The sequence below is a fragment of the Bombus terrestris genome, unplaced genomic scaffold (genome assembly GCF_910591885.1).
Source record: "Bombus terrestris unplaced genomic scaffold, iyBomTerr1.2, whole genome shotgun sequence".
NCBI classification, from domain to species: Eukaryota; Metazoa; Arthropoda; class Insecta; order Hymenoptera; family Apidae; genus Bombus; species Bombus terrestris.
Genome location: NW_025963548.1, coordinates 5,161,412 through 5,305,590, shown reverse-complemented (window position 1 = coordinate 5,305,590; position 144,179 = coordinate 5,161,412).

Here is a 144,179-nt window from a genome sequence, read left to right as displayed (position 1 = left end):
TAATCGTCCTATAATGATGCAATGTAACGTTATACGTCCTATGCGTGATGCAATATACCGTTATGCGTTATAACGTAACAGTTCATAACGTTATGCGTCATATAGTGATGCAATATATCGTTATACATTATAACGCAATAGAATATGACGCTATACGTCCTATAGTGTTGCAACATAACGTTATGCGTTATAACGTAATAGTTCATAACGTTATACGTCATATAGTGATGCAATATACCGCTATACGTCCTATAGTGATGCAATATAACGTTATGCGTTATAACGTAATAGTTCATAACGTTATACGTCATATAGTAATGCAATATGACGCTATACGTCCTTTAGTGTTGCAATATAACGTTATACGTTATAACGTAATAGATCATAACGTTATACGTCATATAGTAATGCAATATAACGTTATGCGTTACAACGTAATAGTTCATAACGTTGTACGTCATATAGTGGTGCAATATACCGTTATACATTATAACACAATAGTTTATAACGTTATACGTCATATAGTAATGCAATATAACGTTATACGTCCTATAGTGATGCAACATAACGTTATGCGTTATAACGTAATGGTTCATAACGTTATACGTCATATACTGATGCAATTAAAGTTCAAAACGCTAAACATCATATAGTGAAGCAATATAACGTTATTCGTTATTACGTAATAGTACAAAACGTTATACGTCATATAGTGACGCAATATACCGTTATACATCATATAGTGGTGCAATATACCGTTATACATTATAACACAATAGTTTATAACGTTTACGTCCTATAGTAATGTAATATAACGTTATGCATCATATAGTGATGCAATATAAAGTTATTCCTTCATAGCGCAATAATATATAACGTTATACGTCATAAAGTGATGCAATATGACGTTAAACGTCCTATAGTGATGCAATATAACGTTAGGTGTTATAACGTCATAGGTCATAACGTTATACGTCATATGGTGAGGCAATATAACGTTATGCGTTATAACGTAATAGTTCATAACGTTATACGTCATATAGTAATGCAATATAACGTTATACGTTATAACGTATAGCATATAACGTTATACGTCATATAGTGTTGCAATATAACGTTATACGTCCAATAGTGATGCAATGTAACGCTATACGTTATTACGTAATAGTACAAAACGTTATACGTCACATGCTGATGCAATATAACGTTATACGGTATACTGTAATAGTTCATAACGGTATAGTTCATGAAGTGATGCAATATAACGTTATACGTCCTATAGTGATGCCATATAGCGTTATACGATATCACGTAATAGTACAAAACTTTATACGTCACATGGTGATGCAATATAACGTTATACGTAATAATGTAGTAGTTCATAACGGTATACTTGATATAGTGACGCAATATAACGTTATACGTCCTATAGTGATGCAATATAACGTTATACGATATTACGTAATAGTACAAAACTTTATACGTCAAATAGTGATGCAATATAACGTTATACGTTATAATGTAATAGTTCATAACGGTATACTTCATATAGTGATGCAATATAACGTTATACGTCCTATAGTGATGCAATGTAACGCTATACGTTATTACGTAATAGTACAAAACGTTATACGTCAAATAGTGATGCAATATAACATTACACGTCCTATAGTGATGCAATATAACGTTATACGTCCTATAGTGATGCAATATAACGTTATACGTCCTATAGTGATGCAATGTAACGTTATACGTCCTATGCGTGATGCAATATACCGTTATGCGTTATAACGTAATAGTTCATAACGTTATACGTCATATAGTGATGCAATATACCGTTATACATTATAACGCAATAGTATTAGACGCTATACGTCCTATAGTTATGCAATATAACGTTATACGTCCTATAGTGATGCAATATAACGTTATGCGTTACAACGTAATAGTTCATAACATTGTACGTCATATAGTGATGCAATATACCGTTATACATTATAGCGCAATAGTATATGACGCTATACATCCTATAGTGATGCAATATAACGTTATACGTCCTATAGTGATGCAATATAACGTTAAACGTCCTATAGTGATGCAATGTAGCGTTATACGTCCTATACGAGACGCAATATACCGTTATGCGCTATAACGTAATAGTTCATAACGCTATGCGTCATATAGTGATGGAATATACCGTTATACACTATAACGAAATAGAATATGACGCTATACGTCCTATAGTGTTGCAACATAACGTTATGCGTTATAACGTAATAGTTCATAACGTTATACGTCATATAGTAATGCAATATAACGTTATGCGTTACAGCGTAATAGTTCATAACGTTGTACGTCATATAGTGGTGCAATATACCGTTATACATCATAACACAATAGTTTATAACGTTATACGTCATATAGTAATGCAATATAACGTTATGCGTTATAACGTAATAGTTCATAACGTTATACGTCATATAGTAATGCAATATAACGTTATGCGTTACAACGTAATAGTTCATAACGTTATACGTCATATAGTAATGCAATATAACGTTATGCGTTACAGCGTAATAGTTCATAACGTTGTACGTCATATAGTGGTGCAATATGCCGTTATATATCATAATACAATAGTTTATAACGTTATACGTCATATAGTAATGCAATATAACGTTATGCGTTATAACGTAATAGTTCATAACGTTATACGTCATATAGTAATGCAATATAACGTTATGCGTTACAACGTAATAGTTCATAACGTTATACGTCATATAGTAATGCAATATAACGTTATGCGTTACAGCGTAATAGTTCATAACGTTGTACGTCATATAGTGGTGCAATATACCGTTATACATCATAACACAATAGTTTATAACGTTTACGTCCTATAGTAATGTAATATACCGTTATACATCATAGAGTTGTGCAATATAAAGTTATTCCTTCATAGCGCAATAATATATAACGTTATACGTCATATAGTGATGCAATATGACGTTATACGTTCTATAGTGATGCAATATAACGTTAGGTGTTACAACGTCATAGATCATAACGTTATACGTCATATAGTGATGCAATAAGACGTTATACGTCCTATTGTGATGCAATATAACGTTATACGTTACTATGTAATAGTACAAAACGTTATACGTCACATGGTGATGCAATATAACGTTATACGGTATAATGTAATAGTTCATAACGGTATACTTCATGTAGTGATGCAATATAACGTTATACGTCCTATAGTGATGCAATATAACGTTATACGATATTACGTAATAGTACAAAACTTTATACGTCACATGGTGATGCAATATAACGTTATACGTTATAATGTAATAGTTCATAACGGTATACTTCATATAGTGATGCAATATAACGTTATACGTTATTACGTAATAGTACAAAACGTTATACGTCAAATAGTAATGCAATATAACATTACACGTCCTATAGTGATGCAATATAGCGTTATACGTCCTATAGTGATGCAGTATAACGTTATACGTCCTATAGTGATGCAATGTAACGTTATACGTCCTATGCGTGATGCAATATGCCGTTATGCGTTATAACGTAATAGTTCAAAACGTTATACGTCACATGGTGATGCAATATAACGTTATACGTTATAATGTAGTAGTTCATAACGGTATACTTGATATAGTGATGCAATATAACGTTATACGTTATAACGTAATAGAACAACACGTTATACGTCATATAGTGAGGCAATGTAACGTTATACGTCCTATACGTGATGCAATATGCCGTTATGCGTTATAACGTAATAGTTCAAAACGTTATACGTCACATGGTGATGCAATATACCGTTATACATTATAACGCAATAGTATTAGACGCTATACGTCCTATAGTGATGCAATATAACGTTATACGTCCTATAGTGATGCGATATAACGTTATGCGTTACAATGTAATAGTTCATAACGTTGTACGTCATATAGTGATGCAATATACCGTTATACATTATAGCGCAATAGTATATGACGCTATACGTCCTATAGTGATGCAATATAACGTTATACGTCCTATAGTGATGCAATATAACGTTAAACGTCCTATAGTGATGCAATGTAACGTTATACGTCCTATGCGTGATGCAATATACCGTTATGCGTTATAACGTAATAGTTCATAACGTTATGCGTCATATAGTGATGGAATATCCCGTTATACATTATAACGCAATAGAATATGACGCTATACGTCCTATAGTGTTGCAACATAACGTTATGCGTTATAACGTAGTAGCATAGAACGTTATACGTCATATAGTGTTGCAATATAACCTTATACGTCCTATAGTGATGCAATATAACGTTATACGTTACTACGTAATAGTACAAAACGTTATACGTCACATGGTGGTGCAATATAACGTGATACGGTATACTGTAATAGTTCATAACGGTATAGTTCATGAAGTGATGCAATATAACGTTATACGTCCTATAGTGATGCCATATAGCGTCATAGGACATCACGTAATAGTACAAAACTTTATACGTCACATGGTGATGCAATATAACGTTATACGTTATAATGTAATAGTTCATAACGGTATACTTCATATAGTGATGCAATATAACGTTATACGTCCTATAGTGATGCAATGTAACGCTATACGTTATTACGTAATAGTACAAAACGTTATACGTCAAATAGTGATGCAATATAACATTATACGTCCTATAGTGATGCAATGTAACGTTATACGTCCTATGCGTGATGCAATATACCGTTATGCGTTATAACGTAATAGTTCATAACGTTATACGTCATATAGTGATGCAATATACCGTTATACATTATAACGCAATAGTATTAGACTCTATACGTCCTATAGTGACGCAATATAACGTTATACGTCCTATAGTGATGCAGTATAACGTTATGCGTTACAACGTAATATTTCATAACGTTGTACGTCATATAGTGATGCAATATACCGTTATACATTATAGCGCAATAGTATATGACGCTATACGTCCTATAGTGACGCAATATAACGTTATATGTCCTATGCGTGATGCAATATACCGTTATGCGTTATAACGTAATATTTCATAACGTTATGCGTCATATGGTAATGCAATATACCGTTATACGTTATAACGCAATAGAATATGACGCTATACGTCCTATAGTGTCGCAACATAACGTTATGCGTTATAACGTAATAGTTCATAACGTTATACGTCATATAGTAATGCAATATAACGTTATACGTCCTATAGTGATGCAATATAACGTTATACCCTATTACGTAATGGTACAAAACGTTATACGTCACATGGTGATGCAATATAACGTTATGCGTTATAACGTAGTAGCATATAACGTTATACGTCATATAGTATGGCAATATAATGTTATACGTCCTATAGTGATGCAGTATAACGTTTTACGTTACTACGTAATAGTACAAAACGTTATACGTCACATGGTGATGCAATATAACGTTATGCGTTATAACGTAGTACCATATAACGTTATACGTCATATAGTGATGCAATATAACGTTATACATTATAACGCAATAGTATTAGACGCTATACGTCATATAGTTTTGCAATATAACGTTATACGTCCTATAGTGATGCAATATAACGTTATACCCTATTACGTAATGGTACAAAACGTTATACGTCACATGGTGATGCAATATAACGTTATGCGTTATAACGTAGTAGCATATAACGTTATACGTCATATAGTATGGCAATATAATGTTATACGTCCTATAGTGATGCAGTATAACGTTTTACGTTACTACGTAATAGTACAAAACGTTATACGTCACATGGTGATGCAATATAACGTTATGCGTTATAACGTAGTACCATATAACGTTATACGTCATATAGTGATGCAATATAACGTTATACATTATAACGCAATAGTATTAGACGCTATACGTCCTATAGTGTTGCAACATAACGTTATGCGTTATAACGTAATAGTTCATAACGTTATACGTCATATAGTAATGCAATATAACGTTGTACGTCCTATAGTGATGCAATATAACGTTATGCGTTATAATTGTAATAGTTCATAACGGAATACTTCATATAGTGGTGCAATATAACGTTATACGTTATAACGTAAAAGTTCATAACGGTATACTTCATATAGTGATGCAATATACCGCTATACGTCCTATAGTGATGCAATATAACGTTATGCGTTATAACGTAATAGTTCATAACGTTATACGTCATATAGTAATGCAATATGACGCTATACGTCCTTTAGTGTTGCAATATAACGTTATGCGTTATAACGTAATAGATCATAACGTTATACGTCATATAGAAATGCAATATAACGTTATGCGTTACAACGTAATAATTCATAACGTTGTACGTCATATAGTGGTGCAATATACCGTTATACATTATAACACAATAGTTTATAACGTTATACGTCATATAGTAATGCAATATAACGTTATACGTCCTATAGTGATGCAACATAACGTTATGCGTTATAACGTAATGGTTCATAACGTTATACGTCATATACTGATGCAATTAAAGTTCAAAACGCTAAACATCATATAGTGAAGCAATATAACGTTATTCGTTATTACGTAATAGTACAAAACGTTATACGTCATATAGTGACGCAATATACCGTTATACATCATATAGTGGTGCAATATACCGTTATACATTATAACACAATAGTTTATAACGTTTACGTCCTATAGTAAAGTAATATAACGTTATGCATCATATAGTGATGCAATATAAAGTTATTCCTTCATAGCGCAATAATATATAACGTTATACGTCATAAAGTGATGCAATATGACGTTAAACGTCCTATAGTGATGCAATATAACGTTAGGTGTTATAACGTCATAGGTCATAACGTTATACGTCATATGGTGAGGCAATATAACGTTATGCGTTATAACGTAATAGTTCATAACGTTATACGTCATATAGTAATGCAATATAACGTTATACGTTATAACGTATAGCATATAACGTTATACGTCATATAGTGTTGCAATATAACGTTATACGTCCTATAGTGATGCAATGTAACGCTATACGTTATTACGTAATAGTACAAAACGTTATACGTCACATCCTGATGCAATATAACGTTATACGGTATACTGTAATAGTTCATAACGGTATAGTTCATGAAGTGATGCAATATAACGTTATACGTCCTATAGTGATGCCATATAGCGTTATACGATATCACGTAATAGTACAAAACTTTATACGTCACATGGTGATGCAATATAACGTTGTACGTAATAATGTAGTAGTTCATAACGGTATACTTGATATAGTGACGCAATATAACGTTATACGTCCTATAGTGATGCAATGTAACGCTATACGTTATTACGTAATAGTACAAAACGTTATACGTCAAATAGTGATGCAATATAACATTACACGTCCTATAGTGATGCAATATAACGTTATACGTCCTATAGTGATGCAATATAACGTTATACGTCCTATAGTGATGCAATGTAACGTTATACGTCCTATGCGTGATGCAATATACCGTTATGCGTTATAACGTAATAGTTCATAACGTTATACGTCATATAGTGATGCAATATACCGTTATACATTATAACGCAATAGTATTAGACGCTATACGTCCTATAGTGATGCAATATAACGTTATACGTCCTATAGTGATGCAATAGAACGTTATGCGTTACAACGTAATAGTTCATAACATTGTACGTCATATAGTGATGCAATATACCGTTATACATTATAGCGCAATAGTATATGACGCTATACATCCTATAGTGATGCAATATAACGTTATACGTCCTATAGTGATGCAATATAACGTTAAACGTCCTATAGTGATGCAATGTAGCGTTATACGTCCTATACGTGACGCAATATACCGTTATGCGCTATAACGTAATAGTTCATAACGTTATGCGTCATATAGTGATGGAATATACCGTTATACATTATAACGAAATAGAATATGACGCTATACGTCCTATAGTGTTGCAACATAACGTTATGCGTTATAACGTAATAGTTCATAACGTTATACGTCATATAGTAATGCAATATAACGTTATACGTCCTATAGTGATGCAATATAACGTTATACCTTATTACGTAATGGTACAAAACGTTATACGTCACATGGTGATGCAATATAACGTTATACGTTATAATGTAGTAGTTCATAACGGTATACTTGATATAGTGATGCAATATAACGTTATATGTCGATAGTGATGCAATATAACGTTATACGTTATTACGTAATAGAACAACACGTTATACGTCATATAGTGAGGCAATATAACGTTATGCGTTATAACGTAATAGTTCATAACGTTATACGTCATATAGTAATGCAATATAACGTTATGCGTTATAACGCAGTAGCATATAACGTTATACGTCATATAGTGTTGCAATATAACGTTATACGTCTTATAGTGATGCAATATAACGTTATACGTTACTACGTAATAGTACAAAACGTTATGCGTCACATGCTGATGCAATATAACGTTATACGTCCTATAGTGATGCCATATAGCGTTATACGATATCACGTAATAGTACAAAACTTTATACGTCACATGGTGATGCAATATAACGTTATACGTTATAATGTAGTAGTTCATAACGGTATACTTGATATAGTGACGCAATATAACGTTATACGTCCTATAGTGATGCAATATAACGATATACGATATTACGTAATAGTACAAAACTTTATACGTCAAATAGTGATGCAATATAACATTACACGTCCTATAGTGATGCAATGTAACGTTATACGTTCTATGCGTGATGCAATATACCGTTATGCGTTATAACGTAATAGTTCATAACGTTATACGTCATATAGTGATGCAATATACCGTTATACATTATAGCGCAATAGTATTAGACGCTATACGTCCTATAGTGATGCAATATAACGATATACGTCCTATAGTGATGCAATATAACGTTATACCTTATTACGTAATAGTACAAAACGTTATGCGTCATATAGTGATGGAATATACCGTTATACATTATAACGCAATAGAATATGACGCTATACGTCCATTAGTGTTGCAACATAACGTTATGCGTTATAACGTAATAGTTCATAACGTTATACGTCATATAGTAATGCAATATAACGTTATACGTCCTATAGTGATGCAATATAACGTTATGCGTTACAACGTAATAGTTCATAACATTGTACGTCATATAGTGATGCAATATAACGTTATACATTATAACGCAATAGTATATGACGCTATACGTCCTATAGTGAGGCAGTATAACGTTATACGTTATTATTGTAATAGTTCATAACGGAATACTTCATATAGTGGTGCAATATAACGATATAAGTCCTATAGTGATGCAATATAACGTTATGCGTTATAACGTAATAGTTCATAACGTTAAACGTCAAATAGTAATGCAATATAACGTTATACGTTATAACGTAGTAGCATATAACGTTATACGTCATATAGTGATGCAATATAACGTTGTACGTCCTATAGTGATGCAATATATCGTTATACGTCACGTGGTGATGCAATATAACGTTATGCGTTATAACGTAGTACCATATAACGTTATACGTCATATAGTATGGCAATATAATGTTATACGTCCTATAGTGATGCAATATAACGTTTTACGTTACTACGTAATGATACAAAACGTTATACGTCACATGGTGATGCAATATAACGTTATGCGTTATAACGTAATAATTCATAACGTTATACGTCATATAGTGATGGAATATACCGTTATAAGGTATACTGTAATAGTTCATAACGGTATACTTCATGAAGTGATGCAATATAACGTTATACGTCCTATAGTGATGCCATATAGCGTTATACGATATCACGTAATAGTACAAAACTTTATATGTCACATGGTGATGCAATATAACGTTATACGTTATAATGTAGTAGTTCATAACGCTATACGTCATATAGTGATGCAATATAACGTTATACGTCCTATAGTGATGCAATGTAACGCTATACGTTATTACGTAATAGTACAAGACGTTAAACGTCAAATAGTGATGCAATATAACATTACACGTCCTATAGTGATGCAATATAACGTTATACGTCCTATAGTGATGCAATATAACGTTATACGTCCTATAGTGATGCAATATAACGTTATACTTCCTATGCGTGATGCAATATACCGTTATGCGTTACAACGTAATAGTTCATAACGTTGTACGTCATATAGTGATGCAATATACAGTTATACATTATAGCGCAATAGTATATGACGCTATACGTCCTATAGTGATGCAATATAACGTTATATGTCCTATAGTGGTGCAATATAACGTTATACGTTATAACGTAATAGCATATAACGTTATACGTCCTATAGTGATGCAATATAATGTTACACGTCCTAAAGTGATGCAATATAACGTCATGCGTTACAACGTAATAGTTCATAACGTTGTACGTCATATAGTGATGCAATATACAGTTATACATTATAGCGCAATAGTATATGACGCTATACGTCCTATAGTGATGCAATATAACATTATATGTCCTATAGTGATGCAATATAACGTTATACCCTATTACGTAATGGTACAAAACGTTATACGTCACATGGTGATGCAATATAATGTTATGCGTTATAACGTAGTAGCATATAACGTTATACGTCATATAGTATGGCAATATAATGTTATACGTCCTATAGTGATGCAGTATAACGTTTTACGTTACTACGTAATAGTACAAAACGTTATACGTCACATGGTGATGCAATATAACGTTATGCGTTATAACGTAGTACCATATAACGTTATACGTCATATAGTATGGCAATATAATGTTATACGTCCTATAGTGATGCAATATAACGCTTTACGTTACTACGTAATGGTACAAAACGTTATACGTCACATGGTGATGCAATATAACGTTATGCGTTATATCGTAGTACCATATAACGTTATACGTCATATAGTGATGCAATATACCGTTATACATTATAACGCAATAGTATTAGACGCTATACGTCCTATAGTGATGCAATATAACGTTACACGTCCTATAGTGATGCAATATAACGTCACGCGTTACAGCGTAATAGTTCATAACGTTGTACGTCATATAGTGGTGCAATATACCGTTATACATCATAACACAATAGTTTATAACGTTTACGTCCTATAGTAATGTAATATAACGTTATGCGTTACAACGTAATAGTTCATAACGTTATACGTCATATAGTAATGCAATATAACGTTATGCGTTACAGCGTAATAGTTCATAACGTTGTACGTCATATAGTGGTGCAATATACCGTTATACATCATAACACAATAGTTTATAACGTTTACGTCCTATAGTAATGTAATATACCATTATACATCATATAGTGGTGCAATATAAAGTTATTCCTTCATAGCGCAATAATATATAACGTTATACGTCATATAGTGATGCAATATGACGTTATACGTTCTATAGTGATGCAATATAACGTTAGGTGTTACAACGTCACTGATCATAACGTTATACGTCATATAGTGATGCAATAAGACGTTATACGTCCTATTGTGATGCAATATAACGTTATACGTTACTATGTAATAGTACAAAACGTTATACGTCACATGGTGATGCAATATAACGTTATACGGTATAATGTAATAGTTCATAACGGTATACTTCATGTAGTGATGCAATATAACGTTATACGTCCTATAGTGATGCAATATAACGTTATACGATATTACGTAATAGTACAAAACTTTATACGTCAAATAGTGATGCAATATAACGTTATACGTTATAATGTAATAGTTCATAACGGTATACTTCATATGGTGATGCAATATAACGTTATACGTCCTATAGTGATGCAATATAACGTTATGCGTTGCAACGTAATAGTTCATAACGTTGTACGTCATATAGTGATGCAATATACCGTTATACATTATAGCGCAATAGTATATGACGCTATACGTCCTATAGTGATGCAATATAACGTTATGCGTCCTATAGTGATGCAATATAACGTTAATCGTCCTATAATGATGCAATGTAACGTTATACGTCCTATGCGTGATGCAATATACCGTTATGCGTTATAACGTAACAGTTCATAACATTATGCGTCATATAGTGATGCAATATACCGTTATACATTATAACGCAATAGAATATGACGCTATACGTCCTATAGTGTTGCAACATAACGTTATGCGTTATAACGTAATAGTTCATAACGTTATACGTCATATAGTAATGCAATATAACGTTGTACGTCCTATAGTGATGCAATATAACGTTATGCGTTATAATTGTAATAGTTCATAACGGAATACTTCATATAGTGGTGCAATATAACGTTATACGTTATAACGTAAAAGTTCATAACGGTATACTTCATATAGTGATGCAATATACCGCTATACGTCCTATAGTGATGCAATATAACGTTATGCGTTATAACGTAATAGTTCATAACGTTATACGTCATATAGTAATGCAATATGACGCTATACGTCCTTTAGTGTTGCAATATAACGTTATGCGTTATAACGTAATAGATCATAACGTTATACGTCATATAGTAATGCAATATAACGTTATGCGTTACAACGTAATAATTCATAACGTTGTACGTCATATAGTGGTGCAATATACCGTTATACATTATAACACAATAGTTTATAACGTTATACGTCATATAGTAATGCAATATAACGTTATACGTCCTATAGTGATGCAACATAACGTTATGCGTTATAACGTAATGGTTCATAACGTTATACGTCATATACTGATGCAATTAAAGTTCAAAACGCTAAACATCATATAGTGAAGCAATATAACGTTATTCGTTATTACGTAATAGTACAAAACGTTATACGTCATATAGTGACGCAATATACCGTTATACATCATATAGTGGTGCAATATACCGTTATACATTATAACACAATAGTTTATAACGTTTACGTCCTATAGTAATGTAATATAACGTTATGCATCATATAGTGATGCAATATAAAGTTATTCCTTCATAGCGCAATAATATATAACGTTATACGTCATAAAGTGATGCAATATGACGTTAAACGTCCTATAGTGATGCAATATAACGTTAGGTGTTATAACGTCATAGGTCATAACGTTATACGTCATATGGTGAGGCAATATAACGTTATGCGTTATGACGTAATAGTTCATAACGTTATACGTCATATAGTAATGCAATATAACGTTATACGTTATAACGTATAGCATATAACGTTATACGTCATATAGTGTTGCAATATAACGTTATACGTCCTATAGTGATGCAATGTAACGTTATACGATATTACGTAATAGTACAAAACTTTATACGTCAAATAGTGATGCAATATAACGTTATACGTTATAATGTAATAGTTCATAACGGTATACTTCATATAGTGATGCAATATAACGTTATACGTCCTATAGTGATGCAATGTAACGCTATACGTTATTACGTAATAGTACAAAACGTTATACGTCAAATAGTGATGCAATATAACATTACACGTCCTATAGTGATGCAATATAACGTTATACGTCCTATAGTGATGCAATATAACGTTATACGTCCTATAGTGATGCAATGTAACGTTATACGTCCTATGCGTGATGCAATATACCGTTATGCGTTATAACGTAATAGTTCATAACGTTATACGTCATATAGTGATGCAATATAACGTTAAACGTCCTATAGTGATGCAATGTAGCGTTATACGTCCTATACGTGATGCAATATACCGTTATGCGCTATAACGTAATAGTTCATAACGTTATGCGTCATATAGTGATGGAATATACCGTTATACATTATAACGAAATAGAATATGACGCTATACGTCCTATAGTGTTGCAATATAACGTTATACGTCCTATAGTGATGCAATATAACGTTATACCTTATTACGTAATGGTACAAAACGTTATACGTCACATGGTGATGCAATATAACGTTATACGTTATAATGTAGTAGTTCATAACGGTATACTTGATATAGTGATGCAATATAACGTTATATGTCGATAGTGATGCAATATAACGTTATACGTTATTACGTAATAGAACAACACGTTATACGTCATATAGTGAGGCAATATAACGTTATGCGTTATAACGTAATAGTTCATAACGTTATACGTCATATAGTAATGCAATATAACGTTATGCGTTATAACGTAGTAGCATATAACGTTATACGTCATATAGTGTTGCAATATAACGTTATACGTCTTATAGTGATGCAATATAACGTTATACGTTACTACGTAATAGTACAAAACGTTATACGTCACATGCTGATGCAATATAACGTTATACGTCCTATAGTGATGCCATATAGCGTTATACGATATCACGTAATAGTACAAAACTTTATACGTCACATGGTGATGCAATATAACGTTATACGTTATAATGTAGTAGTTCATAACGGTATACTTGATATAGTGACGCAATATAACGTTATACGTCCTATAGTGATGCAATATAACGTTATACGATATTACGTAATAGTACAAAACTTTATACGTCAAATAGTGATGCAATATAACATTACACGTCCTATAGTGATGCAATGTAACGTTATACGTTCTATGCGTGATGCAATATACCGTTATGCGTTATAACGTAATAGTTCATAACGTTATACGTCATATAGTGATGCAATATACCGTTATACATTATAGCGCAATAGTATTAGACGCTATACGTCCTATAGTGATGCAATATAACGATATACGTCCTATAGTGATGCAATATAACGTTATACCTTATTACGTAATAGTACAAAACGTTATGCGTCATATAGTGATGGAATATACCGTTATACATTATAACGCAGTAGAATATGACGCTATACGTCCATTAGTGTTGCAACATAACGTTATGAGTTATAACGTAATAGTTCATAACGTTATACGTCATATAGTAATGCAATATAACGTTATACGTCCTATAGTGATGCAATATAACGTTATGCGTTACAACGTAATAGTTCATAACATTGTACGTCATATAGTGATGCAATATAACGTTATACATTATAACGCAATAGTATATGACGCTATACGTCCTATAGTGAGGCAGTATAACGTTATACGTTATTATTGTAACAGTTCATAACGGAATACTTCATATAGTGGTGCAATATAACGTTATACGTTATAACGTAATAGCTCATAACGGTATACTTCATATAGTGATGCAACGTACCGCTATACGTCCTATAGTGATGCAATATGACGTTATACGTTATTACGTAATAGTGCAAAACGTTATACGACATATAGTGATGCAATATGACGTTATGCGTTATAACACTAATAGTTCATAATGTTATACGGCATACAGTAATGCAATATAACGTTATGCGTTATAACGTAATATTTCATGACGTCATACGTCATATAGTAATGCAATATAACGTTATACGATATAACGTAGTAGCACATAACGTTATACGTCGTATAGTGATGCAATATAACGTTATACGTCCTATAGTGATGCAACATAACGTTATACGATATTACGTAATAGTACAAAACGTTATACGTCACATGGTGATGCAATATAACGTTATACGTCACGCTGGTGATGCAATATAACGTTATACGTTATAATATAATATTTCATAACGGTATACTTCATATAGTGGTGCAATATAACGATATACGTCCTATAGTGATGCAATATAACGATATGCGTTATAACGTAATAGTTCATAACGTTAAACGTCAAATAGTAATGCAATATAACGTTATACGTTATAACGTAGTAGCATATAACGTTATACGTCATATAGTGATGCAATATAACGTTGTACGTCCTATAGTGATGCAATATAACGTTATACGTCACATGGTGATGCAATATAACGTTAGGTGTTATAACGTCATAGATCATAACGTTATACGTCATATAGTAATGCAATATAACGTTAAACGTTATAACGTAGTAGCATATAACGTTATACGTCATATACTGATGCAATCTAACGTTATACGTCCTATAGTGATGCAATATATCGTTATACGTCACGTGGTGATGCAATATAACGTTATACGTTATAATGTAATATTTCATAACGGTATACTTCATATAGTGGTGCAATATAACGATATACGCCCTATAGTGATGCAATATAACGTTATGCGTTATAACGTAATAATTCATAACGTTATACGTCATATAGTGATGGAATATACCGTTATAAGGTATACTGTAATAGTTCATAACGGTATACTTCATGAAGTGATGCAATATAACGTTATACGTCCTATAGTGATGCCATATAGCGTTATACGATATCACGTAATAGTACAAAACTTTATATGTCACATGGTGATGCAATATAACGTTATACGTTATAATGTAGTAGTTCATAACGCTATACGTCATATAGTGATGCAATATAACGTTATACGACCTATAGTGATGCAATGTAACGCTATACGTTATTACGTAATAGTACAAGACGTTAAACGTCAAATAGTGATGCAATATAACATTACACGTCCTATAGTGATGCAATATAACGTTATACGTCCTATAGTGATGCAATATAACGTTATACGTCCTATAGTGATGCAATATAACGTTATACTTCCTATGCGTGATGCAATATACCGTTATGCGTTACAACGTAATAGTTCATAACGTTGTACGTCATATAGTGATGCAATATACAGTTATACATTATAGCGCAATAGTATATGACGCTATACGTCCTATAGTGATGCAATATAACGTTATATGTCCTATAGTGATGCAATATAACGTTATACGTTATAACGTAATAGCATATAACGTTATACGTCCTATAGTGATGCAATATAATGTTACACGTCCTAAAGTGATGCAATATAACGTCATGCGTTACAACGTAATAGTTCATAACGTTGTACGTCATATAGTGATGCAATATACAGTTATACATTATAGCGGAATAGTATATGACGCTATACGTCCTATAGTGATGCAATATAACATTATATGTCCTATAGTGATGCAATATAACGTTATACGTTATAACGTAATAGCATATAACGTTATACGTCCTATAGTGATGTAATATAATGTTACACGTCCTATTGTGATGCAATATAACGTCATGCGTTACAACGTAATAGTTCATAACGTTGTACGTCATATAGTGATGCAATATACAGTTATACATTATAGCGCAATAGTATATGACGCTATACGTCCTATAGTGATGCAATATAACGTTATATGTCCTATAGTGATGCAATATAACGTTATACGTTATAACGTCATAGATCATAACGTTATACGTCATATGGTGAGGCAATATAACGTTATGCGTTATAACGTAATAGTTCATAACGTTATACGTCATATAGTAATGCAATATAACGTTATACGTTATAACGTATAGCAGATAACGTTATACGTCATATAGTGATGCAATATGACGTTATACGTCCTATTGTGATGCAATATATCGTTATACGTCACATGGTGATGCAATATAACGTTATACGTTATAATGTAATATTTCATAACGGTATACATCATATAGTGGTGCAATATAACGATATACGTCCTATAGTGATGCAATATAACGTTATGCGTTATAACGTAAGAGTTCATAACGTTAAACGTCATATAGTAATGCAATATAACGTTATACTAATTTAGTGATGCAATATAACGTTATGCGTTATAACGTAATAGGTCATAACGTTATACGTCCTATAGTAATGCAATATAACGTTATACGTTATAACGTATAGCATATAACGTTATACGTCATATAGTGATGCAATATATCGTTATACGTCACATGGTGATGCAATATAACGTTATACGTAATAATGCATTATTTCATAACGGTATACTTCATATAGTGGTGCAATATAACGACATACGTCCTATAGTGATGCAATATAACGTTATGCGTTATAACGTAAGAGTTCATAACGTTAAACGTCATATAGTAATGCAATATAACGTTATACGTTATAACGTAATAGCATATAACGTTATACGTCCTATAGTGATGCAATATAACGTTATGCGTTATAACGTAGTAGTTCATAACGTTATACGTCATATAGTAATGCAATATAACGTTATACTAATTTAGTGATGCAATATAACGTTATGCGTTATAACGTAATAGGTCATAACGTTATGCGTCATATAGTGATGCAGTATACCGTTATACATTATAACGCAATAGTATATGACGCTATACGTCCTATAGTGATGCAATATAACGTTATGCGTTTTAACGTAATAGTTCATAACGTTATACGTCATATAGTAATGCAATATAACGTTATACGTCCTATAGTGATGCAATATAACGTTATGCGTTATAACGTAATAGTTCATAACGTTATACGTCATATAGTGATGCAAAATAACGTTATACGTTATAATGTAGTAGTTCATAACGGTATACTTGATATAGTGATGCAATATAACGTTATACGTCCTATAGTGATGCAATATAACGTTATACGTAATATAGTGATGCAATATAACGTTATACGTCCTATGCGTGATGCAATATACCGTTATGCGTTATAACGTAATAGTTCATAACGTTATACGTCATATAGTGATGCAATATACCTTTATACATTATAACGCAATAGTATTAGACGATATACGTCCTATAGTGATGCAATATAACGTTATGCTTTATAACGTAATAGTTAATAACGTTATGCGTCATATAGTGATGGAATATACCGTTATACATTATAACGCAATAGAATATGACGCTATACGTCCATTAGTGTTGCAACATAACGTCATGCGTTACAACGTAATAGTTCATAACGTTGTACGTCATATAGTGATGCAATATACCGTTATACATTATAGCGCAATAGTATATGACGCTATACGTCCTATAGTAATGTAATATAACGTTATACATCATATAGTGATGCAATATAAAGTTATTCCTTCATAGCGCAATAATATATAACGTTATACGTCATATAGTGATGCAATATGTCGTTATACGTCCTATAGTGATGCAATATAACCTTAGGTGTTAACGTCATAGATCATAACGTTATACGTCATATGGTGAGGCAATATAACGTTATGCGTTATATCGTAATAGTTCATAACGTTATACGTCGTATAGTAATGCAATATAACGTTATACGTCATATAGTGATGCAATATGACGTTATACGTCCTATTGTGATGCAATATAACGTTATACGTTACTATTTAATAGTACAAAACGTTATACGTCACATGGTGATGCAATATAACGTTATACGGTATAATGTAATAGTTCATAACGGTATACTTCATGTAGTGATGCAATATAACGTTATACGTCCTATAGTGATGCAATAAAAGCGTTATACGATGTTACGTAATAGTACAAAACATTATACGTCACATGGTGATGCAATATAACGTTATACGTTATAATGTAATAGTTCATAACGGTATGCTTCATATAGTGATGCAATATAACGTTATACGTCCTATAGTGATGCAACGTAACGCTATACGTTATTACGTAATAGTACAAAACGTTATACGTCAAATAGTGATGCAATATAACATTACACGCCCTATAGTGATGCAATATAACGTTATACGTCCTATAGTGATGCAATATAACGTTATACGTCCTATAGTGATGCAATATAACGGTATGCGTTACAACGTAATAGTTCATAACGTTGTACGTTATATAGTGGTGCAATATACCGTCATACATTATAGCGCAATAGTCTATGACGCTATACGTCCTATAGTGATGAAATATAACGTTATACGTAATATAGTGATGCAATATAACGTTAAACGTCCTATAGTGATGCAATGTAACGTTATACGTCCTATGCGTGATGCAATATACCGTTATGCGTTATAACGTAATAGTTCATAACGTTATACGTCATATAGTAATGCAATATAACGTTATACGACCTATAGTGATGCAATATAACGTTATACCTTATTACGTAATAGTACAAAACCTTATACGTCATATAGTGATGCAATATAACGTTATGCGTTATAACGTAATAGTTCATACCGTTATACGTCATATAGTAATGCTATATAACGTTATACGTCCTATAGTGATACAATATAACGTTATGCGTTATAACGTAATAGTTCATAACGGTATACTTCATATAGTGATGCAATATACCGCTATACGTCCTATAGTGACGCAATATGACGTTATACGTCCTATAGTGATGCAATATAACGTTATAAGCTATAACGTAATAGCATATAACGTTATACGTCATATAGTAATGCAATATAACGTTATACGTTATAACGTATAGCATATAACGTTATACGTCATATAGTGATGCAATATAACGTTATACGTCCTATAGTGATGCAATATAACGTTATACGTCCTATAGTGATGCAATATAATGTTATACGTTATATCGTAATAGTGTATAACGTTATGCTTCATATACTGAGGCAATATAATGTTATACGTCCTATAGTGATGCAATATAACGTTATACGTTATAATGTAATAGTTCATAACGTTATACGTCATATACTGATGCAATTAAAGTTATTCGTTATTACGTAGTGGTTCAAAACGCTAAACATCATAGAGTGAAGCAATATAACGTTATTCGTTATTACGTAATAGTACAAAACGTTATACGTCATATAGTGATGCAATATGACGTTATACGTCCTATAGTGATGCAATATAACGTTAGGTGTTATAACGTCATAGATCATAACGTTATACGTCATATAGTGAGGCAATATAACGTTATGCGTTATAACGTAATAGTTCATAACGTTATACGTCATATAGTGATGCAATATAACGTTATGCGTTATAACGTAATAGTTCATACCGTTATACGTCATATAGTAATGCTATATAACGTTATACGTCCTATAGTGATACAATATAACGTTATGCGTTATAAAGTAATGGTTCATAACGTTATGCGTCATATAGTGATGGAATATACCGTTATACATTATAACGCAATAGAATATGACGCTATACGTCCTATAGTGTTGCAACATAACGTTATGCGTTATAACGTAATAGTTCGTAACGTTATACGTCATATAGTAATGCAATATAACGTTATACGTCCTATAGTGATGCAATATAACGTTATGCGTTACAACGTAATAGTTCATAACATTGTACGTCATATAGTGATGCAATATAACGTTATACATTATAACGCAATAGTATATGACGCTATACGTCCTATAGTGAGGCAATATAACGTTATACGTTATTATTGTAATAGTTCATAACGGAATACTTCATATAGTGGTGCAATATAACGTTATACGTTATAACGTAATAGTTCATAACGGTATACTTCATATAGTGATGCAATATACCGCTATACGTCCTATAGTGATGCAATATGACGTTATACGTCCTATAGTGATGCAATATAACGTTATACGTTATAACGTAATAGCACATAACGTTATACGTCATATAGTAATGCAATATAACGTTATACGTTATAACGTATAGCATATAACCTTATACGTCATATAGTGATGCAATATAACGTTATACGTCCTATAGTGATGCAATATAACGTTATACGTTATAACGTAATAGCATATAACGTTATACGTCCTATAGTGATGCAATATAATGTTATACGTTATATCGTAATAGTGTATAACGTTATGCTTCATATACTGAGGCAATATAATGTTATACGTCCTATAGTGATGCAATATAACGTTATACGTTATAATGTAATAGTTCATAACGTTATACGTCATATACTGATGCAATTAAAGTTATTCGTTATTACGTAGTGGTTCAAAACGCTAAACATCATATAGTGAAGCAATATAACGTTATTCGTTATTACGTAATAGTACCAAACGTTATACGTCATATAGTGATGCAATATGACGTTATACGTCCTATAGTGATGCAATATAACGTTAGGTGTTATAACGTCATAGATCATAACGTTATACGTCATATAGTGAGGCAATATAACGTTATGCGTTATAACGTAATAGTTCATAACGTTATACGTCATATAGTAATGCAATATAACGTTATACGTTATAACGTATAGCATATAACGTTATACGTCATATAGTGATGCAATATGACGTTATACGTCCTATTGTGATGCAATATATCGTTATACGTCACATGGTGATGCAATATAACGTTATACGTAATAATGTAATATTTCATAACGGTATACTTCATATAGTGGTGCAATATAACGATATACGTCCTATAGTGATGCAATATAACGTTATGCGTTATTACGTAATAGTACAAAACGTTATACGTCACATGGTGATGCAATATAACGTTATACGTTATAATGGAATATTTCAAAGCGGTATAATTCATATAGTGATGCAATATAACGATATACGTCCTATAGTGATGCAATATAACGTTATGCGTTATAACGTAATAGTTCATAACGATATGCGCCATATAGTGATGCAATATACCGTTATACATTATAACGCAATAGTATTAGACGCTATACGTTCTATAATGATGCAATATAACGATATACGTCCTATAGTGATGCAATATAACGTTATACCTTATTACGTAATAGTACAAAACGTTATACGCCCTATAGTGATGCAATATAACGTTATGCGTTATAACGTAATAGTTCATACCGTTATACGTCATATAGTAATGCAATATAACGTTATACGTTATAACGTATAGCATATAACGTTATACGTCATATAGTGATGCAATATAACGTTATACGTCCTATAGTGATGCTATATAACGTTATACGTTACTATGTAATAGTACAAAACGTTATACGTCACATGGTGATGCAAAATAACGTTATACGGTATAATGTAATAGTTCATAGCGGTATACTTCATGTAGTGATGCAATATAACGCTATACGTCCTATAGTGATGCAATGTAACGTTATACGATATTACGTAATAGTACAAAACTTTATACGTCACATGGTGATGCAATATAACGTTATACGTTATAATGTAGTAGTTTATAACGGTATACTTGATATAGTGATGCAATATAACGTTATACCTCATAGAGTGATGCAATATAACGTTATACGTCATAGAGTGATGCAATATAACGTTATGCACTATAACGTAGTAGCATATAACGTTATACGTCATATAGTGATGCAATATAATGTTATACGTCCTATAGTGATGCAATATAACGTTATGCGTTATAACATAGTAGTTCATAACGTCATACGTCATATAGTAATGCAATTTAACGTTATACACCTTTAGTGATGCAATATAGCGTTATACGTCATAACGTAATATTATACAACGTTATACGTCATATGGTGAGGCAATATAACGTTATGCGTTATAACGTAATAGTTCATAACGATATGCGCGATATAGTGATGCAATATACCGTTATACATTATAACGCAATAGTATTAGACGCTATACGTTCTATAATGATGCAATATAACGATATACGTCCTATAGTGATGCAATATAACGTTATACCTTATTGCGTAATAGTACAAAACGTTATACGTCATATAGTGATGCAATATAACGTTATGCGTTTTAACGTAATAGTTCATAACGTTATACGTCATATAGTAATGCAATATAACGTTATACGTCCTATAGTGATGCAATGTAACGTTATACGATATTACGTAATAGTACAAAACTTTATATGTCACATGGTGATGCAATATAACGTTATACGTCCTATAGTGATGCAATATAACGTTAGGTGTTGTAACGTCATAGATCATAACGTTATACGTCATATGGTGAGGCAATATAACGTTATGCGTTATAACGTAATAGTTCATAACGTTAAACGTCATATAGTAATGCAATATAACGTTATACGTTATAACCTATAGCATACTACGTTATACGTCATATAGTGATGCAATATGACGTTATACGTCCTATAGTGATGCAATATAACGTTAGGTGTTGTAACGTCATAGATCATAACGTTATACGTCATATGGTGAGGCAATATAACGTTATGCGTTATAACGTAATAGTTCATAACGTTAAACGTCATATAGTAATGCAATATAACGTTATACGTTATAACCTATAGCATACTACGTTATACGTCATATAGTGATGCAATATGACGTTATACGTCCTATTGTGATGCAATATATCGTTATACGTCACATGGTGATGCAATATAACGTTATACGTTATAACGTAAGAGTTCATAACGTTAAACGTCATATAGTAATGCAATATAACATTATACGTTAGAACGTATAGCATACTACGTTATACGTCATATAGTGATGCAATATGACGTTATACGTCCAATTGTGATGCAATATATCGTTATACGTCACATGGTGATGCAATATAACGTTATACGTTATAATGTAATATTTCATAACGGTATACTTCATATAGTGGTGCAATATAACGATACACGTCCTATAGTGATGCAATATAACGTTATGCGTTATAACGTAATAGTTCATAACATTAAACGTCATATAGTAATGCAATATAACGTTATACGTTACAACGTATAGCATATAACGTTATACGTCATATAGTGATGCAATATGACGTTATACGTCCTATTGTGATGCAATATATCGTTATACGTCACATGGTGATGCAATATAACGTTATACGTTATAACGTAAGAGTTCATAACGTTAAACGTCACATAGTAATGCAATATAACGTTATACGTTATAACGTAATAAAATATAACGTTATACGTCTTATAGTAATGCAATATAACGTTATACTAATTTAGTGATGCAATATAACGTTATGCGTTATAACGTAATATGTCATAACGTTATGCGTCATATAGTGATACAGTATACCGTTATACATTATAACGCAATAGTATATGACGCTATACGTCCTATAGTGATGCAATATAGCGTTATACGTCATATAGTGATGCAATATAACTTTATGCGCTATTACGTAATAGTACAAAACGTTATACGTCACATGGTGATGCAATATAGCGTTATACGTCATAACGTAATAATATATAACGTTATACGTCCTATAGTGATGCAATATTTCGTTATACGATATTACGTAATAGTACAAAACTTTATACGTCACATGGTGATGCAATATAACGTTATACGTTATAATGTAGTAGTTTATAACGGTATACTTGATATAGTGATGCAATATAACGTTATACGTCCTATAGTGATGCAATGTAACGCTATACGTTATTACGTAATAGTACAAAACGTTATACGTCACATGGTGATGCAATATAACGTTATACGGTATAATGTAATAGTTCATTAACGGTATACTTCATGTAGTGATGCAATATAACGTTATACGTCCTATAGCGATGCAATATTTCGTTATACGATATTACGTAATAGTACAAAACTTTATACGTCATATGGTGATGCAATATAACGTTATACGTTATAATGTAGTAGTTTATAACGGTATACTTGATATAGTGATGCAATATAACGTTATACGTCCTATAGTGATGCAATGTAACGCTATACGTTATTACGTAATAGTACAAAACGTTATACGTCAAATAGTGATGCAATATAACATTACACGTCCTATAGTGATGCAATATAACGTTATACGTCCTATAGTGATGCAATATAACGTTATACGTCCTATAGTGGTGCAATATAACGATATACGTCCTATGCATGATGCAATATACCGTTATGCGTTATAACGTAATAGTTCTTAACGTTATACGTCATATAGTGATGCAATATACCTTTATACATTATAACGCAATAGTATTAGACGCTATACGTCCTATAGTGATGCAATATAACGTTACACGTCCTATAGTGATGCAATATAACGTCATGCGTTACAACGTAATAGTTCATAACGTTGTACGTCATATAGTGATGCAATATACCGTTATACATTATAGCGCAATAGTATATGACGCTATACGTCCTATAGTGATGCAATATAACGTTATACGTCCTATAGTGATGCAATATAACGTTATGCGTTACAACGTAATAGTTCATAACGTTGTACGTCATATAGTGATGCAATATAACGTTATACATTATAGCGCAATAGTGTATGACGCTATACTTCATATACTGAGGCAATATAATGTTATACGTCCTATAGTGATGCAATATAACGTTATACGTTATAATGTAATAGTTCATAACGTTATACGTCATATACTGATGCAATTAAAGTTATTCGTTATTACGTAGTGGTTCAAAACGCTAAACATCATATAGTGAAGCAATATAACGTTATTCGTTATTACGTAATAGTACGAAACGTTACACGTCATATAGTGATGCAATATGACGTTATACGTCCTATAGTGATGCAATATAACGTTAGGTGTTATAACGTCATAGATCATAACGTTATACGTCATATGGTGAGGCAATATAACGTTATGCGTTATAACGTAATAGTTCATAACGTTAAACGTCATATAGTAATGCAATATAACGTTATACGTTATAACCTATAGCATACTACGTTATACGTCATATAGTGATGCAATATGACGTTATACGTTCTATTGTGATGCAATATATCGTTATACGTCACATGGTGATGCAGTATAACGTTATACGTTATAACGTAAGAGTTCATAACGTTAAACGTCATATAGTAATGCAATATAACATTATACGTTAGAACGTATAGCATACTACGTTATACGTCATATAGTGATGCAATATAACGTTATACGTCCAATTGTGATGCAATATATCGTTATACGTCACATGGTGATGCAATATAACGTTATACGTTATAATGTAATATTTCATAACGGTATACTTCATATAGTGGTGCAATATAACGATACACGTCCTATAGTGATGCAATATAACGTTATGCGTTATAACGTAATAGTTCATAACGTTAAACGTCATATAGTAATGCAATATAACGTTATACGTTACAACGTATAGCATATAACGTTATACGTCATATAGTGATGCAATATAACGTTATACGTTACTATGTAATAGTACAAAACGTTATACGTCACATGGTGATGCAATATAGCGTTATACGTCATAACGTAATAATATATAACGTTATACGTCCTATAGTGATGCAATATTTCGTTATACGATATTACGTAATAGTACAAAACGTTATACGTCAAATAGTGATGCAATATAACATTACACGTCCTGTAGTGATGCAATATAACGTTATACGTCCTATAGTAATGCAATATAACGTTATACGTCCTATAGTGATGCAATATACCTTTATACATTATAACGCAATAGTATTAGAAGCTATACGTCCTATAGTGATGCAATATAACGTTACACGTCCTATAGTGATGCAATATAACGTCATGCGTTACAACGTAATAGTTCATAACGTTGTACGTCATATAGTGATGCAATATACCGTTATACATTATAGCGCAATAGTATATGACGCTATACGTCCTATAGTGATGCAATATAACGTTATACGTCCTATAGTGATGCAATATAACGTTATACGTTATAACGTAATAGCATATAACGTTATACGTCCTATAGTGATGCAATATAATGTTATACGTTATATCGTAATAGTGTATAACGTTATACTTCATATACTGAGGCAATATAATGTTATACGTCCTATAGTGATGCAATATAACGTTATACGTTATAATGTAATAGTTCATAACGTTATACGTCATATACTGATGCAATTAAAGTTATTCGTTATTACGTAGTGGTTCAAAACGCTAAACATCATATAGTGAAGCAATATAACGTTATTCGTTATTACGTAATAGTACGAAACGTTATACGTCATATAGTGATGCAATAAGACGTTATACGTCCTATAGTGATGCAATATAACGTTAGGTGTTATAACGTCATAGATCATAACGTTATACGTCATATGGTGAGGCAATATAACGTTATGCGTTATAACGTAATAGTTCACAACGTTAAACGTCATATAGTAATGCAATATTACGTTATACGTTATAACGTATAGCATACTACGTTATACGTCATATAGTGATGCAATATGACGTTATACGTCCTATTGTGATGCAATATATCGTTATACGTCACATGGTGATGCAATATAACGTTATACGTTATAACGTAAGAGTTCATAACGTTAAACGTCACATAGTAATGCAATATAACGTTATACGTTATAACGTAATAAAATATAACGTTATACGTCTTATAGTAATGCAATATAACGTTATACTAATTTAGTGATGCAATATAACGTTATGCGTTATAACGTAATAGGTCATAACGTTATGCGTCATATAGTGATACAGTATACCGTTATACATTATAACGCAATAGTATATGACGCTATACGTCCTATAGTGATGCAATATAGCGTTATACGTCATATAGTGATGCAATATAACTTTATGCGCTATTACGTAATAGTACAAAACGTTATACGTCACATGGTGATGCAATATAGCGTTATACGTCATAACGTAATAATATATAACGTTATACGTCCTATAGTGATGCAATATTTCGTTATACGATATTACGTAATAGTACAAAACTTTATACGTCACATGGTGATGCAATATAACGTTATACGTTATAATGTAGTAGTTTATAACGGTATACTTGATATAGTGATGCAATATAACGTTATACGTCCTATAGTGATGCAATGTAACGCTATACGTTATTACGTAATAGTACAAAACGTTATACGTCACATGGTGATGCAATATAACGTTATACGGTATAATGTAATAGTTCATTAACGGTATACTTCATGTAGTGATGCAATATAACGTTATACGTCCTATAGCGATGCAATATTTCGTTATACGATATTACGTAATAGTACAAAACTTAATACGTCATATGGTGATGCAATATAACGTTATACGTTATAATGTAGTAGTTTATAACGGTATACTTGATATAGTGATGCAATATAACGTTATACGTCCTATAGTGATGCAATGTAACGCTATACGTTATTACGTAATAGTACAAAACGTTATACGTCAAATAGTGATGCAATATAACATTACACGTCCTATAGTGATGCAATATAACGTTATACGTCCTATAGTGATGCAATATAACGTTATACGTCCTATAGTGGTGCAATATAACGATATACGTCCTATGCATGATGCAATATACCGTTATGCGTTATAACGTAATAGTTCTTAACGTTATACGTCATATAGTGATGCAATATACCTTTATACATTATAACGCAATAGTATTAGACGCTATACGTCCTATAGTGATGCAATATAACGATACACGTCCTATAGTGATGCAATATAACGTCATGCGTTACAACGTAGTAGTTCATAACGTTGTACGTCATATAGTGATGCAATATACCGTTATACATTTTAGCGCAATAGTATATGACGCTATACGTCCTATAGTGATGCAATATAACGTTATACGTCCTATAGTGATGCAATATAACGTTATGCGTTACAACGTAATAGTTCATAACGTTGTACGTCATATAGTGATGCAATATAACGTTATACATTATAGCGCAATAGTGTATGACGCTATACTTCATATACTGAGGCAATATAATGTTATACGTCCTATAGTGATGCAATATAACGTTATACGTTATAATGTAATAGTTCATAACGTTGTACGTCATATACTGATGCAATTAAAGTTATTCGTTATTACGTAGTGGTTCAAAACGCTAAACATCATATAGTGAAGCAATATAACGTTATTCGTTATTACGTAATAGTACGAAACGTTACACGTCATATAGTGATGCAATATGACGTTATACGTCCTATAGTGATGCAATATAACGTTAGGTGTTATAACGTCATAGATCATAACGTTATACGTCATATGGTGAGGCAATATAACGTTATGCGTTATAACGTAATAGTTCATAACGTTAAACGTCATATAGTAATGCAATATAACGTTATACGTTATAACCTATAGCATACTACGTTATACGTCATATAGTGATGCAATATAACGTTATACGTTATAATGTAATATTTCATAACGGTATACTTCATATAGTGGTGCAATATAACGATACACGTCCTATAGTGATGCAATATAACGTTATGCGTTATAACGTAATAGTTCATAACGTTAAACGTCATATAGTAATGCAATATAACGTTATACGTTACAACGTATAGCATATAACGTTATACGTCATATAGTGATGCAATATAACGTTATACGTTACTATGTAATAGTACAAAACGTTATACGTCACATGGTGATGCAATATAACGTTATACGGTATAATGTAATAGTTCATAACGGTATACTTCATGTAGTGATGCAATATAACGTTATACGTCCTATAGCGATGCAATATTTCGTTATACGATATTACGTAATAGTACAAAACTTTATACGTCACATGGTGATGCACTATAACGTTGTACGTTATAATGTAGTAGTTTATAACGGTATACTTGATATAGTGATGCAATATAACGTTATACGTCCTATAGTGATGCAATGTAACGCTATACGTTATTACGTAATAGTACAAAACGTTATACGTCAAATAGTGATGCAATATAACATTACACGTCCTGTAGTGATGCAATATAACGTTATACGTCCTATAGTAATGCAATATAACGTTATACGTCCTATAGTGATGCAATATACCTTTATACATTATAACGCAATAGTATTAGACGCTATACGTCCTATAGTGATGCAATATAACGTTACACGTCCTATAGTGATGCAATATAACGTCATGCGTTACAACGTAATAGTTCATAACGTTGTACGTCATATAGTGATGCAATATACCATTATACATTATAGCGCAATAGTATATGACGCTATACGTCCTATAGTGATGCAATATAACGTTATACGTCCTATAGTGATGCAATATAACGTTATACGTTATAACGTAATAGCATATAACGTTATACGTCCTATAGTGATGCAATATAATGTTATACGTTATATCGTAATAGTGTATAACGTTATACTTCATATACTGACGCAATATAATGTTATACGTCCTATAGTGATGCAATATAACGTTATACGTTATAATGTAATAGTTCATAACGTTATACGTCATATACTGATGCAATTAAAGTTATTCGTTATTACGTAGTGGTTCAAAACGCTAAACATCATATAGTGAGGAAATATAACGTTATTCGTTATTACGTAATAGTACGAAACGTTACACGTCATATAGTGATGCAATATGACGTTATACGTCCTATAGTGATGCAATATAACGTTAGGTGTTATAACGTCATAGATCATAACGTTATACGTCATATGGTGAGGCAATATAACGTTATGCGTTATAACGTAATAGTTCATAACGTTAAACGTCAGATAGTAATGCAATATAACGTTATACGTTACTATGTAATAGTACAAAACGTTATACGACACATGGTGATGCAATATAACGTTATACGGTATAATGTAATAGTTCATAACGGTATACTTCATGTAGTGATGCAATATAACGTTATACGTCCTATAGCGATGCAATATTTCGTTATACGATATTACGTAATAGTACAAAACTTTATACGTCACATGGTGATGCAATATAACGTTATACGTTATAATGTAGTAGTTTATAACGGTATACTTGATATAGTGATGCAATATAACGTTATACGTCCTATAGTGATGAAATGTAACGCTATACGTTATTACGTAATAGTACAAAACGTTATACGTGAAATAGTGATGCAATATAACATTACACGTCCTATAGTGATGCAATATAACGTTATACGTCCTATAGTGATGCAATATAACGTTATACGTCCTATAGTGATGCAATATAACGTTATACGTCCTATGCATGATGCAATATACCGTTATGCGTTATAACGTAATAGTTCATAACGTTATACGTCATATAGTGATGCAATATACCTTTATACATTATAACGCAATAGTATTAGACGCTATACGTCCTATAGTGTTGCAACATAACGTTACACGTCCTATAGTGATGCAATATAACGTCATGCGTTACAACGTAATAGTTCATAACGTTGTACGTCATATAGTGATGCAATATACCGTTATACATTATAGCGCAATAGTATATGACGCTATACGTCCTAGAGTGATGCAATATAACGTTATACGTCCTATAGTGACGCAATATAACGTTATACGTTATAACGTAATAGCATATAACGTTATACGTCCTATAGTGATGCAATATAATGTTATACGTTATATCGTAATAGTGTATAACGTTATACTTCATATACTGAGGCAATATAATGTTATACGTTATATCGTAATAGTGTATAACGTTATACTTCATATACTGAGGCAATATAATGTTATACGTCCTATAGTGATGCAATATAACCTTTATACGTTATAATGTAATAGTTCATAACGTTATACGTCATATACTGATGGAATTAAAGTTATTCGTTATTACGTAGTGGTCCAAAACGCTAAACATCATATAGTGAAGCAATATAACGTTATTCGTTATTACGTAATAGTACGAAACGTTATACGTCATATAGTGATGCAATATGACGTTATACGTCCTATAGTGATGCAATATAACGTTAGGTGTTATAACGTCATAGATCATAACGTTATACGTCATATGGTGAGGCAATATAACGTTATGCGTTATAACGTAATAGTTCATAACGTTAAACGTCATATAGAAATGCAATATACCTTTATACATTATAACGCAATAGTATTAGACGCTATACGTCCTATAGTGATGCAATATAACGTTACACGTCCTATAGTGATGCAATATAACGTTATGCGTTATAACGTAATAGTTCATAACGTTAAACGTCATATTGTAATGCAATATAACGTTATACGTTATAACGTAATAGCATATAACGTTATACGTTATAACGTAATAGCATATAACGTTATACGTCCTATAGTAATGCAATATAACGTTATACTAATTTAGTGATGCAATATAACGTTATACGTCATATAGTGATGCAATATAACGTTATACGTTACTATGTAATAGTACAAAACGTTATACGTCTCATGGAGATGCAATATAACGTTATACGGTATAATGTAATAGTTCATAACGGTATACTTCATGTAGTGATGCAATATAACGTTATACGTCCTATAGCGATGCAATATTTCGTTATACGATATTACGTAATAGTACAAAACTTTATACGTCACATGGTGATGCAATATAACGTTATACGTTATAATGTAGTAGTTTATAACGGTATACTTGATATAGTGGTGCAGTATAACGTTATACGTCCTATAGTGATGCAATGTAACGCTATACGTTATTACGTAATAGTACAAAACGTTATACGTCAAATAGTGATGCAATATAACATTACACGTCCTATAGTGATGCAACATAACGTTATACGTCCTATAGTGATGCAATATAACGTTATACGTCCTATAGTGATGCAATATAACGTTATACGTCTTATGCATGATGCAATATACCGTTATGCGTTATAACGTAATAGTTCATAACGTTATACGTCATATAGTGATGCAATATACCGTTATACATTATAACGCAATAGTATTAGACTCTATACGTCCTATAGTGATGCAATATAACGTTATACGTCCTATAGTGATGCAGTATAACGTTATGCGTTACAACGTAATATTTCATAACGTTGTACGTCATATAGTGATGCAATATAACGTTATGCGTTATAACGTAATAGTTCATAACGTTATACGTCACATAGTAATGCAATATAACGTTATACGTCCTATAGTGATGCAATATAACGTTATGCGTTACAACGTAATAGTTCATAACGTTGTACGTCATATAGTGATGCAATATAACGTTATACATTATAGCGCAATAGTGTATGACGCTATACTTCATATACTGAGGCAATATAATGTTATACGTCCTATAGTGATGCAATATAACGTTATACGTTATAATGTAATAGTTCATAACGTTATACGTCATATACTGATGCAATTAAAGTTATTCGTTATTACGTAGTGGTTCAAAACGCTAAACATCATATAGTGAAGCAATATAACGTTATTCGTTATTACGTAATAGTACGAAACGTTACACGTCATATAGTGATGCAATATGACGTTATACGTCCTATAGTGATGCAATATAACGTTAGGTGTTATAACGTCATAGATCATAACGTTATACGTCATATGGTGAGGCAATATAACGTTATGCGTTATAACGTAATAGTTCATAACGTTAAACGTCATATAGTAATGCAATATAACGTTATACGTTATAACCTATAGCATACTACGTTATACGTCATATAGTGATGCAATATAACGTTATACGTTATAATGTAATATTTCATAACGGTATACTTCATATAGTGGTGCAATATAACGATACACGTCCTATAGTGATGCAATATAACGTTATGCGTTATAACGTAATAGTTCATAACGTTAAACGTCATATAGTAATGCAATATAACGTTATACGTTACAACGTATAGCATATAACGTTATACGTCATATAGTGATGCAATATAACGTTATACGTTACTATGTAATAGTACAAAACGTTATACGTCACATGGTGATGCAATATAACGTTATACGGTATAATGTAATAGTTCATAACGGTATACTTCATGTAGTGATGCAATATAACGTTATACGTCCTATAGCGATGCAATATTTCGTTATACGATATTACGTAATAGTACAAAACTTTATACGTCACATGGTGATGCACTATAACGTTGTACGTTATAATGTAGTAGTTTATAACGGTATACTTGATATAGTGATGCAATATAACGTTATACGTCCTATAGTGATGCAATGTAACGCTATACGTTATTACGTAATAGTACAAAACGTTATACGTCAAATAGTGATGCAATATAACATTACACGTCCTGTAGTGATGCAATATAACGTTATACGTCCTATAGTAATGCAATATAACGTTATACGTCCTATAGTGATGCAATATACCTTTATACATTATAACGCAATAGTATTAGACGCTATACGTCCTATAGTGATGCAATATAACGTTACACGTCCTATAGTGATGCAATATAACGTCATGCGTTACAACGTAATAGTTCATAACGTTGTACGTCATATAGTGATGCAATATACCATTATACATTATAGCGCAATAGTATATGACGCTATACGTCCTATAGTGATGCAATATAACGTTATACGTCCTATAGTGATGCAATATAACGTTATACGTTATAACGTAATAGCATATAACGTTATACGTCCTATAGTGATGCAATATAATGTTATACGTTATATCGTAATAGTGTATAACGTTATACTTCATATACTGACGCAATATAATGTTATACGTCCTATAGTGATGCAATATAACGTTATACGTTATAATGTAATAGTTCATAACGTTATACGTCATATACTGATGCAATTAAAGTTATTCGTTATTACGTAGTGGTTCAAAACGCTAAACATCATATAGTGAGGAAATATAACGTTATTCGTTATTACGTAATAGTACGAAACGTTACACGTCATATAGTGATGCAATATGACGTTATACGTCCTATAGTGATGCAATATAACGTTAGGTGTTATAACGTCATAGATCATAACGTTATACGTCATATGGTGAGGCAATATAACGTTATGCGTTATAACGTAATAGTTCATAACGTTAAACGTCAGATAGTAATGCAATATAACGTTATACGTTACTATGTAATAGTACAAAACGTTATACGACACATGGTGATGCAATATAACGTTATACGGTATAATGTAATAGTTCATAACGGTATACTTCATGTAGTGATGCAATATAACGTTATACGTCCTATAGCGATGCAATATTTCGTTATACGATATTACGTAATAGTACAAAACTTTATACGTCACATGGTGATGCAATATAACGTTATACGTTATAATGTAGTAGTTTATAACGGTATACTTGATATAGTGATGCAATATAACGTTATACGTCCTATAGTGATGAAATGTAACGCTATACGTTATTACGTAATAGTACAAAACGTTATACGTGAAATAGTGATGCAATATAACATTACACGTCCTATAGTGATGCAATATAACGTTATACGTCCTATAGTGATGCAATATAACGTTATACGTCCTATAGTGATGCAATATAACGTTATACGTCCTATGCATGATGCAATATACCGTTATGCGTTATAACGTAATAGTTCATAACGTTATACGTCATATAGTGATGCAATATACCTTTATACATTATAACGCAATAGTATTAGACGCTATACGTCCTATAGTGTTGCAACATAACGTTACACGTCCTATAGTGATGCAATATAACGTCATGCGTTACAACGTAATAGTTCATAACGTTGTACGTCATATAGTGATGCAATATACCGTTATACATTATAGCGCAATAGTATATGACGCTATACGTCCTAGAGTGATGCAATATAACGTTATACGTCCTATAGTGATGCAATATAACGTTATACGTTATAACGTAATAGCATATAACGTTATACGTCCTATAGTGATGCAATATAATGTTATACGTTATATCGTAATAGTGTATAACGTTATACTTCATATACTGAGGCAATATAATGTTATACGTTATATCGTAATAGTGTATAACGTTATACTTCATATACTGAGGCAATATAATGTTATACGTCCTATAGTGATGCAATATAACCTTTATACGTTATAATGTAATAGTTCATAACGTTATACGTCATATACTGATGGAATTAAAGTTATTCGTTATTACGTAGTGGTCCAAAACGCTAAACATCATATAGTGAAGCAATATAACGTTATTCGTTATTACGTAATAGTACGAAACGTTATACGTCATATAGTGATGCAATATGACGTTATACGTCCTATAGTGATGCAATATAACGTTAGGTGTTATAACGTCATAGATCATAACGTTATACGTCATATGGTGAGGCAATATAACGTTATGCGTTATAACGTAATAGTTCATAACGTTAAACGTCATATAGAAATGCAATATACCTTTATACATTATAACGCAATAGTATTAGACGCTATACGTCCTATAGTGATGCAATATAACGTTACACGTCCTATAGTGATGCAATATAACGTTATGCGTTATAACGTAATAGTTCATAACGTTAAACGTCATATTGTAATGCAATATAACGTTATACGTTATAACGTAATAGCATATAACGTTATACGTTATAACGTAATAGCATATAACGTTATACGTCCTATAGTAATGCAATATAACGTTATACTAATTTAGTGATGCAATATAACGTTATACGTCATATAGTGATGCAATATAACGTTATACGTTACTATGTAATAGTACAAAACGTTATACGTCTCATGGAGATGCAATATAACGTTATACGGTATAATGTAATAGTTCATAACGGTATACTTCATGTAGTGATGCAATATAACGTTATACGTCCTATAGCGATGCAATATTTCGTTATACGATATTACGTAATAGTACAAAACTTTATACGTCACATGGTGATGCAATATAACGTTATACGTTATAATGTAGTAGTTTATAACGGTATACTTGATATAGTGGTGCAGTATAACGTTATACGTCCTATAGTGATGCAATGTAACGCTATACGTTATTACGTAATAGTACAAAACGTTATACGTCAAATAGTGATGCAATATAACATTACACGTCCTATAGTGATGCAACATAACGTTATACGTCCTATAGTGATGCAATATAACGTTATACGTCCTATAGTGATGCAATATAACGTTATACGTCTTATGCATGATGCAATATACCGTTATGCGTTATAACGTAATAGTTCATAACGTTATACGTCATATAGTGATGCAATATACCGTTATACATTATAACGCAATAGTATTAGACTCTATACGTCCTATAGTGATGCAATATAACGTTATACGTCCTATAGTGATGCAGTATAACGTTATGCGTTACAACGTAATATTTCATAACGTTGTACGTCATATAGTGATGCAATATAACGTTAGGTGTTATAACGTCATAGATCATAACGTTATACGTCATATGGTGAGGCAATATAACGTTATGCGTTATAACGTAATAGTTCATAACGTTAAACGTCAGATAGTAATGCAATATAACGTTATACGTTACTATGTAATAGTACAAAACGTTATACGACACATGGTGATGCAATATAACGTTATACGGTATAATGTAATAGTTCATAACGGTATACTTCATGTAGTGATGCAATATAACGTTATACGTCCTATTGCGATGCAATATTTCGTTATACGATATTACGTAATAGTACAAAACTTTATACGTCACATGGTGATGCAATATGACGTTATACGTTATAATGTAGTAGTTTATAACGGTATACTTGATATAGTGATGCAATATAACGTTATACGTCCTATAGTGATGCAATGTAACGCTATACGTTATTACGTAATAGTACAAAACGTTATACGTCAAATAGTGATGCAATATAACATTACACGTCATATAGTGATGCAACACAACGTTATACGTCCTATAGTGATGCAAAATAACGTTATACGTCCTATAGTGATGCAATATAACGTTATACGTCCTATGCATGATGCAATATACCGTTATGCGTTATAACGTAACAGTTCATAACGTTATACGTCATATAGTGATGCAATATACCTTTATACAATATAACGCAATAGTATTAGACGCTATACGTCCTATAGTGATGCAATATAACGTTACACGTCCTATAGTGATGCAATATAACGTAATGCGTTACAACGTAATAGTTCATAACGTTGTACGTCATATAGTGATGCAATATACCGTTATACATTATAGCGCAATAGTATATGACGCTATACGTCCTATAGTGATGCAATATAACGTTATACGTCATATAGTGATGCAATATAACGTTATGCGTTTTAACGTAATAGTTCATAACGTTATACGTCATATAGTAATGCAATATAACGTTATACGTCCTATAGTGATGCAATATAACGTTATGCGTTATAACGTAATAGTTCATAACGTTATACGTCATATAGTAATGCAATATAACGTTATACGTTATAACGTATAGAATATAACGTTATACCTCATATAGTGATGCAATATAACGTTATACGTCCTATAGTGATGCAATATAACGTTATGCGTTTTAACGTAATAGTTCATAACGTTATACGTCATATAGTAATGCAATATAACGTTATACGTCCTATAGTGATGCAATATAACGTTATGCGTTATAACGTAATAGTTCATAACGTTATACGTCACATGGTGATGCAATATAACGTTATACTTTATTGCGTATTAGTTCAAAACGTTATACGTCACACGGTGACGCAATATAGCGTTATACGTCATAACGTAATAGTATATAACGTTATACGTCCTATAGTGATGCAACATAATGTTATACGTTATAACGTAATAGTTCATAACGGTATACTTCATATAGTGATGCAATGTAACGCTATACGTTATTACGTATTAGTTCAAAACGTTATACGTCACATGGTGATGCAATATAACGTTATACGTTATAATATAATATTTCAAAACGGTATAATTCATATAGTGATGCAATATAGCGTTATACGTCATAGAGTGATGCAATATAACGTTATACGTCATAGAGTGATGCAATATAACGTTATACGTCATAGAGTGATGCAATATAACGTTATGCGCTATAACGTAGTAGCATATAACGTTATACGTCATATAGTGATGCAATATAACGTTATACGTCCTATAGTGATGCATTATAACGTTATGCGTTATAACGTAGTAGTTCATAACGTCATACGTCATATAGTAATGCAATTTAACGTTATACTCCTTTAGTGATGCAATATATCGTTATACGTCATAACGTAATATTATATAACGTTATACGTCATATGGTGAGGCAATATAACGTTATGCGTTATAACGTAATAATTCATAACGATATGCGTCATATAGTGATGCAATATACCGTTATACATTATAACGCAATATTATTAGACGCTATACGTCCTATAGTGATGCAATATAACGATATACGTCCTATAGTGATGCAATATAACGTTATACCTTATTACGTAATAGTACAAAACGTTATACGTCATATAGTGATGCAATATAACGTTATGCGTTTTAACGTAATAGTTCATAACGTTATACGTCATATAGTAATGCAACATAACGTTATACGTCCTATAGTGATGCAATATAACGTTATGCGTTGTAACGTAATAGTTCATAACGTTATACGTCATATAGTAATGCAATATAACGTTATACGTTATAACGTATAGCATATAACGTTATACGTCATATAGTTATGCAATATAACGTTATACGTCCTATAGTGATGCAATATAACGTTATACGTTACTATGTAATAGTACAAAACGTTATACGTCACATGGTGATGCAATATAACGTTATACGGTTTAATGTAATAGTTCATAACGGTATACTTCATGTAGTGATGCAATATAACGTTATACGTCCTATAGCGATGCAATATTTCGTTATACGATATTACGTAATAGTACAAAACTTTATACGTCACATGGTGATGCAATATAACGTTATACGTTATAATGTAGTAGCTTATAACGGTATACTTGATATAGTGATGCAATATAATATTATACGTCCTATAGTGATGCAATGTAACGCTATACGTTATTACGTAACAGTACAAAACGTTATACGTCAAATAGTGATGCAATATAACATTACACGTCCTATAGTGATGCAATATAACGTCATGCGTTACAACGTAATAGTTCATAACGTTGTACGTCATATAGTGATGCAATATACCGTTATACATTATAGCGCAATAGTATATGACGCTATACGTCCTATAGTGATGCAATATAACGTTATACGTCCTATAGTGATGCAATATAACGTTATACGTTATAACGTAATAGCATATAACGTTATACGTCCTATAGTGATGCAATATAATGTTATACGTTATATCGTAATAGTGTATAACGTTATACTTCATATACTGAGGCAATATAATGTTATACGTTATATCGTAATAGTGTATAACGTTATACTTCATATACTGAGGCAATATAATGTTATACGTCCTATAGTGATGCAATATAACGTTATACGTTATAATGTAATAGTTCATAACGTTATACGTCATATACTGATGCAATTAAAGTTATTCGTTATTACGTAGTGGTTCAAAACGCTAAACATCATATAGTGAAGCAATATAACGTTATTCGTTATTACGTAATAGTACGAAACGTTATACGTCATATAGTGATGCAATATGACGTTATACGTCCTATAGTGATGCAATATAACGTTAGGTGTTATAACGTCATAGATCATAACGTTATACGTCATATGGTGAGGCAATATAACGTTATGCGTTATAACGTAATAGTTCATAACGTTAAACGTCACATGGTGATGCAATATAACGTTATACGTTATTGCGTATTAGTTCAAAACGTTATACGTCACATGGTGACGCAATATAGCGTTATACGTCATAACGTAATAGTATATAACGTTATACGTCCTATAGTGATGCAACATAATGTTATACGTTATAACGTAATAGTTCATAACGATATACTTCATATAGTGATGCAATGTAACGCTATACGTTATTACGTATTAGTTCAAAACGTTATACGTCACATGGTGATGCAATATAACGTTATACGTCATAGAGTGATGCAATATAACGTTTTCGTCATAACGTAATAATATATAACGATATACGTCCTATAGTGATGCAATATAACGTTATACCTTATTACGTAATAGTACAAAACGTTATACGTCATATAGTGATGCAATATAACGTTATACGTCATAGAGTGATGCAATATAACGTTTTCGTCATAACTTAATAATATATAACGATATACGTCCTATAGTGATGCAATATAACGTTATACCTTATTACGTAATAGTACAAAACGTTATACGTCATATAGTGATGCAATATAACGTTATGCGTTTTAACGTAATAGTTCATAACGTTATACGTCATATAGTAATGCAATATAACGTTATACGTCCTATAGTGATGCAATATAACGTTATACGTCATATGGTAATGCAATATAACGTTATACGTTATAACGTATAGCATATAACGTTATACGTCATATAGTGATGCAATATAACGTTATACGTCCTATAGTGATGCAATATAACGTTATACGTTACTATGTAATAGTACAAAACGTTATACGTCACATGGTGATGCAATATAACGGTATACGGTATAATGTAATAGTTCATAACGGTATACTTCATGTAGTGATGCAATATAACGTTATACGTCCTATAGCGATGCAATATTTCGTTATACGATATTACGTAATAGTACAAAACTTTATACGTCACATGGTGATGCAACATAACGTTATACGTTATAATGTAGTAGTTTATAACGGTATACTTGATATAGTGATGCAATATAACGTTATACGTCCTATAGTGATGCAATGTAACGCTATACGTTATTACGTAATAGTACAAAACGTTATACGTCAAATAGTGATGCAATGTAACATTACACGTCCTATAGTGATGCAATATAACGTTATACGTCCTATAGTGATGCAATATAACGTTATACGTCCTATAGTGATGCAATATAACGTTATACGTCCTATAGTGATGCAATATAACGTTATACGTCCTATGCATGATGCAATATACCGTTATGCGTTATAACGTAACAGTTCATAACGTTATTCGTCATATAGTGATGCAATATACCGTTATACGTCCTATAGTGATGCAATATAACGTTATACGTTACTATGTAATAGTACAAAACGTTATACGTCACATGGTGATGCAATATAACGGTATACGGTATAATGTAATAGTTCATAACGGTATACTTCATGTAGTGATGCAATATAACGTTATACGTCCTATAGCGATGCAATATTTCGTTATACGATATTACGTAATAGTACAAAACTTTATACGTCACATGGTGATGCAACATAACGTTATACGTTATAATGTAGTAGTTTATAACGGTATACTTGATATAGTGATGCAATATAACGTTATACGTCCTATAGTGATGCAACATAATGTTATACGTTATAACGTAATAGTTCATAACGATATACTTCATATAGTGATGCAATGTAACGCTATACGTTATTACGTATTAGTTCAAAACGTTATACGTCACATGGTGATGCAATATAACGTTATACGTCATAGAGTGATGCAATATAACGTTTTCGTCATAACGTAATAATATATAACGATATACGTCCTATAGTGATGCAATATAACGTTATACCTTATTACGTAATAGTACAAAACGTTATACGTCATATAGTGATGCAATATAACGTTATACGTCATAGAGTGATGCAATATAACGTTTTCGTCATAACGTAATAATATATAACGATATACGTCCTATAGTGATGCAATATAACGTTATACCTTATTACGTAATAGTACAAAACGTTATACGTCATATAGTGATGCAATATAACGTTATGCGTTTTAACGTAATAGTTCATAACGTTATACGTCATATAGTAATGCAATATAACGTTATACGTCCTATAGTGATGCAATATAACGTTATACGTTACTATGTAATAGTACAAAACGTTATACGTCACATGGTGATGCTATATAACGGTATACGGTATAATGTAATAGTTCATAACGGTATACTTCATGTAGTGATGCAATATAACGTTATACGTCCTATAGCGACGCAATATTTCGTTATACGATATTACGTAATAGTACAAAACTTTATACGTCACATGGTGATGCAACATAACGTTATACGTTATAATGTAGTAGTTTATAACGGTATACTTGATATAGTGATGCAATATAACGTTATACGTCCTATAGTGATGCAATGTAACGCTATACGTTATTACGTAATAGTACAAAACGTTATACGTCAAATAGTGATGCAATGTAACATTACACGTCCTATAGTGATGCAATATAACGTTATACGTCCTATAGTGATGCAATATAACGTTATACGTCCTATAGTGATGCAATATAACGTTATACGTCCTATAGTGATGCAATATAACGTTATACGTCCTATGCATGATGCAATATACAGTTATGCGTTATAACGTAACAGTTCATAACGTTATTCGTCATATAGTGATGCAATATACCGTTATACGTCCTATAGTGATGCAATGTAACGCTATACGTTATTACGTATTAGTTCAAAACGTTATACGTCACATGGTGATGCAATATAACGTTATGCGTTATAATGTAATATATCAAAACGGTATAATTCATATAGTGATGCAATATAACGTTATACGTCATAGAGTGATGCAATATAACGTTATACGTCATAGAGTGATGCAATATAACGTTATACGTCATAGAGTGATGCAATATAACGTTATACGTCATAGAGTGATGCAATATAACGTTATGCGCTATAACGTAGTAGCATATAACGTTATACGTCATATAGTGATGCAATATAACGTTATACGTCCTATAGTTATGCATTATAACGTTATGCGTTATAACGTAGTAGTTCATAACGTCATACGTCATATAGTAATGCAATTTAACGTTATACTCCTTTAGTGATGCAATATAGCGTTATACGTCACAACGTAATATTATACAACGTTATACGTCATATGGTGAGGCAATATAACGTTATGCGTTATAACGAAATAGTTCATAACGATATGCGTCATATAGTGATGCAATATAACGTTATGCGTTTTAACGTAATAGTTCATAACGTTATACGTCATATAGTAATGCAATATAACGTTATACGTCCTATAGTGATGCAATATAACGTTATGCGTTATAACGTAATAGTTCATAACGTTATACGTCATATAGTAATGCAATATTACGTTATACGTTATAACGTATAGCATATAACGTTATACGTCATATAGTGATGCAATATAACGTTATACGTCCTATAGCGATGCAATATTTCGTTATACGATATTACGTAATAGTACAAAACTTTATACGTCACATGGTGATGCAATATAACGTTATACGTTATAATGTAGTAGTTTATAACGGTATACTTGATATAGTGATGCAATATAACGTTATACGTTATAATGTAGTAGTTTATAACGGTATACTTGATATAGTGATGCAATATAACGTTATACGTCCTATAGTGATGCAATGTAACGTTATGCGTTTTAACGTAATAGTTCATAACGTTATACGTCATATAGTAATGCAACATAACGTTATACGTCCTATAGTGATGCAATATAACGTTATGCGTTGTAACGTAATAGTTCATAACGTTAAACGTCATATAGTAATGCAATATAACGTTATACGTCCTATAGTGATGCAATATAACGTTATACGTCATATGGTAATGCAATATAACGTTATACGTTATAACGTATAGCATATAACGTTATACGTCATATAGTGATGCAATATAACGTTATACGTCCTATAGTGATGCAATATAACGTTATACGTTACTATGTAATAGTACAAAACGTTATACGTCACATGGTGATGCAATATAACGTTATACGGTATAATGTAATAGTTCATAACGGTATACTTCATGTAGTGATGCAATATAACGTTATACGTCCTATAGCGATGCAATATTTCGTTATACGATATTACGTAATAGTACAAAACTTTATACGTCACATGGTGATGCAACATAACGTTATACGTTATAATGTAGTAGTTTATAACGGTATACTTGATATAGTGATGCAATATAACGTTATACGTCCTATAGTGATGCAATGTAACGCTATACGTTATTACGTAATAGTACAAAACGTTATACGTCAAATAGTGATGCAATATAACATTACACGTCCTATAGTGATGCAATATAACGTTATACGTCCTATAGTGATGCAATATAACGTTATACGTCCTATAGTGATGCAATATAACGTTATACGTCCTATAGTGATGCAATATAACGTTATACGTCCTATAGTGATGCAATATAACGTTATACGTCCTATGCATGATGCAATATACCGTTATGCGTTATAACGTAACAGTTCATAACGTTATTCGTCATATAGTGATGCAATATACCGTTATACGTCCTATAGTGATGCAATGTAACGCTATACGTTATTACGTATTAGTTCAAAACGTTATACGTCACATGGTGATGCAATATAACGTTATGCGTTATAATGTAATATTTCAAAACGGTATAATTCATATAGTGATGCAATATAACGTTATACGCCATAGAGTGATGCAATATAACGTTATACGTCATAGAGTGATGCAATATAACGTTATACGTCATAGAGTGATGCAATATAACGTTATACGTCATAGAGTGATGCAATATAACGTTATGCGCTATAACGTAGTAGCATATAACGTTATACGTCATATAGTGATGCAATATAACGTTATACGTCCTATAGTTATGCATTATAACGTTATGCGTTATAACGTAGTAGTTCATAAAGTCATACGTCATATAGTAATGCAATTTAACGTTATACTCCTTTAGTGATGCAATATAGCGTTATACGTCACAACGTAATATTATATAACGTTATACGTCATATGGTGAGGCAATATAACGTTATGCGTTATAACGAAATAGTTCATAACGATATGCGTCATATAGTGATGCAATATAACGTTATGCGTTTTAACGTAATAGTTCATAACGTTATACGTCATATAGTAATGCAATATAACGTTATACGTCCTATAGTGATGCAATATAACGTTATGCGTTATAACGTAACAGTTCATAACGTTATACGTCATATAGTGATGCAATATACCTTTATACAATATAACGCAATAGTATTAGATGCTATACGTCCTATAGTGATGCAATATAACGTTACACGTCCTATAGTGATGCAATATAACGTCATGCGTTACAACGTAATAGTTCATAACGTTGTACGTCATATAGTGATGCAATATACCGTTATACATTATAGCGCAATAGTATATGACGCTATACGTCCTATAGTGATGCAATATAACGTTATACGTCATATAGTGATGCAATATAACGTTATGCGTTTTAACGTAATAGTTCATAACGTTATACGTCATATAGTAATGCAATATAACGTTATACGTCCTATAGTGATGCAATATAACGTTATGCGTTATAACGTAATAGTTCATAACGTTATACGTCATATAGTAATGCAATATAACGTTATACGTTATAACGTATAGCATATAACGTTATACGTCATATAGTTATGCAATATAACGTTATACGTCCTATAGTAATGCAATATACCGTTATACATTATAAAGCAATAGTATATGACGCTATACGTCCTATAGTGATGCAATATAGCGTTATGCGTCATATAGTGATGCAATATAACGTTATGCGTTTTAACGTAATAGTTCATAACGTTATACGTCACATAGTAATGCAATATAACGTTATACGTCCTATAGTAATGCAATATACCGTTATACATTATAACGCAATAGTATATGACGCTATACGTCCTATAGTGATGCAATATAGCGTTATACGTCATATAGTGATGCAATATAACTTTATGCGCTATTACGTAATAGTACAAAACGTTATACGTCACATGGTGATGCAATATAGCGTTCTGGTCATAACGTATTAATATATAACGTTATACGTCCTATAGTGATGCAACATAATGTTATACGTTATAACGTAATAGTTCATAGCGGTATACTTCATATAGTGATGCAATGTAACGCTATACGTTATTACGTATTAGTTCAAAACTTTATACGTCACATGGTGATGCAATATAACGTTATACGTTATAATGTAATATTTCAAAACGGTATAATTCATATAGTGATGCAATATAACGTTATACGTCATAGAGTGATGCAATATAACGTTATGCGCTATAACGTTGTAGCATATAACGTTATACGTCATACAGTTATGCAATATAACGTTATACGTCCTACAGTGATGCAATATAACGTTATACGTTACTATGTAATAGTACAAAACGTTATACGTCACATGGTGATGCAATATAACGTTATACGGTATAATGTAATAGTACATAACGGTATACTTCATGTAGTGATGCAATATAACGTTATGCGTTTTAACGTAATAGTTCATAACGTTATACGTCATATAGTAATGCAATATAACGTTATACGTTATAACGTATAGCATATAACGTTATACGTCATACAGTTATGCAATATAACGTTATACGTCCTATAGTGATGCAATATAACGTTATACGTTACTATGCAATAGTACAAAACGTTATACGTCACATGGTGATGCAATATAACGTTATACGGTATAATGTAATAGTACATAACGGTATACTTCATGTAGTGATGCAATATAACGTTATGCGTTTTAACGTAATAGTTCATAACGTTATACGTCACATAGTAATGCAATATAACGTTATACGTCCTATAGTGATGCAATATAACGTTATGCGTTATAACGTAATAGTACATAACGTTATACGTCATATAGTAATGCAATATAACGTTATACGTTATAACGTATAGCATATAACGTTATACGTCATATAGTGATGCAATATAACGTTATACGTCCTATAGTGATGCAATATAACGTTATACGTTATTGCGTATTAGTTCAAAACGTTATACGTCACATGGTGACGCAATATAGCGTTATACGTCATAACGTAATAGTATATAACGTTATACGTCCTATAGTGATGCAACATAATGTTATACGTTATAACGTAATAGTTCATAACGGTATACTTCATATAGTGATGCAATGTAACGCTATACGTTATTACGTATTAGTTCAAAACGTTATACGTCACATGGTGATGCAATATAACGTTATACGTTATAATGTAATATTTCAAAACGGTATAATTCATATAGTGATGCAATATAACGTTATACGTCATAGAGTGATGCAATATAACGTTATACGTCATAGAGTGATGCAATATAACGTTATACGTCATAGAGTGATGCAATATAACGTTATGCGCTATAACGTAGTAGCATATAACGTTATACGTCATATAGTGATGCAATATAACGTTATACGTCCTATAGTGATGCATTATAACGTTATGCGTTATAACGTAGTAGTTCATAACGTCATAGTCATATAGTAATGCAATTTAACGTTATACTCCTTTAGTGATGCAATATAGCGTTATACGTCATAACGTAATATTATATAACGTTATACGTCATATGGTGAGGCAATATAACGTTATGCGTTATAACGTAATAATTCATAACGATATGCGTCATATAGTGATGCAATATACCGTTATACATTATAACGCAATAGTATTAGACGCTATACGTCCTATAGTGATGCAATATAACGATATACGTCCTATAGTGGTGCAATATAACGTTATACGTCATAGAGTGATGCAATATAACGTTATACGTCATAGAGTGATGCAATATAACGTTATACGACATAGAGTGATGCAATATAACGTTATACGTCATAGAGTGATGCAACATAACGTTATGCGCTATAACGTAGTAGCATATAACGTTATACGTCATATAGTGATGCAATATAACGTTATACGTCCTATAGTGATGCAATATAACGTTATGCGTTATAACGTAGTAGTTCATAACGTCATACGTCATATAGTAATGCAATTTAACGTTATACTCCTTTAGTGATGCAATATAGCGTTATACGTCATAACGTAATATTATATAACGTTATACGTCACATGGTGATGCAATATAGCGTTATACGTCATAACGTAATAGTATATAACGTTATACGTCCTATAGTGATGCAACATAATGTTATACGTTATAACCTAATAGTTCATAACGGTATACTTCATATAGTGATGCAATGTAACGCTATACGTTATTACGTATTAGTTCAAAATGTTATACGTCACATGGTGATGCAATATAACGTTATACGTTATAATGTAATATTTCAAAACGGTATAATACATATAGTGATGCAATATAACGTTATACGTCATAGAGTGATGCAATATAACGTTATACGTCATAGAGTGATGCAATATAACGTTATACGTCATAGAGTGATGCAATATAACGTTATACGTCATAGAGTGATGCAATATAACGTTATGCGCTATAACGTAGTAGCATATAACGTTATACGTCATATAGTGATGCAATATAACGTTATACGTCCTATAGTGATGCAATATAACGTTATACGTTACTATGTAATAGCACAAAGCGTTATACGTCACATGGTGATGCAATATAGCGTTATACGTCATAACGTAATATTATATAACGTTATACGTCCTATAGTGATGCAACATAATGTTATACGTTATAACGGAATAGTTCATAACGGTATACATCATATAGTGATGCAATGTAACGCTATACGTTATTACGTATTAGTTCAAAACGTTATACGTCACATGGTGATGCAATATAACGTTATACGTTGTAATGTAATAGTTCATAGCGGTATACTTCATATAGTGATGCAATATAACGTTGTACGTTATTGCGTATTTGTTCAAAACGTTATACGTCACATGGTGATGCAATATAGCGTTATACGTCATATAGTGATGCAATATAACTTTATACGTTATTACGTATTAGTACAAATCGTTATACGTCACATGGTGATGCAATATAGCGTTATACGTCATAACGTAATAGTATCTAACGTTATACGTCCTATAGTGATGCAACATAATGTTATACGTTATAACGTAATAGTTCATAACGGTATTCTTCATATAGTGATGCAATGTAACGCTATACGTTATTACGTATTAGTTCAAAACGTTATACGTCACATGGTGATGCAATATAACGTTATACGTTATAATGTAATATTTCAAAACGGTATAATTCATATAGTGATGCAATATAACGTTATACGTCATAGAGTGATGCAATTTAACGTTATGCGCTATAACGTAGTAGCATATAACGTTATACGTCATATAGTGATGCAATATAACGTTATACGTCCTATAGTGATGCAGTATAACGTTATGCGTTATAACGTAGTAGTTCATAACGTCATACGTCATATAGTAATGCAATTTAACGTTATACTCCTTTAGTGATGCAATATAGCGTTATACGTCATAACGTAATATTATATAACGTTATACGTCATATGGTGAGGCAATATAACGTTATGCGTTATAACGTAATAGTTCATAACGATATGCGTCATATAGTGATGCAATATAACGTTATGCGTTTTAACGTAATAGTTCATAACGTTATACGTCATATAGTAATGCAATATAACGTTATACGTCCTATAGTGATGCAATATAACGTTATGCGTTATAACGTAATAGTTCATAACGTTATACGTCATATAGTAATGCAATATAACGTTATACGTTATAACGTATAGCATATAACGTTATACGTCATACAGTTATGCAATATAACGTTATACGTCCTATAGTGATGCAATATAACGTTATACGTTACTATGTAATAGTACAAAACGTTATACGTCACATGGTGATGCAATATAACGTTATACGTTATAATGTAGTAGCTTATAACGGTATACTTGATATAGTGATGCAATATAACATTATACGTCCTATAGTGATGCAATGTAACGCTATACGTTATTACGTAATAGTACAAAACGTTATAGGTCAAATAGTGTTGCAATATAACATTACACGTCCTATAGTGATGCAATATAACGTTATACGTCCTATAGTGATGCAATATAACGTTATACGTCCTATAGTGGTGCAATATAACGATATACGTCCTATGCATGATGCAATATACCGTTATGCGTTATAACGTAATAGTTCTTAACGTTATACGTCATATAGTGATGCAATATACCTTTATACATTATAACGCAATAGTATTAGACGCTATACGTCCTATAGTGATGCAATATAACGTTACACGTCCTATAGTGATGCAATATAACGTCATGCGTTACAACGTAATAGTTCATAACGTTGTACGTCATATAGTGATGCAATATACCGTTATACATTATAGCGCAATAGTATATGACGCTATACGTCCTATAGTGATGCAATATAACGTTATACGTCCTATAGTGATGCAATATAACGTTATACGTTATAACGTAATAGCATATAACGTTATACGTCCTATAGTGATGCAATATAATGTTATACGTTATATCGTAATAGTGTATAACGTTATACTTCATATACTGAGGCAATATAATGTTATACGTCCTATAGTGATGCAATATAACGTTATACGTTATAATGTAATAGTTCATAACGTTATACGTCATATACTGATGCAATTAAAGTTATTCGTAATTACGTAGTGGTTCAAAACGCTAAACATCATATAGTGAAGCAATATAACGTTATTCGTTATTACGTAATAGTACGAAACGTTATACGTCATATAGTGATGCAATATGACATTATACGTCCTATAGTGATGCAATATAACGTTAGGTGTTATAACGTCATAGATCATAACGTTATACGTCATATGGTGAGGCAATATAACGTTATGCGTTATAACGTAATAGTTCATAACGTTAAACGTCATATAGTAATGCAATATAACGTTATACGTTATAACGTATAGCATACTACGTTATACGTCATATAGTGATGCAATATGACGTTATACGTCCTATTGTGATGCAATATATCGTTATACGTCACATGGTGATGCAATATAACGTTATACGTTATAATGTAATATTTCATAACGGTATACTTCATATAGTGGTGCAATATAACGATATACGTCCTATCGTGATGCAATATAACGTTATGCGTTATAACGTAATAGTTCATAACGTTAAACGTCATATAGTAATGCAATATAACGTTATACGTTATAACGTAATAGCATATAACGTTATACGTCCTATAGTAATGCAATATAACGTTATACTAATTTAGTGATGCAATATAACGTTATGCGTTAGAACGTAATAGGTCATAACGTTATGCGTCATATAGCGATGCAGTATACCGTTATACATTATAACGCAATAGTATATGACGCTATATGTCCTATAGTGATGCAATATAGCGTTATACGTCATATAGTGATGCAATATAACGTTATACGTTATAACGTATAGCATATAACGTTATACGTCATACAGTTATGCAATATAACGTTATACGTCCTATAGTGATGCAATATAACGTTATACGTTACTATGTAATAGTACAAAACGTTATACGTCACATGGTGATGCAATATAACGTTATACGGTATAATGTAATAGTACATAACGGTATACTTCATGTAGTGATGCAATATAACGTTATGCGTTTTAACGTAATAGTTCATAACGTTATACGTCACATAGTAATGCAATATAACGTTATACGTCCTATAGTGATGCAATATAACGTTATGCGTTATAACGTAATAGTACATAACGTTATACGTCATATAGTAATGCAATATAACGTTATACGTTATAACGTATTGCATATAACGTTATACGTCATATAGTGATGCAATATAACGTTATACGTCCTATAGTGATGCAATATAACGTTATACGTTATTGCGTATTAGTTCAAAACGTTATACGTCACATGGTGACGCAATATAGCGTTATACGTCATAACGTAATAGTATATAACGTTATATGTCCTATAGTGATGCAACATAATGTTATACGTTATAACGTAATAGTTCATAACGGTATACTTCATATAGTGATGCAATGTAACGCTATACGTTATTACGTATTAGTTCAAAACGTTATACGTCACATGGTGATGCAATATAACGTTATACGTTATAATGTAATATTTCAAAACGGTATAATTCATATAGTGATGCAATATAACGTTATACGTCATAGAGTGATGCAATATAACGTTATACGTCATAGAGTGATGCAATATAACGTTATACGTCATAGAGTGATGCAATATAACGTTATGCGCTATAACGTAGTAGCATATAACGTTATACGTCATATAGTGATGCAATATAACGTTATACGTCCTATAGTGATGCATTATAACGTTATGCGTTATAACGTAGTAGTTCATAACGTCATAGTCATATAGTAATGCAATTTAACGTTATACTCCTTTAGTGATGCAATATAGCGTTCTACATCATAACGTAATATTATATAACGTTATACGTCATATGGTGAGGCAATATAACGTTATGCGTTATAACGTAATAATTCATAACGATATGCGTCATATAGTGATGCAATATGCCGTTATACATTATAACGCAATAGTATTAGACGCTATACGTCCTATAGTGATGCAATATAACGATATACGTCCTATAGTGGTGCAATATAACGTTATACGTTACGATGTAGTAGTACAAAACGTTATACGGCACATGGTGATGCAATATAACGTTATACGGTTTACTGTAATAGTTCATAACGGTATACTTCATGTAGTGATGCAATATAACGTTATACGTCCTATAGCGATGCAATATTTCGTTATACGATATTACGTAATAGTACAAAACTTTATACGTCACATGGTGATGCAATATAACGTTATACGTTATAATGTAGTAGCTTATAACGGTATACTTGATATAGTGATGCAATATAACATTATACGTCCTATAGTGATGCAATGTAACGCTATACGTTATTACGTAATAGTACAAAACGTTATAGGTCAAATAGTGATGCAATATAACATTACACGTCCTATAGTGATGCAATATAACATTATACGTCCTATAGTGATGCAATATAACGTTATACGTCCTATAGTGGTGCAATATAACGATATACGTCCTATGCATGATGCAATATACCGTTATGCGTTATAACGTAATAGTTCATAACGTTGTACGTCATATAGTGATGCAATATACCGTTATACATTATAGCGCAATAGTATATGACGCTATACGTCCTATAGTGATGCAATATAACGTTATACGTCCTATAGTGATGCAATATAACGTTATACGTTATAACGTAATAGCATATAACGTTATACGTCCTATAGTGATGCAATATAATGTTATACGTTATATCGTAATAGTGTATAACGTTATACTTCATATACTGAGGCAATATAATGTTATACGTCCTATAGTGATGCAATATAACGTTATACGTTATAATGTAATAGTTCATAACGTTATACGTCATATACTGATGCAATTAAAGTTATTCGTTATTACGTAGTGGTTCAAAACGCTAAACATCATATAGTGAAGCAATATAACGTTATTCGTTATTACGTAATAGTACGAAACGTTATACGTCATATAGTGATGCAATATGACATTATACGTCCTATAGTGATGCAATATAACGTTAGGTGTTATAACGTCATAGATCATAACGTTATACGTCATATGGTGAGGCAATATAACGTTATGCGTTATAACGTAATAGTTCATAACGTTAAACGTCATATAGTAATGCAATATAACGTTATACGTTATAACGTATAGCATACTACGTTATACGTCATATAGTGATGCAATATGACGTTATACGTCCTATTGTGATGCAATATATCGTTATACGTCACATGGTGATGCAATATAACGTTATACGTTATAATGTAATATTTCATAACGGTATACTCCATATAGTGGTGCAATATAACGATATACGTCCTATCGTGATGCAATATAACGTTATGCGTTATATCGTAATAGTTCATAACGTTAAACGTCATATAGTAATGCAATATAACGTTATACGTTATAACGTAATAGCATATAACGTTATACGTCCTATAGTAATGCAATATAACGTTATACTAATTTAGTGATGCAATATAACGTTATGCGTTAGAACGTAATAGGTCATAACGTTATGCGTCATATAGTGATGCAGTATACCGTTATACATTATAACGCAATAGTATATGACGCTATATGTCCTATAGTGATGCAATATAGCGTTATACGTCATATAGTGATGCAATATAACTTTATGCGCTATTACGTATTAGTTCAAAACGTTATACGTCACATGGTGATGCAATATAACGTTATACGTTATAATGTAATATTTCAAAACGGTATAATTCATATAGTGATGCAATATAACGTTATACGTCATAGAGTGATGCAATATAACGTTATACGTCATAGAGTGATGCAATATAACGTTATACGACATAGAGTGATGCAATATAACGTTATACGTCATAGAGTGATGCAATATAACGTTATGCGCTATAACGTAGTAGCATATAACGTTATACGTCACATAGTGATGCAATATAACGTTATACGTCCTATAGTGATGCAATATAACGTTATGCGTTATAACGTAGTAGTTCATAACGTCATACGTCATATAGTAATGCAATTTAACGTTATACTCCTTTAGTGATGCAATATAGCGTTATACGTAATAACATAATAGTATAGAACGTTATACGTCCTATAGTGATGCAATATAATGTTATACGTTATATCGTAATAGTGTATAACGTTATACTTCATATACTGAGGCAATATAACGTTATACGACCTATAGTCATGCAATATAACGTTATACGTTGTAATGTAATAGTTCATAGCGGTATACTTCATATAGTGATGCAATATAACGTTGTACGTTATTGCGTATTAGTTCAAAACGTTATACGTCACATGGTGATGCAATATAGCGTTATACGTTATAATGTAATATTTCAAAACGGTATAATTCATATAGTGATGCAATATAACGTTATACGTCATAGAGTGATGCAATATAACGTTATACGTCATAGAGTGATGCAATATAACGTTATACGTCATAGAGTGATGCAATATAACGTTATACGTCATAGAGTGATGCAATATAACGTCATGCGCTATAACGTAGTAGCATATAACGTTATACGACATATAGTGATGCAATATAACGTTATACGTCCTATAGTGATGCATTATAACGTTATGCGTTATAACGTAGTAGTTCATAACGTCATAGTCATATAGTAATGCAATTTAACGTTATACTCCTTTAGTGATGCAATATAGCGTTATACGTCATAACGTAATATTATATAACGTTATACGTCATATGGTGAGGCAATATAACGTTATGCGTTATAACGTAATAGTTCATAACGATATGCGTCATATAGTGATGCAATATAACGTTATGCGTTTTAACGTAATAGTTCATAACGTTATACGTCATATAGTAATGCAATATAACGTTATACGTCCTATAGTGACGCAGTATAACGTTATGCGTTATAACGTAATAGTTCATAACGTTATACGTCATATAGTAATGCAATATAACGTTATACGTTATAACGTATAGCATATAACGTTATACGTCATACAGTTATGCAATATAACGTTATACGTCCTATAGTGATGCAATATAACGTTATACGTTACTATGTAATAGTACAAAACGTTATACGTCACATGGTGATGCAATATAACGTTATACGGTATAATGTAATAGTTCATAACGGTATACTTCATGTAGTGATGCAATATAACGTTATACGTCCTATAGCGATGCAATATTTCGTTATACGATATTACGTAATAGTACAAAACTTGATACGTCACATGGTGATGCAATATAACGTTATACGTTATAATGTAGTAGTTTATAACGGTATACTTGATATAGTGATGCAATATAACGTTATACGTCCTATAGTGATGCAATGTAACGCTATACGTTATTACGTAATAGTACAAAACGTTAAACGTCAAATAGTGATGCAATATAACATTACACGTCCTATAGTGATGCTACACAACGTTATACGTCCTATAGTGATGCAATATAACGTTATACGTCCTATAGTGATGCAATATAACTTTATACGTTATTACGTAATAGTACAAAACGTTATACGTCACATGGTGATGCAATATAGCGTTATACGTCATAACGTAATATTATATAACGTTATACGTCCTATAGTGATGCAACATAATGTTATACGTTATAACGTAATAGTTCATAACGGTATACTTCATATAGTGAAGCAATGTAATGCTATACGTTATTACGTAAGAGTTCAAAACGTTATACGTCACATGGTGATGCAATATAACGTTATACGTTATAATGTAATATTTCAAAACGGTATAATTCATATAGTGATGCAATATAACGTTATACGTCATAGAGTGATGCAATATAACGTTATACGTCATAGAGTGATGCAATATAACGTTATACGTCATAGAGTGATGCAATATAACGTTATACGTCATAGAGTGATGCAATATAACGTTATGCGCTATAACGTAGTAGCATATAACGTTATACGTCATATAGTGATGCAATATAACGTTATACGTCCTATAGTGATGCATTATAACGTTATGCGTTATAACGTAGTAGGTCATAACGTTATACGTCATATAGTAATGCAATATAACGTTATACGTTATAACGTAGTAGCATATAACGTTATACGTCATATACTGATGCAATCTAACGTTATACGTCCTATAGTGATGCAATATATCGTTATACGTCAAGTGGTGATGCAATATAACGTTATACGTTATAATGTAATATTTCATAACGGTATACTTCATATAGTGGTGCAATATAACGATATACGTCCTATAGTGATGCAATAAAACGTTATGCGTTATAACGTAATAGTTCATAACGTTAAACGTCATATAGTAATGCAATATAACGTTATACCTTATTACGTAATAGTACAAAACGTTATACGTCATATAGTGATGCAATATAACGTTATACGTTACTACGTAATAGTACAAAACGTTATACGTCACATGGTGATGCAATATAACGTTATACGATATAATGTAATATTTCATAACGGTATACTTCATATAGTGGTGCAATATAACGATATACGTCCTATAGTGATGCAATATAACGTTATGCGTTATAACGTAATAGTTCATAACATTAAACGTCATATAGTAATGCAATATAACGTTATACGTCCTATAGTGATGCAATATAACGTTATACGTTATTGCGTAAGAGTACAAAACGTTATACGTCACATGGTGATGCAATATAACGTTATACGTCATAACGTAATGGTATATAACGTTATACGTCCTATAGTGATGCAACATAACGTTATACGTTCTATAGTGATGCAATATAACGTTATACGTTATAATTGTAATAGTTCATAACGGTATACTTCATATAGTGGTGCAATATAACGATATACGTCCTATAGTGATGCAATATAACGTTATGGGTTATAACGTAATAGTTCATAACGTTAAACGTCATATAGTAATGCAATATAACGTTATACGTCCTATAGTGATGCAATATAACGTTATACGTTATTGCGTAAGAGTACAAAACGTTATACGTCATGTAGTGATGCATTATGACGTTATTCCTTCATAACGCAATTGTACATAACGTTATACCTCGTATAGTGATGCAATATAACGTTATACGTTATTACGTAATAGTACAACACGTTATACGTCCTATAGTGATGCAATATAATGTTATGCGCTATAAAGTCATAGTTCATAACGTTATACGTCATATAGTGATGAAATATAACGTTATACGTACTATAGTGATGCAATATAACGTTATACGATATTACGTAATAGTACAAAACGTTATACGTCACATGGTGATGCAATATAACGTTATACGTCATAACGTAATGGTATATAACGTTATACGTCCTATAGTGATGCAACATAACGTTATACGTTCTATAGTGATGCAATATAACGTTATACGTTATAATTGTAATAGTTCATAACGGAATACTTCATATAGTGATGCAATATAACGTTATGCGTTACAACGTAATAGTTCATAACGTTGTACGTCATATAGTGATGCAATACACCGTTATACATTATAACGCAATAGTATATGACGCTATACGTCCTATAGTGATTCAATATAACGTTATACGTCCTATAGTGATGCAACATAACGATATACGTCCTATAGTGATGCAATATAACGTTATACGTTGTAATGTAATAGTTCATAGCGGTATACTTCATATAGTGATGCAATATAACGTTATACATTATAGCGCAATAGTATATGACGCTATACGTCCTATAGTGATGCAATATAACGTTATACGTCCTATAGTGATGCAATATAACGTTATACGTTATAACGTAATAGCATATAACGTTATACGTCCTATAGTGATGCAATATAATGTTATACGTTATATCGTAATAGTGTATAACGTTATACTTCATATACTGAGGCAATATAATGTTATACGTCCTATAGTGATGCAATATAACGTTATACGTTATAATGTAATAGTTCATAACGTTATACGTCATATACTGATGCAATTAAAGTTATTCGTAATTACGTAGTGGTTCAAAACGCTAAACATCATATAGTGAAGCAATATAACGTTATTCGTTATTACGTAATAGTACGAAACGTTATACGTCATATAGTGATGCAATATGACATTATACGTCCTATAGTGATGCAATATAACGTTAGGTGTTATAACGTCATAGATCATAACGTTATACGTCATATGGTGAGGCAATATAACGTTATGCGTTATAACGTAATAGTTCATAACGTTAAACGTCATATAGTAATGCAATATAACGTTATACGTTATAACGTATAGCATACTACGTTATACGTCATATAGTGATGCAATATGACGTTATACGTCCTATTGTGATGCAATATATCGTTATACGTCACATGGTGATGCAATATAACGTTATACGTTATAATGTAATATTTCATAACGGTATACTTCATATAGTGGTGCAATATAACGATATACGTCCTATCGTGATGCAATATAACGTTATGCGTTATAACGTAATAGTTCATAACGTTAAACGTCATATAGTAATGCAATATAACGTTATACGTTATAACGTAATAGCATATAACGTTATACGTCCTATAGTAATGCAATATAACGTTATACTAATTTAGTGATGCAATATAACGTTATGCGTTAGAACGTAATAGGTCATAACGTTATGCGTCATATAGCGATGCAGTATACCGTTATACATTATAACGCAATAGTATATGACGCTATATGTCCTATAGTGATGCAATATAGCGTTATACGTCATATAGTGATGCAATATAACGTTATACGTTATAACGTATAGCATATAACGTTATACGTCATACAGTTATGCAATATAACGTTATACGTCCTATAGTGATGCAATATAACGTTATACGTTACTATGTAATAGTACAAAACGTTATACGTCACATGGTGATGCAATATAACGTTATACGGTATAATGTAATAGTACATAACGGTATACTTCATGTAGTGATGCAATATAACGTTATGCGTTTTAACGTAATAGTTCATAACGTTATACGTCACATAGTAATGCAATATAACGTTATACGTCCTATAGTGATGCAATATAACGTTATGCGTTATAACGTAATAGTACATAACGTTATACGTCATATAGTAATGCAATATAACGTTATACGTTATAACGTATTGCATATAACGTTATACGTCATATAGTGATGCAATATAACGTTATACGTCCTATAGTGATGCAATATAACGTTATACGTTATTGCGTATTAGTTCAAAACGTTATACGTCACATGGTGACGCAATATAGCGTTATACGTCATAACGTAATAGTATATAACGTTATATGTCCTATAGTGATGCAACATAATGTTATACGTTATAACGTAATAGTTCATAACGGTATACTTCATATAGTGATGCAATGTAACGCTATACGTTATTACGTATTAGTTCAAAACGTTATACGTCACATGGTGATGCAATATAACGTTATACGTTATAATGTAATATTTCAAAACGGTATAATTCATATAGTGATGCAATATAACGTTATACGTCATAGAGTGATGCAATATAACGTTATACGTCATAGAGTGATGCAATATAACGTTATACGTCATAGAGTGATGCAATATAACGTTATGCGCTATAACGTAGTAGCATATAACGTTATACGTCATATAGTGATGCAATATAACGTTATACGTCCTATAGTGATGCATTATAACGTTATGCGTTATAACGTAGTAGTTCATAACGTCATAGTCATATAGTAATGCAATTTAACGTTATACTCCTTTAGTGATGCAATATAGCGTTCTACATCATAACGTAATATTATATAACGTTATACGTCATATGGTGAGGCAATATAACGTTATGCGTTATAACGTAATAATTCATAACGATATGCGTCATATAGTGATGCAATATGCCGTTATACATTATAACGCAATAGTATTAGACGCTATACGTCCTATAGTGATGCAATATAACGATATACGTCCTATAGTGGTGCAATATAACGTTATACGTTACGATGTAGTAGTACAAAACGTTATACGGCACATGGTGATGCAATATAACGTTATACGGTTTACTGTAATAGTTCATAACGGTATACTTCATGTAGTGATGCAATATAACGTTATACGTCCTATAGCGATGCAATATTTCGTTATACGATATTACGTAATAGTACAAAACTTTATACGTCACATGGTGATGCAATATAACGTTATACGTTATAATGTAGTAGCTTATAACGGTATACTTGATATAGTGATGCAATATAACATTATACTTCCTATAGTGATGCAATGTAACGCTATACGTTATTACGTAATAGTACAAAACGTTATAGGTCAAATAGTGATGCAATATAACATTACACGTCCTATAGTGATGCAATATAACATTATACGTCCTATAGTGATGCAATATAACGTTATACGTCCTATAGTGGTGCAATATAACGATATACGTCCTATGCATGATGCAATATACCGTTATGCGTTATAACGTAATAGTTCATAACGTTGTACGTCATATAGTGATGCAATATACCGTTATACATTATAGCGCAATAGTATATGACGCTATACGTCCTATAGTGATGCAATATAACGTTATACGTCCTATAGTGATGCAATATAACGTTATACGTTATAACGTAATAGCATATAACGTTATACGTCCTATAGTGATGCAATATAATGTTATACGTTATATCGTAATAGTGTATAACGTTATACTTCATATACTGAGGCAATATAATGTTATACGTCCTATAGTGATGCAATATAACGTTATACGTTATAATGTAATAGTTCATAACGTTATACGTCATATACTGATGCAATTAAAGTTATTCGTTATTACGTAGTGGTTCAAAACGCTAAACATCATATAGTGAAGCAATATAACGTTATTCGTTATTACGTAATAGTACGAAACGTTATACGTCATATAGTGATGCAATATGACATTATACGTCCTATAGTGATGCAATATAACGTTAGGTGTTATAACGTCATAGATCATAACGTTATACGTCATATGGTGAGGCAATATAACGTTATGCGTTATAACGTAATAGTTCATAACGTTAAACGTCATATAGTAATGCAATATAACGTTATACGTTATAACGTATAGCATACTACGTTATACGTCATATAGTGATGCAATATGACGTTATACGTCCTATTGTGATGCAATATATCGTTATACGTCACATGGTGATGCAATATAACGTTATACGTTATAATGTAATATTTCATAACGGTATACTCCATATAGTGGTGCAATATAACGATATACGTCCTATCGTGATGCAATATAACGTTATGCGTTATATCGTAATAGTTCATAACGTTAAACGTCCTATAGTAATGCAATATAACGTTATACTAATTTAGTGATGCAATATAACGTTATGCGTTAGAACGTAATAGGTCATAACGTTATGCGTCATATAGTGATGCAGTATACCGTTATACATTATAACGCAATAGTATATGACGCTATATGTCCTATAGTGATGCAATATAGCGTTATACGTCATATAGTGATGCAATATAACTTTATGCGCTATTACGTATTAGTTCAAAACGTTATACGTCACATGGTGATGCAATATAACGTTATACGTTATAATGTAATATTTCAAAACGGTATAATTCATATAGTGATGCAATATAACGTTATACGTCATAGAGTGATGCAATATAACGTTATACGTCATAGAGTGATGCAATATAACGTTATACGACATAGAGTGATGCAATATAACGTTATACGTCATAGAGTGATGCAATATAACGTTATGCGCTATAACGTAGTAGCATATAACGTTATACGTCACATAGTGATGCAATATAACGTTATACGTCCTATAGTGATGCAATATAACGTTATGCGTTATAACGTAGTAGTTCATAACGTCATACGTCATATAGTAATGCAATTTAACGTTATACTCCTTTAGTGATGCAATATAGCGTTATACGTAATAACATAATAGTATAGAACGTTATACGTCCTATAGTGATGCAATATAATGTTATACGTTATATCGTAATAGTGTATAACGTTATACTTCATATACTGAGGCAATATAACGTTATACGACCTATAGTCATGCAATATAACGTTATACGTTGTAATGTAATAGTTCATAGCGGTATACTTCATATAGTGATGCAATATAACGTTGTACGTTATTGCGTATTAGTTCAAAACGTTATACGTCACATGGTGATGCAATATAGCGTTATACGTTATAATGTAATATTTCAAAACGGTATAATTCATATAGTGATGCAATATAACGTTATACGTCATAGAGTGATGCAATATAACGTTATACGTCATAGAGTGATGCAATATAACGTTATACGTCATAGAGTGATGCAATATAACGTTATACGTCATAGAGTGATGCAATATAACGTCATGCGCTATAACGTAGTAGCATATAACGTTATACGTCATATAGTGATGCAATATAACGTTATACGTCCTATAGTGATGCATTATAACGTTATGCGTTATAACGTAGTAGTTCATAACGTCATAGTCATATAGTAATGCAATTTAACGTTATACTCCTTTAGTGATGCAATATAGCGTTATACGTCATAACGTAATATTATATAACGTTATACGTCATATGGTGAGGCAATATAACGTTATGCGTTATAACGTAATAATTCATAACGATATGCGTCATATAGTGATGCAATATAACGTTATGCGTTTTAACGTAATAGTTCATAACGTTATACGTCATATAGTAATGCAATATAACGTTATACGTCCTATAGTGACGCAGTATAACGTTATGCGTTATAACGTAATAGTTCATAACGTTATACGTCATATAGTAATGCAATATAACGTTATACGTTATAACGTATAGCATATAACGTTATACGTCATACAGTTATGCAATATAACGTTATACGTCCTATAGTGATGCAATATAACGTTATACGTTACTATGTAATAGTACAAAACGTTATACGTCACATGGTGATGCAATATAACGTTATACGGTATAATGTAATAGTTCATAACGGTATACTTCATGTAGTGATGCAATATAACGTTATACGTCCTATAGCGATGCAATATTTCGTTATACGATATTACGTAATAGTACAAAACTTGATACGTCACATGGTGATGCAATATAACGTTATACGTTATAATGTAGTAGTTTATAACGGTATACTTGATATAGTGATGCAATATAACGTTATACGTCCTATAGTGATGCAATGTAACGCTATACGTTATTACGTAATAGTACAAAACGTTAAACGTCAAATAGTGATGCAATATAACATTACACGTCCTATAGTGATGCTACACAACGTTATACGTCCTATAGTGATGCAATATAACGTTATACGTCCTATAGTGATGCAATATAACTTTATACGTTATTACGTAATAGTACAAAACGTTATACGTCACATGGTGATGCAATATAGCGTTATACGTCATAACGTAATATTATATAACGTTATACGTCCTATAGTGATGCAACATAATGTTATACGTTATAACGTAATAGTTCATAACGGTATACTTCATATAGTGATGCAATGTAATGCTATACGTTATTACGTAAGAGTTCAAAACGTTATACGTCACATGGTGATGCAATATAACGTTATACGTTATAATGTAATATTTCAAAACGGTATAATTCATATAGTGATGCAATATAACGTTATACGTCATAGAGTGATGCAATATAACGTTATACGTCATAGAGTGATGCAATATAACGTTATACGTCATAGAGTGATGCAATATAACGTTATACGTCATAGAGTGATGCAATATAACGTTATGCGCTATAACGTAGTAGCATATAACGTTATACGTCATATAGTGATGCAATATAACGTTATACGTCCTATAGTGATGCATTATAACGTTATGCGTTATAACGTAGTAGGTCATAACGTTATACGTCATATAGTAATGCAATATAACGTTATACGTTATAACGTAGTAGCATATAACGTTATACGTCATATACTGATGCAATCTAACGTTATACGTCCTATAGTGATGCAATATATCGTTATACGTCAAGTGGTGATGCAATATAACGTTATACGTTATAATGTAATATTTCATAACGGTATACTTCATATAGTGGTGCAATATAACGATATACGTCCTATAGTGATGCAATAAAACGTTATGCGTTAAAACGTAATAGTTCATAACGTTAAACGTCATATAGTAATGCAATATAACGTTATACCTTATTACGTAATAGTACAAAACGTTATACGTCATATAGTGATGCAATATAACGTTATACGTTACTACGTAATAGTACAAAACGTTATACGTCACATGGTGATGCAATATAACGTTATACGATATAATGTAATATTTCATAACGGTATACTTCATATAGTGGTGCAATATAACGATATACGTCCTATAGTGATGCAATATAACGTTATGCGTTATAACGTAATAGTTCATAACGTTAAACGTCATATAGTAATGCAATATAACGTTATACGTCCTATAGTGATGCAATATAACGTTATACGTTATTGCGTAAGAGTACAAAACGTTATACGTCACATGGTGATGCAATATAACGTTATACGTCATAACGTAATGGTATATAACGTTATACGTCCTATAGTGATGCAACATAACGTTATACGTTCTATAGTGATGCAATATAACGTTATACGTTATAATTGTAATAGTTCATAACGGTATACTTCATATAGTGGTGCAATATAACGATATACGTCCTATAGTGATGCAATATAACGTTATGCGTTATAACGTAATAGTTCATAACGTTAAACGTCATATAGTAATGCAATATAACGTTATACGTCCTATAGTGATGCAATATAACGTTATACGTTATTGCGTAAGAGTACAAAACGTTATACGTCATGTAGTGATGCATTATGACGTTATTCCTTCATAACGCAATTGTACATAACGTTATACCTCGTATAGTGATGCAATATAACGTTATACGTTATTACGTAATAGTACAACACGTTATACGTCCTATAGTGATGCAATATAATGTTATGTGCTATAAAGTCATAGTTCATAACGTTATACGTCATATAGTGATGAAATATAACGTTATACGTACTATAGTGATGCAATATAACGTTATACGATATTACGTAATAGTACAAAACGTTATACGTCACATGGTGATGCAATATAACGTTATACGTCATAACGTAATGGTATATAACGTTATACGTCCTATAGTGATGCAACATAACGTTATACGTTCTATAGTGATGCAATATAACGTTATACGTTATAATTGTAATAGTTCATAACGGAATACTTCATATAGTGATGCAATATAACGTTATGCGTTACAACGTAATAGTTCATAACGTTGTACGTCATATAGTGATGCAATACACCGTTATACATTATAACGCAATAGTATATGACGCAATACGTCCTATAGTGATTCAATATAACGTTATACGTCCTATAGTGATGCAACATAACGATATACGTCCTATAGTGATGCAATATAACGTTATACGTTGTAATGTAATAGTTCATAGCGGTATACTTCATATAGTGATGCAATATAACGTTATACGTCTTATGGTGATGCAATATAACGTTATACGTTATAATTGTAATAGTTCATAAAGGAATACTTCATATAGTGATGCAATGTACCGCTATACGTTATTACGTATTAGTTCAAAACGATATGCGTCACATGGTGATGCAATATTGCGTTATACGTCATAACATAATAGTATATAACGTTATACGTCCTATAGTGATGCAATATAACGTTATGTGCTATAACGTCATAGTTCATAACGTTATACGTCATATAGTAATGCAATATAACGTTATACGTTATAACGTAGTAGCATATAACGTTATACGTCATATAGTGATGCAATATAACGTTATACGTCCTATAGTGATGCAATATAACGTTATACGTTACTACGTAATAGTACAAAACGTTATACGTCATGTAGTGATGCAATATGACGTTATTCCTTCATAACGCAATTGTACATAACGTTATACCTCGTATCGTGATGCAATATAACGTTATACGTTATTACGTAATAGAACAACACGTTATACGTCATATAGTGATGCAATATTCGGTTATACATTATAACGCGATAGTATTAGACGCTATACGTCATATAGTGATGCAGTATAACGTTATACGTCCTATAGTGATGCAATATAACGTTATACGTTATAATTGTAATAGTTCATAAAGGAATACTTCATATAGTGATGCAATGTACCGCTATACGTTATTACGTATTAGTTCAAAACGATATGCGTCACATGGTGATGCAATATTGCGTTATACGTCATAACATAATAGTATATAACGTTATACGTCCTATAGTGGTGCAATATAACGTTATGTGCTATAACGTCATAGTTCATAACGTTATACGTCATATAGTAATGCAATATAACGTTATACGTTATAACGTAGTAGCATATAACGTTATACGTCATATAGTGATGCAATATAACGTTATACGTCCTATAGTGATGCAATATAACGTTATACGTTACTACGTAATAGTACAAAACGTTATACGTCATGTAGTGATGCAATATGACGTTATTCCTTCATAACGCAATTGTACATAACGTTATACCTCGTATAGTGATGCAATATAACGTTATACGTTATTACGTAATAGTACAACACGTTATACGATATATAGTGAGGCAATATAACGTTATGCGTTATAACGTAATAGTTCATAACGTTATACGTCATATAGTAATGCAATATAACGTTATACGTTATAACGTAGTAGCATATAACGTTATACGTCATATAGTGATGCAATATAACGTTATACGTCCTATAGTGATGCAATATAACGTTATACGTTACTACGTAATAGTACAAAACGTTATACGTCACATGGTGATGCAATATAACGTTATACGATATAATGTAATAGTTCATAACGGTATTCTTCATGTAGTGATGCAATATAACGTTATACGTCCTATAGTGATGCAATATAATGTTTTACGTTATATCGTAATAGTGTATAATGTTATACTTCATATACTGATTCAATATAACGTTATACGACCTATAGTCATGCAATATAACGTTATACGTTGTAATGTAATATTTCATAGCGGCATACTTCATATAGTGATGCAATATAACGTTATACGTTATAATGTAATATTTCATAACGGTATACTTCGTATAGTGGTGCAATATAACGATATACGTCCTATAGTGATGCAATAAAACGTTATGCGTTATAACGTAATAGTTCATAACGTTAAACGTCATATAGTAATGCAATATAACGTTATACCTTATTACGTAATAGTACAAAACGTTATACGTCATATAGTGATGCAATATAACGTTATGCGTTATAACGAAATAATTCATAACGTTATACGTCATATAGTAATGCAATATAACGTTATACGTCCTATAGTGATGCAATATAACGTGATGCGTTACAACGTAATAGCTCATAACATTGTACGTCATATAGTGGTGCAATATACCGTTATACATTATAACACAATAGTTTATAACGTTTACGTCCTATAGTAATGTAATATAACGTTATACATCATATAGTGATGCAATATAAAGTTATTCCTACATAGCGCAATAATATATAACGTTATACGTCATATAGTGATGCAATATGAGGTTATACGCCCTATAGTGATGCAATATATCGTTAGGTGTTATAACGTCATAGATCATAACGTTATACGTCATATGGTGATGCAATATGACGTTATACGTCCTATAGTGATGGAATATAACGTTATGTGCTATGACGTCATAGTTCATAACGTTATACGTCATATACTGATGCAGTAAAAAGTTATACGTCCTATAGTGATGCGATATAACGTTATTGCGTAAGAGTACAAAACGTTATACGTCATGTAGTGATGCAATATGACGTTATTCCTTCATAACGCAATTGTACATAACGTTATACCTCGTATAGTGATGCAATATAACGTTATACGTTATTACGTAATAGAACAACACGTTATACGTCCTATAGTGATGCAATAAAACGTTATGCGTTATAACGTAATAGTTCATAACGTTAAACGTCATATAGTAATGCAATATAACGTTATACCTTATTACGTAATAGTACAAAACGTTATACGTCATATAGTGATGCAATATAACGTTATGCGTTACAACGTAATAGCTCATAACATTGTACGTCATATAGTGGTGCAATATAACGTTACACATTATAACACAATAGTTTATAACGTTTAGGTCCTATAGTGATGTAATATAACGTTATACATCATATAGTGATGCAATATAAAGTTATTCCTTCATAGCGCAATAATATATAACGTTATACGTCTTATAGTGATGCAATATGAGGTTATACGCCCTATAGTGATGCAATATAACGTTAGGTGTTATAACGTCATAGATCATAACGTTATACGTCATATGGTGATGCAATATGACGTTATACGTCCTATAGTGATGCAATATAACGTTATACGTTACTACGTAATAGTACAAAACGTTATACGTCACATGGTGATGCAATATAACGTTGTACGGTATACTGTAATAGTTCATAACGGTATACTTCGTGAAGTGATGCAATATGACGTTATACGTCCTATAGTGATGCCATATAACGTTATACGATATCACGTAATAGTACAAAACTTTATACGTCACATGGTGATGCAATATATCGTTATACGTTATAAAGTAATAGTTCATGACGGTATACTTCATATAGTGATGCAATATAACGTTATACGTCAAATAGTGATGCAATATAACATTACAGGTCCTATAGTGATGCAATATAACGTTATACGTCCTATGGTGATGCAATATTACGTTATACGTCCTATAGTGATGCAATATAACGTTATACGTCCTATAGTGATGCACTATAACGTTATACGTCCTATGCGTGATGCAATATACCGTTATGCGTTATAACGTAATAGTGCATAACGTTATACGTCATATAGTAATGCAATATAACGTTGTACGTCCTATAGTGATGCAATATAACGTTATGCGTTATAACGTAATAGTTCATAACGTTATACGTCATATAGTAGTGCAATATAACGTTATACTCCTTTAGTGATGCAATATAACGTTATGCGTCATAACGTAATAGTATATAACGTTATACGTCCTATAGTGATGCAACATAATGTTATACGTTAAAACGTAATAGTGTATAACGTTATACGTCATATAGTGATGGAATATGACGTTATACGTCCTATAGTGATGCAATATAACGTTATGTGCTATAACGTCATAGTTCATAACGTTATACGTCATATAGTGATGCAGTATAACGTTATACGTCCTATAGTGATGCAATATATCGTTATACGTTATTGCGTAAGAGTACAAAACGTTATACGTCATGTAGTGATGCATTATGACGTTATTCCTTCATAACGCAATTGTACATAACGTTATACCTCGTATAGTGATGCAATATAACGTTATACGTTATTACGTAATAGTACAACACGTTATACGTCCTATAGTGATGCAATATAACGTTATGTGCTATAAAGTCATAGTTCATAACGTTATACGTCATATAGTGATGAAATATAACGTTATACGTTATAATTGTAATAGTTCATAACGGAATACTTCATATAGTGATGCAATATAACGTTATGCGTTACAACGTAATAGTTCATAACGTTGTACGTCATATAGTGATGCAATACACCGTTATACATTATAACGCAATAGTATATGACGCTATACGTCCTATAGTGATGCAATATAACGTTATACGTTGTAATGTTATAGTTCATAGCGGTATACTTCATATAGTGATGCAATATAACGTTAAACGTTATTGCGTATTAGTTCAAAACGTTATACGTCACATGGTGATGCAATATAGCGTTATACGTAATAACATAATAGTATATAACGTTATACGTCCTATAGTGATGCAATATATCGTTATACGTCACATGGTGATGCAATATAACGTTATACGTTATAATGTAATATTTCATAACGGTATAATTCATATAGTGGTGCAGTATAACGATATGCGTCCTATAGTGATGCAATATAACGTTATGCGTTATAACGTAATAGTTCATAACGTTAAACGTCATATAAAATGCAATATAACGTTATACGTCCTATAGTGATGCAATATAACGTTATACGTTATTGCGTAAGAGTACAAAACGTTATACGTCATGTAGTGATGCATTATGACGTTATTCCTTCATAACGCAATTGTACATAACGTTATACCTCGTATAGTGATGCAATATAACGTTATAAGTTATTACGTAATAGTACAACACGTTATACGTCCTATAGTGATGCAATATAACGTTATGTGTAATAACGTCATAGTTCATAACGGTATACGTCATATAGTGATGCAATGTAACGTTATACGTTATAACGTAATAGTACAAAACGTTATACGTCATATAGTGATGCAATATACCGTTATACATCATATAGTGGTGAAATATACCGTTATACATTGTAACACAATAGTTTATATCGTTATACGTCCTATAGTAATGTAATATAATGTTATATGTCATATAGAGACGCAATATAACGTTATGTGTTATAACGTTATAGTTCATAACGTTATACGTCATATAGTGATGCAATATAACGTTATACGTCCTATAGTGATGCAATATAACGTTATACATTATAATTGTAATAGTTCATAACGGAATACTTCATATAGTGGTGCTATATAACGTTATACGTTATAACGTAATAGTTCATAACGGTATGCTTCATATAGTGATGCAATATACCGCTATACGTCCTATAGTGATGCAATATAACGTTATACGTTACTGCGTAATAGTGCAACACGTTATACGTCATATAGTGAGGCAATATAACGTTATGCGTTATAACGTAATAGTTCATAACGTTATACGACATATAGTAAAGCAATATAACGTTATACGTTATAACGTAGTAGTATATAACGTTATACGTCGTATAGTGATGTAATATAACGTTATACGTCCTATAGTGATGCAATATAACGTTATGCGTCCTATAGTGATGCAACATAACGTTATACGATATTACGTAACAGTACAACACGTTATACGTCATATAGTGATGGAATATAACGTTATGCGTTACAACGTAATAGTTCATAACGGTATACTCCATATAGCGATGCAATATAACGTTATGCGTTATAATGTAATAGTTCACAACGTTATACGTCATATAGTGATGCAGTATAACGTTATACATTATAACGCAATAGTATATGACGCTATACGACCTATAGTGATGCCATATAACGTTAGACGTAACTAAGTAATAGTACAAAAAAATATACGTCATATAGTGGGGCAATATAACGTTATTCCTTCATATCGTAATTGTACATAACGTTATACCTCGTATAGTGATGCAATATAACGTTATGCGTTATAATGTAATAGTTCATAACGGTATACTTCATATAGTGATGCAATATATCGTTATACCTTATAATGTATTAGATCATAACGGCATACTTTATATAGTGATGCAATGTAACGTTATATATCATATAGTGGTGCAATGTACCGTTATACATTATAACACAATAGTTTATAACGTTATACGTCCTATAGTAATGCAATATAACGTTATACGCCACATAGCGATGCAATATAACGTTAATCCTTCATAACGGAATAGTACGTGACATTATACGTCATATAGTGATGCAATATAACGCTACAGGTCCTATAGTGATGCAATATAACGTTATACGTCACATGGTGATGCAATATAACGTTACACGTTATAATGTAATATTTCATAACGTTATACTTCATATAGTGATGCAATATAACGTTATGCGTCATAACGTAATAGTTCATAACGTTAAACGTCATATAGTAATGCAATATAGACGTTATACGTTATGATGTAGTAGCATATAACTTTATACGTCATATAGTGTTGCAAGATAACGTTATACGTCCTATAGTGATGTAATATAACGTTATGCGTTATAACGTAGTAGTTCATAACGTTATACGTCATATAGTAATGCAATATAACGTTATACTCCTTTAGTGATGCAATATAACGTTATACTCCTTTAGTGATGCAATATAACGGTATGCGTTATAACGTAATAGGTCATAACGTTATGCGTCATATAGTGATGCAATATACCGTTATACATTATAGCGCAATAGTATATGACGCTATACGTCCTATAGTGATGCAATATAACGTTATACGTCATATAGTGATGCAATATAACTTTATACCTTATTATGTAATAGTACAAAACGTTATACGTCACATGGTGATGCAATATATCGTTATACGTCATAACGTAATAGTATATAACGTTATACGTCCTATAGTGATGCAACATAATGTTATACGTCATAACGTAATAGTTCATAACGGTATACTTCATATAGTGATGCAATGTAACGCTATACGTCATTACGTATTAGTTTAAAACGTTATACGTCACATGGTGATGCAATATAACGTTATGCGTTATAATGTAATATTTCAAAACGGTATAATTCATGTAGTGATGCAATATAACGTTATACGTCATACAGTGATGCAATATAACGTTATACGTCCTATAGTGATGCAATATAATGTTATACGTTATATCGCAATAGTGTATAATGTTATACTTCATATACTGATGCAATATAACGTTATACGACCTATAGTCATGCAATATAACGTTATACGTTGTAATGTCATAGTTCACAGCGGTATACTTCATATAGTGATGCAATATAACGTTATACGTTATTGCGTATTAGTTCAAACGTTATACGTCACATGGTGATGCAATATAGCGTTATACGTAATAACATAATAGTATATAACGTTATACGTCCTATAGTGATGCAATATATCGTTATACGTCACATGGTGATGCAATATAACGTTATACGTTATAATGTAATAGTTCATAACGGTATACTTCATATAGTGATGCAATATAACGTTATACGTTATTGCGTATTAGTTCAAACGTTATACGTCACATGGTGATGCAATATAGTGTTATACGTAATAACATAATAGTATATAACGTTATACGTCCTATAGTGATGCAATATATCGTTATACGTCACATGGTGATGCAATATAACGTTATACGTTATAATGTAATATTTCAAAACGGTATACTTCATGTAGTGATGCAATATAACGTTATACGTCCTATAGTGATGCAACATAATGTTATACGTTATAACGTAATAGTGTATAACGTTATACGTCATATAGTGATGCAATATAACGTTATACGTCCTATAGTGGTTCAATATAACGTTATGCGTTATAACGTAATAGTTCATAACGTTATACGTCATATAGTAATGCAATATAATGTTATATGTCATATAGTGACGCAATATAACGTTATGTGTTATAACGTTATAGTTCATAACGTTATACGTCATATAGTGATGCAATATAACGTTATACGTCCTATAGTGATGCAATATAACGTTATACGTTACTGCGTAATAGTGCAACACGTTATACGTCATATAGTGAGGCAATATAACGTTATGCGTTATAACGTAAGAGTTCATTACGTTAGACGTCATATAGTAATGCAATATAACGTTATACGTCCTATAGTGATGCAATATAACGTTATGCGTTACAACGTAATAGTTCATAACGGTATACTCCATATAGCGATGCAATATAACGTTATGCGTTATAATGTAATAGTTCACAACGTTATACGTCATATAGTGATGCAATATAACGTTATGCGTTATAACGTAATAGTTCATAACGTTATACGACACATAGTAAAGCAATATAACGTTATACGTTATAACGTAGTAGTATATAACGTTATACGTCGTATAGTGATGTATTATAACGTTATACGTCCTATAGTGATGCAATATAACGTTATGCGTTATAACGTAACAGTTCATAACGTTATACGTCATATAGTAAGGCAATGTAACGTTATTCCTTCATAACATAATTGTACATAACGTTATACCTCGTATAGTGAGGCAAAATAACGTTATACGTTATTACGCAAATAGTACAACAGGTTATACGTCCTATAGTGATGCAATACGACGTTATTCCTTCATAACGCAATTGTACATAACGTTATACCTCGTATAGTGATGCAATATAACGTTATACGTTATTACGTAATAGTACAACACGTTATACGTCATATAGTGAGGCAATATAACGTTATGCGTCATAACGTAATAGTTCATAACGTTATACGTCATATAGTGAGGCAGTATAACGTTATGCGTTATAACGTAATAGTTCATAACGTTATACGTCCTATAGTAATGCAATATAACGTTATGCGTTATAACGTAATAGTTCATAACGTTATACGACACATAGTAAAGCAATATAACGTTATACGTTATAACGTAGTAGTATATAACGTTATACGTCGTATAGTGATGTAATATAACGTTATACGTCCTATAGTGATGCAATATAACGTTATGCGTCCTATAGTGATGCAACATAGCGTTATACGATATTACGTAATAGTACAACACGTTATACGTCATATAGTGATGGAATATAACGTTATGCGTTATAATGTAATAGTTCATAACGGTATACTTCATATAGTGTTGCAATATAACGTTATGCGTCATAATGTAATAGTTCACAACGTTATACGTCATATAGTGATGCAGTATAACGTTATACATTATAACGCAATAGTATATGACGCTATACGACCTATAGTGATGCCATATAACGTTAGACGTCACTAAGTAATAGTACAAAAAAATATACGCCATATAGCGATGCAATATAACGTTAATCCTTCATAACGGAATAGTACGTGACATTATACGTCATATAGTGATGCAATATAACGCTACACGTCCTATAGTGATGCAATATAGCGTTATACGTCACATGGTGATGCAATATAACGTTACACGTTATAATGTAATATTTCATAACGTTATACGTCCTATAGTGATGTAATATAACGTTATGCGTTATAACGTAGGAGTTCATAACGTTATACGTCATATAGTAATGCAATATAACGTTATGCGTTATAACGTAATAGTTCATAACGTTATACGTCCTATAGTGATGCAATGTAACGCTATACGTTATTACGTAATAGTACCAAACGTTATACGTCAAATAGTGATGCAATATAACATTACACTTCCTATAGTGATGCAATACAACGTTATACGTCCTATAGTGATGCAATGTAACGTTATACGTCCTATAGTGATGCAATAAAATGTTATACGTCCTATAGTGATGCAATATAACGTTATACCTTATTACGTAATAGTACAAAACGTTATACGTCAAATAGTGATGCAATATAACGTTATGCGTTATAACGTAATAGTACATAACGTTATACGTCATATAGAAATGCAATATAACGTTATACGTTATAACGTAGTAGCATATAACGTTATACGTCCTATAGTGATGCAATATAACGTTATGCGTTACAACGTAATAGTTCATAACGTTATACGTCATATAGTGATGCAATATAACGTTATACATTAGAACGCAATAGTATATGACGCTCTACGTCCTATAGTGATGCAATATAACGTTAGACGTCACTAAGTAATAGTACAAAACAATATACGTCATATAGTAAGGCAATATAACGTTATTCCTTCATAACATAATTGTACATAACGTTATACCTCGTACAGTGATGCAATATAACGTTATACGTTATTACGCAATAGTACAACACGTTATACGACATATAGTGATGCAATATAACGTTATGCATTACAACGTAATAGTTCATAACGTTATACGTCATATAGTAATGCAATATAACGTTCTACTCCTTTAGTGATGCAATATAACGTTATGCGTCATAACGTAATAGTATATAAAGTTATACGACATAAAGTGATGCAACATAATATTATACGTTATAACGTCATAGATTATAACGTTGTACGTCATATGGTGATGCAATATGACGTTATACGTCCTATAGTGATGCAATATAACTTTATGTGTAATAACGTCATAGTTCATAACGGTATACGTCATATAGTGATGCAATGTAACGTTATACGTTATAACGTAATTGTACAAAACGTTATACGTCATATAGTGATGCAATATACCGTTATATATCATATAGTGGTGAAATATACCGTTATACATTATAACACAATAGTTTATATCGTTATACGTAAAATAGTAATGTAATATAATGTTATATGTCATATAGTGACGCAATATAACGTTATGTGTTATAACGTTATAGTTCATAACGTTATACGTCATATAGTGATGCAATATAACGTTATACGTCCTATAGTGATGCAATATAACGTTATACGTTATAATTGTAATAGTTCATAACGGAATGCTTCATATAGTGGTGCTATATAACGTTATACGTTATAACGTAATAGTTCATCACGGTATACTTCATATAGTGATGCAATATACCGCTATACGTCCTATAGTGATGCAATATAACGTTATACGTTACTGCGTAATAGTGCAACACGTTATACGTCATATAGTGAGGCAATATAACGTTATGCGTTATAACGTAATAGTTCATTACGTTACACGTCATATAGTAATGCAATATAACGTTATACGTCCTATAGTGATGCAATATAACGTTATGCGTTACAACGTAATAGTTCATAACGGTATACTCCATATAGCGATGCAATATAACGTTATGCGTCATAATGTAATAGTTCACAACGTTATACGTCATATAGTGATGCAGTATAACGTTATACATTATAACGCAATAGTATATGACGCTATACGATCTATAGTGATGCCATATAACGTTAGACGTAACTAAGTAATAGTACAAAAAAATATACGTTCATATAGTGGGGCAATATAACGTTATTCCTTCATAACGTAATTGTACATAACGTTATACCTCGTATAGTGATGCAATATAACGTTATGCGTTATAATGTAATAGTTCATAACGGTATACTTCATATAGTGATGCAATATAAAGTTATACCTTATAATGTATTAGATCATAACGGCATACTTTATATAGTGATGCAATGTAACGTTATACATCATATAGTGGTGCAATGTACCGTTATACATTATAACACAATAGTTTATAACGTTATACGTCCTATAGTAATGCAATATAACGTTATACGCCATATAGCGATGCAATATAACGTTAATCCTTCATAACGGAATAGTACGTGACATTATACGTCATATAGTGATGCAATATAACGCTACACCTCCTATAGTGATACAATATAACGTTATACGTCACATGGTGATGCAATATAGCGTTACACGTTATAATGTAATATTTCATAACGTTATACTTCATATAGTGATGCAATATAACGATATACGTCAGATAGTGATGCAATATAACGGTATGCGTTATAACGTAATAGGTCATAACGTTATGCGTCATATAGTGATGCAATATAACGTTATACGTCACATGGTGATGCAATATAACGTTATACGTTATAATGTAATATTTCAAAACGGTATAATTCATATAGTGATGCAATATAACGTTATACGTCATAGAGTGATGCAATATAACGTTATACGTCCTATAGTGATGCAATATAACGTTATGCGTTATAACGTAATAGTTCATAACGTTATACGTCATATAGTAAGGCAATGTAACGTTATTCCTTCATAACATAATTGTACATAACGTTATACCTCGTATAGTGAGGCAAAATAACGTTATACGTTATTACGCAAATAGTACAACAGGTTATACGTCCTATAGTGATGCAATATGACGTTATTCCTTCATAACGCAATTGTACATAACGTTATACCTCGTATAGTGATGCAATATAACGTTATACGTTATTACGTAATAGTACAACACGTTATACGTCATATAGTGATGCAATATAACGTTATGCGTCATAACGTAATAGTATATAAAGTTATACGACATAAAGTGATGCAACATAATATTATACGTTATAACGTCATAGATTATAACGTTGTACGTCATATGGTGATGCAATATGACGTTATACGTCCTATAGTGATGCAATATAACTTTATGTGTAATAACGTCATAGTTCATAACGGTATACGTCATATAGTGATGCAATGTAACGTTATACGTTATAACGTAATTGTACAAAACGTTATACGTCATATAGTGATGCAATATACCGTTATATATCATATAGTGGTGAAATATACCGTTATACATTATAACACAATAGTTTATATCGTTATACGTAAAATAGTAATGTAATATAATGTTATATGTCATATAGTGACGCAATATAACGTTATGTGTTATAACGTTATAGTTCATAACGTTATACGTCATATAGTGATGCAATATAACGTTATACGTCCTATAGTGATGCAATATAACGTTATACGTTATAATTGTAATAGTTCATAACGGAATGCTTCATATAGTGGTGCTATATAACGTTATACGTTATAACGTAATAGTTCATCACGGTATACTTCATATAGTGATGCAATATACCGCTATACGTCCTATAGTGATGCAATATAACGTTATACGTTACTGCGTAATAGTGCAACACGTTATACGTCATATAGTGAGGCAATATAACGTTATGCGTTATAACGTAATAGTTCATTACGTTACACGTCATATAGTAATGCAATATAACGTTATACGTCCTATAGTGATGCAATATAACGTTATGCGTTACAACGTAATAGTTCATAACGGTATACTCCATATAGCGATGCAATATAACGTTATGCGTCATAATGTAATAGTTCACAACGTTATACGTCATATAGTGATGCAGTATAACGTTATACATTATAACGCAATAGTATATGACGCTATACGATCTATAGTGATGCCATATAACGTTAGACGTAACTAAGTAATAGTACAAAAAAATATACGTTCATATAGTGGGGCAATATAACGTTATTCCTTCATAACGTAATTGTACATAACGTTATACCTCGTATAGTGATGCAATATAACGTTATGCGTTATAATGTAATAGTTCATAACGGTATACTTCATATAGTGATGCAATATAAAGTTATACCTTATAATGTATTAGATCATAACGGCATACTTTATATAGTGATGCAATGTAACGTTATACATCATATAGTGGTGCAATGTACCGTTATACATTATAACACAATAGTTTATAACGTTATACGTCCTATAGTAATGCAATATAACGTTATACGCCATATAGCGATGCAATATAACGTTAATCCTTCATAACGGAATAGTACGTGACATTATACGTCATATAGTGATGCAATATAACGCTACACCTCCTATAGTGATACAATATAACGTTATACGTCACATGGTGATGCAATATAGCGTTACACGTTATAATGTAATATTTCATAACGTTATACTTCATATAGTGATGCAATATAACGATATACGTCCTATAGTGATGCAATATAACGGTATGCGTTATAACGTAATAGGTCATAACGTTATGCGTCATATAGTGATGCAATATAACGTTATACGTCACATGGTGATGCAATATAACGTTATACGTTATAATGTAATATTTCAAAACGGTATAATTCATATAGTGATGCAATATAACGTTATACGTCATAGAGTGATGCAATATAACGTTATACGTCCTATAGTGATGCAATATAACGTTATGCGTTATAACGTAATAGTTCATAACGTTATACGTCATATAGTAATGCAATATAACGTTATACTCCTTTAGTGATGCAATATAACGTTATGCGTCTTAACGTAATAGTATATAACGTTATACGTCCTACAGTGGTGCAACATAATGTTATACGATATAACGTAATAGTGTATAACGATATACGTCATATAGTGATGCAATATAACGCTATACGTCCTATAGTGATGCAATATAACGTTATACGTCACATGGTGATGCAATATAACGTTACACGTTATAATGTAATATTTCATAACGTTATACTTCATATAGTGATGCAATATAACGATATACGTCCTATAGTGATGCAATATAACGTTATGCGTTATAACGTAATAGTTCATAACGTTAAACGTCATATAGTAATGCAATATAACGTTATACGTTATAACGTAGCAGCATATAACTTTATACGTCATATAGTGTTGCAAGATAACGTTATACGTCCTATAGTAATGTAATATAACGTTATGCGTTATAACGTAGTAGTTCATAACGTTATACGTCATATAGTAATGCAATATAACGTTATACTCCTTTAGTGATGCAATATAACGGTATGCGTTATAACGTAATAGGTCATAACGTTATGCGTCATATAGTGATGCAATATAACGTTATACTTCACATGGTGATGCAATATAACGTTATACGTTATAATGTAATATTTCAAAACGGTATAATTCATATAGTGATGCAATATAACGTTATACGTTATAACGTAGTAGCATATAGCGTTATACGTCATATAGTGATGCAATATAACGTTATACGTCCTATAGTGATGCAACATAATGTTATACGTTATAACGTAATAGTGTATAACGTTATACGTCATATACTGATGCAATATAGCGTTATGCGTTATAACGTAACAGTTCATAACTTTAAACGTCATATAGTAATGCAGTATAACGTTATACGTTATAACGTACTAGCATATAACGTTATACGTCATATAGTGATGCAATATAACGTTATACGTCCTATAGTGATGCAATATAACGTTATGCGTTATAACGTAATAGTTCATAACGTTATACGTCATATAGTAATGCAATATAACGTTATACTCCTTTAGTGATGCAATATAACGTTATGCGTCATAACGTAATAGTATATAACGTTATACGTCCTACAGTGATGCAACATAATGTTATACGTTATAACGTAATAGTGTATAACGTTATACGTCATATAGTGATGCAATATAACGTTATACGTCCTATAGTGATGCTATATAACGTTATACGTTATAATGTAATAGTTCATAACGTTATACGTCATATAGTGATGCAATATAACGTTATACATTATAACGCAATAGTATATGACAATATACGTCCTATAGTGATGCAATATAACGTTAGACGTCACTAAGTAATAGTACAAAAAAATATACGTCATATAGTGAGGCAAAATAACGTTATTCCTTCATAATGTAATTGTACATAACGTTATACCTGGTATAGTGATGCAATATAACGTTATACGCCATATAGCGATGCAATATAACGTTAATCCTTCATAACGGAATAGTACATGACATTATACGTCATATAGTGATGCAATATAACGCTATACGTCCTATAGTGATGCAATATAACGTTATACGTCACATGGTGATGCAATATGACGTTACACGTTATAATGTAATATTTCATAACGTTATACTTCATATAGTGATGCAATATAACGATATACGTCCTATAGTGATGCAATATAATGTTATGCGTTATAACGTAATAGTTCATAACGTTAAACGTCATATAGTAATGCAATATAACGTTATACGTTATAACGTAGCAGCATATAACTTTATACGTCATATAGTGTTGCAAGATAACGTTATACGTCCTATAGTAATGTAATATAACGTTATGCGTTATAACGTAGTAGTTCATAACGTTATACGTCATATAGTAATGCAATATAACGTTATACTCCTTTAGTGATGCAATATAACGGAATGCGTTATAACGTAATAGGTCATAACGTTATGCGTCATATAGTGATGCAATATAACGTTATACTTCACATGGTGATGCAATATAACGTTATACGTTATAATGTAATATTTCAAAACGGTATAATTCATATAGTGATGCAATATAACGTTATACGTTATAACGTAGTAGCATATAACGTTATACGTCATATAGTGATGCAATATAACGTTATACGTCCTATAGTGATGCAACATAATGTTATACGTTATAACGTAATAGTGTATAACGTTATACGTCATATACTGATGCAATATAGCGTTATGCGTTATAACGTAACAGTTCATAACTTTAAACGTCATATAGTAATGCAGTATAACGTTATACGTTATAACGTACTAGCATATAGCGCTATACGTCATATAGTGATGCAATATAACGTTATACGTCCTATAGTGATGCAATATAACGTTATGCGTTATAACGTAATAGTTCATAACGTTATACGTCATATAGTAATGCAATATAACGTTATACTCCTTTAGTGATGCAATATAACGTTATGCGTCACAACGTAATAGTATATAACGTTATACGTCCTACAGTGATGCAACATAATGTTATACGTTATAACGTAATAGTGTATAACGTTATACGTCATATAGTGATGCAATATAACGTTATACGTCCTATAGTGATGCTATATAACGTTATACGTTATAATGTAATAGTTCATAACGTTATACGTCATATACTGATGCAATTAAAGTTATTCGTCATTGCGTAGTGGTTCAAAACGTTATACATCATATAGTGATACAATATAACGTTATTCGTTATTACGTAATACTATAAAACGTTATACGTCATATAGTGATGCTATATACCGTTATACATCATATAGTGGAGCAATATACCGTTATACATTATAACACAATAGTTTATAACGTTTACGTCCTATAGTAATGAAATATAACGTTATACATCATATAGTGATGCAATATAAAGTTATTCCTTCATAGCGCAATAATATATAACGTTATACGTCATATAGTGTTGCAATATGACGTTATACGTCCTATAGTGATGCAATATAACGTTAGGTATTATAACGTCATAGATCATAACGTTATACGTCATATGGTGATGCAATATGACGTTATACGTCCTATAGTGATGCAATATAACGTTATGCGTTATAACGTAATAGTTCATAACGTTATACGTCATGTAGTGATGCAATATGACGTTATTCCTTCATAACGCAATTGTACATAACGTTATAACACGTAAGGTGATGCAATATAACGTTATGCGTTATTACGTAATAGTACAACAGGTTATACGTCATATAGTGAGGCAATATGACGTTATGCGTTATAACGTAATAGTTCATTACGTTATACGTCATATAGAAATGCAATATAACGTTATACGTTATAACGTAGTAGCATATAACGTTATACTTCCTATAGTGATGCAACATAACGTTATGCGTTACAACGTAATAGTTCATAACGGTATACTCCATATAGTGGTGCAATATAACGTTATGCGTTATAATGTAATAGTTCATAACGTTATACGTCATACAGTGATGCAATATAGCGTTATACATTATAACGCAATAGTATATGACGCTCTACTTCCTATAGTGATGCAATATAACGTTAGACGTCACTAAGTAATAGTACAAAACAATATACGTCATATGGTAAGGCAATATAACGTTATTCCTTCATAACATAATTGTACACAACGTTATACCTCGTATAGTGATGCAATATAACGTTATACGTTATTACGCAATAGTACAGCACGTTATACGTCCTATAGTGATTCAGTATAACGTTATGCGTTATAACGTATTAGTTCATAACGTTATGCGTAATATAGTGATGCAATATAACGTTATGCGTTATAACGTAATAGTTCATAACGTTATACGACATATAGTAAAGCAATATAACGTTATACGTTATAACGTAGTAGTATATAACGTTATACGTCGTATAGTGATGCAATATAACGTTATACGTCCTATAGTGATGCAATATAACGTTATGCGTTACAACGTAATAGTTCATAACGGTATACTCCATATAGTGATACAATATAACGTTATTCGTTATTACGTAATACTATAAAACGTTATACGTCATATAGTGACGCTATATACCGTTATACATCATATAGTGGTGCAATATACCGTTATACATTATAACACAATAGTTTATAACGTTTACGTCCTATAGTAATGTAATATAACGTTATACATCATATAGTGGTGCAATATAAAGTTATTCCTTCATAGCGCAATAATATATAACGTTATACGTCATATAGTGATGCAATATGACGTTATACGTCCTATAGTCATGCAATATAACGTTATACGTTATTACGTAATAGTACAAAACGTTATACGTCATATAGTGACGCAATATACCGTTATACATCATATAATGGTGCAATATACCATTATACATTATACCACAATAGTTTATAACGTTTACGTCCTATAGTAATGTAATATAATGTTATACGTCATACAGTGACGCATATAACGTTATGTGTTATTGCGTCATAGTTCATAACATTATACGTCCTATAGTGATGCAATATAACGTTATGTGTAATAACGTCATAGTGTATAACGTTATACGTCATATACTGATGCAATATAGCGTTATGCGTTATAACGTAATAGTTCATAACTTTAAACGTCATATAGTAATGCAGTATAACGTTATACGTTATAACGTAGTAGCATATAACGTTATACGTCATATAGTGATGCAATATAACGTTATACATTATAACGCAATAGTATATGACAATATACGTCCTATAGTGATGCAATATAACGTTAGACATCACTAAGTAATAGTACAAAAAAATATACGTCATATAGTGAGGCAATATAACGTTATTCCTTCATAACGTAATTGTACATAACGTTATACCTGGTATTGTGATGCAATATAACGTTATACCTTATAATGTATTAGATCATAACGGCATACTTTATATAGTCATGCAATGTAACGTTATACATCATATAGTGGTGCAATGTACCGTTATACATTATAACACAATAGTTTATATCGTTATACGTCCTATAGTAATGCAATATAACGTTATACGCCATATAGCGATGCAATATAACGTTAATTCGTCATAACGGAATAGTACATGACATTATACGTCATATAGTGATGCAATATAACGCTATACGTCCTATAGTGATGCAATATAACGTTATACGTCACATGGTGATGCAATATAACGTTACACGTTATAATGTAATATTTCATAACGTTATACTTCATATAGTGATGCAATATAACGTTATGCGTTATAACGTTATAGTTCATAACGTTAAACGTCATATAGTAATGCAATATAACGTTATACGTTATAACGTAGCAGCATATAACTTTATACGTCATATAGTGTTGCAAGATAACGTTATACGTCCTATAGTAATGTAATATAACGTTATGCGTTATAACGTAGTAGTTCATAACGTTATACGTCATATAGTAATGCAATATAACGTTATACTCCTTTAGTGATGCAATATAACGGTATGCGTTATAACGTAATAGGTCATAACGTTATGCGTCATATAGTGATGCAATATAACGTTATACTTCACATGGTGATGCAATATAACGTTATACGTTATAATGTAATATTTCAAAACGGTATAATTCATATAGTGATGCAATATAACGTTATACGTTATAACGTAGTAGCATATAACGTTATACGTCATATAGTGATGCAATATAACGTTATACGTCCTATAGTGATGCAACATAATGTTATATGTTATAACGTAATAGTGTATAACGTTATACGTCATATACTGATGCAATATAGCGTTGTGCGTTATAACGTCACAGTTCATAACTTTAAACGTCATATAGTAATGCAGTATAACGTTATACGTTATAACGTAGTAGCATATAACGTTATACGTCATATAGTGATGCAATATAACGTTATACGTCCTATAGTGATGCAATATAACGTTATGCGTTATAACGTAATAGTTCATAACGTTATACGTCATATAGTAATGCAATATAACGTTATACTCCTTTAGTGATGCAATATAACGTTATGCGTCATAACGCAATAGTATATAACGTTATACGTCCTACAGTGATGCAACATAATGTTATACGTTATAACGTAATAGTGTATAACGTTATACGTCATATAGTGATGCAATATGACGTTATACGTCCTATAGTGATGCAATATAACGTTAGGTATTATAATGTCATAGATCATAACGTTATACGTCATATGGTGATGCAATATGACGTTATACGTAATATAGTGATGCAATATAACGTTATGCGTTATAACGTAATAGTTCATAACGTTATACGTCATGTAGTGATGCAATATGACGTTATTCCTTCATAACGCAATTGTACATAACGTTATACCTCGTAAGGTGATGCAATATAACGTTATGCGATATTACGTAATAGTACAACAGGTTATACGTCATATAGTGAGGCAATATGACGTTATACGTTATAACGTAATAGTTCATAACGTTATACGTCATATAGAAATGCAATATAACGTTATACGTTATAACGTAGTAATATATAACGTTATACTTCCTATAGTGATGCAATATAACGTTATGCGTAACAACGTAATAGTTCATAACGGTATACTCCATATAGTGGTGCAATATAACGTTATGCGTTATAATGTAATAGTTCATAACGTTATACGTCATACAGTGATGCAATATAGCGTTATACATTATAACGCAATAGTATATGACGCTCTACGTCCTATAGTGATGCAATATAACGTTAGACGTCACTAAGTAATAGTACAAAACAATATACGTCATATAGTAAGGCAATATAACGTTATTCCTTCATAACATAATTGTACACAACGTTATACCTCGTATAGTGATGCAATATAACGTTATACGTTATTACGCAATAGTACAGCACGTTATACGTCCTATAGTGATACAGTATAACGTTATGCGTTATAACGTATTAGTTCATAACGTTATGCGTAATATAGTGATGCAATATAACGTTATACGTTATAACGTAATAGTTCATAACGTTATACGACATATAGTAAAGCAATATAACGTTATACGTTATAACGTAGTAGTATATAACGTTATACGTCGTATAGTGATGCAATATAACGTTATACGTCCTATAGTGATGCAATATAACGTTATGCGTTACAACGTAATAGTTCATAACGGTATACTCCATATAGTGATACAATATATCGTTATTCGTTATTACGTAATACTATAAAACGTTATACGTCATATAGTGACGCTATATACCGTTATACATCATATAGTGGTGCAATATACCGTTATACATTATAACACAATAGTTTATAACGTTTACGTCCTATAGTAATGTAATATAACGTTATACATCATATAGTGGTGCAATATAAAGTTATTCCTTCATAGCGCAATAATATATAACGTTATACGTCATATAGTGATGCAATATGACGTTATACGTCCTATAGTCATGCAATATAACGTTATACGTCCTATAGTGATGCTATATAACGTTATACGTTATAATGTAATAGTTCACAACGTTATACGTCATATAGTGATGCAATATAACGTTATACATTATAACGCAATAGTATATGACAATATACGTCCTATAGTGATGCAATATAACGTTAGACGTCACAAAGTAATAGTACAAAAAAATATACGTCATATAGTGAGGCAAAATAACGTTATTCCTTCATAATGTAATTGTACATACCGTTATACCTGGTATAGTGATGCAATATAACGTTATACCTTATAATGTATTAGATCATAACGGCATACTTTATATAGTCATGCAATGTAACGTTATACATCATATAGTGGTGCAATGTACCGTTATACATTATAACACAATAGTTTATATCGTTATACGTCCTATAGTAATGCAATATAACGTTATACGCCATATAGCGATGCAATATAACGTTAATCCTTCATAACGGAATAGTACATGACATTATACGTCATATAGTGATGCAATATAACGCTATACGTCCTATAGTGATGCAATATAACGTTATACGTCACATGGTGATGCAATATGACGTTACACGTTATAATGTATTATTTCATAACGTTATACTTCATATAGTGATGCAATATAACGATATACGTCCTATAGTGATGCAATATAACGTTATGCGTTATAACGTAATAGTTCATAACGTTAAACGTCATATAGTAATGCAATATAACGTTATACGTTATAACGTAGCAGCATATAACTTTATACGTCATATAGTGTTGCAAGATAACGTTATCCGTCCTATAGTAATGTAATATAACGTTATGCGTTATAACGTAGTAGTTCATAACGTTATACGTCATATAGTAATGCAATATAACGTTATACTCCTTTAGTGATGCAATATAACGGTATGCGTTATAACGTAATAGGTCATAACGTTATGCGTCATATAGTGATGCAATATAACGTTATACTTCACATGGTGATGCAATATAACGTTATACGTTATAATGTAATATTTCAAAACGGTATAATTCATATAGTGATGCAATATAACGTTATACGTTATAACGTAGTAGCATATAACGTTATACGTCATATAGTGATGCAATATAACGTTATACGTCCTATAGTGATGCAACATAATGTTATACGTTATAACGTAATAGTGTATAACGTTATACGTCATATACTGATGCAATATAGCGTTATGCGTTATAACGTAACAGTTCATAACTTTAAACGTCATATAGCAATGCAGTATAACGTTATACGTTATAACGTACTAGCATATAACGTTATACGTCATATAGTGATGCAATATAACGTTATACGTCCTATAGTGATGCAATATAACGTTATGCGTTATAACGTAATAGTTCATAACGTTATACGTCATATAGTAATGCAATATAACGTTATACTCCTTTAGTGATGCAATATAACGTTATGCGTCATAACGTAATAGTATATAACGTTATACGTCCTACAGTGATGCAACATAATGTTATACGTTATAACGTAATAGTGTATAACGTTATACGTCATATAGTGATGCAATATAACGTTATACGTCCTATAGTGATGCTATATAACGTTATACGTTATAATGTAATAGTTCATAACGTTATACGTCATATACTGATGCAATTAAAGTTATTCGTTATTGCGTAGTGGTTCAAAACGTTATACATCATATAGTGATACAATATAACGTTATTCGTTATTACGTAATACTATAAAACGTTATACGTCATATAGTGATGCTATATACCGTTATACATCATATAGTGGAGCAATATACCGTTATACATTATAACACAATAGTTTATAACGTTTACGTCCTATAGTAATGAAATATAACGTTATACATCATATAGTGATGCAATATAAAGTTATTCCTTCATAGCGCAATAATATATAACGTTATACGTCATATAGTGATGCAATATGACGTTATACGTCCTATAGTGATGCAATATAACGTTAGGTATTATAACGTCATAGATCATAACGTTATACGTCATATGGTGATGCAATATGACGTTATACGTCCTATAGTGATGCAATATAACGTTATGCGTTATAACGTAATAGTTCATAACGTTATACGTCATGTAGTGATGCAATATGACGTTATTCCTTCATAACGCAATTGTACATAACGTTATACCACGTAAGGTGATGCAATATAACGTTATGCGTTATTACGTAATAGTACAACAGGTTATACGTCATATAGTGAGGCAATATGGCGTTATGCGTTATAACGTAATAGTTCATAACGTTCTACGTCATATAGAAATGCAATATAACGTTATACGTTATAACGTAGTAGCATATAACGTTATACTTCCTATAGTGATGCAATATAACGTTATGCGTTACAACGTAATAGTTCATAACGGTATACTCCATATAGTGGTGCAATATAACGTTATGCGTTATAATGTAATAGTTCATAACGTTATACGTCATACAGTGATGCAATATAGCGTTATACATTATAACGCAATAGTATATGACGCTCTACGTTCTATAGTGATGCAATATAACGTTAGACGTCACTAAGTAATAGTACAAAACAATATACGTCATATAGTAAGGCAATATAACGTTATTCCTTCATAACATAATTGTACACAACGTTATACCTCGTATAGTGATGCAATATAACGTTATACGTTATTACGCAATAGTACAGCACGTTATACGTCCTATAGTGATTCAGTATAACGTTATGCGTTATAACGTATTAGTTCATAACGTTATGCGTAATATAGTGATGCAATATAACGTTATGCGTTACAACGTAATAGTTCATAACGGTATACTCCATATAGTGATACAATATAACGTTATTCGTTATTACGTAATACTATAAAACGTTATACGTCATATAGTGACGCTATATACCGTTATACATCATATAGTGGTGCAATATACCGTTATACATTATAACACAATAGTTTATAACGTTTACGTCCTATAGTAATGTAATATAACGTTATACATCATATAGTGGTGCAATATAAAGTTATTCCTTCATAGCGCAATAATATATAACGTTATACGTCATATAGTGATGCAATATGACGTTATACGTCCTATAGTCATGCAATATAACGTTATACGTTATTACGTAATAGTACAAAACGTTATACGTCATATAGTGCCGCAATATACCGTTATACATCATATAATGGTGCAATATACCATTATACATTATACCACAATAGTTTATAACGTTTACGTCCTATAGTAATGTAATATAATGTTATACGTCATACAGTGACGCAATATAACGTTATGTGTTATTGCGTCATAGTTCATAACATTATACGTCCTATAGTGATGCAATATAACGTTATGTGTAATAACGTCATAGTGTATAACGTTATACGTCATATACTGATGCAATATAGCGTTATGCGTTGTAACGTAATAGTTCATAACTTTAAACGTCATATAGTAATGCAGTATAACGTTATACGTTATAACGTAGTAGCATATAACGTTATACGTCATATAGTGATGCAATATAACGTTATACATTATAACGCAATAGTATATGACAATATACGTCCTATAGTGATGCAATATAACGTTAGACGTCACTAAGTAATAGTACAAAAAAATATACGTCATATAGTGAGGCAATATAACGTTATTCCTTCATAACGTAATTGTACATAACGTTATACCTGGTATAGTGATGCAATATAACGTTATACCTTATAATGTATTAGATCATAACGGCATACTTTATATAGTCATGCAATGTAACGTTATACATCATATAGTGGTGCAATGTACCGTTATACATTATAACACAATAGTTTATGTCGTTATACGTCCTATAGTAATGCAATATAACGTTATACGCCATATAGCGATGCAATATAACGTTAATCCTTCATAACGGAATAGTACATGACATTATACGTCATATAGTGATGCAATATAACGCTATACGTCCTATAGTGATGCAATATAACGTTATACGTCACATGGTGATGCAATATGACGTTACACGTTATAATGTAATATTTCATAACGTTATACTTCATATAGTGATGCAATATAACGATATACGTCCTATAGTGATGCAATATAACGTTATGCGTTATAACGTAATAGTTCATAACGTTAAACGTCATATAGTAATGCAATATAACGTTATACGTTATAACGTAGCAGCATATAACTTTATACGTCATATAGTGTTGCAAGATAACGTTATACGTCCTATAGTAATGTAATATAACGTTATGCGTTATAACGTAGTAGTTCATAACGTTATACGTCATATAGTAATGCAATATAACGTTATACTCCTTTAGTGATGCAATATAACGGAATGCGTTATAACGTAATAGGTCATAACGTTATGCGTCATATAGTGATGCAATATAACGTTATACTTCACATGGTGATGCAATATAACGTTATACGTTATAATGTAATATTTCAAAACGGTATAATTCATATAGTGATGCAATATAACGTTATACGTTATAACGTAGTAGCATATAACGTTATACGTCATATAGTGATGCAATATAACGTTATACGTCCTATAGTGATGCAACATAATGTTATACGTTATAACGTAATAGTGTATAACGTTATACGTCATATACTAATGCAATATAGCGTTATGCGTTATAACGTAACAGTTCATAACTTTAAACGTCATATAGTAATGCAGTATAACGTTATACGTTATAACGTACTAGCATATAACGTTATACGTCATATAGTGATGCAATATAACGTTATACGTCCTATAGTGATGCAATATAACGTTATGCGTTATAACGTAATAGTTCATAACGTTATACGTCATATAGTAATGCAATATAACGTTATACTCCTTTAGTGATGCAATATAACGTTATGCGTCATAACGTAATAGTATATAACGTTATACGTCCTACAGTGATGCAACATAATGTTATACGCTATAACGTAATAGTGTATAACGTTATACGTCATATAGTGATGCAATATAACGTTATACGTCCTATAGTGATGCTATATAACGTTATACGTTATAATGTAATAGTTCATAACGTTATACGTCATATACTGATGCAATTAAAGTTATTCGTTATTGCGTAGTGGTTCAAAACGTTATACATCATATAGTGATACAATATAACGTTATTCGTTATTACGTAATACTATAAAACGTTATACGTCATATAGTGATGCTATATACCGTTATACATCATATAGTGGAGCAATATACCGTTATACATTATAACACAATAGTTTATAACGTTTACGTCCTATAGTAATGAAATATAACGTTATACATCATATAGTGATGCAATATAAAGTTATTCCTTCATAGCGCAATAATGTATAACGTTATACGTCATATAGTGATGCAATATGACGTTATACGTCCTATAGTGATGCAATATAACGTTAGGTATTATAACGTCATAGATCATAACGTTATACGTCATATGGTGATGCAATATGACGTTATACGTCCTATAGTGATGCAATATAACGTTATGCGTTATAACGTAATAGTTCATAACGTTATACGTCATGTAGTGATGCAATATGACGTTATTCCTTCATAACGCAATTGTACATAACGTTATACCACGTAAGGTGATGCAATATAACGTTATGCGTTATTACGTAATAGTACAACAGGTTATACGTCATATAGTGAGGCAATATGGCGTTATGCGTTATAACGTAATAGTTCATAACGTTATACGTCATATAGAAATGCAATATAACGTTATACGTTATAACGTAGTAGCATATAACGTTATACTTCCTATAGTGATGCAATATAACGTTATGCGTTACAACGTAATAGTTCATAACGGTATACTCCATATAGTGGTGCAATATAACGTTATGCGTTATAATGTAATAGTTCATAACGTTATACGTCATACAGTGATGCAATATAGCGTTATACATTATAACGCAATAGTATATGACGCTCTACGTCCTATAGTGATGCAATATAACGTTAGACGTCACTAAGTAATAGTACAAAACAATATACGTCATATAGTAAGGCAATATAACGTTATTCCTTCATAACATAATTGTACACAACGTTATACCTCGTATAGTGATGCAATATAACGTTATACGTTACTACGCAATAGTACAGCACGTTATACGTCCTATAGTGATTCAGTATAACGTTATGCGTTATAACGTATTAGTTCATAACGTTATGCGTAATATAGTGATGCAATATAACGTTATGCGTTATAACGTAATAGTTCATAACGTTATACGACATATAGTAAAGCAATATAACGTTATACGTTATAACGTAGTAGTATATAACGTTATACGTCGTATAGTGATGCAATATAACGTTATACGTCCTATAGTGATGCAATATAACGTTATGCGTTACAACGTAATAGTTCATAACGGTATACTCCATATAGTGATACAATATAACGTTATTCGTTATTACGTAATACTATAAAACGTTATACGTCATATAGTGACGCTATATACCGTTATACATCATATAGTGGTGCAATATACCGTTATACATTATAACACAATAGTTTATAACGTTTACGTCCTATAGTAATGTAATATAACGTTATACATCATATAGTGGTGCAATATAAAGTTATTCCTTCATAGCGCAATAATATATAACGTTATACGTCATATAGTGATGCAATATGACGTTATACGTCCTATAGTCATGCAATATAACGTTATACGTTATTACGTAATAGTACAAAACGTTATACGTCATATAGTGACGCAATATACCGTTATACATCATATAATGGTGCAATATACCATTATACATTATACCACAATAGTTTATAACGTTTACGTCCTATAGTAATGTAATATAATGTTATACGTCATACAGTGACGCAATATAACGTTATGTGTTATTGCGTCATAGTTCATAACATTATACGTCCTATAGTGATGCAATATAACGTTATGTGTAATAACGTCATAGTGTATAACGTTATACGTCATATACTGATGCAATATAGCGTTATGCGTTGTAACGTAATAGTTCATAACTTTAAACGTCATATAGTAATGCAGTATAACGTTATACGTTATAACGTAGTAGCATATAACGTTATACGTCATATAGTGATGCAATATAACGTTATACATTATAACGCAATAGTATATGACAATATACGTCCTATAGTGATGCAATATAACGTTAGACGTCACTAAGTAATAGTACAAAAAAATATACGTCATATAGTGAGGCAATATAACGTTATTCCTTCATAACGTAATTGTACATAACGTTATACCTGGTATAGTGATGCAATATAACGTTATACCTTATAATGTATTAGATCATAACGGCATACTTTATATAGTCATGCAATGTAACGTTATACATCATATAGTGGTGCAATGTACCGTTATACATTATAACACAATAGTTTATATCGTTATACGTCCTATAGTAATGCAATATAACGTTATACGCCATATAGCGATGCAATATAACGTTAATCCTTCATAACGGAATAGTACATGACATTATACGTCATATAGTGATGCAATATAACGCTATACGTCCTATAGTGATGCAATATAACGTTATACGTCACATGGTGATGCAATATAACGTTACACGTTATAATGTAATATTTCATAACGTTATACTTCATATAGTGATGCAATATAACGTTATGCGTTATAACGTAATAGTTCATAACGTTAAACGTCATATAGTAATGCAATATAACGTTATACGTTATAACGTAGCAGCATATAACTTTATACGTCATATAGTGTTGCAAGATAACGTTATACGTCCTATAGTAATGTAATATAACGTTATGCGTTATAACGTAGTAGTTCATAACGTTATACGTCATATAGTAATGCAATATAACGTTATACTCCTTTAGTGATGCAATATAACGGTATGCGTTATAACGTAATAGGTCATAACGTTATGCGTCATATAGTGATGCAATATAACGTTATACTTCACATGGTGATGCAATATAACGTTATACGTTATAATGTAATATTTCAAAACGGTATAATTCATATAGTGATGCAATGTATCGTTATACGTCCTATAGTGATGCAACATAACGTTATACGTTATAACGTAATAGTGTATAACGTTATACGTCATATACTGATGCAATATAGCGTTATGCGTTATAACGTAACAGTTCATAACTTTAAACGTCATATAGTAATGCAGTATAACGTTATACGTTATAACGTAGTAGCATATAACGTTTTACGTCATATAGTGATGCAATATAACGTTATACGTCCTATAGTGATGCAATATAACGTTATGCGTTATAACGTAATAGTTCATAACGTTATACGTCATATAGTAATGCAATATAACGTTATACTCCTTTAGTGATGCAATATAACGTTATGCGTAATAACGCAATAGTATATAACGTTATACGTCCTACAGTGATGCAACATAATGTTATACGTTATAACGTAATAGTGTATAACGTTATACGTCATATACTGATGCAATATAGCGTTATGCGTTATAACGTAACAGTTCATAACTTTAAACGTCATATAGTAATGCAGTATAACGTTATACGTTATAACGTAGTAGCATATAACGTTTTACGTCATATAGTGATGCAATATAACGTTATACGTCCTATAGTGATGCAATATAACGTTATGCGTTATAACGTAATAGTGTATAACGTTATACGTCATATAGTGATGCAATATGACGTTATACGTCCTATAGTGATGCAATATAACGTTAGGTATTATAATGTCATAGATCATAACGTTATACGTCATATGGTGATGCAATATGACGTTATACGTAATATAGTGATGCAATATAACGTTATGCGTTATAACGTAATAGTTCATAACGTTATACGTCATGTAGTGATGCAATATGACGTTATTCCTTCATAACGCAATTGTACATAACGTTATACCTCGTAAGGTGATGCAATATAACGTTATGCGTAATAACGCATAGTACGTAATAGTACAACAGGTTATACGTCATATAGTGAGGCAATATGACGTTATACGTTATAACGTAATAGTTCATAACGTTATACGTCATATAGAAATGCAATATAACGTTATACGTTATAACGTAGTAATATATAACGTTATACTTCCTATAGTGATGCAATATAACGTTATGCGTAACAACGTAATAGTTCATAACGGTATACTCCATATAGTGGTGCAATATAACGTTATGCGTTATAATGTAATAGTTCATAACGTTATACGTCATACAGTAATGCAATATAACGTTATACATTATAACGCAATAGTATATGACGCTCTACGTCCTATAGTGATGCAATATAACGTTAGACGTCACTAAGTAATAGTACAAAACAATATACGTCATATAGTAAGGCCATATAACGTTATTCCTTCATAACATAATTGTACACAACGTTATACCTCGTATAGTGATGCAATATAACGTTATACGTTATTACGCAATAGTACAGCACGTTATACGTCCTATAGTGATTCAGTATAACGTTATGCGTTATAACGTATTAGTTCATAACGTTATGCGTAATATAGTGATGCAATATAACGTTATGCGTTATAACGTAATGGTTCATAATGTTATACGACATATAGTAAAGCAATATAACGTTATACGTTATAACGTAGTAGTATATAACGTTATACGTCGTATAGTGATGCAATATAACGTTATACGTCCTATAGTGATGCAATATAACGTTATGCGTTACAACGTAATAGTTCATAACGGTATACTCCATATAACGTTATTCGTTATTACGTAATACTATAAAACGTTATACGTCATATAGTGACGCTATATACCGTTATACATCATATAGTGGTGCAATATACCGTTATACATTATAACACAATAGTTTATAACGTTTACGTCCTATAGTAATGTAATATAACGTTATACATCATATAGTGGTGCAATATAAAGTTATTCCTTCATAGCGCAATAATATATAACGTTATACGTCATATAGTGATGCAATATGACGTTATACGTCCTATAGTCATGCAATATAACGTTATACGTTATTACGTAATAGTACAAAACGTTATACGTCATACAGTGACGCAATATACCGCTATACATCATATAATGGTGCAATATACCATTATACATTATACCACAATAGTTTATAACGTTTACGTCCTATAGTAATGTAATATAATGTTATACGTCATACAGTGACGCAATATAACGTTATGTGTTATTGCGTCATAGTTCATAACATTATACGTCCTATAGTGATGCAATATGACGTTATACGTCCTATAGTGATGCAATATAACGTTATGTGTAATAACGTCATAGTTCATAACGGTATACGTCATATAGTGATGCAATGTAACGTTATACGTTATAACGTAATAGTACAAAACGTTATACGTCATATAGTGATGCAATATACCGTGATACATCATATAGTGGTGCAAGATACCGTTATACATTATAACACAATAGTTTATATCGTTATACGTATTATAGTAATGTAATATAATGTTATACGTCATATAGTGACGCAATATAACGTTATGTGTTATAACGTCATAGTTCATAACGTTATACGTCATATAGTGATGTAATACAACGTTATTCGTTATTACGTAATAGTATAAAACGTTATACGTCATATAGTGACGCTATATAACGTTATACATCATATAGTGGTGCAATATACCGTTATACATTATAACACAATAGTTTATAACGTTTACGTCCTATAGTAATGTAATATAAAGTTATACATCATATAGTGATGCAATATAAAGTTATTCCTTCATAGCGCAATAATATATAACGTTATACGTCATATAGTGATGCAATATGACGTTATACGTCCTATAGTGATGCAATGTAACGTTATACGTTATAACGTAATAGTAAAAAACGTTATACGTCACATAGTGATGCAATATACCGTGATACATCATATAGTGGTGCAAGATACCGTTATACATTATAACACAATAGTTTATATCGTTATACGTATTATAGTAATGTAATATAATGTTATACGTCATATAGTGACGCAATATAACGTTATGTGTTATTACGTCATAGTTCATAACGTTATACTTCATATAGTGATGCAATATAACGTTATGTGTTATTACGTCATAGTTTATAACGTTATACTTCATATAGTGATGCAATATAACGTTATTCGTCCTATAGTGATGCAATATAACGTTATACGTTATTGCGTAAATGTACAAAACGTTATACGACATATAGTGTTGCAAAATGACGTTATTCCTTCATAACGTAATTGTACATAACGTTATACCTCGTATAGTGATGCAATATAACGTTAGACGTCACTAAGTAATAGTACAAAAAAATATACGTCATATAGTGAGGCAATATAACGTTATTCCTTCATAACGTAATTGTAAATAACGTTATACCTGGTATAGTGATGCAATATAACGTTATGCGTTATAATGTAATAGTTCATAACGGTATACTTCATATAGTGATGCAATATAACGTTATACGCCATATAGCGATGCAATATAACGTTAATCCTTCATAACGGAATTGTACATGACATTATACGACATATAGTGATGCAATATAACGCTATACGTCCTATAGTGATGCAATATAACGTTATACGTCACATGGTGATGCAATATAACGTTACACGTTACAATGTAATATTTCATAACGTTATACTTCATATAGTGATGCAATATAACGTTATACGTCCTATAGTGATGTAATATAACGTTATGCGTTATAACGTAGTAGTTCATAACGTTATACGTCATATAGTAATGCAATATAACGTTATACTCCTTTAGTGATGCAATATAACGTTATGCGTCATAACGTAATAGTATATAACGTTATACGTCATACAGTAATGCAATATAACGTTATACTCCTTTAGTGATGCAATATAACGTTATGCGTCATAACGTAATAGTATATAACGTTATACGTCCTACAGTGATGCAACATAATGTTATACGTTATAACGTGATAGTGTATAACGTTATACGTCATATAGTGATGCAATATAACGTTATACGTCCTATAGTGATGCTATATAACGTTATACGTTATAATGTAATAGTTCATAACGTTATACGTCATATACTGATGCAATTAAAGTTATTCGTTATTGCGTAGTGGTTCAAAACGTTATACATCATATAGTGATACAATATAACGTTATTCGTTATTACGCAATAGTATAAAACGTTATACGTCATATAGTGACGCTATATACCGTTATACATCATATAGTGGTGCAAGATAACGTTATACGTCCTATAGTGATGTAATATAACGTTATGCGTTATAACGTAGTAGTTCATAACGTTATACGTCATATAGTAATGCAATATAACGTTATACTCCTTTAGTGATGCAATATAAACGTTATGCGTCGTATAGTGATGCAATATAACGTTATACGTCACATGGTGATGCAATATAACGTTATACGTTATAGTGTAATATTTCAAAACGGTATAATTCATATAGTGATGCAATATAACGTTATACGTCATAGAGTGATGCAATATAACGTTATACGTTATAACGTAGTAGCATATAACGTTATACGTCATATAGTGATGCAATATAACGTTATACGTCCTATAGTGATGCAACATAATGTTATACGTTATAACGTAACAGTGTATAACGTTATACGTCATATACTGATGCAATATAGCGTTATGCGTTATAACGTAATAGATCATAACTTTAAACGTCATATAGTAATGCAGTATAACGTTATACGTTATAACGTAGTAGCATATAACGTTATACGTCATATAGTGATGAAATATAACGTTATACGTCCTATAGTGATGCAATATAACGTTAGACGTCACTAAGTAATAGTACAAAACAATATACGTCATATAGTAAGGCAATATAACGTTATTCCTTCATAACATAATTGTTCATAACGTTATACCTAGTATAGTGATGCAATATAACGTTATACGTTATTACGCAATAGTACAACACGTTATACGTCATATAATGATGCAATATAACGTTATGCGTTATAACGTATTAGTTCATAACGTTATACGTCCTATAGTGATGCAACATAATGTTATACGTTATAACGTCGTAGATCATAACGTTATACGTCATATGGTGATGCAATATGACGTTATACGACCTATAGTGATGCAATATAACGTTACGTGTAATAACGTCATAGTTCATAACGGTATACGTCATATAGTGATGCAATGTAACGTTATACGTTATTACGTATTAGTACAAAACGTTATACGTCATATAGTGATGCAATATACCGTTATACATTATAACACAATAGTTTATATCGTTATACGTCCTATAGAAATGTAATATAATGTTATACGTCATATAGTGACGCAATATAACGTTATGTGTAATAACGTCATAGTTCATAACGGTATACTTCATATAGTGTTGCAATATAACGTTATGCGTCCAAATGTAATAGTTCACAACGTTATACGTCATATAGTGATGCAATATAACGTTATACCTTATAATGTATTAGATCATAACGGCATACTTTATATAGTGATGCAATGTAACGTTATACATCATATAGTGGTGCAATGTACCGTTATACATTATAACACAATAGTTTATAACGTTATACGTCCTACAGTAATGCAATATAACGTTATACGCCATATAGCGATGCAATATAACGTTAATCCTTCATAACGGAATAGTACATGACATTATACGTCATACAGTAATGCGATATAACGCTATACGTCCTATAGTGATGCAATATACCGTTATACATCATATAGTGGTGCAAGATACCGTTATACATTATAACACAATAGTTTATATCGTTATACGTATTATAGTAATGTAATATAATGTCTACGTCATATAGTGACGCAATATAACGTTATGTGTTATAACTTCATAGTTCATAACGTTATACGTCATATAGTGATGCAATACAACGTTTCGTTATTACGTAATAGTATAAAACGTTATACGTCATATAGTGACGCTATATACCGTTATAAATCATATAGTGGTGCAATATACCGTTATACATTATAACACAATAGTTTATAACGTTTACGTCCTATAGTAATGTAGTATAACGTTATACATCATATAGTGATGCAATATAAAGTTATTCCTTCATAGCGCAATAATATATGACGTTATACGTCCTATAGTGATGCAATATAACGTTATACGTTATTGCGTAAGAGTACAAAACGTTATACGTCATATAGTGTTGCAAAATGACGTTATTCCTTCATAACGTAATTGTACATAACGTTATACCTCGTTTAGTGATGCAATATAACATTATACGTTATTACGTAATAGTACAACACGTTATACGTCATATAGTGATGGAATATAACGTTATGCGTTATAATGTAATAGTTCATAACGGTATACTTCATATAGTGTTGCAATATAACGTTATGCGTTATAATGTAATAGTTCACAACGTTATACGTCATATAGTGATGCAATATAACGTTATACATTATAACGCAATAGTATATGACAATATACGTCCTATAGTGATGCAATATAACGTTAGACGTCACTAAGTAATAGTACAAAAAAATATACGTCATATAGTGAGGCAATATAACGTTATTCCTTCATAACGTAATTGTACATAACGTTATACCTCGTATAGTGATGCAATATAACGTTATGCGTTATAATGTAATAGTTCATAACGGTATACTTCATATAGTGATGCAATATAACGTTATACCTTATAATGTATTAGATCATAAAGGCATACTTTATATAGTGATGCAATGTAACGTTATACATCATATAGTGGTGTAATGTACCGTTATACATTATAACACAATAGTTTATAACGTTATACGTCCTAGAGTAATGCAATATAACGTTATACGCCATATAGCGATGCAATATAACGTTAATCCTTCATAACGGAATAGTACATGACATTATACGTCATACAGTGATGCGATATAACGCTATACGTCCTATAGTGATGCAATATACCGTTATACATCATATAGTGGTGCAAGATACCGTTATACATTATAACACAATAGTTTATATCGTTATACGTATTATAGTAATGTAATATAATGTTATACGTCATATAGTGACGCAATATAACGCTATGTGTTATAACTTCATAGTTCATAACGTTATACGTCATATAGTGATGCAATACAACGTTTCGTTATTACGTAATAGTATAAAACGTTATACGTCATATAGTGACGCTATATACCGTTATAAATCATATAGTGGTGCAATATACCGTTATACATTATAACACAATAGTTTATAACGTTTACGTCCTATAGTAATGTAATATAACGTTATACATCATATAGTGATGCAATATAAAGTTATTCCTTCATAGCGCAATAATATATGACGTTATACGTCCTATAGTGATGCAATATAACGTTATACGTTATTGCGTAAGAGTACAAAACGTTATACGTCATATAGTGTTGCAAAATGACGTTATTCCTTCATAACGTAATTGTACATAACGTTATACCTCGTTCAGTGATGCAATATAACATTATACGTTATTACGTAATAGTACAACACGTTATACGTCATATAGTGATGGAATATAACGTTATGCGTTATAATGTAATAGTTCATAACGGTATACTTCATATAGTGTTGCAATATAACGTTATGCGTTATAATGTAATAGTTCACAACGTTATACGTCATATAGTGATGCAATATAACGTTATACATTATAACGCAATAGTATATGACAATATACGTCCTATAGTGATGCAATATAACGTTAGACGTCACTAAGTAATAGAACAAAAAAATATACGTCATATAGTGAGGCAATATAACGTTATTCCTTCATAACGTAATTGTACATAACGTTATACCTCGTATAGTGATGCAATATAACGTTATGCGTTATAATGTAATAGTTCATAACGGTATACTTCATATAGTGATGCAATATAACGTTATACCTTATAATGTATTAGATCATAAAGGCATACTTTATATAGTGATGCAATGTAACGTTATACATCATATAGTGGTGCAATGTACCGTTATACATTATAACACAATAGTTTATAACGTTATACGTTCTATAGTAATGCAATATAACGTTATACGCCACATAGCGATGCAATATAACGTTAATCCTTCATAACGGAATAGTATATGACATTATACGTCATATAGTGATGCAGTATAACGTTATACGTCCTATAGTGATGCAATATAACGTTATACGTCACATGGTGATGCAATATAACGTTACACGTTATAATGTAATATTTCATAACGTTATACTTCATATAGTGATGCAATATAACGTTATACGGCATAGAGTGATGCAATATAACGTTATACGTTATAACGTAGTAGCATATAACGTTATACGTCATATAGTGATGCAATATAACGTTATACGTCCTATAGTGATGTAATATAACGTTATGCGTTATAACGTAGTAGTTCATAACGTTATACGTCATATAGTAATGCAATATAACGTTATACTCATTTAGTGATGCAATATAACGGTATGCGTTATAACGTAATAGGTCATAACGTTATGCGTCATATAGTGATGCAATATAACGTTATACGTCACATGGTGATGCAATATAACGTTATACGTTATAACGTAGTAGCATATAACGTTATACGTCATATAGTGATGCAATATAACGTTATACATTATAACGCAATACTATATGACGCTATACGTATTATAGTGATGAAATATAACGTTAGACGTCACTAAGTAATAGTACAAAACAATATACGTCATATAGTAAGGCAATATAACGTTTTTCCTTCATAACATAATTGTACATAACGTTATACCTCGTATAGTGATGCAATATAACGTTATACGTTATTACGCAGTAGTATAACACGTTATACGTCATATAGTGATGCAATATAACGTTATGGGTTATAACGTAATAGTTCATAACGTTATACGTCATATAGTAATGCAATATAACGTTAGACGTCACTAAGTAATAGTACAAAAAAATATACGTCATATAGTGAGGCAATATAACGTTATTCCTTCATAACGTAATTGTACATAACGTTATACCTCGTATAGTGATGCAATATAACGTTATGCGTTATAGTGTAATAGTTCATAACGGTATACTTCATATAGTGATGCAATATAACGTTATACGTCCTATAGTGATGCAATATAACGTTATACATCACATGGTGATGCAATATAACGTTACACGTTATAATGTAATATTTCATAACGTTATACTTCATATAGTGTAGCAATATAACGTTATACGTCCTATAGTAATGCAATATAACGTCATGCGTTATAACGTAGTAGTGCATAATGTTATACATCATATAGTAATGCAATATAACGTTATACTCCTTTAGTGATGCAATATAGCGTTATACGTCATAACGTAATAGTATATAACGTTATACGTCCTATAGTGATGCAACATAATGTTATACGTTGTAACGTAATAGTGTATAACGGTATACGTCATATACTGGTGCAATATAATGTTATGCGTTATAACGTAATAGCTCATAACGTTAAACGTCCTATAGTAGTGCAATATAACGTTATACGTTATAACGTAGTAGCATATAACGTTACACGTCATATGGTGATGCAATATAACGTTATACGTCCTATAGTGATGCAATATGACGTTATGCGTTATAACGTAGTAGTTCATAACGTCATACGTCATATAGTAATGCAACATAACGTTATACTCCTTTAGTGATGCAATATAGCGTTATACGTCTTAACGTAATAGTATATAACGTTATACGTCCTATAGTGATGCAACATAATGTTATATGTTATAACGCAATAGTGTATAACGTTATATGTCATATAGTGATGCAATAAAACGATATGCGTTATAACGTAATAGTTCATAACGTTATACGTCATATAGTGATGCAATATAACGTTATACGTTATTACGCAGTAGTACAACACGTTATACGTCATATAGTGATGCAATATAACGTTATGCGTTATAACGTAATAGTTCATAACGTTATACATCATATAGTAATGCAATATAACGTTATACTCCTTTAGTGATGCAATATACCGTTATGCGTCATAACGCAATAGTATATAACGCTATACGGCCTATAGTGATGAAATATAACGTTAGACGTCACTAAGTAATAGTACAAAACAATATACGTCATATAGCAAGGCAATATAACGTTATTCCTTCATAACATAATTGTACATAACGTTATACCTCGTATAGTGATGCAATATAACGTTATACGTTATTACGCAGTAGTACAACACGTTATACGTCATATAGTGATGCAATATAACGTTATGCGTTATAACGTAATTGTTCATAACGTTATACGTCATATAGTAATGCAATATAACGTTATACTCCTTTAGTGATGCAATATACCGTTATGCGTCATAACGTAATAGTATATAACGTTATACGTCCTATAGTGATGCAACATAATGTTATACGTTATAATGTCATAGATTATAACGTTATACGTCATATGGTGATGCAATATGACGTCATACGTCCTATAGTGATGCAATATAACGTTATGTATAATAACGTCATAGTTCATAACGGTACACGTCATATAGTGGTGCAATATACCGTTATACACTATAACAGAATAGTTTATATCGTTATACGTCCTATAGTGATGCAATATAACGTTATACGTCCTATAGTCATGCAATATAACGTTATACGTTATTACGTAATAGTACAAAACGTTATACGTCATATAGTGACGCAATATAACGTTATGTGTTATAACGTCATAGTTCATAACATTATACGTCATATAGTGATGCCATATAACGTTATACGTTCTATAGTGATGCAATATAACGTAATACGTTATTGCGTAAGAGTACAAAACGTTATACGTCATATAGTGTTGCAATATGACGTTATGCGTTATAATGTAATAGTTCATAACGGTATACTTCATATAGTGATGCAATATAACGTTATACATTATAACGCAATAGTATATGACGCTCTACGTCCTATAGTGATGCAATATAACGTTAGACGTCACTAAGTAATAGTACAAAAAAATATACGTCATATAGTGAGGCAATATAACGCTATTCCTTCATAACGTAATTGTACATAACGTTATACCTCGTATAGTGATGCAATATAACGTTATGCGTTATAATGTATTAGATCATAACGGCATACTTTATATAGTGATGCAATGTAACGTTATACATCTTATAGCGGTGCAATATACCGTTATACATTATAACACAATTGTTTATAACTTTATACGTCTTATACTGAAGCAATATAACGTTATACTTCCTATAGTCATGCAATATAACGTTATACGTTATTACGTAATAGTACAAAACGTTATACGTCATGTAGTGATGCAATATAACGTTATGCGTTATAATGTATTAGTTCATAACGGAATACTTCATATAGTGATGCAATATAACGTTATGCGTTATAATGTATTAGTCCATAACGTTATACGTCATATAGTGATGCAACATAACGTTATATATTATAACGCAATAGTATATGACGCTTTACCTCCTATAGTGATGCAATATAACTTTAGACGTCACCAAGTAATAGTACAAAACAATATACGCCATATAGTGAGGCAATATAATGTTATTCCTTCATAACGTAATTGGACATAACGTTATACCTCGTATAGTGATGCAATATAATGTTAGACTTTATTACGTAATAGTACAAAACGTTATACGTGATATAGTGACGCAATATACCGTTATACATCATATAGTGGTGCAATATACCGTTATACATTATAACACAATAGTTTATAACGTTATACGTCTTATAGTAATGTAATATAACGTGATACGTTATATAGTGATGCAATATACAGTTATACATCATATAGTGGTGCAATATAACGTTATACATTACAGCACAATAGGTTATAACGGTATACGTCATATAGTGATGCAATATTAAGTTATTCCTTCATAGCGCAACAGTATATAACGTTATACGTCATATAGTGATGCAATATAACGTTATTCCTTCATAACGGAATAGTACATGACGTTATACGTCATACAGTGATGCAATATACAGTTATACATTATATAGTGGTGCAATATACCGTTATACATTATAACACAATAGTTTATAACATTATACGTCCTATAGTGATGCAATATAACGTTATACGTCCTGTAGTCATGCAATATAACGTTATACGTTATAACGTAATAGTACAAAAGTTTATACGTCATATAGTGACGCAATATACCGTTATACATCATATAGTGGTGCAATATACCGTTATATATTATAACACAATAGTTTATAACGTTTACGTCCTATAGTAATGTAATATAACGTTATACGTCATATAGTGACGCAATATAATGTTATTCCTTCATAGCGCAATAATATATAACGTTATACGTCATATAGTGATGCAATATAACGTTATGTGTTAAAACGTCATAGTTCATAACGTTATACGTCATATGGTGATGCAATATGACGTTATACGTCCTATAGTGATGCAATATAACGTTATGTGTTATAAGGTCATAGTTCATAACGTTATACGTCATATAGTGATGCAATATAACGTTATACGTCCTATAGTGATGCAATGTAACGTTATACGTTATTGCGTAAGGGTACAAAACGTTATACGTCATATAGTGATGCCATATGACGTTATTCCTTCATAACGTAATTGTACATAGCAATATACCTCGTATAGTGATGCAATATAACGTTATACGTTATTTCGTAATAGTACAACACGTTATACGTCATATAGTCATGCAATATAACGTTATGCGTTATAATGTAATAGTTCATAACGATATACTTCATATAGTGATGCAATATAACGTTATACCTTATAATGTATTAGGTCATGACGGTATACTTTATATAGTGATGCAATGTAAGGTTATACAACATATAGTGGTGCAATGTACCGTTATACATTATAACACAATAGTTTATAAAGTTATACGTCCTATAGTAATGCAATATAACGTTATACGCCATATAGTGATGCAATATAACGTTTATCCTTCCTAACGGAATAGTACATGACATTATACGTCATACAGTGATGCAATATAACGTTGTACATCATATAGTGGTGCAATATACCGTTATACATTATAACACAATTGTTTATAACGTTATACGTCCTATAGTGGTGCAATATAACGTTATACATCATATAGTGATGCAATATAAAGTGATTCCTTCATAGCGCAATAATATATAACGTTATACGTCCTATAGTGATGCAATATAACGTTATGTGCTATAACGTCATAGTTCATAACGTTATACGTCATGTAGTGATGCAATATAACGTTATATGTCCTATAGTGATGCAATATAACGTTATTTCTTCATAACGTAATAGTTCATAACGGTATCTTTCATATAGTGATGCGATATAACGTTATAAGTTATTACGTATTAGTTCAAAACGTTATACGTCATATAGTGATGCAAAATAACGTTTTGCGTTATAATGTAATAGTTTATAATGTTAAACGTCCTATAGTAACGCAATATAACGTTATGTGTAATAACGTCATAGTTCATAACGGTATACGTCATATAGTGATGCAATGTAACGCTATACGTTATTACGTATTAGTGCAAAACGTTATACGTCACATGGTGATGCAATATAGCGTTATACGTTCTAGCGTAATAGTTCATAACGCTATACGTCCTATAGTGATGGAATACAACGTTATACGTTATAACATAATAGAATACAACGTTATACATCCTATAGTGATGCAATATAACGTTATACATCATATAGTGGTGCAATATACCGTTATACGTTATAACGTAGTAGTATATAACGTTATACGTACTATAGTGATGCAATATAACGTTATACATCATATAGTGGTGCAATATACCGTTATACGTTATAACGTAGTAGTATATTGTCACGTGACGCCACGTGACGCCACGAACCAATAACTTATGAATAATTAAACACGACCAATAATAGTAAATTAACTAATAACTAACCAATCAAAATAAAAAGAATTATACGACAGACAATGAAAATGAAATAAATGAATCAATAAGAAGAAACACTACAACCAATCAGCAATGGCATATAAAATACAAATAAAATGAAATAATTAAATGAACCAATAAATAAAACAAGCCGCGATTCAAATGTATGAGATTTCTCTGCGAAAACACGTGTATGCATGTCTGTGTGTGTGACCTACTTCGTGAATCTGAATAATTGGTAATCTAATAAAATATAAAAGAAATAAAATATACTACACTACATCAGCATTCTAATAAAAGTGAAAATTGTATACAAGATTGCTCTGCGACACACACATATATAGATATGCACATGCGTACGCGTATCTTTGGAAAAAATTCATAATATATATGTCTGATTGTAGTCAGGATTATGGAGATGGGCGTTTAATGAATTTTCATTATAATTAACCATTGTCGTGATACAACGGAGAGTTTATTAGCACGGGCTTAATAACAAGATTAAGCACTCGTAGCACTAGTGATAATGACCTTAGGTTCGAAACGAATCCGCGGTCACGGGATGGTAAACGTATGTTCTCGCACAGCTCAAGTCTAACTCCTTGTTAACTAGATGTGAGGTATTCACTGGTTGTAAGGTGGCACTGTCATTGGTCGATGAGATCGTACGAAAGAATGACTCTCCGTCTCGACGATGTCGTCCAGGAAAACTATATTGGGTGGGTCTAAGGATATGAGATCCTCGGATTCGTCAAAGAAAGCTTTCGTTCCAAAGGAGAGGGAAATTAGCGCTGTTGCTAATTGGTCGATCTCCATATCGGCGTTTTGAAAGAGATGCTGGCCGCCCTTCAGGGGAGGTTGTTGACGGGGGGCAACGCTCGTGGAAGATAGGTTTCTCCTATCTTCCCGTAGTTGCAACAAAGTCTATTTGACGGACTTCGCTTGACTAAATCTTAAGATCTATAGCGGGTCCTCACGTTAGCTAAACATACGCCACAAAGGCATGCCGACAGCCGGCGATCATCTTACCCGGAGGACAAAATCTGCGTGTGGCGGGCCGCGGGATAGAAACTATTGAAGTATTTACTGCCACATATCGCTACGACTATTTCTTTTAAGGAGAGGTATAGAGTTACTCTGTGCCTTTGTTAGATAAAACGTTCATCCCTTTGACCGCGGCTACGTTCGGCGACTGATTGTCGCCTCGAGCCCAAGCTCATGCTCATAAATCTCGAATAATCGGTGCGGCATTTGTTTAATCTAAGTTACAGAGTTGCGGTATTCCCGCGAATCCAAGGAGGAGTTCCGGTGTTCTTTCATCTCCGACATATATATATATGTATGTATACGTTATTAAACCATTAAAACGCAAAGAAATAAATATATAGAATTACATTTCTACGAACCTAGAGAATTATATACGAAATCCACATTATGGAATATTCAACCAATCAACGATCCGAGAAACAATGAGAATAACAATACACGCACATATACATATGCATATATATATTTCACATAATGGAAAATTACATTGTGAAATGTATATATATATATACACACATATTATTATATCGAACAACTGCTCATCTAATATACAAAACCACCTTGTGAAAATTACATTACTGAACATTCAACTAAACCAACTGAAGATTTAATATAATAATATATAATAATAATATATATATATATACATAGATATGTGAAATAGCGTCGTATATAACCAGAAACAATACAAATATCACACGACTTCTTCAACAACTTCGACTCTTCGTTCCTGCCGACAACACCTCACACGATTACTGCGTCTTCTAGGGCCACTTACGGATTCTTTACAATTCTTCTTCTTCTTGCACTGAAATATCATATGCAGTGAATAAAACGCGAAAGAAGCAGGATGAACTAAATAAAAGAAATCATAACAAGATACACTCCGAGACAGTCCGCATGGGAACCTCTGACAAAGATACCTCCGTATCTATCATTAAACACATAATAATCAAGATGCACAAACCTCATCTGGAAGCCGACACCACTCACAGCGTGCCAATGCAAGGGAGGAAAACGAATGAAATTGTATTTCGTGAAGACGTTTCACCACTTTCCATAGATCAGAAACTGGAGTTACACAACTAATAACCTAATAACAAGAAAGTAATATAAAATATACACGATTTAATATATAGCAAATATGGACATATAAATCTACAAGGAGCAAAATATATCTCATATTGTCAAATAAAACCAAATTGTCAAAAGATCATCAGGACACGACGCCAACGAAGGTGCCACTGTGCCTATTTGGATGGAAAACCGCCCCTTCAGCATCATCCTTTGCACATATTCACACACGCACGTCGATCACGTCATCTCGTACCATTCACATATCTTCCCCCTCTTGCGCTAAAACAAATTCACAAGTTTAAGGAAACAAACAACATGCGAAACGAGATAGAATACTAAAAACACATACTCACACAGTTCGCACAGGCGCGGACGCTTTTGTGTCCATGACTCAACATAACCTGTAATCATCAAAATCCACGTTCTCTCATGGAAACTCTGAAAACCTGCAGCATTGCGATTCCCGCCGGAATGAACTGTCACGTGACTGTCATCCCATTGGGGATGTTATTATAAAAAGTGTAGCGACACAATTCAAAAGAGAGTAATCGTTACCAGTTAGAATATAGTCAGAGAGTGTTAGCGGAGAGTAATCGTTACCAGTTAGAATAAGGAGAGTAATCGTTACCAGTTAGAATATAGTCAGAGAGTAATCGTTACCGGTTAGAATAAAGAGAGTGTTAGCGGGTCAGTTGAATAAAAGAATAAAGAGAGTAATTGTTAGCGGGTCAGTTGAACAAAGGAATAGAAGAGAGTAATTGTTAGCGGGTCAGTTGAATAAAAGAATAGAGTAAGATTAATTGTTAGCGTTAGCGTTAGCGATTAATTGTTAGTGGTTCAGTTAAAATAAGAGAATAATCGGAATAATCGATATTAGTTGAATCGGTTCGTTTCGGTAGAAAAAGCAGATAATTGATATTAGTCGTCCAATTGAATTTGAGTGAGTCTGATATCAGTTCGTTCAGTTGATTTAATTAGAATTTAAGTTAGGATTAGAGAATAATTGTTCGTTCCAGTTCGAGTTTAAGAGTTACGAGATATAAATGTTATTAGTCAGTTCGAATTATAAAATAATTGTTACTAGTCAGTTAGAATTAAAACAATAGTTGGCTCAAGTTTTTGTGTTAGAATTTCGAATGGTTAAACACGTCCGGACACACTGTTGTTTACACTGTTCAAGTCAAATAAAGATTAAAACAAAAATTATAGAAGTGTCAATATTTGTAAAACCGGAATCACCCCAGCGGAGGCCAACGTCAGGTGAGTCAACTTATAATCATTATTAATAATTAATAATTAAAATAATGATTAATATCAATAATTAGTATAATTCGTCATTAATTCCGCCAGTAATAATTACTTATAATATAATTGTTTATTCCAAACAATCCTTTCCCGTGCTAGTATTCCTGCGCATAGCAGGTTAGCCGAAACGTGGAGATCGTTGACCAGTGACCTAAACTCCAATCCACGCTACCTAGTCTAACGAGAAATATCTAATTGAAACAGTCCATAGACTGTTTCTGGTGGCAGCGACTACTACATTGTTTAAAATTTCAAAATTTGGATAGCCAAACGTAACAATATAACGTTATACATCATATAGTGATGCAATGAAACGGTATGCGTTATAACGTAATAGTAAATAACGGTATACGTCATAGAGTTATGCAATATAAGTTTATACGTTATTACGTGATAGTTCATAACGATATACGTCATATACTGATGCAATTAAAGTTATTCGTTATTATGTAGTGGTTCAAAACGTTATACATCATATAGTGATGCGATATAACGTTATCGTTATTACGTAATAGTACAAAACGTTATACGTCATATAGTAATGCAATATAACGTTATACGTCCTATAGTGATGCAATATAACGTTATGCGTTAGAACGTAATAGTTCATAACGTTGTACGTCATATAGTGATGCAATATACCGTTATACATTATAACGCAAAAGTATATGACGCTATACGTCCTATAGTGATGCAATATAACGTTATACGTCCTATAGTGATGCAATATAACGTTATGCGTTAGAACGTAATAGTTCATAACGTTGTACGTCACATAGTGATGCAATATACCGTTATACATTATAACGCAAAAGTATATGACGCTGTACGTCCTATAGTGATGCAATATAACGTTATACGTCATATAGTGATGCAATATAACGTTATTCATTCATAACGGAATAGTACATAACGTTATACGTCATACAGCGGTGCAATATAAAGTAACACATCATATAGTGGTGCAATATACCGTTATACGTTATAACGTAGTAGTATATATCGTTATACGTCCTATAGTGATGCAATATAACGCCATGCGTTATAACGTAATAGTTCATAACGTTATACGTCATATAGTGATGCAATATAACGTTATACGTCATATAGTGATGCAATATAACGTTATTCTTTTATAACGGAATAGTACATAACGTTATACGTCATATAGTGATGCAACATAACGTTACACATCATATAGTGGTGCAATATACCGTTATACATTATAACACTATAGTTTATATCGTTATACGTCCTGTAGTGATGCAATATAACGATATTCCTTCATAACGTTATAGTACATAACGTTATATGCCCTATAGTCATGCAATATAACGTTATACGTTATTACGTAACAGTACGAAACGTTTTACGTCACATAGTGACGCAATATACCGTTATACATCATATAGTGGTGCAATATACCGTTATACATTATAACACAATAGTCTATAACGTTTACGTCCTATAGTAATAGAGTATAACGTTATACGTCATATACTGACGCAATATAAAGTTATTCCTCCATAGCGCAATAATATATAACGTTATACGTCATATAGTGATGCAATATAACGTTATGTGATAAAACGTCTTAGTTCATAAATTTATACGTCATATGGTGATGCAATATGACGTTATATGTCCAATACTGATGCAATATAACGTTATTTGTTCATATCGTAATAGTTCATAACGGTATACTTCATATAGTGATGCAATATAGCGTTATACGTTATTACGTATTAGTTCGAAACGTTATACGTCACATGGTGATACAATATAGTGTTTTACGTTATAACATAGTAGTTTATAACGTTATACGTCCTATAGTGATGCAATATAACGTTATACGTCCTGTAGTCATGCAATATAACGTTATACGTTATTACGTAATAGTACAAAACGTCATACGTCACATAGTGACGCAATATACCGATATGCATCATATAGTGGTGCAATATGCCGTTATACATTATAACACAATAGTTTATAACGTTTACGTCCTATAGTAATGTAATGTAACGTTATACGTCATATAGTGATGCAATATAAAGTTATTCCTTCATAGCGCAATAGTATATAGCGTTATACGTCATTTAGTGATGCAATATAACGTTATACGTCCGATAGTGATGCAATATAACGTTATGTGTCATAACGTCATAGTTCATAACGTTATATGTCATATAGTGATGCAACATAACGGTATACGTCATATAGAGATGCAATATAACGTTAGACGTCATTAAGTAATAGTACAAAACAATATACGTCATATAGTGGTGCATTATAACGTTACACGTTATAACGTAGTAGTTCATAACGTTATGCGTCACATGGTGATGCAATATAACGTTATACGTTATAATGTAATAATTCATAACGGTATACTTCATGTAGTGATGCAATATAACGTTATGCGTTTTAATGTAATAGTTCGTAATGTTATACGTTCTATAGTAACGCAATATAACGTTATGTGTAATAACGTCATAGTTCATAACGGTGTACGTCATATATCGATGCAATATAACGTTCTTCCTTCATAACGTTATAGTATATAACGTTTTACTTCCTATAGTGATGCAATGTAACGCTATACGTTATTACGTATTAGTTCAAAACGTTATACGTCACGGGGTGATGCAATATAGCGTTATACGCCATAACGTAATAGTATATATCGTTATACATCCTATTGTGATGCAATATAGTGTTATACGTTATAATGTAAGAGTGTATAACGTTATACGTTAAAACGTAATAGTATATAACGTTATACGTCAAAACGTAATAGTATATAACGTTATACGCGACAACGTAATATTATATAACGCTCTTCGTTATAATGTAATAGTATATGACGCTTTACGCCTTATAGTGATGCAATATAACGCTATACGTCATATAGTGATGCAATATAACGATATTCCTTCATAACGTTATAGTACATAACGTTATACGCCCTATAGTCATGCAATATAACGTTATACGTTATTACGTAATATTACAAAACGTTATACGTCATATAATGATGCAATATACCGCTATACATCATATAGTGGTGCAATATACCGTTAGACATTATAACACAATAGTTTGTAACATTATACGTCCTATAGCAATGTAATATAACGTTATACGTCACATAGTGATGCAATATAACGTTATACGTCATATAGTGATGCAATATAATGTTATACGACATATAATGATGCAATATAACGTTATACGTCCTATACTGATGCAATATAGCGTTATGTGTTATAACGTCACAGTTCATAACGTTATACGTCATATAGTGATGCAATATAACGTTATTCCTTCATAACGGAACAGTATATAACGTTATACGTCCTATAGTGATGCAATAAAACGTTATACATCATAGAGTGGTGCAATATAGCGTTATACGTTATAACGTAGTAGTATATAACGTTATACGTCCTATAGTGATGCAATATAACGCCATGCGTTATAACGTAATAGTTCATAACGTTATACGTCATATAGTGATACAGTACAACGTCATACATCATATAGTTTTGCAAAATACGGTTATACATTATAACACAATAGTTTATAACGTTATACGTCCTATAGTGATGCAATATACCGTTATACATGATATAGTGGTGCAATATACCGTTAGACATTATAACGCAATAGTTTATAACATTATACGTCCTATAGTAATGTAATATAACGTTATACGTCATATAGTGATCCAATATATAGTTGTTCCTTCACAGCGCAATAATATGTAACGTTATACGTCATATAGTGATGCAATATAACGTTATGTGATAAAACGTCTTAGTTCATAAAGTTATACGTCATATGGTGATGCAATATGACGTTATATGTCCAATAGTGATGCAATATAACGTTATTCCTTCATATCGTTATAGTTCATAACGGTATACTTCATATAGTGATGCAATATAGCGTTATACGTTATTACGTATTAGTTCGAAACGTTATACGTCACATGGTGATACAATATAGTGTTATACGTTATAACATAGTAGTTTATAACGTTATACGTCCTATAGTGATGCAATATAACGTTATACGTCCTGTAGTCATGCAATATAACGTTATACGTTATTACGTAATAGTACAAAACGTCATACGTCACATAGTGACGCAGTATACCGATATACATCATATAGTGGTGCAATATGCCGTTATACATTATAACACAATAGTTTATAACGTTTACGTCCTATAGTAATGTAATGTAACGTTATACGTCATATAGTGATGCAATATAAAGTTATTCCTTCATAGCGCAATAGTATATAGCGTTATACGTCATTTAGTGATGCAATATAACGTTATACGTCCTATAGTGATGCAATAAAACGTTATGTGTCATAACGTCATAGTTCATAACGCTATATGTCATATAGTGATGCAACATAACGGTATACTTCATATAGAGATGCAATATAACGTTAGACGTCATTAAGTAATAGTACAAAACAATATACGTCATATAGTGGTGCATTACAACGTTACACGTTATAACGTAGTAGTTCATAACGTTATGCGTCACATGGTGATGCAATATAACGTTATACGTTATAATGTAATAGATCATAACGGTATACTTCATGTAGTGATGCAATATAACGTTATGCGTTTTAATGTAATAGTTCGTAATGTTATACGTTCTATAGTAACGCAATATAACGTTATGTGTAATAACGTCATAGTTCATAACGGTGTACGTCATATATCGATGCAATATAACGTTCTTCCTTCATAACGTTATAGTATATAACGTTTTACTTCCTATAGTGATGCAATGTAACGCTATACGTTATTACGTATTAGTTCAAAACGTTATACGTCACGGGGTGATGCAATATAGCGTTATACGCCATAACGTAATAGTATATAACGTTATATGTACAATAGTGATGCAATATAATGTTATACGTTATAACGTAATAGTTCATAATGTTATACGTCATATAGTAATGCATTATACCGTTATATATTATAACGCAATAGTATATGACGCTATACGTCCTATAGTGATGCAATATAACGTTATACGTTATTACGTAATAGTACAAAACGTTATACGTCATATAGTGATGCAATATAACGTTATACGTTATTACGTAATAGTACAAAACGTTATACGTCATATAGTGATGCAATATAGCGTTATACGTCATAACGTAATAGTATATAACGTTATACGTACAATAGTGATGCAATATAATGTTATACGTTATAACGTAATAGTTCATAATGTTATACGTCATATAGTAATGCATTATACCGTTATATATTATAACGCAATAGTATATGACGCTATACGCCCTATAGTGATGCAATATAACGTTATACGTTATAACATGATAGATCATAACGGTATACTTCATATAGTGATGCAATATAACGTTATACGTCCTATAGTAACGCAATATAACGTTATGTGTAATAACGTCATATTTGATAAAGGTATACGTCATATAGCGATGCAATATAACGTTCTTCCTTCACAACGTTATAGTGTATAACGTTATACGACCTATAGTCGTGCAATATAACGTTATACGTCATTACGTAATAGTACAAAACGTTATACGTCATATAGTGGTGCAATATACCGTTATACATCATAGAGTGGTGCAATATACCGTTAGACGTTATAACACAATAGTTTGTAACATTATACGACCTATAGTAATGTAATATAACGTTATACGTCATGTAGTGATGCAATATAAAGTTATTCCTTCATAGCGCAATAGTATATAATGTTATACGTCATATAGTGATGCAATATAACGTTATACGTCATATAGTGATGCAATATAATGTTATTCATTCATAACAGAATAATACATAACGTTATACGCCATACAGTGATGCAACATTACATTATACATCATGTAGTGGTGCAATATAACGTTATACATTATAACACAATTGTTTATAACGTTATACGTCCTATAGTGATGCAATATAACGTTATACGTTATTACGTAATAGTGCATAACCACATACGTCATACAGTGATGCAATATACCGTTATACATCATATAGTGGTGCAGTATGAGGTTAAACATTATAACACAATAGTTTATAACATTATACGTCCCATAGTAATGTAATATAACGTTATACGTCCTATAGTGATGCAATATAACGTTATACGTTATTACGCAATAGTACAAAACGTTATACGTCATATAGTGATGCAATATAACGTCATGCGTTATAACGTAATAGTTCATAACGTTATACGTCATATAGTGATGCAATATACCGTTATACATTATAACGCATTAGTATATAACGCTATACGTCCTATAGTGATGCAATACAACGTTATACGTTATAACGTAAAAGTATACAATGTTATACGTCCTCTAGTGATGCAATATAACGTTATACGTTATTACGTAATAGTACATAACCTCATACGTCATACAGTGATGCGATATACCGTTATACATCATATAGTGGTGCAGTATGAGGTTAGACATTATAACACAATAGTTTATAACATTATACGTCCCATAGTAATGTAATATAACGTTATACGTCCAATAGTGATGCAATATAACGTTATACGTTATTACGTAATAGTACATAACGTTATACGTCGTATAGTGATGAAAAATAACTTTATGCGTTATAATGTAATAGTTCATAATTTTATACGTCCTATAGTAACGCAATATAACGTTATGTGTAATAACGTCATAGTTGATAACGGTATACGTCATATAGAGATGCAATATAACGTTCTTCCTTCATAACATTATAGTATATAACGTTTTACGTCCTATAGTGATGCAATATAACGTTATACGTTATTACGTAATAGTACAAAACGTTATACGTCATATAGTGATGCAATATAGCGTTATACGTCATAACGTAATAGTATATAACGTTATACGTACAATAGTGATGCAATATAATGTTATACGTTATAACGTAATAGTTCATAATGTTATACGTCATATAGTAATGCATTATACCGTTATATATTATAACGCAATAGTATATGACGCTATACGTCCTATAGTGATGCAATATAACGTTATACGTTATAACGTGATAGATCATAACGGTATACTTCATATAGTGATGCAATATAACGTTATACGTCCTATAGAGGTGCAATATAACGTTATACGTTATTACGTAATAGTACAAAACGTTATACGTCATATAGTGATGCAATATACCGTTATACGTCATAACGTAATAGTATATAACGTTATACGTACAATAGTGATGCAATATAATGTTATACGTTATAACGTAATAGTTCATAATGTTATACGTCATATAGTAATGCATTATACCGTTATATATTATAACGCAATAGTATATGACGCTATACGTCCTATAGTGATGCAATATAACGTTATACGTTATAACGTGATAGATCATAACGGTATACTTCATATAGTGATGCAATATAACGTTATACGTCCTATAGTAACGCAATATAACGTTATGTGTAATAACGTCATATTTCATAAAGGTATACGTCATATAGCGATGCAATATAACGTTCTTCCTTCACAACGTTATAGTATATAACGTTATACGACCTATAGTCGTGCAATATAACGTTATACGTCATTACGTAATAGTACAAAACGTTATACGTCATATAGTGATGCAATATACCGTTATACATCATATAGTGGTGCAATATACCGTTAGACGTTATAACACAATAGTTTGTAACATTATACGTCCTATAGTAATGTAATATAACGTTATACGTCATGTAGTGATGCAATATAAAGTTATTCCTTCATAGCGCAATAGTATATAATGTTATACGTCATATAGTGATGCAATATAACGTTATACGACATATAGTGATGCAATATAATGTTATTCATTCATAACGGAATAGTACATAACGTTATACGTCATACAGTGATGCAACATTACATTATACATCATGTAGTGGTGCAATATAACGTTATACATTATAACACAATATTTTATAACATTATACGTCCTATAGTGATGCAATATGACGTTATGTGCTATAACGTCATAGTTCATAGCGTTATACGTCATATAGTGATGCAATATAACGTTATACGTCATATAGTGATGCAATATAACGTTATTCCTTCATAACGGAATAGTACATAACGTTATACGTCATATAATGATATAATATAACGTTATACGTCCTATAGTGATGCAATATATCGTTATGTGTTATAACGTCATAATTCATAACGGTATACGTCATATAGAGATGCAATATAACGTTCTTCCTTCATAACGTTATAGTATATAACGTTTTACGTCCTATAGTGATGCAATATAACGTTATACGTCATATAGTGATGCAATATAACGTACTTCCTTCATAACGTTATAGTATATAACGTTATACGTCCTATAGTGATGCAATATACCGTTATACATCATATAGTGGTGCAATATACCGTTAGACATTATAACACAACAGTTCATAACATTATACGTCCTATAGTAATGTAATATAACATTATACGTCATATAGTGATGCAATATAAAGTTATTCCTTCATAGCGCAGTAGTATATAACGTTATACGTCACATAGTGATGCAATATAACGTTATACGTCATATAGTGATGCAATATAACGTTATACGTCATATAGTGATGCAATATACCGTTAGACGTTATAACACAATATTTTATAACATTATACGTCCTATAGTGATGCAATATGACGTTATGTGCTATAACGTCATAGTTCATAGCGTTATACGTCATATAGTGATGCAATATAACGTTATACGTCATATAGTGATGCATTATAACGTTATTCCTTCATAACGGAATAGTACATAAGGTTATACGTCATATAATGATATAATATAACGTTATACGTCCTATAGTGATGCAATATAACGTTATGTGTTATAACGTCATAATTCATAACGGTATACGTCATATAGAGATGTAATATAACGTTCTTCCTTCATAACGTTATAGTATATAACGTTTTACGTCCTATAGTGATGCAATATAACGTTATACGTTATTACGTAATAGTACAAAACGTTATACGTCATATAGTGATGCAATATAGCGTTATACGTCAAAACGTAATAATATATAACGTTATACGTACAATAGTGATGCAATATAATGTTATACGTTATAACGTAATAGTTCATAATGTTATACGTCATACAGTAATGCATTATACCGTTATATATTATAACGCAATAGTATATGACGCTATACGTCCTATAGTGATGCAATATAACGTTATACGTTATAACGTGATAGATCATAACGGTATACTTCATATAGTGATGCAATATAACGTTATACGTCCTATAGAGGTGCAATATAACGTTATACGTTATTACGTAATAGTACAAAACGTTATACGTCATATAGTGATGCAATATACCGTTATACATCATATAGTGTTGCAATATACCGTTAGATGTTATAACACAATAGTTTGTAACATTATACGTCCTATAGTAATGTAATATAACGTTATACGTCATGTAGTGATGCAATATAACGATATACGTTATAACGTGATAGATCATAACGGTATACTTCAATTAGTGATGCAATATAACGTTGTAGGTTATTACGTATTAGTTCAAAACGTTATACGTCACATGGTGATGCAATATAACGTTATACATCATATAATGGTGCAATATACCGTTATACGTTACAACGTAGTAGTATATAACGTTATACGTCCTATAGTGATGCAATATAACGTTATTCCTTCATAGCGCAATAGTATATAACGTTATACGTCATATAGTGATTTAATATAACGTTATTCATTCATAACGGAATAGTACATAACGTTATACGTCATATAGTGACGCAATATGCCGTTATACATTATAACACAATAGTATATGACGCTATACGTCCTATAGTGATGCAATATAACGTTATACGCTATAATGTGATAGATCATAACGGTATACTTCATATAGTGATGCAATGTAACGCTATACGTTATTACGCATTAGTTCAAAGCGTTATACGTCACATGGTGACGCAATATAGCATTATACGTCATAACGTAATAGTATATAACTTTATCCGTACAATAGTGATGCAATATAATGTTATACGTTATAACGTAATAGTGTATAGCGTTATACTTCATATAGTGATGTAATATAACGTTATACGTCCTATAGGTATGCAATATAACGTTATACATCATATAATTGTGCAATATACCGTTATACGTTACAACGTAGTAGTATGTAACGTTATACGTCCTGTAGTGATGCAATATAACGTTATTCCTTCATAGCGCAATAGTATATAACGTTATACGTCATATAGTGATGCAATATAACGTTATACGTCCTATAGTAACGCAATATAACGTTATGTGTAATAACGTCATATTTCATAAAGGTATACGTCATATAGCGATGCAATATAAAGTTCTTCCTTCATAACGTTGTAGTATATAACGTTATACGACCTATAGTCGTGCAATATAACGTTATACGTCATTACGTATTAGTACAAAACGTTATTCGTCATAAAGTGATGCAATATACCGTTATACATCATATAGTGGTGCAATATACCGTTAGACGTTATAACACAATATTTTATAACATTATACGTCCTATAGTGATGCAATATGACGTTATGTGCTATAACGTCATAGTTCATAGCATTATACGTCATATAGTGATGCAATATAACGTTATACGTCATATAGTGATGCAATATAACGTTATTCCTTCATAACGGAATAGTACATAACGTTATACGTCATATAATGATATAATATAACGTTATACGTCCTATAGTGATGCACTATAACGTTATGTGTTATAACGTCATAATTCATAACGGTATACGTCATATAGAGATGCAATATAACGTACTTCCTCCATAACGTTATAGTGTATAACGTTTTACGTCCTATAGTGATGCAATATAACGTTATACGTCATATAGTGATGCAATATAACGTTATTCTTTTATAACGGAATAGTAAATAACGTTATACGTCATATAGTGATGCAATATAACGTTACACATCATATAGTGGTGCAATATACCGTTATACACTATAACACAATAGTTTATAACGTTATACGTCCTATAGTGATGCAATATAACGTTATACGTTTCTACGTAATAGTACAAAACGCTATAGGACATATAGTGATGCAATATAAAGATATAACTTCATAGCGCAATAGTATATAACGCTATACGACATATAATGATATAATATAACGTTATACGTCCTATAGAGATGCAATATAACGTTATACGTTATTACGCAATAGTACAATTCGTTATACGTCATATAGTGATGCAATATAACGTCATGCGTTATAACGTAATAGTTTATAACGTTATACGTCATATAGTGATGCAATATACCGTTATACATTATAACGCATTAGCATATAACGCTATACGTCCTATAGTGATGCAATACAACGTTATACGTCATAACGTAAAAGTATACAACGTTATACGTCCTCTAGTGATGCAATATAACGTTATACGTTATTACGTAATAGTACATAACCTCATACGTCATACAGTGATGCGATATACCGTTATACATCATATAGTGGTGCAGTATGAGGTTAGACATTATAACACAATAGTTTATAACATTATACGTCCCATAGTAATGTAATATAACGTTATACGTCCAATAGTGATGCAATATAACGTTATACGTTATAACGTGATAGATCATAACGGTATACTTCATATAGTGATGCAATATAACGTTATACGTCCTATAGAGGTGCAATATAACGTTATACGTTATTACGTAATAGTACAAAACGTTATACGTCATATAGTGATGCAATATACCGTTATACGTCATAACGTAATAGTATATAACGTTATACGTACAATAGTGATGCAATATAATGTTATACGTTATAACGTAATAGTTCATAATGTTATACGTCATATAGTAATGCATTATACCGTTATATACTATAACGCAATAGTATATGACGCTATACGTCCTATAGTGATGCAATATAACGTTATACGTTATAACATGATAGATCATAACGGTATACTCCATATAGTGATGCAATATAACGTTATACGTCCTATAGTAGCGCAATATAACGTTATGTGTAATAACGTCATATTTCATAAAGGTATACGTCATATAGCGATGCAATATAACGTTCTTCCTTCACAACGTTATAGTATATAACGTTATACGACCTATAGTCGTGCAATATAACGTTATACGTCATTACGTAATAGTACAAAACGTTATACGTCATATAGTGATGCAATATACCGTTATACATCATATAGTGGTGCAATATACCGTTAGACGTTATAACACAATAGTTTGTAACATTATACGACCTATAGTAATGTAATATAACGTTATACGTCATGTAGTGATGCAATATAAAGTTATTCCTTCATAGCGCAATAGTATATAATGTTATACGTCATATAGTGATGCAATATAACGTTATACGTCATATAGTGATGCAATATAATGTTATTCATTCATAACGGAATAGTACATAACGTTATACGTCATACAGTGATGCAACATTACATTATACATCATGTAGTGGTGCAATATAACGTTATACATTATAAGACAATATTTTATAACATTATACGTCCTATAGTGATGCAATATGACGTTATGTGCTATAACGTCATAGTTCATAGCGTTATACGTCATATAGTGATGCAATATAGCGTTATACGTCATATAGTGATGCAATATAACGTTATTCCTTCATAACGGAATAGTACATAACGTTATACGTCATATAATGATATAATATAACGTTATACGTCCTATAGTGATGCAATATATCGTTATGTGTTATAACGTCATAATTCATAACGGTATACGTCATATAGAGATGCAATATAACGTCCTTCCTTCATAACGTTATAGTATATAACGTTTTACGACCTATAGTGATGCAATATAACGTTATACGTCATATAGTGATGCAATATAACGTACTTCCTTCATAACGTTATAGTATATAACGTTATACGTCCTATAGTGATGCAATATACCGTTATACATCATATAGTGGTGCAATATACCGTTAGACATTATAACACAACAGTTTATAACATTATACGTCCTATAGTAATGTAATATAACATTATACGTCATATAGTGATGCAATATAAAGTTATTCCTTCATAGCGCAGTAGTATATAACGTTATACGTCACATAGTGATGCAATATAACGTTATACGTCCTATAGTGATGCAATATAACGTTGTACGTTATTACGTACTAGTTCAAAACGTTATACGTCACATGGTGCTGCAATATATCGTTATACATCATATAATGGTGCAATATACCGTTATACGTTACAACGTAGTAGTATATAACGTTATGCGTCCTATAGTGATGCAATATAACGTTATTCCTTCATAGCGCAATAGTATATAACGTTATACGTCATATAGTGATGGAATATAACGTTATTCATTCATAACGGAATAGTACATAACGTTATACGTCATATAGTGACGCAATATGCCGTTATACATTATAACACAATAGTATATGACGCTATACGTCCTATAGTGATGCAATATAACGTTATACGTTATAATGTGATAGATCATAACGGTATACTTCATATAGTGATGCAATGTAACGCTATACGTTATTACGCATTAGTTCAAAGCGTTATACGTCACATGGTGACGCAATATAGCGTTATACGTCATAACGTAATAGTATATAACTTTATCCGTACAATAGTGATGCAATATAATGTTATACGTTATAACGTAATAGTGTATAGCGTTATACTTCATATAGTGATGCAATATAACGTTATACGTCCTATAGGTATGCAATATAACGTTATACATCATATAATTGTGCAATATACCGTTATACGTTACAACGTAGTAGTATGTAACGTTATACGTCCTATAGTGATGCAATATAACGTTATTCCTTCATAGCGCAATAGTATATAACGTTATACGTCATATACTGATGCAATATAACGTTATACGTCCTATAGTGATGCACTATAACGTTATGTGTTATAACGTCATAATTCATAACGGTATACGTCATATAGAGATGCAATATAACGTACTTCCTTCATAACGTTATAGTGTATAACGTTTTACGTCCTATAGTGATGCAATATAACGTTATACGTCATATAGTGATGCAATATAACGTTATTCTTTTATAACGGAATAGTAAATAACGTTATACGTCATATAGTGATGCAATATAACGTTACACATCATATAGTGGTGCAATATACCGTTATACACTATAACACAATAGTTTATAACGTTATACGTCCTATAGTGATGCAATATAACGTTATTCCTTCATAACGGAATAGTACATAACGTTATACGTCATATAATGATATAATATAACGTTATACGTCCTATAGTGATGCACTATAACGTTATGTGTTATAACGTCATAATTCATAACGGTATACGTCATATAGAGATGCAATATAACGTACTTCCTTCATAACGTTATAGTGTATAACGTTTTACGTCCTATAGTGATGCAATATAACGTTATACGTCATATAGTGATGCAATATAACGTTATTCTTTTATAACGGAATAGTAAATAACGTTATACGTCATATAGTGATGCAATATAACGTTACACATCATATAGTGGTGCAATATACCGTTATACACTATAACACAATAGTTTATAACGTTATACGTCCTATAGTGATGCAATATAACGTTATACGTTTCTACGTAATAGTACAAAACGCTATAGGACATATAGTGATGCAATATAAAGATATAACTTCATAGCGCAATAGTATATAACGCTATACGACATATAATGATATAATATAACGTTATACGTCCTATAGAGATGCAATATAACGTTATACGTTATTACGCAATAGTACAATTCGTTATACGTCATATAGTGATGCAATATAACGTCATGCGTTATAACGTAATAGTTTATAACGTTATACGTCATATAGTGATGCAATATACCGTTATACATTATAACGCATTAGTATATAACGCTATACGTCCTATAGTGATGCAATACAACGTTATACGTCATAACGTAAAAGTATACAACGTTATACGTCCTCTAGTGATGCAATATAACGTTATACGTTATTACGTAATAGTACATAACCTCATACGTCATACAGTGATGCGATATAGCGTTATACGTCATAACGTAATAGTATATAACGTTATACGTACAATAGTGATGCAATATAATGTTATACGTTATAACGTAATAGTTCATAATGTTATACGTCATATAGTAATGCATTATACCGTTATATATTATAACGCAATAGTTTATAACATTATACGTCCCATAGTAATGTAATATAACGTTATACGTCATATAGTGATGCAATATACCGTTATACATTATAACGCATTAGTATATAACGCTATACGTCCTATAGTGATGCAATACAACGTTATACGTCATAACGTAAAAGTATACAACGTTATACGTCCTCTAGTGATGCAATATAACGTCATGCGTTATAACGTAATAGTTTATAACGTTATACGTCATATAGTGATGCAATATACCGTTATACATTATAACACAATAGTTTATAACATTATACGTCCCATAGTAATGTAATATAACGTTATACGTCCAATAGTGATGCAATATAACGTTATACGTTATTACGTAATACTACATAACGTTATACGTCGTATAGTGATGAAAAATAACTTTATGCGTTATAATGTAATAGTTCATAATTTTATACGTCCTATAGTAACGCAATATAACGTTATGTGTAATAACGTCATAGTTGATAACGGTATACGTCATATAGAGATGCAATAAAACGTTCTTCCTTCATAACGTTATAGTATATAACGTTTTACGTCCTATAGTGATGCAATATAACGTTATACGTTATTACGTAATAGTACAAAACGTTATACGTCATATAGTGATGCAATATAGCGTTATACGTCATAACGTAATAGTATATAACGTTATACGTACAATAGTGATGCAATATAATGTTATACGTTATAACGTAATAGTTCATAATGTTATACGTCATATAGTAATGCATTATACCGTTATATATTATAACGCAATAGTATATGACGCTATACGTCCTATAGTGATGCAATATAACGTTATACGTTATAACGTGATAGATCATAACGGTATACTTCATATAGTGATGCAATATAACGTTATACGTCCTATAGAGGTGCAATATAACGTTATACGTTATTACGTAATAGTACAAAACGTTATACGTCATATAGTGATGCAATATACCGTTATACGTCATAACGTAATAGTATATAACGTTATACGTACAATAGTGATGCAATATAATGTTATACGTTATAACGTAATAGTTCATAATGTTATACGTCATATAGTAATACATTATACCGTTATATACTATAACGCAATAGTATATGACGCTATACGTCCTATAGTGATGCAATATAACGTTATACGTTATAACATGATAGATCATAACGGTATACTCCATATAGTGATGCAATATAACGTTATACGTCCTATAGTAGCGCAATATAACGTTATGTGTAATAACGTCATATTTCATAAAGGTATACGTCATATAGCGATGCAATATAACGTTCTTCCTTCACAACGTTATAGTATATAACGTTATACGACCTATAGTCGTGCAATATAACGTTATACGTCATTACGTAATAGTGCAATACGTTATACGTCATATAGTGATGCAATATACCGTTATACATCATATAGTGGTGCAATATACCGTTAGACGTTATAACACAATAGTTTGTAACATTATACGACCTATAGTAATGTAATATAACGTTATACGTCATGTAGTGATGCAATATAAAGTTATTCCTTCATAGCGCAATAGTATATAATGTTATACGTCATATAGTGATGCAATATAACGTTATACGTCATATAGTGATGCAATATAATGTTATTCATTCATAACGGAATAGTACATAACGTTATACGTCATACAGTGATGCAACATTACATTATACATCATGTAGTGGTGCAATATAACGTTATACATTATAACACAATATTTTATAACATTATACGTCCTATAGTGATGCAATATGACGTTATGTGCTATAACGTCATAGTTCATAGCGTTATACGTCATATAGTGATGCAATATAGCGTTATACGTCATATAGTGATGCAATATAACGTTATTCCTTCATAACGTTATAGTATATAACGTTTTACGACCTATAGTGATGCAATATAACGTTATACGTCATATAGTGATGCAATATAACGTACTTCCTTCATAACGTTATAGTATATAACGTTATACGTCCTATAGTGATGCAATATATCGTTATGTGTTATAACGTCATAATTCATAACGGTATACGTCATGTAGAGATGCAATATAACGTCCTTCCTTCATAACGTTATAGTATATAACGTTTTACGACCTATAGTGATGCAATATAACGTTATACGTCATATAGTGATGCAATATAACGTACTTCCTTCATAACGTTATAGTATATAACGTTATACGTCCTATAGTGATGCAATATACCGTTATACATCATATAGTGGTGCAATATACCGTTAGACATTATAACACAACAGTTTATAACATTATACGTCCTATAGTAATGTAATATAACATTATACGTCATATAGTGATGCAATATAAAGTTATTCCTTCATAGCGCAGTAGTATATAACGTTATACGTCACATAGTGATGCAATATAACGTTATACGTCATATAGTGATGCAATATAACGTTAATCATTCATAACGGAATAGTACATAACGTTATACGTTATACAGTGATGCAATATAATGTTATACATCATATAGTGGTGCAATATACCGTTATACATTATAACACAATTGTTTATAACGTTATACGTCCTATAGTGATGCAATATAACGTTATACGTTATAACGTGATAGATCATAACGGTATACTTCATATAGTGATGCAATATAACGTTATACGTCCTATAGAGGTGCAATATAACGTTATACGTTATTACGTAATAGTACAAAACATTATACGTCATATAGTGATGCAATATACCGTTATACGTCATAACGTAATAGTATATAACGTTATACGTACAATAGTGATGCAATATAATGTTATACGTTATAACGTAATAGTTCATAATGTTATACGTCATATAGTAATGCATTATACCGTTATACATTATAACGCAATAGTATATGACACTATACGTCCTATAGTGATGCAATATAACGTTATACGTTATAACATGATAGATCATAACGGTATACTTCATATAGTGATGCAATATAACGTTATACGTCCTATAGTAACGCAATATAACGTTATGTGTAATAACGTCATATTTCATAAAGGTATACGTCATATAGCGATGCAATATAACGTTCTTCCTTCACAACGTTATAGTATATAACGTTATACGACCTATAGTCGTGCAATATAACGTCATACGTCATTACGTAATAGTACAAAACGTTATACGTCATATAGTGATGCAATATACCGTTATACATCATATAGTGGTGCAATATACCGTTAGACGTTATAACACAATAGTTTGTAACATTATACGTCCTATAGTAATGTAATATAACGTTATACGTCATGTAGTGATGCAATATAAAGTTATTCTTTCATAGCGCAATAGTATATAATGTTATACGTCATATAGTGACGCAATATAACGTTATACGTCCTATAGTGATGCAATATAACGTTATACGTTACAACGTGATAGATCATAACGGTATACTTCAATTAGTGATGCAATATAACGTTGTACGTTATTACGTACTAGTTCAAAACGTTATACGTCACATGGTGCTGCAATATAACGTTATACATCATATAATGGTGCAATATACCGTTATACGTTACAACGTAGTAGTATATAACGTTATGCGTCCTATAGTGATGCAATATAACGTTATTCCTTCATAGCGCAATAGTATATAACGTTATACGTCATATAGTGATGGAATATAACGTTATTCATTCATAACGGAATAGTACATAACGTTATACGTCATATAGTGACGCAATATGCCGTTATACATTATAACACAATAGTATATGACGCTATACGTCCTATAGTGATGCAATATAACGTTATACGTTATAATGTGATAGATCATAACGGTATACTTCATATAGTGATGCAATGTAACGCTATACGTTATTACGCATTAGTTCAAAGCGTTATACGTCACATGGTGACGCAATATAGCGTTATACGTCATAACGTAATAGTATATAACTTTATCCGTACAATAGTGATGCAATATAATGTTATACGTTATAACGTAATAGTGTATAGCGTTATACTTCATATAGTGATGCAATATAACGTTATACGTCCTATAGGTATGCAATATAACGTTATACATCATATAATTGTGCAATATACCGTTATACGTTACAACGTAGTAGTATGTAACGTTATACGTCCTATAGTGATGCAATATAACGTTATTCCTTCATAGCGCAATAGTATATAACGTTATACGTCATATACTGATGCAATATAACGTTATACGTCCTATAGTAATGCAATATAACGTTATGTGTAATAACGTCATATTTCATAAAGGTATACGTCATATAGCGATGCAATATAAAGTTCTTCCTTCATAACGTTGTAGTATATAACGTTATACGACCTATAGTCGTGCAATATAAAGTTATACGTCATTACGTAATAGTACAAAACGTTATTCGTCATATAGTGATGCAATATACCGTTATACATCATATAGTGGTGCAATATACCGTTAGACGTTATAACACAATATTTTATAACATTATACGTCCTATAGTGATGCAATATGACGTTATGTGCTATAACGTCATAGTTCATAGCATTATACGTCATATAGTGATGCAATATAACGTTATACGTCATATAGTGATGCAATATAACGTTATTCCTTCATAACGGAATAGTACATAACGTTATACGTCATATAATGATATAATATAACGTTATACGTCCTATAGTGATGCAATGTAACGTTATGTGATATAACGTCATAATTCATAACGGTATACGTCATATAGAGATGCAATAAAGCGTTCTTCCTTCACAACGTTATAGTATATAACGTTTTACGTCCTATAGTGATGCAATATAACGTTATACGTCATATAGTGATGCAATATAACGTTATTCTTTTATAACGGAATAGTAAATAACGTTATACGTCATATAGTGATGCAATATAACGTTACACATCATATAGTGGTGCAATATACCGTTATACACTATAACACAATAGTTTATAACGTTACACGTCCTATAGTGATGCAATATAACGTTATACGTTTCTACGTAATAGTACAAAACGCTATAGGACATATAGTGATGCAATATAAAGATATAACTTCATAGCGCAATAGTATATAACGCTATACGTCATATAATGATATAATATAACGTTATACGTACTATAGTGATGCAATATAACGTTATGTGTTATAACGCCATAGTTCATAACGTTATACGTCATATAGTGATGCAATATAATGTTATACGTCATATAGAGATGCAATGTAACGGTAGAAATCATTAAGTAATAGTACAAAACAATATACGTCATATAGTGGTGCACTATAACGTTACACGTTATGACGCAGTAGTTCATAACGTTATGCGTCACATGGTGATGCAATATAACGTTATGCGTTTTAATGTAATAGTTCATAACGGTATACTTCATATGGTGATGCAATATAACGTTATGCGTTATAATGTAATAGTTCATAATGTTATACGTGCTATAGTAACGCAATACAACGCTATGTGTAATAACGTCATAGTTCATAACGTTATACGTCATATAGAGATGCAATATAACGTTCTTCCTTCATATCGTTATAGTATATAACGTTATACGTCCTATTGTCATGCAATATAACGTTATACGTTATTACGTAATAGTACAAAACGTTATACATCATATAGTGATGCAATATACCGTTATATATCATATAGTGGTGCAATATACCGTTAGACATTATAACACAATAGTTTATAACATTATACGTCCTATAGTAATGTAATATAACGTTATACGTCATATAGTGATGCAATATAAAGTTATTCCTTCATAGCGCAGTAGTATATAACGTTATACGTCACATAGTGATGCAATATAACGTTATACGTCATATAGTGATGGAATATAACGTTATATGTCATATAGTGATGCAATATAACGTTAATCATTCATAACGGAATAGTACATAACGTTATACGTCATATAGTGATGCAATATAACGTTATACGTCATATAGTGATGCAATATAATGTTATTCAATCATAACGGAATAGTACATAACGTTACACGTCATACAGTGATGCAACATTACATTATACATCATGTAGTGGTGCAATATAACGTTATACATTATAACACAATATTTTATTACATTATACGTCCTATAGTGATGCAATATGACGTTATGTGCTATAACGTCATAGTTCATAGCGTTATACGTCATATAGTGATGCAATATAACGTTATACGTCATATAGTGATGCAATATAACGTTATTCCTTCATAACGGAATAGTACATAACGTTATACGTCATATAATGATATAATATAACGTTATACGTCCTACAGTGATGCAATATAACGTTATAGGTCATATAGTGATGCAATATAACGTTCTTCCTTCATAACGTTATAGTATATAACGTTATACGTCCTATAGTGATGCAATGTACCGTTATACATCATATAGTGGTGCAATATACCGTTAGACAATATAACACAACAGTTTATAACATTATACGTCCTATAGTAATGTAATATAACATTATACGTCATATAGTGATGCAATATAAAGTTTTTCCTTCATAGCGCAGTAGTATATAACGTTATACGTCACATAGTGATGCAATATAACGTTATACGTCATATAGTGATGCAATATAACGTACTTCCTTCATAACGTTATAGTATATAACGTTATGCGTCCTATAGTGATGCAATATACCGTTATACATCATATAGTGGTGCAATATACCGTTAGACATTATAACACAACAGTTTATAACATTATACGTCCTATAGTAATGTAATATAACATTATACGTCATATAGTGAAGCAATATAAAGTTATTCCTTCATAGCGCAGTAGTATATAACGTTATACGTCACATAGTGATGCAATATAACGTTATACGTCATATAGTGATGCAATATAACGTTAATCATTCACAACGGAATAGTACATAACGTTATACGTTATACAGTGATGCAATATAATGTTATACATCATATAGTGGTGCAATATACCGTTATACGTCCTATAGAGGTGCAATATAACGTTATACGTTATTACGTAATAGTACAAAACATTATACGTCATATAGTGATGCAATATACCGTTATACGTCATAACGTAATAGTATATAACGTTATACGTACAATAGTGATGCAATATAATGTTATACGTTATAACGTAATAGTTCATAATGTTATACGTCATATAGTAATGCATTATACCGTTATACATTATAACGCAATAGTATATGACACTATACGTCCTATAGTGATGCAATATAACGTTATACGTTATAACATGATAGATCATAACGGTATACTTCATATAGTGATGCAATATAACGTTATACGTCCTATAGTAACGCAATATAACGTTATGTGTAATAACGTCATATTTCATAAAGGTATACGTCATATAGCGATGCAATATAACGTTCTTCCTTCACAACGTTATAGTATATAACGTTATACGACCTATATTCGTGCAATATAACGTTATACGTCATTACGTAATAGTACAAAACGTTATACGTCATATAGTGATGCAATATACCGTTATACATCATATAGTGGTGCAATATACCGTTAGACGTTATAACACAATAGTTTGTAACATTATACGTCCTATAGTAATGTAATATAACGTTATACGTCATGTAGTGATGCAATATAAAGTTATTCCTTCATAGCGCAATAGTATATAATGTTATACGTCATATAGTGATGCAATATAACGTTATACGTCCTATAGTGATGCAATATAACGTTATACGTTATAACGTGATAGATCATAACGGTATACTTCAATTAGTGATGCAATATAACGTTGTACGTTATAACATGATAGATCATAACGGTATACTTCATATAGTGATGCAATATAACGTTATACGTCCTATAGTAACGCAATATAACGTTATGTGTAATAACGTCATATTTCATAAAGGTATACGTCATATAGCGATGCAATATAACGTTCTTCCTTCACAACGTTATAGTATATAACGTTATACGACCTATAGTCGTGCAATATAACGTTATACGTCATTACGTAATAGTACAAAACGTTATACGTCATATAGTGATGCAATATACCGTTATACATCATATAGTGGTGCAATATACCGTTAGACGTTATAACACAATAGTTTGTAACATTATACGTCCTATAGTAATGTAATATAACGTTATACGTCATGTAGTGATGCAATATAAAGTTATTCCTTCATAGCGCAATAGTATATAATGTTATACGTCATATAGTAATGCATTATACCGTTATACATTATAACGCAATAGTATATGACACTATACGTCCTATAGTGATGCAATATAACGTTATACGTTATAACATGATAGATCATAACGGTATACTTCATATAGTGATGCAATATAACGTTATACGTCCTATAGTAACGCAATATAACGTTATGTGTAATAACGTCATATTTCATAAAGGTATACGTCATATAGCGATGCAATATAACGTTCTTCCTTCATATCGTTATAGTATATAACGTTATACGTCCTATTGTCATGCAATATAACGTTATACGTTATTACGTAATAGTACAAAACGTTATACATCATATAGTGATGCAATATACCGTTATATATCATATAGTGGTGCAATATACCGTTAGACATTATAACACAATAGTTTATAACATTATACGTCCTATAGTAATGTAATATAACGTTATACGTCATATAGTGATGCAATATAAAGTTATTCCTTCATAGCGCAGTAGTATATAACGTTATACGTCACATAGTGATGCAATATAACGTTATACGTCATATAGTGATGCAATATAACGTTATATGTCATATAGTGATGCAATATAACGTTAATCATTCATAACGGAATAGTACATAACGTTATACGTCATATAGTGATGCAATATAACGTTATACGTCCTATAGTGATGCAATATAACGTTATTCCTTCATAGCGCAATAGTATATAACGTTATACGTCATATAGTGATGCAATATAACGTTATACGTCCTATAGTAACGCAATATAACGTTATGTGTAATAACGTCATATTTCATAAAGGTATACGTCATACAGCGATGCAATATAAAGTTCTTCCTTCATAACGTTGTAGTATATAACGTTATACGACCTATAGTCGTGCAATATAAAGTTATACGTCATTACGTAATAGTACAAAACGTTATTCGTCATATAGTGATGCAATATACCGTTATACATCATATAGTGGTGCAATATACCGTTAGACGTTATAACACAATATTTTATAACATTATACGTCCTATAGTGATGCAATATGACGTTATGTGCTATAACGTCATAGTTCATAGCGTTATACGTCATATAGTGATGCAATATAACGTTATACGTCATATAGTGATGCAATATAACGTTATTCCTTCATAACGGAATAGTACATAACGTTATACGTCATATAATGATATAATATAACTTTATACGTCCTATAGTGATGCAATATAACGTTATGTGTTATAACGTCATAATTCATAACGGTATACGTCATATAGAGATGCAATATAACGTTCTTCCTTCACAACGTTATAGTATATAACGTTTTACGTCCTATAGTGATGCAATATAACGTTATACGTCATATAGTGATGCAATATAACGTTATTCTTTTATAACGGAATAGTAAATAACGTTATACGTCATATAGTGATGCAATATAACGTTACACATCATATAGTGGTGCAATATACCGTTATACACTATAACACAATAGTTTATAACGTTATACGTCCTATAGTGATGCAATATAACGTTATACGTTTCTACGTAATAGTACAAAACGCTATAGGACATATAGTGATGCAATATAAAGATATAACTTCATAGCGCAATAGTATATAACGCTATACGTCATATAATGATATAATATAACGTTATACGTACTATAGTGATGCAATATAACGTTATGTGTTATAACGCCATAGTTCATAACGTTATACGTCATATAGTGATGCAATATAATGTTATACGTCATATAGAGATGCAATGTAACGGTAGAAATCATTAAGTAATAGTACAAAACAATATACGTCATATAGTGGTGCACTATAACGTTACACGTTATGACGCAGTAGTTCATAACGTTATGCGTCACATGGTGATGCGATATAACGTTATACGTTTTAATGTAATAGTTCATAACGGTATACTTCATATGGTGATGCAATATAACATTATACGTCCTATAGTGATGCAATATAACGTTATACGTTATTACGTAATAGTACAAAACGTTATACGTCATATAGTGATGCAATATAACGTTATGCGTTATAATGTAATAGTTCATAATGTTATACGTGCTATAGTAACGCAATACAACGCTATGTGTAATAACGTCATTGTTCATAACGTTATACGTCATATAGAGATGCAATATAACGTTCTTCCTTCATATCGTTATAGTATATAACGTTATACGTCCTATTGTCATGCAATATAACGTTATACCTTATTACGTAATAGTACAAAACGTTATACATCATATAGTGATGCAATATACCGTCATATATCATATAGTGGTGCAATATACCGTTAGACATTATAACACAATAGTTTATAACATTATACGTCCTATAGTAATGTAATATAACGTTATACGTCATATAGTGATGCAATATAACGTTATACGTCATATAGTGATGCAATATAACGTTATTCCTTCATAACGGAATAGTACATAACGTTATACGTCATATAATGATATAATATAACGTTATACGTCCTATAGTGACGCAATATAACGTTATGTGTTATAACGTCATAATTCATAACGGTATACGTCATATAGAGATGCAATATAACGTTCTTCCTTCATAACGTTATAGTATATAACGTTTTACGTCCTATAGTGATGCAATATAACGTTATACGTCATATAGTGATGCAATATAACGTTATTCTTTTATAACCTAATAGTAAATAACGTTATACGTCATATAGTGATGCAATATAACGTTACACATCATATAGTGGTGCAATATACCGTTATACACAATAACACAATAGTTTATAACGTTATACGTCCTATAGTGATGCAATATAACGTTATACGTTTCTACGTAATAGTACAAAACGCTATAGGACATATAGTGATGCAATATAAAGATATAACTTCATAGCGCAATAGTATATAACGCTATACGTCATATAATGATATAATATAACGTTATACGTACTATAGTGATGCAATATAACGTTATGTGTTATAACGCCATAGTTCATAACGTTATACGTCATATAGTGATGCAATATAATGTTATACGTCATATAGAGATGCAATGTAACGGTAGAAATCATTAAGTAATAGTACAAAACAATATACGTCATATAGTGGTGCACTATAACGTTACACGTTATGACGCAGTAGTTCATAACGTTATGCGTCACATGGTGATGCGATGTAACGTTATACGTTTTAATGTAATAATTCATAACGGTATACTTCATATGGTGATGGAATATAACATTATACGTCCTATAGTGATGCAATATAACGTTATACGTTATTACGTAATAGTACAAAACGTTATACGTCATATAGTGATGCAATATAACGTTATGCGTTATAATGTAATAGTTCATAATGTTATACGTGCTATAGTAACGCAATACAACGCTATGTGTAATAACGTCATTGTTCATAACGTTATACGTCATATAGAGATGCAATATAACGTTCTTCCTTCATATCGTTATAGTATATAACGTTATACGTCCTATTGTCATGCAATATAACGTTATACCTTATTACGTCATAGTACAAAACGTTATACATCATATAGTGATGCAATATACCGTTATATATCATATAGTGGTGCAATATACCGTTAGACATTATAACACAATAGTTTATAACATTATACGTCCTATAGTAATGTAATATAACGTTATACGTCATATAGTGATGCAATATAAAGTTAATCCTTCATAGCGCAGTAGTATATAACGTTATACGTCACATAGTGATGCAATATAACGTTATACGTCATATAGTGATGCAATATAACGTTATATGTCATATAGTGATGCAATATAACGTTAATCATTCATAACGGAATAGTACATAACGTTATACGTCATATAGTGATGCAATATAACGTTATACGTCATATAGTGATGCAATATAATGTTATTCAATCATAAGGGAATAGTACATAACGTTACACGTCATACAGTGATGCAACATTACATTATACATCATGTAGTGGTGCAATATAACGTTATACATTATAACACAATATTTTATTACATTATACGTCCTATAGTGATGCAATATGACGTTATGTGCTATAACGTCATAGTTCATAGCGTTATACGTCATAAAGTGATGCAATATAACGTTATAGGTCATATAGTGATGCAATATGACGTTCTTCCTTCATAACGTTATAGTATATAACGTTATACGTCCTATAGTGATGCAATGTACCGTTATACATCATATAGTGGTGCAATATACCGTTAGACAATATAACACAACAGTTTATAACATTATACGTCCTATAGTAATGTAATATAACATTATACGTCATATAGTGATGCAATATAAAGTTTTTCCTTCATAGCGCAGTAGTATATAACGTTATACGTCACATAGTGATGCAATATAACGTTATACGTCATATAGTGATGCAATATAACGTTAATCATTCATAACGGAATAGTAAATAACGTTATACGTTATACAGTGATGCAATATAATGTTATACATCATATAGTGGTGCAATATACCGTTATACATTATAACACAATAGTTTATATCATTATACGTCCTATAGTAATGTAATATAACGTTATACGTCATATTGTGATGCAATATAAAGTTATTACTTCATAGCGCAGTAGTATATAACGTTATACGTCACATAGTGATGCAATATAACGTTATACGTCATATAGTGATGCAATATAACGTTAATCATTCATAACGGAATAGTACATAACGTTATACGTCCTATAGTGATGCAATATAACGTTATACGTTATTACGTAATAGTACATAATCTCATACGTCATATAGTGATGCAATATACCGTTATACATCATATAGTGGTGCAATATACCGTTAGACATTATAACACAATAGTTTATATCATTATACGTCCTATAATAATGTAATATAACGTTATACGTCATATTGTGATGCAATATAAAGTTATTCCTTCAAAGCGCAGTAGTATATAACGTTATACGTCACATAGTGATGCAATATAACGTTATACGTCATATAGTGATGCAATATAACGTTAATCATTCATAACGGAATAGTACATAACGTTATACGTCATACAGTGATGCAATATAACGTTACACATCATATAGTGGTGCATTATACCGTTATACACTATAACACAATAGTTTATAACGTTATACATCCTATAGTGATGCAATATAACGTTATACGTTTTTACGTAATAGTACAAAACGTTATAGGACATATAGTGATGCAATATAAAGTTATAACTTCATAGCGCAATAGTATATAACGTTATACGTCACATAATGATATATAATAACGTTATACGTCCTATAGTGAAGCAATATAACGTTATGTGTTATAACGCCATAGTTCATAACGTTATACGTCATATGGTGATGCAATATAATGTTATACGTTATATAGAGATGCAATGTAACGGTAGAAGTCATTAAGTAATAGTACAAAACAATATA